The sequence below is a fragment of the Schistocerca gregaria genome, chromosome 4, assembly GCF_023897955.1.
Source record: "Schistocerca gregaria isolate iqSchGreg1 chromosome 4, iqSchGreg1.2, whole genome shotgun sequence".
Classification (NCBI taxonomy): Eukaryota; Metazoa; Arthropoda; class Insecta; order Orthoptera; family Acrididae; genus Schistocerca; species Schistocerca gregaria.
This window is the reverse complement of record NC_064923.1, coordinates 568324031-568468209: the sequence shown is the minus strand read 5'-3', so window position 1 is coordinate 568468209 and position 144179 is coordinate 568324031. Positions and strand designations below refer to the sequence as shown.

The following is a 144179-nucleotide window of genomic DNA, read 5'->3' as shown; positions in this document are numbered from 1 at the left end:
ACAGCATTTTCGTGTCATGTTAGTTCTTTTACAAGTGTGTATGTTGCTACCTCCGTCTCCCACCCTCCTCCTCATTTCTTCCTGTGAGAAATTAATTTTTTGACTTCAGTATTGTAGTTGTCATTATATTTAACATTTGCCTCGGTTCTAATGCCATAATCTGCACTATAACATTAATACCAGCGTAAGTCATGGCAGCTGGTGCCATCTTGAAAATTGTTCCACAACATGGAATGGTAGCTTGTAGTGCCATTGCAGTATGTCATGAGCAATGGTCTTACTTTTGTTGTGTTTGAACCCAGCCTTAATGAAGGAAAAATGTGGATTTCTATGTAGCTTCTGTGAATCTAGGGAAAGCATTTGACTGCTCAAGTTGGTATAAGATTTTGCAGCCTTGAGACGATTAGGACGGATGAGTAATTTACATCCCCAACATAAACCAAGTGAGAGGAATAAACAGCACATTCAGCACAGAAGATGGCTTAAGGGAAATTGTTAAGGTGTGTGTGATGCAGAGATGTATTACGTTGATATAAGATATATAGAAGTAGACTGCTGCAGATGAAGAAAGCTAACTTCATTAAAAGTGCTCTATCTGTTTTTAATATCAGTAGGTAATTGAGGAAGAAGTCCCTGAAAGTTTGTTTAGAGAATACAGAATTGTTTGGAAGTAAATATGCTGCATAGAAGATGTGTAGAAGAAATTGGAAGCATTTCAAACATAGTGCTATCAAAGTATGTAAGAATTATGTGGGCAGTTCTAAATGAGAAAGTAAAATGAATAGGGAAGGAAACAGGTCTATGACAAAACTGGACAAAAAGAAGACACAGTACAATGCAACCTACACTGTGGTATCAAGAAATCATTAACATGACAATAGATGTACTCGATGGAGCAGCACAAGAAAGGCAACCAAATAAAAAAAATTGTAGATATGTGTAAAAAAAAAAAAAACTAACTAATATCTTAGGAAGGGTTGTCTGCAGCTTTGTTTATACCTTACAAACTCCCAGTGTGAGGAAATTGTTTGTGCCTATGGTGATGCAACCATGGCAATAGATGCATATTTCCTCTTAGAGTATCAGAGGCTGTTGTGTGTAATGGCATAACCACTTAAGAGTTAATGGTGGAAAACTGCACCTGTCGTATATAGCAGTGGAAAAATAATTGTAACTTCCAGATACGGACACCAGAGCAGTAAAGAACATTGTTACCGTTAAGAAAACAACCATTGTACACCACTTATGTGTAGGAACACTGCCTGGAGAGGCATAGAGAAACATTTTTGGTAGTGTTTCTGTTGATAAATATTGTGTAAAGTTGTTGCTTAAGTGCTGTAAGGAAACTGAAACCAGCTTTAACATCTAATATGACCCACTCGGATGTAATGATATGTACAATTTGTTTTTAGTAAAATAAGGCTACTTTCAAATTATATGGGCTACAGTGTGGTGGTGTCTGCTGCGGGAAATGTCCAATTCAGATTGTCTTGTTGTGGTGGTGGTAGTGGTGGTGGTGAAGTGGGGTGGAGGTGTTTGGGTGAATACATTATGAGTGTTGCAGGATTCTGTCAGGCACTGAATTAGAATGTAACAAATGATATCCGTGAAACCATAGTAGGTAACCATGTTTATCATTTAGTGGCATAGGTATTGCACGCTGTACTGGATTTCAAGTTCCACTGTAATCAGTGTCTTCAGTTGCATGATTGGAAATATGCAGATTTGATTTGATTAGCCCAAACAGCCTCCATGGTCAAAATGTTTGAATGTGATGATGTTATGGTTTGTGTGGAGAAAACAAGTAAGTGCCAGTTATTCTCTTCCAACATCTCCCAAGAAACAGGGACTTTGTCTTTGTGAGAAATGTGTAAATTCTGTTGCCAGTCAGATGTCCATATGTTTGTGAAACATTAGTACACAAAAATTCATTGTAACCGATACCAGACAAGTCATTTAGGGAGGGACTTTGAAAAGTCATGCAGGCAACATTTTATCATCATCACCAGTGTTTACAGACCGGCAGTATTCACTATCAGACGAGCCACTGCGAAGGTGTTAAAATTTCCACCCAGACAGGGACTTGAGCCTTGGACCCTTAGGTTCTAAGCCTAATGCTATACCAACTGACCTAACCAGGCCCACACATTAGGACTGCGGTACAGCTGCATGGTGTGCGAGTGATTCACATGGGGAAAAACAACCAATTTTATGACTACAAGGAAACTTGTGTGGTATGAAAGCAGCTGACAACTGGTGCACTATAAGCAAACATATTTGTGTCGGCATTCCATGTATGCTTAAAGATTGCTGTCACTGTGGCAGTATGAATTGTCATTACAAATGTCACAGACATCCTTTGTTTCAAAGGTGGAGCCAGCAGTGTTCTGTGCATACATTTGTGTGTGTGAAAATTACATATTCTTAATAAGCGGATATGCTCAGTCACAGATAAGCTTAGAAAACAGACTGTCACAAATATAGCTTTTGGCCAGTAAGACCTTCGTCAAAATTACACACACACACACACACACACACACACACACACACACACACACACACACACACACACACAAAACTGCAGTCTCAGGCAACTGAGGCCACTCTGCAAGTAGCAGCACCAGCTCATGATGGGAGTGGCAACTGGTTGGGGGTAAGGAGGAGTCTGAGACTGGGAAGGGGAAGGATAGGAGGGTAGTGGTGACAGACAATGACATGCTGTTGGAGAGCGCGTAGGGACAAGGTGTAAAGAGGCTAAGGGCTGCTATGAGCAGTTAGGAGGTTAGACGGAGGGCAGTGGAGAGGTGGGGAGGAAGGGTAGCGGAAAAGGAGAGAAGTAAAAAGACTGGGTGCGATGGAGGAATGAGAGCTGTGCAGTTCTGGAATGGAAACAGAGAACAGGCTGGATGGGAGAAGACAGTGACCAACGAAGGTTGGGGCCAGGAGAGTTACGGGAATGCAGGATATATTCCAGGGAAAGTTCCCACCTGCCCAGTTGATCAGTTTGTCGGTGGCCATTCATGCAGACAGACAGCTTGTTGGTCGTCATGCCCGCATAGAATGCACTACATTGGTTGCAGCGTACCCTGCAGATCATGTGACTGGTTGATGGGATAGGTGATGTTTGTGACCAGACTGGAGTGGGTGGTGGTGGTGGTGGTGGTGGTGGTGGTGGTGGTGGGAGGATGTATAGGACAGGTCTTGCATCTAGGTCTACTACAGAGGTATGAGTCATGAAGTACAGGGCTGGGATCAGGGGTTGCGTAGGGATGGATGAGTATATTGTGGAGGTTTGGTGGACAGCGGAATACCACTGTGGGAAGGGTGGGAAGGATAGTGGGCAGGACATTTCAGGGTACGGCTAGAGGTAGTTCAAACCCTGGTGGAAAATATAATTCAGGTTCTTCAGTCCTGGGTGGTACTGAGTTAGGAGGAGAATGCTCCTCTGTGGCCACATGGTGGGAGTTTGTGAGGTGGTGGGAGACTGGAGAGATACGGCATGGGAGATTTGTTTTTGTACAAGGTTGGGAGAATAATTGTAGTTCGTGAAGGCTTCAGTGAGACCCTCGGTATATTTCGGGAGGGACTGCTCGTCATGGCAGATGCGACTCTAGGTGGCTGGGCTGTATGAGAAGGGACTGCATGGAAAGGAACAGGTTACAGCTATCAAAGTAAGAGGATTGCTGGTAATTAGTAGGTTTAATATGGACGGTGTAATGGATCTGGGAGATGTATTATTTTCAACTGAAGTTATCGATACCGAATTTAGTGGGCGAAGTAGTGAATGTTTTTCTCTTATATTTTTGTTGGAATTTTTATAAATTATAATCTACTTATTTTTTATGTTAATTTACTATTATGTTTAAAAATAGCAATATATTGATTGATATTGGTGGATATGACGAACAATATCAAAGAGACATATTACAAGCGGAAGGTTGGGTGTTGTGTGGAATATCTTTGAAGCTAGAGTCATTCTTTGTCACTTTTATAGTCGGCTGTGGTCAGTTGAGATGCAGTCGTGGAACAAAGTTGTACTTCCCTGTGAAATAAATCGAAAGTGAATGATGAACTTAAGAGTTTTTCGTATTACTTTTTATATCAAGTAGCAGCAAGCAAGCACATCCAGAAAGAAAAATGGTATTAGAAACACCCAAATTGAGACAGACACTGTGAACAGCGGAACTTCTGCATCCAACAAATGGCACTATTGGAATCATACTCATATTAGACAACTGAAGCCACCTGAAGGAATTTAACTATTATATATATACAAAAAGTGACTACTTTATTTGAACTATGCCAGGTTTTATTACAAAATAACAATAGTGGAACGACAGTTTCAACGGACATAGGTTTCTTTGTTATGGAGAAACAAATACAGCTTGTTTTTTATGAACTTAAGCTGAATTTATTATGTTTAAATGATTGTCATAGATAAAGAATCAGAGCAGTTTGCTAGTGATTTTGAGATTTACTCTTTCCTCACACATTTAGTATTTGTTCATCATAAAACTGAGTATGTGTACAAAGCTGGTACCAAATATAGCCCAGTTTTTTCTTCCTGTGATATTCCAGCTCTGGGACTATTAGCAAAGTAAAGATCCCTGTCTGTCCCAGCAATTTACTGGGAAATTGAGGTCAATATTCAACATGTGAAGACAATGGAGATAAGAAAACAGTATTCATTTGTGGCATTGTAATAAGTCTCAGTGTGTGCATGTTATCTACAGGACAATTCAAACAGTATAAATTTGTGTTTCTTTGGAGCAGTAATTAGTGATAATTCAGATTTCTAGATTATTGTATGTTAAAGATTTGCAGTGAAACTTACATAATTATTTTTGTTGTTTTAGAGGCTGACTTGGAGGGAAAGACTCCAGATGAACAAGAAATGATGAAGATAATGGGTTTCTGTGCATTCGACACTACAAAAGGCAAAAAGGTATCAGGAAATGACGTAGGTTCAGTCCATGTAATTTTAAAACGCAAATATCGTCAATACATGAATCGCAAGGGTGGATTCAACAGACCCCTTGACTTCGTTGCTTGAACATATAAAGTGCGATGAATTTTTGTTCGGTACTTTTGAAGCTATGGAGAATATTTAATACTGATTCATTTCTAAGGAACTGTTTATCTTTCACACAAAGGTGAAAATGTGTAATCCTCCAGATAATTTCCAGCTTTGTACAGTGAAACTATAGTCTATAATTTTGATCAAGGAGGCTGTATTTATGTTTTCCAGTATCCTAATATAGGTACTGCTTTGACAAATGAGGTGTTGTGCACTCAGAATTTTAGCATTTTAGTAGGTTCCTGTATGACATACCCTATTTGTTTGTACTATGTAATGTTCATTTGTGCAAATAAATATTTTGTACAGATACTGATATTGACACAGAAAAATTTGTGTTCATGTGTAGTTTATTTCAAAGCTGTGTAAACTTCTGCATACAAATACTCAATAACACTCAAATTGGTAAACAGTAATGTGTGCAAGCATGCCCTGCTTTCGTATCACTGTTCTGTAACTAGCCCAGTCTCTCTCTCTCTCTCTCTCTCTCTCTCTCTCTCTCTCTCTCTCTCTCTCTCTCTCTCTCTCTCTGCGTGCGTGCGAGCGCACGTGCCGGAAGACGGGAGTGCTTGCGTGCATGGATGTTTAGCATGAGATGTCTCACAGACCTATCAAATTAGAAACATGCTATAGGCCGTATGATTACTTTTATTTATTGGCCTTTAGTTTCCTCTATACTCCCAGCTTGTTCATCCTCCTAGACTTGTACGTATATATGATATCAATACTGAGCGATAATGTGCTTTATCTAGATGAGCTGGGATCAGATCACTATCTGACCATTCAGACTTTGATTTTTAATGGCTTTTCTAAATCAACAAAGGCGAAAGTTGAATATTAACTTTGAAGGACCACTGTGGATCCACTTTCTTGTTCCAGTTTGGACAATGTGTCCACTCCATCCACCTCTAATAACCTCATTTCCTGACGAAATATTAAACCGTGATATTATATCATAATACAAATCTAATATTGTAATGATGACACAATTAGAAGGATTAAACAGTTTCTCTCCCTCCATATTGTCCACTCACTCCCTCCATATTGTCCACTCACTCCCTCCATATTGTCCACTCACTCCCTCCAAATTGTCCACTCACTCCCTCCAAATTGTCCACCCACTCCCTCCAAATTGTCCACCCACTCCCTCCGTATTGTCCACCCACTCCCTCCGTATTGTCCACCCACTCCCTCCGTATTGTCCACCCACTCCCTCCGTATTGTCCACCCACTCCCTCCGTATTGTCCACTCACTCCCTCCGTATTGTCCACTCACTCCACCTGCACCGACCCGTCTCTCCCCCTCCGCGCCGACACGTCTCTCCCCCTCCGCCACCCTCTACCCAGCCCTACCTGTCTCCCTTTTCTTCAATCTTCTTCCTCTTTCTCATCCCCGCACGCTCCCCCCCTCGCCCCCCCTTTTGCCCCCACTCCGCCCCCCCCCCTTGTCTCGCACTTCGACACCCCCTTTGCCCGCACGCCGCCCCTCCCTCTGCCCGCACGCGGCCCCCCCCCCCCCTCGGCTGCACGTCGTCCCACCACTTTGCTTACATGCCATCCCCCCACGCCCCCTCCTTCCCCCGTCACTCCACGAACCCCGTCACTCCACGAACCCCCCGTCACTCCACGAACCCCCCGTCACTCCATGACCCCCCGTCACTCCACGACCCCCCGTCACTCCACGACCCCCCGTCACTCCACGACCCCCCCGTCACTCCACGACCCCCCCGTCACTCCACGACCCCCCCGTCACTCCACGACCCCCCCCCGTCACTCCACGACCCCCCCCCCGTCACTCCACGACCCCCCCGTCACTCCACGACCCCCCCGTCACTCCACGACCCCCCCCCCCCCGTCACTCCACGACCTCCCCCCGTCACTCCACGACCCCCCCCCCGTCACTCCACGACCCACCCCCCGTCACTCCACGACCCGCCCCCCGTCACTCCACGACCCGCCCCCCGTCACTCCACGACCCGCCCCCCGTCACTCCACGACCCGCCCCCCGTCACTCCACGACCCGCCCCCCGTCACTCCACGACCCGCCCCCCGTCACTCCACGACCCGCCCCCCGTCACTCCACGACCCGCCCCCCGTCACTCCACGACCCGTCACTCCACGACCCGCCCCCCGTCACTCCACGACCCGCCCCCCGTCACTCCACTACACGCCCCCCGTCACTCCACGACACGCCCCCCGTCACTCCACGACACGCCCCCCGTCACTCCACGACACGCCCCCCGTCACTCCACGACCCGCCCCCCGTCACTCCACGACCCGCCCCCCGTCACTCCACGACCCGCCCCCCGTCACTCCACGACCCGCCCCCCGTCACTCCACGACCCGCCCCCCGTCACTCCACGACCCGCCCCCCGTCACTCCACGACCCGCCCCCCGTAACTGCACGACCCGCCCCCCGTCACTGCGCGACCCGCCCCCCGTCACTGCGCGACCCGCCCCCCGTCACTGCGCGACCCGCCCCCCGTCACTGCGCGACCCGCCCCCCGTCACTGCGCGACCCGCCCCCCGTCACTGCGCGACCCGCCCCCCGTCACTGCGCGACCCGCCCCCCGTCACTGCGCGACCCGCCCCCCGTCGCTGCGCGACCCGCCCCCCGTCGCTGCGCGACCCGCCCCCCGTCGCTGCGCGACCCGCCCCCCGTCGCTGCGCGACCCGCCCCCCGTCGCTGCGCGACCCGCCCCCCGTCGCTGCGCGACCCCCCCCCCCGCCCCCCGTCGCTGCGCGACCCCCCCCCCCCCCCCCCGTCGCTGCGCGACCCCCCCCCCCCCCGTCGCTGCACGACCCCCCCCCCCCCGTCACTGCACGACCCCCCCCCCCCCCGTCACTGCACGACACCCCCCCCCCCCCGTCACTGCACGACACCCCCCCCCCGTCACTGCACGACCCCCCCCCCGGTCACTGCACGACCCCGCCCCCCGTCACTGCACGACGCCCCCCGTCACTGCACGACGCCCCCCGTCACTGCACGACGCCCCCCGTCACTGCACGACCCGCCCCCCGTCACTGCACGACCCCCCCCCCGTCACTGCACGACCCCCCCCCGTCACTGCACGACCCCCCCCCGTCACTGCACGACCCCCCCCCCCGTCACTGCACGACCCCCCCCCCCGTCACTGCACGACCCCCCCCCCCCGTCACTGCACGACCCCCCCCCCGTCACTGCACGCCCCCCCCCCCCCCCCCCCGTCACTGCACGCCCCCCCCCGTCACTGCACGCCCCCCCCCCCCGTCACTGCACGCCCCCCCCCCCCCCCGGTCACTGCACGCCCCCCCGTCACTGCACGCCCCCCCCACCGTCACTGCACGCCCCACCCCCCGTCACTGCACGACCCCCCCACCACTCCACGACCCCCCCACCACTGCACGACACTCCCCCCACTCCACGACCACCCCCCTCTCCACGACTCCCCCCGACCGTACTACTGCCCGCCGCGTCGCCTGTCGCCCCTCCCCTTACTTCTCTCGCGTCCCCATCTCCCTCATCCGCCCCCTTACTTCTCTCACTTCCCCAACTCCCTTATCCGCCCCCTTACTTCTCTCACTTCCCCATCTCCCTTATCCGCCCCCTTACTTCTCTCACTTCCGCATCTCCCTTATCCGCCCCCTTACTTCTCTCACTGCTGCCTCGCCCTGTCCCCACTGCTTCACCCTCTCATTGCATCTACCTGAACCTCACCATCTCTCTACAATCTCTTTCAAAGTTGCAGCTGATGTTTACTGGTAAATGAAGTCTATTGTGACATTAATGTAGTAGTCTCAATGCACAATATGTGAGTGTATGTGGTTGTGTTGGGACTGGAAGGTGGACTTAGAGAGAAAGCTTATTCTTCTCTGCTGGAAAATGATTTAATATATGTACAAGCCTGTAAATCTGCCACTGTCTTGAAATACTTACTGCTAGTCTATGCATCCAGTAAGGAAAGAAAAGAATTGATGTTACTTCTTCGAACTGTCATTATGTTTCGAGAATGTTTTCTTAATTTCATGATTTTGTTTTTTCTCTTGAATTGAAGGGCAGAAGTATTTTCGCAACAAATTAAAATAGAAAAGGAAACTGCATAGGTATCAAATTTGACATGAAAACGTGTCGAGCAACATTGTAAAGATTGCTTTGTGATAAAGTTTTGAAAGTGGTGAAATAATCAATAGAAACCATGAGAACCTGCGTCTTTTACACTCACGTATGTGCAGTAAATCCCTCTACAGGCAGAAGTTGTTCCTGGCACTAATGTTGATTATTTGACTTTTGGAAGGCATGCAGTGCAGTTCTGCACTGTCTCTTAATAAATAAAATGCAAGAATACACAATAATGGACCAGCTTTGTGACCGTATTGAAGAGTTTCTACCCTATAAAAATGTAACGTGTCATTTTCAGTGGCTGAAGTTATTAGGCACACACCCAAGGGAGTGTTACTGGATCATTAATGACCTAATCAAAAACATCATGAAACTGTTGCAGGGATTGGCAGTTGACTATCATTATAAACAAATGTAACATACTGTGTACAGATAAGGGAAAAGTACATGACTGCCAAACAATCACTGGAAACAGTCACATCCATTGAACATAAGAGTGTCCGTATGGTGTTACTTAAAGGGGAATGACCACATAAAACTAACTGTAGGAAAAACAGATTACCAAGCGAGGTGGTGGCAGTGGTTACTGTACTGGACTCTCATTTGGGAGGTTGACAGGTCATACCAGTGTCCGGCCACCCTGATTTAGCTTTCCGTGATTTCCCTAAATTGCTTCAGGCAAATGCCAAGATGGTTCCTTTGAAAGGGCACAGCTGACTTCCTTCTCTGATCTGATGTGACCGATGGCCTTGCTGTTTGGTCCCCTCTCCTCAAATCAATCAACAAAAAATAGATGACATACGTTGAAAGAATCAAGAAGAGAAGTGCGCTCATGAATGAGGTAGCTTACAAATTTCTATTTCATCCAATACTAGAATATTTCCCTTCACTCTAGATTCCTTACTAGGTATGTGTGATAGAAGAAATAGAGAAAATCCAAAGATAATCTCTGCATTTTTTGTGAGTTAATTAAGTAAATGAAAGTCTTAGAAATGCTTGACCGATTCCTGTAGCAAACATGACAATGGAGGCTTTGTGCACAATGACGTGCTTTACTGTTAAAATACCGAGAGTACATGCTCTTAGAAAAGTCTGTGAATATTGTGTTTCCTCATACTACTATCTCATCGAAAGACCATTAAGGTAAAATTACAATGATTTAGAGATCACAATGAAGGCTTACCAAATATCGTTCTTCCCATGCACAGTTTGTGGCTGGAATAGGAAAAGGGAGAGGAGGTATGATGGTACACAAAGTACTCTTCGCCACACACCATAAGTTGTTTTGTTGATTGTAGATGTAGTTGTTTTCAGGAAATCACCAAAACTAAATAGTCTCGTCAAGTGTAAAGAAGAAATTATGTGCAAATTACACATTTGGTCTTCTGTTTTTCCTGTACCATTATTTGGAGCAGTTTTTCCAACTGTTACATATTATGTTAGAATGATATCTTCATTTACTTTTTGGGATGCTTCAGCAGGTTATGAACTTTCTTGTAATAACTGTAGTTTAAGGCTCCAAACAGCTGAGTACCCTATGAATGTGGAGGTGGTGGTGGTGGTGGTGGTTGCTCCTTGATGATTCCCCAATACCTCCAGCTGTGTTTCTGTTGGGTCATTACCTCAGAATTTTATAATCTCTTTGAATCGAGTTAAGAACTTGCTTGATGATAAATGCCTCACGCTCAGCATCTATCATCATCTAGATTTTTCTGATGGTAGGTAAGTGGAGTTACCATATCAATAGTCGGAATAATCATAACTGGAGTACCACTGTCATCCAACAGTCTTTCTTGGTTCATCTACTTTCTCTAATCTGGCTACTTGTCCCATTCAGTGTCATTTAATTTTCAATAGTCACAAATATGTCTTTTATTTCATTCTGTTACCTTATCCACTTGTTTGTTTTCCCTCTCACTCCCAGCAATTTGCAACAGCCATATCTCCATTTCATTGTAGAAGGTACTTGAGTTTTACAGTTTCCCACATTAGAAGACCACGTCTTACTGCCAAAATACATGTAATCTTTATATCTTACGCATCTAAAACTATTTTGAAAACAGCTTTGCTAACCAAATGCACTCTAGACCACTTTTGCTGTACTGTTTTTCTTTCTGTATCCATCTTCCCTTCTGGTGTCCTAAATACAACCGCTAATAAACAGATTCAATCACTTCGTTGGTAATGTTTACAATTTTTCAATCAATATATTGATTGTACACTATTTTAGACTTAAAATGGAAATGGTGCCTCAGCTGTGTGGTGAGTTATTAACCTGTACTCCTTCCATGATTATTTCAGACTCATTGTAATTCATTTCCAAATCTTCAGTTAAATTCGGTTGTTTAGTTCTTCCATTCCCTTTTGAGGCTTGTCTGCAGTCTCAATGTCAACAGAGCAATATCATCTGCTTCAGGTTGACTCATTAACTCTTATTCTTTGTCTTACCTATGGAAAGATCTGAAAACTTCCTCTAACTGTTGAGAAATATTTTCATGTCATTTATTTCCCACTTTTGTGATGAAATTTGTTGAAACTAAAGCAGTTCTCTAACACAAGTTGAATCACTGTCTCAAGGTCTGTTATAGCTGTAAGAAGGTTTCCCAAAACTTAATGACAAAGGCAGAGTGGTAATTCATACACATTGCATCATTTTGTAATTTCATTCACCTCTTGGAGTCACTCCACTGTTGTTCCTTTCCTTGAGTAATAGCTATCATATATTCTATTTATTTGTTTCTGATTCCAGTGAGTATCTTACATATTACAGAAAGGAGACTGCCCGGTCAACAGTTCTGTATTTCTTGCCTGTTGCTTGTGCTTGCTGATATCAAATAAATGTTCAGTTAGAAAACTGGTACATAATAAACACCTCTAACTTACTCTGGGAAGACAGTAGTTGTGGGATGTGATAGAGGTAGCCTTGGCTTCTGATGCAAAATATGTATGTTTTCAACATACCATAGTAGAATGAGGGGTATATAATTTTGTGTTTGTGTTACACTGTGAACAATTGTATTAACCAAGGCATTGAATCAAGTATGGTTCTTGTAATGAAATGAGTTTTTTGCACCTAAAATCTCCTGGAAAGATAAGTACAGCCCAGTGATACAATGGCTGTGTGTGTGTGTGTGTGTGTGTGTGTGTGTGTGTGTGTGTGTGTGTGTACGTACTCTTGCTGGTCTCTTGTGCTGTCTGGTACCGCCATGTAACATGTAGCAATGTTATTCCGTCACTTCTGGCTGGACTGCTGCTTAATATTTGTATTTTCCTGTTCTCTATATTTATTTGTCTGTTTTCGTCAACACTTACTGTTAGAAGAAATGTCACCCCATTTCCCCTATTTATCATTACTCCATTCCTAGCAGTACTAGAGAAATCGTATTCCTATAACACTTCTTTCTTTTTCCATGTAAGTTTAGTTGAAATAGTGCCGGGCTGTCTAGAATATTCTGGATCTCTCTCTCTCTCTCTCTCTCTCTCTCTCTCTCTCTCTCTCTCTCTCTCTCTCTCTCGACCTTTCTGTACAGAGCAGTTGTAGGCATAAGAATGAACCAAGCCCAGTTTTATACATTTTACAGAACATTAATATTTATGTTTGAATCTTTTCTAAATCTTACCGTTCTGTAGCATTTAAACTTATTTTGCAAAAATACAGAACTTACATTATATTCTGTAAAAATATTATCAAACATTTATTCTAACTGTCATTTTTACATGTTAATAAGTGAAGTAAGAAAATAAGGAAGAAAACATACAGGATTTTGTAGACTTATTAGAGAGTATAATTACAGGTATGGAAGCAATAGTAATGGGTGACCTAAATGTGCAGGTAGGCAAAGAAAAGGAAGGAAATGGGGAGATAATTGGCCCATATGGATATGGGAGGAAAAATGAGGAAGGAGAGAAACTGGTTGATTTCTGTGAAAGAAATGGGCTGATTGTGGGCAACACATGGTTCCGTAAATATAATAGCCAGAAGATAATGAGATATGGATGGGGTAATAGACGGACAAAGACGGTCATCGATTACTTTCTGGTGGAAAAGAAAAATTGGAGACACTTGATGGATATAAATGCACTCCCGGGAGAGGCTTTTGATGGAAACCATCGAGTGGTGGTGGAAAAGATGAGATTCGATGAATTGAAAGACATAAAGGAAGAAAGGGAAAGGAAAATAAAAGTGTGGAAACTAAAGGATGGCATGGTACAAGAAAAGTTCAAGGAGTTACTTAAGCGTAAAATCCCTAACGCGAGTTTAGCAGTGTGGAAGAGGAATGGGGTAAGTTCAAAGAAGCATTTGTAAGCTCTGCTCAGAAGACCTGTGGCAGAGTGTCCGGAAGGGTAAAGGAAAAGGAGACACGTGGTGAAATGAGAGGGTGATGGAGGCAGTAAAAGAAAAGAAGAAAACCTGGCATGAATGGAACAGAGACCGAACAACTGAAAGTAAAAGGAAATACCAGGAGAGTAAAAATAAGTGTAAGAAAATGGTAGCAGAAGAAAAGAGGAAAAGCTGGGAGAAATTCACCCAAGAGTTGGAGGTGTAAGTGGCTGCAGTTGACAAACTGTGAAACAAAACAGTCACTGCTGAAACACAACACATCAGAGAAACCACACCATGTGGTAAAAAGGTATGAATTCATAATTTTTTTTTCAGATACCTGTCATTATGATTTAAAAACTAATAGTTACATATATACAAACAGTAAAGAACTTGGTCTTAAATAACAGCCATGAAATAGACCCACTGAAGATGCTGCAACTGAACATGTTTGGGTTAAGAAACAAAACTGTGTTTTGCTAAAGGCGGATTCTGTCCAAAAACATATGTATTGTTAAAGCAAACGTGAAAAAAAGAGCTTCAACCCTAAGATGATTAGTTGGAAAAAGATGTTACTTGTGGTAAGAGGATGATGTATGGAATTACAAAGAGTATGAGGAAGGAAAAAAACATACACAAAGCTAGTGAAGAGGGAAAGTGGAGAGCTATTAATCCACCCAGAAGAGATAAGGAAAAGATAAGATGGAAAGAGTACTTCGATAAATTACTAAATGTGAAGAACGGCAATGGAAAGGGAATAGAAGTACAGCAGGGGGCAGGGGTCTGATTGAAGAGGAGGATATACCAACGTTAGAAGTGGAACTAGATGCGAGAAGAATGAAAACAGGAAAGACACCTGGGATAGATGAAATTATACTGTGGAGATGATAGGCAGCTGGACCAGTTGGGCTACAGTGGCTATATACACTAATAAGATGCATTTGGACCCAAAAATGTGTATATGAAGAATGGTGAAAAGGAATAATAATCCCAGTTTTCAAGAATGGTGACAGGAAAGTATGTGACAATTATCAAGGGATCACACTCCTATCTCAAGTAGCAAAAATATTGTAGAGGATACTGGAAAGAAGAGTGAGAGTAAAAGTGGAAGGGCACTTAGAAGAGGAGCAGTATGGCTTTTGTCGTGGTAGATCAGCAGTGGACTCAATCTTTAGTATGAGACAGTTGATGGATAGACATTGCTCTTGTGGGGAAAGATCTGGTGATGACATTTCTCAACCTAGTGAAAGTGTTCCCAGGGAAAAGGTATGGACAGCCATAAGAGAAATGGAGTTAGAAAGAAAACACTTGAAGTCATCCAGGCAATGTATGAAAAAAGCTCTTGTTTGTTTGTGTGTGTGTGTGTGTGTGTGTGTGTGTGTGTGTGTGTGTGTGTGTGTGTGTGTGTGTGTGTGTGTGTGTGCAGACATCAGTTGGAAGAACTGAATGGTTTAAGTGTGTTACGGGACTAAAACAAGGAAGTGTGATATCATCACTACTATTTATAATGGTGATGTCCCGCACCCGGGTTCGATTCCCGGCGGGGTCAGGGATTTTCTCTGCCTCGTGATGACTGGGTGTTGTGTGATGTCCTTAGGTTAGTTAGGTTTAAGTAGTTCTAAGTTCTAAGGGACTGATGTCCATAGATGTTAAGTCCCATAGTGCTCAGAGCCATATAATGGTGATGGATGAAATAGTCAGAGAGACAAAAGAAGCCCATAGAGGAAGGGAGATGAAGCTGTTACTATTTGCAGATGATATTGTGGTGTGAAGAACAAACAGACAGACATCCTAAATGATAAGGTCGAGAAATATGGAATGAAATTTAGTGTGAAGGAAAGCAAGGCTGTGGTGGTAACCAGAGGGGATAGAGAGGGCAAGGGACAAATTCATATTAAGGGACGGTATATTGAAATAGTGGACAACTTTAAATATTTGGGAAGTGTATTAATGGGGAATGCTCTTTTGGAGGCAGAAATTAGCAAAAGAATACAACAGAGTAGTACATTGTACCAGTGTGTGAGGGACCTGGTGTGGGGGAGGGAAGTGCCAATGAGGTGCAAGTTGGTGCTATACAAGAACTACTTCACACCTACACTAATTTACAGCTCAGGGACTTGGACTGTGACTAAAAGAGAGGAGAACATGATACAATCCAGTGAAATGAAGTTTCTGAGAAGTATGCTAGGGGAGATTGGGGGGGGGGGGGGGGGGGGGAAGAGAGAGAGAGAGAGAGAGGAGTGAAAAATCATGATGTTAGGAAGGAAATTGGAGTGGAGAAGTTGACTGAAAAAATTGAAAAGAATAGATTAAAATAGTTTGGGCATGTAAAGAGGAAGGAAGAGGGAAGAATAACAAGAAAAATGATGGAGCTCAAGATTGAGGGCAAGAGAATAAGAGGAAGAAAGAGAAAAAGAAGGATTGATACAATAAACATAAGGAGCAGAAACCTGCTATGGAACCAAATTGTGGAAGAAGAATGGTGGAAAGACAGTAAAGTGACAAAGTACCATTGATACACCAACCCGACCAGATGTTGGATAGAGGGAAAACGAAGATATGATGATGATGATGATGATGATGATGATTTCAAGTGAGAGTACCTTATTCAAAGAAAGGAGGGCATCAGTCCGTGAATCGAAAGAAACATAAGCATTGACTTTTCCTTTATTGCTTGAAGTAAGAATCGAACTACATTTAAAAAGTGAAGATTGCCTGTTCTGAGAACTTCAAGCAATAGGAAGACTCCAGAATGAGATTTTCACTCTGCAGCGGAGTGTGCGCTGATATGAAACTTCCTGGCAGATTAAAACTGTGTGCCCGACCGAGACTCGAACTCGGGACCTTTGCCTTTCGCGGAAAGTGCTCTACCAACATCCCCCAGGCTGTGGCTAAGCCATGTCTCCATAGTATCCTTTCTTTCAGGAGTGCTAGTTCTGTAAGGTTCGCAGAAGAGCTTCTGTAAAGTTTGGAAGGTAGGAGACGGATACTGGCATAAGTAAAGCTGTGAGTACCGGGCGTGAATCGTGCTTCGGTAGCTCAGTTGGTAGAGCACTTGCCCGCGAAAGGCAAAGGTCCCGAGTTCGAGTCTCGGTCGGGCACACAGTTTTAATCTGCCAGGAAGTTTCAATAGGAAGACTGTTATAATATGCTTGTGCTGCTGACCCACAAAATTTTTTCAAAATTTCTAGGTCCTGGTATTTCTCATGAGATGTGGGTAGCAGATTTGAAACATTTGGAACATTTTAGAATATGAAATTTTATCATAATAAAAAATTGGTAAGGTTTGGGGATTATCATACAGTGTTACTGCTACTTGAAAACCCTGGCAAATCACTGTAGTCTATTGAATTCTTCAGCTGGATGATCAGACTTCAAAGCAGCAGTCTCCCGTGCTGCGTTATAAGTCCTGAATTGGCACGCCTTGAGTGAGTTCTGTTTATAATGAGTTCCTAACTGGACACATAGGAAAGAGACACTTTTGCTTGTAGAAGGGCTTAAAGAATGCTGTCCATAGGCAAAAAGTTTCAGATGTCGCTTCAGTAACATTAAATGGTGAAAAGTCTTTGACCGAGCTGATATGAACTCCTGTATTTAATCTTTGGGGACTTCTGTGTGAGCTTTCTGGTTTATAAGGCCTATGTTTTTATCTGATTCCTAATAGAACGTCCTCTTATGGGAAAAGAGCTTCTGTTTGCTATAATCATATTGTACAAAAATTGAATAAATGTTTAGTCCTCATTTTGGCCAGAATATAAATCACAAGATATGTTCCAGTTTTTCACAGCCATGTCACAATAGTTGTTACAAAATGTACGAATCATTGAACAGATATCCTTACTATCTTTTTTGGCAACAAGTTCAGGATGAAGGAAAAATGTAGAAATTGCATTTGATAAACAGTGGATCTTCGAAGCACACACAAGCATAATTACTGTTACTACTTGGAAAGGAGGCAGTATGCTGTGTAACTGTATTAACTGTTTCAGAACTTAATGTCCACGGTCTGTTTCCATGTTTCTTTGTTTATCAACTGGGGTATCTCCAGTAGGAAATTGTCTTGATAGTTTTAGGTGGCTGGGGCTGGGGCTGGGGCTGGGGGGCTGGGACTGGGGGGCTGGGACTGGGGGACTATCTCGAAATATTGAAAACTTGTACTATGGAAAGTTAGGTGGGGATGTTGGAAAGAATAAACCAAATAAATGCCTCACTTGTTTTTTCAGACTCTAACTTCTTCATAGCTTTTTAGTTGAGAGATCCTTCAGAGCATTTATATGAAGAAAAGTGTTCCAATGAAAGTCGGTTTCTTCGCAAGTCACCAGTGGTAACTTCAAAGATATTACATATGAACACGTTTTTTTTATTGTTTCTCCTTTGCCATTTCAATGCTTCTAACTTAACACTGAACAGCACAAATTTCTTTTTCTTACACATTCATTTTTAGAAAGTGTACAGACAGAAAGAAAAGAGAAAAAAAAGTACCAGCACTGTACAAGACTGACAATGATTTCCAATATAAGGTTTGCTTATGTAAACAATTAAAAACCAGGAAAAGCATATGCATTAGGTCATTCACACGGGCACGCATGCTCGCGCGCCCCCACTTTCTCTCTCTCTCTCTCTCTCTCTCTCTCTCTCTCTCTCTCTCTCTCTCTCTCTCTCTCTCCTCTCTCTCTCTCTCTCAGAATCAACTCAACAATGCATTACCCTAAATGCCTTATGACCTACTGAAACTTCTTTGACTCCATCCCCAACTTTTCCTTGTACTCTGTGCTTGTAAATAGCATTGTGAAATCTTGCTTCACATTCATCTTTCGTTACGCTGTATTGGAAGTACAGAAATGAGATGACATAAATAGGCATTCTACATATCTACATAGTCCATTATGTTGAATTGTTTTAAAATATTTTATTGGTATCTTCAGGGGCGTTGTGAAAACATTGTAAACTACAATGGCAATTTTCTCCTACTTCATGAAACATTAAGTTTCATTTACTACAGATAAGTAGCCTTTTTTTATTTTCTTTTTCCTTCCGTGACTATGTTACTGCCTCCCATAATTTCACTACAGTCACGACTTAATGGCTCACCATCCATAACAGTATTTTCACAAAATTGCAAGAACTTCAATGCACTGTGTACAGACCATCACACTGTGTACAGACCATGTGCCAACAGTGCACATAATTACAGTAATGTTTTACAACAACTGTTTGTCAGGGCTGCAATTTATATTGTTATTTACAGACAAGCACTTAACATACTAAGACTCCACCCTGCACCCCCCCCACCCCCACCCCCACCCCGCCCCCCCTATTTCGTCTGGACAGAGACGTTTTGAACCTCATTTACAGTCTCACTTAGTGGTTTTTCCATACTTAACTATAGTAGGAAATACTGGGTCTGTTCCACACATTCATATACTGCTGAAAACTCAAAATTGTAAAAATGGACTTCACTATTCCTTTTCCTGGACCCATCAGTTCGTATTGTTTTAAATGGTTGCTGCACGTTGGTGTGTGTAGTTAAGTACTTGTATAAATTTATTGTGGACAATTTTACTAGGTGAAGTTAATAATTTATGATTGTCATCAAGTTCTTCTATTTTCACATCCCATTCAGTTGCAAAGTGATCCTGAAGTATCTTGCTGTGATACATTCAGAAATCACATTTGTTCATTTAACATTAAAAATACTAATTTTCACTCAAATAAAGTATGTAAATGTGTTAAAAATCAGTGCAGAATTATTATGCCAGTTGGTAGATAGCATTAAGTTTTAATGAATTACAGAAAATTTTGAGGTAGTAATATCTTGGTTTCGCTGGCTGTGACTCTGTTTGATTTCTGTCTTCAGATTTTCATTTGGTGGGTTGCTGTTGCACTTAACAATCTATTATTTGCTTTATATGCATTCAGCCACAACTGCTTCCCCTGCTAATGGTAGCAACACTTCTCCACTATTCCATATATGTCTTCTGGGGGTTTTCAGACGTGTTTTGGTCTGATGTTACATCAGATATTTGTAATTCTGATTTTGTAATGTGTAGATGCAGTGAGTCCAAACAAATACTGCTCGTCATGTGTTTCATACAGTACCCATTGTCAATGGAAGACATTGGTGTCAATCTCACGGGAGGGGGGATAAGTGTAATTTTGTGTGTACTTGTGACAAAGTTGTCCAAGTTTAAACTGCTGTGGTATTTAGTTTAACAACACAAGAAACAGAAAAACATAAGAAATGGCCAGTAGTCCAGTTACATCTCAGTACTGCTGCTGCATGACAGTAGTGGACAGACAGTATGGCACAGGGCAAGTTGTGCACAGAAGATGTGAACATACGTATACAGATCTTTGTCTGAAGTAAAAAGCAATTAGTTCTGATGTTCTCTCAACATTTGTCATATCAGTAAATTTTTGTTTTACATGTCTTCACTGCGTGACCTGCCCGGCTCTTGTGCAGGCCCTTAATGCATTGCCTATCTTTTCACTGCCATACAACAGTGCTACTGCATTGTTGCTTGCTAGATTACTGGTTAATATTTGTCTTTTGCAGCCCTTGCTATGTTGGTTCAATTGAATGGTCACATAATTTTACATTTAAAAAATGTATGTAATGAGAAACACAGTTTTCTGTTGATACTGGACATTGTGTGAAACACATGATGTACCGTATTTGTTTAGGGCTGACTCCATCCATACATTGCGTAAATAAAATTGAAAATATCTGCACAAACATCAGAGAAAATGCATGTTGCAATTCTTCGCAGGGACACCCGATAAATGTACTTAGAGGGAATAGCTTTAGCTGACAGAAATTTCATCTCGCAACTTTCCAATATTACAGTCCTCTGACCTCTTGATAAGATGTTCAGTTTTTTTTTGCCGAATGCATTCCTCCTGCCCTTGCAGTCAGTTGAATACAACATTTCAAGATTCGTCTTCCTTTCATTATGAATTACCGTTATCAGTCTATAATATGTACATGAAACTGATTTTCAGTCTATTTTTTAAGGGCAATAAAAACAAATGAAGTAAGGAATGTTCTAAATTCTTTTATTTGTAAGATTTTTTTAATTTTTAAGAGAGAAGCTACCAATAGGTGACATTTATCAACCACACACTGATAACAGTTCGTGCAAATTATCTGTGACCTTGCAAGTAATTGCAGACAGGTAAATATTCTTGTTGTATTGACGCCCTTTAATTGTTATTTTCATACAGACTTTATTTTAAAGATCTTTACAGAGGATAAGAAGTTAGAAAAAATGCTAAACTGATGGGGACCAAGGAACTGAATAGGCCAGTAAAAATAAACATATGAGCTGTGCCTCTGTCATTATGGAACTGTGCATTATTTTCAGTTTCATACTGTGTCCGCAGAAAGTACCTTAAAAGGTCGAACCATCTGTCAAATGCCATGGTTCCTGACAATGCCTCAAAATCATGCAGACAACACATGCTAGATTTAGTGATAATGAACCGCAAAAATCATGGGGTCTATGAAATGGACATTCATTCAGTGGGTCAGCTATTGGCCTTGAATACTTGTTTACAATGTCTTACAGTTGAAATTGTACCTCATTGCTAAACAGCAACAGTGTGTAATTGATAATGATCACCACTTGAGTTATATTAACTGTTAATGTGATTTAATGGGTTTGCAACATGGGTACTTTCTCTTAATGTAACCTCTCTCTCTCTCTCTCTCTCTCTCTCTCTCTCTCTCTCTCTCTATCTCTCTATCTTTTTCTCTTTCTCTCTGTCATGTGTGTTCAAATTTTTTCTAATTGCACTTCATAGTGGAATGATCTCTCAATCAGAGAATTATTTCTGTTAAATCCTTTAGTGACAAAGACTGTGACAGAAGTTACTGGAATTGGTGGGAAAAATTTGTAAACAGCTTGGGAATTCTAGTCTAAAAGTGTTACTAACAGAAGGTATGTTACAGAATTATGAAGATTCTGAAGACGACGATGATGATGATGATGATGATTATGACGAAGATGATGAACAAACCCAGCGCCAGTACAATAGGCCTTACAGGCAACAATCGTATGGCCAAAGGCCGTATGGACAAAAGCAATATGGTCAAAGGCCATATGGGCAAAAGCAGTTTGGGCAAAGGCCATATGGCCAGAAGCCATATGGTCAGAAGCCATATGGCCAACAGTCATATGGACAACAAAAGTCATATGGGTCACAACAGCAGTATGGACAACAACAGTCATATGGCCAACAACAGACATATGGCCAACAACAATCATATGGCCAACAGTCATACGGCCAACAACAAACGTACAATCGGCAGCAGCCTTATGGACAACAGGCTTATGAACAGCAGACTTATGGAGAAAAACAGACATATGAGCAGCAGCCAACACACACATATGGGCAAGAGCAGCAGCAGCAGACACAGTCATATGGGCAGGAGCAGCAACGGACGACAGCGACATATGGGCAGCAACAGCCAACAGCGGCATATGGACAGCAACAGACGACTGCAGCATATGGGCAGCAACAGCCAACAGCAACATATGGGCAGCAACAGACACAGGTGTACAGTCAGTCATACACTCAGCAGGGCAATGACCAATGGTATTGAGTTTCCTGGTGTATGAAGACATTTTTGCGTCAGCACAGTAATTGAGTCAGTGTATAGAAGACAGTTCTTTGTCAGTTTTGTATAAGGACATTAGGACAATTATTTTGTTTTCCCTTGTTGCATTTACTTGATGTGATATACTACAGTGCAATGAACAAAGTGATTTCTATTTGGTGAACCACTGCAGTATCATCACCATTTGAGGAAGAAAGCCACTGATCAAAGTTAAAGGCACAGTATTCTTTGAGCTGTACTGCTCCATTCTGACTTGACACTGATACTATGTGTGTGTGTTAATGGAAATCCAGTGTAAGTGTGAACATTCTTTTACTGTAAGCAAAGACCCACATTTTTGTGTAGCCAAAGACATCATATATCCAATACATAAATGAAATTACATGGAGAGACTGAAGCAGAAAATTGTACTGGGTGTAAAAATCTCCACTTCCATGTAGTAGAGATGACCAAACATAATTTTTTATAATTTGTTAAAAAGCCTTGTAGAATACCTGTGATCACAAACCTTTTTCTCTGTAAAACTCTTGATTGAAAAGTCAATAAACAAATATAAATCTTCATGTTTTACTTAGTGGGCCTTGCAAATGTTCTACAGTGTTTCAGCAAAAGCATAAAGAAAAAAATCATATTTTCTATGACTCACACGTAGATGCTCACATAAATTTTCATAAACACAGAAGCATTACTGCTGTTATTTATTTAAAGTGAAAGCTACATTAACTAAGACATCTTTACGTATTATGTAATTTCAAGATTTTCATATTTCAGTCAATATTTGGCCCGTCATTCATAGATCTTGATAGAAAGCAGCATTACTTTGCAAGTGTGTTTGTCTGAAAGAAAAGGTAATTGTATTGTTGAACAGTGGTTGCTTTATCAAAAATAGTGCAACAATAAAAACTGCTGATTTGAAAGGTTCATAAAAGAAAAATAAATGTCTTAGCATTTTGTGTTTCTGCATAATTGGAAATTTAAAATTACACATTTTTAGAAATGATAGAGGATGAGAATGTCGACTATTGCTTCATGAATATTCTTCTTAAAGTATGGAAGCATCCATGGATAGCCAATATAAACATTGTATAATAGTGTTTTTTTAAGTTGCTAGGGTGCTAAATCTGGCGAGTGTGCCAACCTCAGAAGATTATTTCTGAAGGACATCTAGTAACCAGTGACTGGGTAATTTTTTTTTTTTGCACAAAACACACATTGCAGTTTGCGCTGTCTCTGCCATGGTTCTATGTTATTGTTAACACTTCAGTAACACAGGTTTCATTTATTCGTGCACGTAGCCACATGAAAATGTGACTCACCACTAAAGGACACCAGGCTACTTTTTTACTGAACAACAAATTCACATTCATTGAGTCAACTTGTATGGCTGGTAATGGAGATCGAAATGAAGTACTTGTCACACAGAAACTAAAGCAGTTAGGACCCACATTTGATGGAATATTAAAATCTGCTTGAAATCCACTTGGTGTGGTGACAGTTGACTGGTCTTTAGAAAAGCAGAGTTCAATGACAAACACACACTGCTCATTTGTCCAGTGCATTGCCACTACTGAGACTGTTGGTAAACAACTTAACTATCTAACGTTTCAAATGAGGCTATCCCTACTGTTGTCTTACCACACATCCTTTCATGTTGTCCCATTCAAATCAGCAAATTTCATTGTTGCACACTGTATGTATGCAGGTGAAGTAATAAACTGGTGGTTTGACTGCACTTTCACATAATATTGAAGTAGTTGTAGAATGAGGTGTTATCAATAATGAAAAGGCACAGTAATTGCATGTTACAAAATGTAATTTGTTTTGTCCAATAGCTTTCATTTAAGGGTAATCCCTGTTATAAATCCCCTCCCGATCAGTAGTTACCCTGTTGATGATAGTAGTTCGGTTTGTTGTTAATTAAAACCATGAATCCATTGGGGCTGTAAAACTTCTGCACCCCTTTCCCTTTTTTTTAAAAAAAAAGATGTGAACTTGATTTCAAGCCATTGTCAAACATAACTTGTACATATATGAATACCTGCCAGCAAAAATGTTTTGTCATCCTCACTTTTCTAAGAAACCAGCTTGTCACGTATAAATGTTGTATGTGCCAAGAGTAAGTAGTGTATGAAGTTATGTTGGCAAAAATGTACATTAAGCACCATTTCTCGTTCGTTTCCTATTAGTCACGAGGCACTCAGATGTAGAAACATTGTAAACGTGGAGCAGGAACGTTGTGGGACGTTAAGTGAGAGCATGTGCGAAGATATAAACAGGGGCCGGAAACAGAAAATTAAGTATAGTGAATGGAAGAGGAATGCGAAGAAACACACACTGAATTTGGGGCAACCATATTTGGCCCACAATAGCAAACCAATACCTGGTAAAATCACTGCTGAACAGGTGCGTTGATGCCAATCTAACACTATATTTCAGTGAAATGGGTGATTCCATACATTATTCGCAAACATCATATTGTAATGCACTGTCATAGCCTTTACGTTTGATGTTAATGTGGTTAACTATACTTATCATTATGTCGTGCTCCCTTTATTGATTGCTACCTGCAAATGTTGATACTAGTGTAAAACACTAAAAATGGAGGACAACAGAGAGCTGTTTCAAGAATTCTACACTTTAGACTATAATCCACAAACCAGACATTTTGCTTCGTCGTGCATTGAAATAGTAGACATCAAATATAGGGAGACTGAGGAGACCATTTTGAGCAGACACTGCACATTCAAGTACTTTTTAAGAAGAGGAGCAGAAAAAATTCAGGTATGTCAAATAACGTTGTGCATTGTATATAGACATGATACAGATAGACATGTACAAATGCTCCAAGGGAAGATGCAATGTGGCATGCCATTAGAAGACAGAAGGGGTAAGCATGTGAATCGTCCAAATAAGCTGCAGGACAGCTTGAAGGACATGATAAGAAACCACGTTGAGAAGCTACCAAAACAAGAAAGCCACTACTCAAGACAAGGACACAAGAATGAAAAGCTCTGCCTGAGATCCGATTTGAATATTTCTAAACTTTGCCGACTCTTTAAAGAAGATAATCCAACAGTACAGTGCAGTGAAAGGGCTTATACAGATATTTTCAGGGGACAATATAATTTTCGCTTTAGAGTACCACGTTCGGATTCATGTGGTTATTGTGACAGATTGTTCCAGCAGTTGGTTAACAGTAAAAATGAAACAAAGAGAAAGAAAATCGACGATGAAAGCAAACTGTACCATTTACGTGCGCAAGCAGCATATTCAGTGCTGGAGAAGGATACAGCAAAAGCTAAAGCAACGAAACCTATGTTGTGATATGTACAGACCTCCAACAGGTGCTGTATTGTCCTACCATTACCCATTCTGCGATTTTCTATCAATATCAGCTGTCAACCTACAATCAGGCAATACATAACGTTGGTGACAATAAGGTGTGGATATGTGTGTGGCCTGAAATTGTTGTTAAGATGGGATGAGGGGAAATAACTTCGTGCCTTCTGAAGTACGTAACATCTACATTTTATATACTAAACCCGTGTGAAGAAAGTACTTTAGTGGTGTGGTCAGATCGATGTACAGGACAGAACAATAACTGGAAAACTATTGTTTTGTATCAATATCTTCTGAAGATGAAGTATTTCACCTCTGTGGAGCAAAAGTTTCTTATCACAGAACGCAGCTTTTTGCCTTGTGACAGGGATTTCACGTTTATTGAGAGAAATAAGAACTACTACTGTGTATGAACCATTTGAATGGGTTCAGGTAACAGCTACTGCACGACCAAACAACTCGTTTCTGGTTTGTTACATGGAGCAGGACGATTTATTTAAGCGGTATTGAAAAGCACGTCCGCAAAGATCCAAAATGCAAAATAACGGATTATGTTCGGATGAAGATATCTCCAGACTCCTCGACAGTACTTCTGTGCCACAAGAGTCATAACTACTTGCAGCCGTGGTACTCAGCAAACTTAGCAAAACTCTCCAGGGGTAAAAATAATATTTCATTTCTGCCGGTGGTGTTTAGCTTGAATGACCTACCTAGACCTTATGGTGTGCCATTGCATGTCTCTGTGGAAAAGAAAGCTAATCTGCTGGACATATGTGTATATATTCCTGAAAACCGAGAGTTTTATGAAAACCTAACGATAAAGTAAAGTGACAGTGTCATGGTCAGTCACGCAAAACATATGTTTGCAACAATACGTCTTGTGTGCTGTGAATAATCGCGTTACACAATAATGTTTCATTTAAACTGCATGTGCAGTATTGATTTTGTTTCGTTATATTCTTGTGAAATGCAAATGTGAACGTTAATCACTGCAAAGCCTTCTTTTGTAACAATATTTCCACCTTCAGTCAAATACCTAGAAGTTTGACATTGTATAAAGCAAATTGTATTTACACCTAATCAGAATAAAACCAATAAACAGTATTAGAGGTTAAATAATAGCAGTGGTATAAACATTGTAACCCACAAAAGTGTGCTGCTCTTGTTAGAGACTGTTCACTTTTTTAATTTGGCCTTAATGTAGAGCAAGAGACATATTACCACAAGGAATAATCACTGTTATGTAAAAGATAGACTGCTGGTCACCACGTACAGGACGCAATTAGTTGCAGTCAGGCACGATGAAAAAACTGCTAGCCATTTAAGCTTTTGGGAGAAAAGTCCTCCTTTGGAAATAGAAAACACACACAAACTCATTTTCCATAGCACTTTTAATTGTTTAGTATTTTCACATGTGTGTTAATGGATTGGTGCATGAAGAGGCACTTTTTACATCAAGAGTGTAAAACCTTTTCAATTGTCTGCATTACGAACAAGTTGACATCTACCTACAATTGTTTCATGCAGAAAGATCAGTAAAATTATTCGTATCCATTTTAATGAAAAGATTACAGTCACTACTTTACTGTATGTAACCTGACTGAAAGCATTCACTTGAAAGAATTGTGCAGTTGTTTAAGTGACACTGAAATTAGAAATATGATTTCCAGTTTAGTTTGATGTGCACTGTCAAGTACCATTTGGTGCCCAATAAATAAATAATCACACCACATGGTGATATTGATGCAAGCCCAGTGATCGAACTTTTTTTGTTCAAGAGCCGATACTGACATTGATAGCTTCTTGGGCCACATACGTCCTGATCATATTATTAAGTGGTACAGTAACCTACATAAATTTGTGTGTTATGAACCCCAATAGACAAGCTAAAAGAAGGGTGTGGTAAGTATTAATTGTTAAGCCTGCGCTATTTGGAAAACTTCATGCCAATTGTTCTCTGTTCCAAATTGCTGCTATCCTTACAAGGGGACTGAACGAATTTCCCTTGACCTATTTATACATATTGCCCTGATATGTATGGCACCACTAGGACTTAAACATATGTAAACAGGAAGACACAACTCTCAACCATTTAAAAAAATATGAATTTGAAATTTTTAGGTGTGCTCATATACTTTGTTTGGTTGCTATTATTGAAGTCTTCCATGGCTGAGTGACTAAATGCATAACTTCGTAAGTGTGAAGTCTCTGGATTGAATCTGGCTGCTGGTACCCTTTCTTTCCCCACATAGTTTCAGAAAGAGATTTATAATGATTATGCAATTATTCAGTATCTAATGAATCATTTACTATTTTCATAATCTTTATCCTAAAAATGAAAAAAAAAAAAATGTTGGGTGGAAATTGAAAGTAAAAAGATACATGAGAACATAAATCTGTATAGTAATGTTGTTTACATAATGGTTTCTACGTGTGTGTGTGTGTGTGTGTGTGTGTGTGTGTGTGTGTCAAGTATACTGCGTAACCTATGGAGCACTGCACAAATCAGGATTATACTGATCATAAGAATCAATATTTAAGCAATTTATAGTACATGAAATGAATGCTTTCATGTACGTGGTTTTTTCAGTACGAGTACTGCTAAACAAACTTTGGCTATATTCATAAACTGTTCTTGGTTACCAAAGTTTCGTGGCATACTATGCGTACCAAAGTATATCACCTGAAGTTGGTGCAGACAACTGATGGTGTATGATTGGTGGAATTTTTATGCAATCTTCTCTAGAAGCTGTATCTGTTGTCTACTAGATATTTTGAATGATACTGTTGTGCTATTCATTGCAAATTATTACAACAGCCTTAATTTAATTTCATATACCTTCCTACAAATATCTACCACATTTGAAGATGACTATCTCTATAATGCACAGTTATGAATCCATATTAATTTTTTATCAAAATTTATACTGTGGCAGCTGATTGAAACGTGTCATGCATGTGCGTGTGTTGTCAGCACTGGAGGACACACAATAAAACGTTCGCCCCACCCCTCACATTATGTAACCCTGCAGAAGTCGCCCTACTTACTCTGTCTCGAAGGCAAGTGGACAAATGCACTTAGCTCAAGGCCAAATTCACCAATTAAAATTAAGCACATTTTCAAATATTCCTATCTGTGTAAGTATTTTTGTTTGTTACAAGGCAGGAAAATTACGTTCTTAAGAAGCTCTTAATAGTAGTTGAGTTTTTGGATTCCACTGTTAGTTGTTTGATACATATTGTTATAAAATATGGCAGAGAGCTGCAGGATGCACAAATACTTGATTAAGGCTGCAGTTTGACAACCACTGCTATAGCCTATTAAGAATTTCAAACATGAATGCATTTAGTAGCTGCTTATAGTTCACAAGCTATACTTGGCTTTAAACGTAAGGAATATGTTTGCAAGTGGTAGTAAAAACACTCTTGCTTGCTCCATATTCCCACTTTCACTCCTCCTCCTTCCTTCTACCTCTCGTTTTCTCCTCTTTCATACAGACACACTATAAACATATAATTGGAGGTTTTAGAATAAGTTTTCATCATTCTGCCATCCTCAGAGGATGAATACTTGTTTACAGACTGAGCAACTTTATACAGTGGTTAAAACATAGAAGGAACAGGAATTAAAAAGCTTGCCCAGACATTGGCTTTTAGGTTTTCATGGTCTCTTTAAATCAATTAACACTTTGACTGGTGCACACACAGTGATGGATGTTTCACTGACAGGCACACATCATTAGGTGTGAGGCTCTGCTGTAATCGTTAGGCATGAGGTTCTGCTGTGGCTGTCAGCAGGCACACTTTGTCTTCAGGCTTTGCTGTGGTTGCTGGCAGCCTTCAGACAATCAGCAGGTTTTGGCAAATGCTGATAAGGTCCCACTGGAAAAAGTATGTAACAAGAGCTTGTCTTAGATGCGATGTTAAACCCTACCTTTATTTCCTCTCCTTTTCACGCCTTCGTACCTGCTTTGTTAATGTAATTGTGGAGACCTCACACTAAACCAAAGCACTTGATGTTGTATCATTATCTGTCCACTTGACTGCGAGTAGCATGTCAGTGGTAGATCTAGGCGTCTTGTACAGGGTGGACGGGGACCAGGGAGAGCTCAGGGTGTTGTATTGATCCCCCTAGCCAACAAGTCTGAGGTGCTGACTTTCACTGAGACTGAAACTGAGTCAATGGGATTTACTTCAATTGGTTTGGGGAAACCTATTTTGTCTGGTGTCAGGGTAGGGGTCTATTAATCATTGGTAGTTCAGATGTACAGCAAATGATGTACCCCTCAGGGAAATGGCAGCAAGGGATGGGATAGGACGCCAGGTGCACTGAGTGTGCATGCCTGGGAGCCTCATTCAACATGTTGAAGAGGCTATTCCGTCAGCCATTGAGGGAACAGGGTGCAAACAACTGCAGATTGTGATGCAAAAAACAAACAATGCCTGTCTCCTTGGCTTTGAGTGGAAGGACTGAATCAAGGACTTTGAAGGTTGTGCGACAAACTAGGCTGCTATTTCTTGAACTTGAGCCATAGGATTGAGAACTGTGGATCCCCATAAATAAGTCAGGTGTGCACTACACATCAGAGGATGCTGCTCAGGTAGCTGACTGTGTGTGTGTAGTGTATGGAAGGTTTTTTTTTAGATTAGGTGATTCTTCATCCAATCCAGATAATGATAGCTGTAGGAAACCCAGAAGCATAAGTGTGAGATTGAAAGAAATGCCTCCCAGAGCTGAGTATTAAAAGCCTAATTGTAAACTGCCGAAGCATTCGCAAAAAAAGTGCCAGAGTTCGAAGTGCTCATGAAAAGCAGTGAAGCTTACATAATAATTAGTACAGAAAGCTGGTTGATACCCAAAATTGATATGGGGAAAATATAAGTGTATCAAAAGGATAGACAAATGGGAGATAGAGGTGATGTGTTCGTCGCAGTAGACAAGAAATTCAAATCCACCAAAACAGACTACGGTACTCTCCAGCACTTGGTGTAACAAGTTGATTCTACAGAATAACATGTTCTACTTCTAATCAGTCAGGCCTATGAAAGATAGTCTTGGAAAACAGGAAAATCTTTTAGGTAGTTGTTAAGTGTGGAATATCCACACTCTGGTTTGCAATATGTGCACAAGGGCTGTAAAAGACGTCAGCTCAAAATATCAATTAGGGGGGATGGTGAGTGAGCTTCTCCCCCTGCTGTGGAGGGCTGCTCAGGCTTTGGTGTCGCAGCTTGGCACTGTCTTGAAACTCCTGGAACAAAGGATGCTGGCGATAATACCAGTGCTATAACAACTGTAGAATAGATGTAAACTGTCATTCTGTGATGTCATATCAATACATGTTGTTATCTATAGTGAGCTACAAGTTATGAACGATCTGTTCACCCACAACTGTAAAAGATGTTGTTAATACAGAAGGGTTACTATAAAACTGACTACATCAATATAGTAGGTGAAATAGATGGGAGCGCTCTTTCAGCACCTGCAAAAAATGAAGTCCCAAAACAAGGTCTAGTGGCACGACATAGTTGATCCACTACAATGAATAACTTCAAGAATGGTGACCATGAGATATTTGTAAGGTAAACGTTTGCACATACAGGTAACAGATATGAATGCAATGGAACACATCATACCAAAACCCCAGTTTTGTCACACTCCATTCGGCACTCTAGTGTAAGATATGAATCGGAAGTGCTAAAAGAAGAGCCTTTAATAAGTAATTGCCCAAAGCAATTCAACTAAGTAACTGAGAAAATGTAAGTGGGCACATGCATAGGTGCTGCCTGAATTAATTTGAATACTCAATAAGAAATAATTTTAATTTGTTTACAACAAAAGAAGTGTTAATAATTAATAAATAATAACGAGTTGGAGGCAGGATGTTAACTGACCTAAGCAGTGAGGTCAACAATTCTTAAGTAATCTTTGGCACATGAATGGAGAAGAATTTCATCCACATAGAAGAATTCTGTGTTGTGATTTCAAGAATACAATTGCAGCAGCAATCTCCGATGGCATCCCTTTGGTGGCCGTCTAGTACTACAACAGAGCAGCTCCATTTTGCACTGCAGCAACTAATTAGCTCACTGCCATGTCACATTGCTGCCCACGCATAATGTATAAGCAGTGCAGTACAGCTGGCAGGATGCCTGATTAGGTGAGCTGTAAACAGAACCAACATAATTTTTTATAAATGTGGAAGTGACCTTATTAATGTTACCTAAGAAGTTTCAAATGGAAGTAATTAAACAATGTGAGTTAGTTAGAAATGGTATTCAAAAAACGGTGTATAAAGGTAAACGATAAGGTGCAACTAATAGAGGAATTGTCAACCCATGAACATGAAAGTGTAAACTCTAATCTCAGTCACGTGGCAACGAGTAGAGGCATTAGACGAAAGCAGAGATTTTCATGAAGTAATCAGTGCCCCAACACTTCGACCAATTTGGAGGAACATCTACAAAAACTAGCTCAACAGAAATATGGGAGAAGGTTGAGTCTGCTAGCACTGCATCTAATTCTGTGGGCAGTATGGCCGAAAACCAAAAAGAAATTGTGTCTCCTAGTGAATATACAATGATTGTAACTGTATCTGTGAAAAATGTATTATCTATAATGAATGTTCAGATGAAGGTTTCGTTTTTGAATGCAGTGTGTGTCAGGGAAGTTGGACTACAAGCCGAGACACTAGAAATATGCACTGGTTTTAAGTTTTATTGCGGTGAGCATAAGAATATGTACAAATATGTGAATGGAGTATGAAGTTGTATTTATATGTTACATAAGCTTTAATGTCGTTTATTGTCTATTGAAAGAGCAAGGCTTGTTAATAGTGGAGTCTGCAATGTATCGGGCATCCTTCTGTATACAGAGCACTATATTTGCTAATGAGAAGTGTAATATTTAACATAAAGATAAAAAGTAGACTTCTGTGGATTTACACTCCTGATACAGGAGAAGGCTATTGTATATTGTGTTAAGGGAACCTAAAAATTGTTATGGATGCAATGTGTCTCAAGTTCAACAGTTGTCAAGCTGAAGAAAGGCCTAGGGATTATTTTAAAGCTGTAGGTTGAATTTTATTATTATAATGTACCTGAGGCAAAGTTAACCTTGCCTATAAATTTATTTATTCTTCTAAGTAGAAAGATTAATTGTCAAATTTGTTGGCTTCGCACAGCAGATCGTATGCTTAAAGTCATATGAAGTTCTCACAGGTGAAATTGCCCAACTGTGTAATATATATCATTATTATGAATAGGATAGTTGTACTCACCATATAGTGGGGATGCTGAGCTGCAGATAGGTTCAACAAAAAGACTGGCAGAAAGTGAGATTTCGGCCAACAAGTCTTTCATCAGAAATAGACAACACACACTTGCAACTCATATACACGTGGCCACAGTCTGGGTGCTGAGGCCAGATTGCGAAAAACAGTGCCTGATGGGAGGTAATCGAGTGGTGGGGGTGAGGAGAAGGCTGGGTTGGGGAGGGAGAGGGATATCAAGGTAGGGGTGGGGGACGGTAAAGAGCTTGTGGTTGTGTACAGGAACAAGTTGGAGAGAGGACTGCTCATTTAGGTGCAGTCAAGAGGTTAGATGGGGGAGGGGGATCAGTGGAAAAGGAGGGAAGTAAAAACACTGTGGGTGTGTTCGTGGAATAGAAGGATGTGTAGTGCTGGAATGGAAACAAGGAAGGGGCTAGGTGGGTAAGGATAATGACAAATGAAGATTGATGCCAGGAGGGTTATAGGAATGTAGGATATATTGCAGAGAGAGTTCCCATCTGTGTAATTCAGAAAACCTGGTGTTGGTGGGAAGAGTCCAGACAGTACGGGCTGTGAAGCAGTCATTGAGATGTGTGCTGTGTTAGGCGGTGTGCTCATCACAGCTGTTTCCTGCCCACAGTTTATTGGTGGCTATTCATATGGACAGACAGCTTTTTGTTTCTCATGCCCACATAGAATGCAGCATGGTGTAGCTTGTAGATCACGTGACTGATTTCACAGGTAGCTCTCCCTTTGATGGATATGTGATGTGTGTGACTGGACGGGAGTAGGTGGTGGTGGGAGGATGTATGGGACAGGTCTTCCCTCTAGGTCTATTACAGTGATATGAGCCATCAGGCAAGGGGTTGGGAGCAGTGGTCGTGTAGGGATGGACAAAGGTGTTTTGTAGGTTCAGTGGGCAGTGGAATACCACTGTGGGAGGGGTGGGAACAGTAGTGGGGAGGACATTCCTTATTTCAGGGCATGACAAGAAGTAGTCGAAACCCAGGAGGAGAATGTGATTCAGTTGCTCCAGTCCTGGGTGGTGCTGAGTCATGAGCGGAGTGCTCCTCTGTGGCCAGATGGGGGGACTTTGAGAGGTGGTGGGTAATGAGAGATAAGCAAAAGCATCACCTGTCTCATCAAAGGTAGGGCTACCTGTGAAACCAATCATGTAGTCTAAAAGCTAAGCTGCAACCACTGCACTGCATTCTACTAGGGCATGACAACCAACAAGCTGTCTGTCAGCATGAATGGCCACTGATAAATTGTGGTCAAAAAACATCTGGACCACCCTGCTGCTGAGAACACCACTCAACATGACATGATTCATTTTATTGACTGCTTTACAGCCTGCACCATTGGATCCATCCCAGCAACACTAGGTTTTCTGAATTCTGCAGATGGTGACTATCCCTGCAATATATCCCACATTTCCTTAACCCTCCTGGCCTCTACCTTCGTTAGTAATTGTCCCCACCCACTTTTAGCCCCTTCCATGTTCCCATTCCAGCACTACACAGTCTTCTACTCTACTAACACACCCACAGACTTTGTACTTCTCTCCTTTCCAGCTAATCCACACCCCCTATCTCTCTCCTACCCTCCATCTAATCTCTCGACTGTCACAAGCAGCGCTCTACTGTCCCCCACCCCTACCCTGCTATCCTTCCCTCTCACCACTGTAACCCCCTTCCATACTCGCATCACCTGACTGCCTGACTGCCTCAAGCATTACTGTTTGTAGTCTGGCCTCAGCAGCCTGTGTGTGTGTGTGTGTGTGTGTGTGTGGTGGTTTTTTTTTTTTTTTTTTTTGAAGGCCTTGTTAGCCGAAAGCTTATTTTCTGACAGTCTTTTTGTTGTGCCTTAGCTTCTTCACTATATGGTGAGTAGCAACTACCCTTCTCATAATATCGTTACATTCTATCCTGGATTTTCCATTGTTTAATATATATGATTGTGGCTTAATTTGGATTGTATGTTTTAAATAAATATTAAATAGAAGAAATGCAATCCTGGCATTTATTTTATGGTACGACATGTTAAAAGTGCCATGTGAACAGAGGGAAAGAAAACCTTTCGGTATGTGGAATATGATGTGCTTGTTGAGAAGACTGTTTGCAGAGCATGGCTGCAAGCAAGAAACATGTAACTTGAGCTGATTTTTCACTCTAAGAATATCTTTTAACACAATGTGACATGACAGCAATTTATTTACAAGCATACTGTGCAAGAAAGAAGTGGAAAATCAAAGACTCTTCATAACCAGAGACTAATATATTGAAGAGATGACAAGGACCATGATATAGAATTGCCATTCCTTCACTCTACCTCAGTTGTATATAATGGTAGTCTAAAACTATGTATTCACAATCCTTCTGACAGTTTTTCTAATTTTTGTTTTATAAGGATTTTGTAAAAGTATCAGCTAACTGATTTTCTGTAGCAATACACTTGACATCTATTTTCCTTTTCAAACATAAGTTTGTAACAAATTCATACTTCATGCCTGTGTGTTATAGTCTTTTGTGTTCTCATTTACAAAGAGAGGACTACAAGACCGATTTTCTTCATAAATTATGAGTTATTAATTTTTAAAAAAATTTACGTCTTGAAATATTTTTTCAAACTCCAAATGTACTAAAACAAGTTGCAAGTGAAACAAATTCTGCTTCTGTTGAAGAAAAAGCTGTAGGAGCTAAGAGTCGTTAACTCTGATGAAGAAGCACTAATGAAGTGCTTAACTTCTGATGCATGAAAATAATGAAAGGGTAAAGTTATCTCTGATGAGAGAACCCTAATGAATAAATGACTTAAGTAAATGAAATAGAAAGGTTACAGTTATTAATACATTACACTGACACACACAAAATGAGGGATTGATGAGTTACTAAGTAGATGTGTCTTAGTTAATAAAAACAGAAAAAATAAAATAGAGATTAATGGCAAACTTAGAATTATTCTCCACTCAAGAACCTAGTTTTTAATATAAAGGGTGGTTATAATTAAAATTAAACTTTCAAACCCCTGTAGAAATAACATTATTGGTCAGAATGACGTCAAACTGCAACGGAATATTATCGGAGAAATGGGAAAACATATGGCAGAAGAAAAATAAATATTTACAAAATGTAGCAATAGTTGGTACTGTAAGCATCATAATTTAATAGTGGTCAATTGCAAATGACAAACGAATCATACAACAATGCCTAAGGTGTACTTTTGATGTTAAACGAACTGCACTACTCAGTGTGCAGGAGTGTACAGGTGTGATATTGTTAGTTACGTAAGCCCATCCACCACAGCAAGGTCATATCACATCAGATGGGAAAATTTGGTTTTTAATTGTCCTGAGGCCAAAACCTGCATGAAAAGCATCAACCACAATCAAATCAGATTATTAATTTCTGTGTGACTGGCACAAAATTTGTTCAATATGCTGTCCACCGTTTTGTGCAACAAGTTGAAATTGAGAAACGCCATGTTCCACAACCGATCGAAGTGTTTCCGGGATCATGTTCAGAATCTGTTGTGCAATCCTTGCCTTCAATACAACTAAGTTATCCGAACACTGAACACAACATGTTTCAGATAGCCCCACAGCCAGAAGTCACATGGATTGAAAGCAGGGCGATACAGACGGCCAGACTGTAAGGAAATGGTGGCTGATACTTCTAGCATTTCCGAAATGGCGCTTCAGCAGCTGCTTAACTGCAGTGTGCGGAGGTGCGTTGTCATGCTTAAAAGTGTTCCCATCCACGCTGTTGGAGAGCTGGAATGACATGGTTGCGCAAAAGACACTTGTAGCGCTTACCAGTAATGGTACAGGTAACAGGACTGGAAGCATCTGTCTTTTCGAAAAAAATATGGCCCTTTGGTAACTGATGCCATAAACTCGCACCACACAGTGACCTTTTCAGGATGAAGTGATTTGCATGTGGATTTTCCGTTGCTCGTATTCGACAATTCTGCGTATTTGACATATCCTGTCAGGTGGAAGTGGGCTTCAATCTGTCCACAAGATCTTCCAAGGCCAATCATTGTCTATTTCCATTCGGGCATGAAATTCTAAAGCAAGGGTCTCTCTTTTTACATCATAAAATATTTCTTCTAATTCAACAAATCCAATGAAATGTGTCTTGCTTCTATTGTCAAGTTCAACTTCAGGATTCCCTGTCTCAGTCTTTCTGAAAGCCTAACATATTGTCATCTAACAGCTCTTAGATTTTCTTTCCCACTCTTCCATTAATTGTTTGTGTTAGTAACTTGAATGCCTGAGACATTAAGCGGAGAGTGAAGATAATTCTTTGATGTATCTGCCCTTGCTATCTTAAGGATTGTGTGGGTGGTATTTCTGTGAAATTCTGATGGTATGCCTCCAGTCTTGTAGGTACTACACACTTAACTTGAATAGTTGTTTGACTGCCACTTTCTCCAGTGATCTTAGGAATCCCGAAGGGATGTTATATATCCCCTCTGTCTTATTTGATTGCAAGTCTTCTAAGGCCTTATCAAATTCACCCATTAATACTGTATGTCTTCTGTTACTGCCATTCTTCTTTAGGTTATCAGACAGGTTCTCCCTTGCAGAGGCCTTCAGTGTGCTATTTCCACCTATCTAATATCTCCTCAGTATTTAACATTACAACTTCTGTTGAATTCTTAATGTCGACACCTTTGCTTAATTTCACTGAAGGTTGTTTTGACCTTTCTATATGCTCAATGAGTTGTCCTTCACATTTTTCCTGCACCCATTTCACCTTAGCGTCCATGCACTTTCTACTTATTTCATTCCTAAGTGATTTAGCTGTTTCTGGATCACTGGGCCCCGGGTTCAATTCCTAGCCGGGTTTGGGATTTTCTGTGCCCGGGGAGTGGGAATTTGTGTTGTCTTCATCATTTCATCATTATCATCATCATTCATGACAGTGGCTTGTGGACTGTGTAAAAATTGGGACAATGTACGGGCACTGTTGATTGTGCAGTTGAGCGCCCCACAAACAAACCATCATCATCACATCCTAACTGATTTAAGTTGCTGTATTCCCTTCTGTTTCTGAACATTTTTGTACTGCCTTCTTCCTTTGATCAATTAAAGTGTTTCCCCAATACCCAAGATTCCTTAGCAGTTACCTTCCTTGTACCTCTGTTTGTTTGTTCAGCTTATGTGAATGTTTTTTGAAATGTCCATAGCTCTTGAGCTGAATTCCCTAGTGGGCATTCATTATAATATCTATAGCATTAAATAACTTCAAACACATCTCATCATTTCCCAGTACTTCAGTATCCCTCTTCGTTCCTCGTTGATCTTCAGACGATTCTCTTAAACTTCTGACTACTCTTTGTCATTACTAACTTGTGATCTAAGTATCTTTCTGCTACTGGTTATGCCTGTAAATTTAATATCCGATTTTAGAATCTGTCTGACCATGATATAATCCACCTGAAAACTCCTTGTACCTCCAGGCTGTTTCCAAATATAATTCCCCCTCTTGTGGTTCTGGAATTATTATTAAGTTTGCTGTGGAATGCAGTTCATCTTTCTCCTCTCTCGTACTTCCTACCAAGTCTATAAGTCTTTTATTGATTCATTCCTGTCACATTCCAGTCGGCCATAATTGTTAAAATTGACATACTGAACTACTCATTCAATTTTGTTGTGTATTATATTGTTCTCTTCATCCTCTAATTATGAAGTTGGAACCTATACCTGAACTTTTGTTATTGGCATTGGTTTGCAGTTGATTCGGGTGACAACAATCCTATCACTTAATTGTTCACAGTAACGCTTTCTCTGCTCTACATTCTTGCTCATAATGAATCCTACTCACATTATACTATTTCCTGCTGCTGCTGTTATTATCCTGTATTCATCTGACCATATATCATTATCTTCTTTCCATTTCATTTCACTGACCCTCCACTATATCTTGACTGAGCCTTAGCATTTCACTTTTCAGATTTTATAGCTTCCCTACCATCTTCAGAATTATGACATTCCATGCTCTGATTCATAGAAGGTTACCTTTTAATTGGTTATTCAATCTTCTGCCAGTGGGGAGGTCATCATGACATGTGTCTTTAATGCATTAGTGTCCACTGCCTTTTGCAACCTCATGCCATTCATCATTGCTAATTCTTATGCCTTCCATGGGCAGTTTTACATTTCCAGGGGCAAGAGATTGTCCTGAAATTCTGTCCACTTCTCTGCTGTCTTTGACTAGGACATTGTCAGAATGAGATTTACGCATTATACCTGAAGTCTTTAACTGCTTTGCTGATGATGATTTTTATTAAAAATTTAACCCTTTGAGTTGCAACAATATGAAAACAAACACAATTTTAAAATTTTTCACAAAATTAACCTTTATTATCATAGTAAGCAATGAATAAAAAAGAAACTGGCAAAAAGTAAACAATCAGTTTTGTTAAAGAGGTGGTTTCACTTTCAAACCACCCTTTGTTTCTTCTGATATATTTTAAAGCAAATTTGCGTTTTTCCTAGATATAATCCCACATCTCAAAACTTTCATCTGCTTATAACATCTAAAATAAATTTCAGTCCCAAATAAAAAGCACAAATGGGCCCAAAATTTAATAAATATTGTATCAAAAGTACATACTACCACAGTGGTTTCAAAATCACTCGTAACAAAAACAGCAAACACTCACATTTATGTTACAACAAATTTAGATATTATTACTTTCACTGTCAATGATGTCAGTATAGCCAATAAAAACAAGCACTATCTCCACGCCAAATGTTACTTCGAGTACCACTACTTATTTCTCTCTTACAACAGCATCGTTAGTTTCACGCTGAAAGCACAGGTATTGAAAAAATATTATTAATAAAATGATGGACTCTGGCAGAAACCACTGATACTCAAAGCATCAAACAGTGGCTCAGTTCTAACTGGGACACAGGAGGTTTTAATTACTAGTCAAGGATACTACATGAAGTACTATTGATGGCCAAATAAATCTACCACTTAAACTGGAACAAGAACGGTGCATCAGGTTGAGCAGTCACTCTGACAGTAGAGTGCTCAACAGTGAAAGTTGTTCTGAGGCAGGAAGCTACTACCAAGAAGGCATCATTTCTGTTGATTGTTGACAAAAATTTTGAAGTGCATTAGCTTGATCAGCTGTGCCTAACGTGAAAGATTAACAATATGTGTCTCAGCCACAGTATACAGGGAAGCATATCAGTAGGGTGCTTAGAGAGTAATGTTCCATTGTGACCACAACAGCCAGAATCATAGCTCATGAAAAACTGGATGATCACACAAGGCCTGCTTTAACCCTGTGGCACATGAATTTCACTGCAGTGGACAACTTTTAATGGTCAATTCGCTGGTGTTTTCATTCAGTCATGAGGCTGCAAATGCATGCAGGAGACAACACCTGTAGGGAATGCCCACTGCAGTGAATTGTGTGCATTTGCAGCCTCATGACTAATTGAAAATGCGACCATTAACAGCTGTCCACTATAGTGGACGCTATGCGCCACAGGGTTAAGTTACCATACCATTGTGGCACTCGCACTCACATGCAGTGACTTGGGGTAACATGGGAAATGTGTATCCAAATGCTGGTTGGAATGTAGAATCTGAATCTGAATGAAGTCTTAATAATCATGATACTTTGCTAGTCAGTGAGAAAATTTATGTAATCAGTGAAGGATTTACAAGGGTTAGTGCATGCAAGAGAGGCAGAGAGAGGAAGTGAAGAGAGAAGGGTGGAAAAGGGGGGGGGGGGTATATGCAAACATGGGTGAGGGGGGAAGAGAGGAGGAAGAGAACTGGTTGCTCCACAAAGCCTTAAGTCTATCCCAAAACCTGATACCCAAACCCATCTTTCTTCTCTCACCATTAACAACACCGCCCCCCTCCCCAAACACTCTGTCTTTTTAACTAGTCTATAAACCCAGTCTTACAGGTCACTCAGTTGTGTCTGATTACAATGTTCCCACAGAATGAAGCTGTGCCCCTTTTGACCAGCACCACCAAACTATTGTCCATAACCTCCGATTCTAGATACAAAACACTGCTTACATTCTTCGCAGTCTTCCTACAATTCCTGTTTAGTGATCACTAAACTCCTTACTGGTCACTGTAGGCGTGACATCCTTGTACATCAATATCCTTAATGCCCATGGCCTTGTGGCCACTGAACAGTAGTTGTTCAGTGTCCTGATACCTAACATGACAACTTCTTCCTAATCCTCCGAACCAACCACAACCTAACCCACAATTATTTCACTTTTGAGAGCCAAATGTATAAGCAATGCTATGGGTACTCACATGGCACCATCCTATTCAAACTTATTTATGGGCCATCTGGAGGAATCATTCCTATCCAAGCAACAACTCAAACCACTTTGTCTAGATCAGATTCATTGACAACATTTTTATAACCTGGACTCTTTGCAAGGACAACCTTTGATATTTCCCCCATAACCTCAACACCTATTTCCAAATCCTCTTCACCTGGTTCTCCTCAACTCAACTAGTCACCATCCAGATGATTCCACAGATATCTTTCTTCATGTGAAGCACACCAACCATCAACAGCAACTGCACTTTGGCATAACAGCCTCACAAACCATTGAAGCATCTGTAGCGGAAAGTAGGAGTTGTCAAAATACACTATGTGATCAAAAGTATTCAGACACCCAGCTGAAAATGACTTAAAAGTTTGTGGTGCCCTCCATCAGTAATGCTGGAATTCAGCATGTTGTTGGCCCACCCTTAGTCTTGATATCAGCTTCCAACATTCAATCAGGTGCCAGAAGGTTTCTTGGGGAATGGCAGTCCACAAAACATGCCACAGGTGTTCTATTGGATGCAGGTCAGGACTTTGTGCAGGCCAGTCCATAGAGGGATGTTACTGTCGAGGAACCTCTCCGCCACAGGTCGTGCATTATGAACATGTGCTTGATCATGTTGAAAGATGCAATTGCCATCCCCGAATTGCTCTTCAGCAGTGGGAAGCAAGAGGGTGCTTAAAACATCAATGTAGGCCTGTGCTGTGATAGTGCCATGCAAAACAAGGGGTAGCAAACCCCCTCCATGAAAAACATGACCACACAATAACCCTAGATCATGAAATCTAAGTTTTTTACCTCCTGCGTAACTGTCCTAGTACTTGCAATGGATCCTGATGCATTTTGGAATTCCTGTGTGATGGTCTGGATAGATGTCTGCCTATTACACATTATGACCCTCTCCAACTGTCAGCAGTCTGTCAGTCAACAGATGAGATCGGCCTGTATGCTTTTGGGCTGTACATGTGCCTTCATGCTTCCACTTCACTGTCACATCAGAAACGGTGGACCTAGGGATGTTTAGGTGTGTGGAAATCTTGTGTACAGTCATACACCCAATCACCTGACCACATTCGAAGTCCGTGAGTTCTGCGGAGTGCCCCATTGTGCTCTCTCATGATGTCATGACTACTGAGATTGCAGATATGGAGTACCCGGCAGTTGGCAACAGTAAAATGCACCCAATATGAAAAACATATTTTTTGGGGGTGTCCGGATACTTTTGATCACATAGTGTATATCAGTAATCTTACCAGAGTCTTTATTGACAGACAGTGTCTTAACCACTCATCCATAAACATCTCTCTTGTGCCATTTCCCCCTCTGACACCAGTACAGGTTTACAGGCCAATGACTAGCACTTCTCTGTTCATCCATTACTGCCCTGATTTTGAAAAGCTGAACTATATCCTTCACCAAGGATTTGACTATCACCCGTCGTGCTCTGAGATGAGGGATATCTTACCCATAATTCCACCCACATCATGCAAAGTAATGTTCTGCTGTCCACACAACCTATAAAATATCCTTGTCCATCCCTATTCCAGTCCTGCACCACATGTGTCATTCCCTTGTGGATGACCCAGCTGCAAGGCCCGTTACATACAACCATACACCACCTCATACAGTAGTCCAGTCAAAGGCATTTTCTACCTGGTAAAGATAGGGTCATGTGGGAAAGCAGCCATATTATATGGCAGCTGTGTTGCAATTGCTGTGCAGAATTTTATGTGGGCCTAATAAGTAACCAACTCTACTCACATGAATGTCCACCATGAAACTGTTGCCATCCCCATTGTTGACCATCCAGTTGCTGCACACCACAACACAGCTGCTTCACTATGCATCCTATTTGGATACTCCATTCCAGCACCAGTTTCTCTTAACTATGGTGGTAGGAATTCTCTCTTCAGCATATCCTGAATTCTTGCAATGATCCTGGCCTAAACCCTCGCTAACCTGATTCCCACTGCCTCACTTTATACTATCCCTTTTCCATTCTGTCATTACCCATGCCACACCTTCCTTGTCCAAATCATTTACTGCCTTCTCTTGCCACTCTTCCTCCCTCTCTCTTTCATATATACATTTTTTTTTTTACATTATCTTACAAACTTACATAGTAAATGGGAAATTATTTGACACTTAATACAGTTCACCAACTCCATGTCCTCTGGCTGTTGCTGCATCTTGATGTTGATAGGGGCCTGCTAGTTTGTTATTGTTGAATAGTTGTTGACCAGACTGGTCACTGACAATCAACACAATTCATTTTAAGGCTATATCTAATACAATGATTGAAATATCCAAAAAATTTCTTCATATTTTGGTATTTTCCATGTTTTCTCATGTTGGGCCCATGATAAGTTACAAATATCAATATCTCATTGTGTTGCAGGTGGTAGATGGAGTGCATTGTGTGGCTGACAATCCATGTGACAGCAGATCTTTGCAAGCAGAGAATGGCTCTTCCTTTCCATCTCCATACTCCTCCTATTTCCCCTTCCCTCTTTCTATTTGTCGTGTATGCTTTACACTGTCAGAAGTCTTGCTGTCTTGTTGTGCAGCCTGTAAGTCAACTACACTCCTGGAAATTGAAATAAGAACACCGTGAATTCATTGTCCCAGGAAGGGGAAACTTTATTGACACATTCCTGGGGTCAGATACATCACATGATCACACTGACAGAACCACAGGCACATAGACACAGGCAACGGAGCATGCACAATGTCGGCACTAGTACAGTGTATATCCACCTTTCGCAGCAATGCAGGCTGCTATTCTCCCATGGAGACGACCGTAGAGATGCTGGATGTAGTCCTGTGGAACGGCTTGCCATGCCATTTCCACCTGGCGCCTCAGTTGGACCAGCGTTCGTGCTGGACGTGCAGACCGCGTGAGACGACACTTCATCCATTCCCAAACATGCTCAATGGGGGACAGATCCGGAGATCTTGCTGGCCAGGGTAGTTGACTTACACCTTCTAGAGCACGTTGGGTGGAACGGGGTACATGCGGACGTGCATTGCCTGTTGGAACAGCAAGTTGCCTTGCCGGTCTAGGAATGGTAGAACGATGGGTTCGACGACGGTTTGGATGTACCGTGCACTATTCAGTGTCCCCTCGACGATCACCAGAGGTGTACGGCCAGTGTAGGAGATCGCTCCCCACACCATGATGCCGGGTGTTGGCCCTGTGTGCCTCGGTCATATGCAGTCCTGATTGTGGCGCTCACCTGCACGGCGCCAAACACGCATCTGACCATCATTGGCACCAAGGCAGAAGCGACTGTCATCGCTGAAGACGACACGTCTCCATTCGTCCCTCCATTCACGCCTGTCGCGACACCACTGGAGGCGGGCTGCACGATGTTGGGGCGTGAGCGGAAGACGGCCTAACGGTGTGCGGGACCATAGCCCAGCTTCATGGAGACGGTTGCGAATGGTCCTCGCCGATACCCCAGGAGCAACAGTGTCCCTAATTTGCTGGGAAGTGGCGGTGCGGTCCCCTATGGCACTGCGTAGGATCCTACGGTCTTGTCGTGCATCCGTGCGTCGCTGCGTTCCGGTCCCAGGTTGACGGGCACGTGCACCTTCCGCCAACCACTGGCGACAACATGAATGTACTGTGGAGACTTCACGCCCCACGTGTTGAGCAATTCGGCGGTACGTCCACCCAGCCTCCCGCATGCCCACTATACGCCCTCGCTCAAAGTCCGTCAACTGCACAAACGGTTCACATCCACGCTGTCGCGGCATGCTACCAGTGTTAAAGACTGCGATGGAGCTCCGTATGCCACGGCAAACTGGCTGACACTGACGGCGGCGGTGCACAAATGCTGCGCAGCTAGCGCCATTCAATGGCCAACACCGCGGTTCCTGGTGTGTCCGCTGTGCCGTGCGCGTGATCATTGCTTGTACAGCCCTCTCGCAGTGTCGGGAGCAAGTATGGTGGGTCTGACACACCGGTGTCAATGTGTTCTTTTTTCCATTTCAAGGAGTGTATCTTTCTCCCTCAGACCTCACACTACTCTGCTATCCCTTTCTTTCATCATTTGTCATTTTCTACCTCTTCCCCCCATCCATCACACAAGGCAACTGTTCTCAGTAATCAGACTGTCCATGACTGCAGTAGTGTGTATTTGTATGTATGTGTGATTGTGAGTTTCTACTAGAAACAAAGCCAGAGCTCAAAACCTAGTGAACACTGTTTTCTGTTACAAGTATCAGTGCACCAACAAATCAGTCTTCTATAGATGTATAGTTGCCTTTCCCTTATTTTAAACCAAACAAGGTCGCACAGTAGTTAGCACACTGGACTTGTATTCGGGAGGACAATGGCTCAAACTCGCGTCTGGTCAGCCTGATATAGCTTTTCCATGTTTCCCTAAATCGCTTCAGGCAAATACTGGGATTGTTCCTTTGAATGGGCATGGCCAACTTCCTACCCCATCCTTCCCTAATTTGAAGGGGATGATGACCTCACTGTTTGGTCCCCTCCCCATATCGACCAACCAAAATTCTGATCTGAAGCTACCACTTCCTATTACTTAATCTTGCTTACCTTATTATTTCCTCATGCTCACCATCATCATCTAATCAAACTTCGTTTCTCAAAGTGTTGCCGTTACTGCAGGAAGTTAAAGTACAAATCCATCATCTAGTTCTTGAAATAAATGAGATGCTTCTCCTAAACAATGTATTGTATATTGTACTCTTGTTTACATTGATCATGCATTATGAGGTTTCTTCAGTATTTGGGACATCATTATTACATTGATAAGAACTAAGTCCAAAAACAGCCTTGTCTTATTCGACAGATTCCAATTGAGTGAGCTTATAACAAGTTTTCTTTTGTTTCCCACAACATCGCAGGCAGGTGTAGACCAAGAGGATGTGGCCCGTCCTGGGCATATGGTGATCCTGATATTTGGAGGCCACCTCAGGGCCAGACCACTTTTAATCATATCTCAAACAAGGCTAAAACATATTCAGTAAATAAGAGGCAGCGTGGAGTTCTAGGCACAATATGTTTGCAAACTGTAAAAATTGGCACCAACTTAACCGCTATCGTGCCTCGGCGATTGTCAACGGGTGTGTTCGGAATTTTTGTAAGACATTTAAGACATTGCTTTAAACTTAAAACTGTAGATTATAACTAGTTGTCAGCTAGATGCAGTTATTGTACGTGAAATGTTTCTTGATATCTATGCCATCTGTACAGGTGTATTATAAGAACAGTTCAAAAATATGCGCATAAATGCAGTGGAGAGCTTCTAGTGGTTGATCAGTTTTATAACTAAAGTATTATATTCTGAAAATTACTTTTTAAAGATTATACATAATTCTTGTATAATTTGTATTCTGAATATAAAAATCCTACAAGATGAACTAGAACAGTCATCTAGATTTAAGCAATGGTTTTTATCAACTGTATACATCAAGATCAACACTAGAGTCATCTAGGTTTCATATACCAGAACTAACCATAAAAAACCATTTGCAACTTTGTTTATGTCAATAAGGGCTGCAGAGGATATGTCAAAAGATATTCACCCACAGTTGGGCTGGATATTGCGTATGCAGGGCTCTAGGAAGTGGCTATGCCGCGCCAGTGTCAGGTGTACATAGGAGAGTACAATGAAAAATATGAGAAGTCAATACCAAAGCTTTGTTCTGTCACTGTGTAAAACATTGCATAAATCTTTGTGGAGTTCGTGTATTCTCATGTGTTCCTTTTAGCAGCAACTGCTTTGGAGCTGTAGAGAAGTTATATTCATTCTTCCCTTCTTGTACAAAAGTATAAATGGAAATTACTTCTAAAGAAAATGGAAGTGGGAAGTTTGAAATGATTGTTTGATACTCACTGGAGTGCTCATTAATTCATTGAAAGTCTTAAAAAAAAAGTGAAACTAGTTGTGGATACTTTGGAAGATACGTATGATCCATGTAAGTGGAATCTTTGATAGTAGATCTGCAGCCAGCTTGCTCCTTCCAGTTATGAGATTCTACCTATTTGACCTACATCAACTTTTGGCAAGTGATGCTGGAAGAAGTAAATTTAGTCCAACAATATCTACAATCTCCAAAATTTGGCAAGTGATGCTGGAAGAAGTAAATTTAGTCCAACAATATCTACAATCTCAAAAATTAACTTTGGATGAAGGACTAGCCAAATTAAAAGCCCTGAATTAGTTTTAAATGATGGAATGAACCACAGCCATAGACAATGGTGTTGCTTTTGGCACTGAAAATGCAGTGATATGAATTATCATTGACTGAGGAAATAGGGTAAATAAAACAATGCCAGATGAACTAGCTCTTGATGCTGCATTTTTTATTCTCAAAATTCATCGATTAGTGTTTGAGTGCATAGAGTGATTTATACAAGAACTGTCACAACAATATACAACCATGAAGGAATCACCAAAGTTTCCCAAATTGTTGAATCAAAATTTATGATTGAAGCTTCCACTGTTGTTGTCTGGCAGCAGCACTGGAGACTCTTGTAGAAATTTATAATATGTGTGATGCAAGAAATAAAAAGGTATCACAGGCATCTATGTGAATCCGATATGAGTGTGGATGTTGCTGCTATAGCTCACATCATGTTGGAAGGCGGCCCTATTTTCAGCCGTTCTGCTCATCCCCCATTATTAACTGCTGATAGCCTATACGATTCATCCTCTTTCTGAGCAGCTAGTCACGAGTTACTGCTAGAATCTCTCTCCCACATGCACTGTTGCCATATTTTGTGACAGTGCAGTTTCAGTCACAGAGTAACCGAATTATTCATTCAGGTGTTGATGTTACTTTATTGTAGCAGTATAGCTGTGAATGTGTGTCTGTAAACGTTTTGATGTGGTTTCCAAATGAATATGTCAGGTGATGGCAATAAAAGTGAAGTTGCTCACAAGCAACTTTAATTGAATTGTGTGTCTATGGAGTATCATATTAGTTGTGTGACTGGTTTCGTGACATCCTGTCAGATAGGTAATCTACGGAAAATCATCGAGTAAAAGAGTTAAGCGACAATCTGAGCAGCCTTCTTAGACTGTTTTCAGATGATGCTGTGATTTGCTGTCTTATAGAGTCATCGGAGACTAAAACAGATTAGAAAACGACTTAGACAAGATAACTGCATGGTGAGAAAAGTGGCAATTGACTCTAATTAATGAAAAGCTTAAAGTCATCTGCATGATTACTACAAGGAATCCGCTAAATTTGATTTACAGGATATAAAACACACGATTCTAAAGACTGTAAATTCAACTAAACACTTAGGGATTACAATTATGAGTAACTTAAAATGCAACTGTCACATGGGTAACATTGTGTGGAAGGCAAACAAAAGACTGCGATTTATTGGCAGAGCATTTAGAAATTGTAACAGGTCTTCTAAAGAGACTACTTACACTATGCTTTTCCGCCTACTTCTGGATTATTGCTGTCAGGTGTACGATCCACAGCAGATAGAATTGATCGAAAAAGTTAAAAAAAGGGCAGCTCGTTTTGTATTTGCGAGAGATAGGGGAGTGTTTGCCATGGATATGATACGCGCGTTGTGGTGGCAATCATCAAAACAATGTTGCTTTTCGTTGTGGCAGAATTTTCTCATGAAATTTCAGTCGCCAACTTTCAGTGTGTGAAAATACTTTGTTGGCGCCCACCTACATAGGGCCTATTAGGGAGGAATGTTCATCACAATTCATAATGAAATAAGAGGAATTAGAGTTTGCAAGGAAAGATAAGTGCGTACGCCTTTCTGCGCGCTGTTCGAGAGGGGAACGATGGAGGCATAGCTTGGTTCTATGCACGCTCTCCAAGGCACTTAATTGTCAATTGCAGAGAAATCATATCTATGTAAATGCTTCACAAGCAGCCGAGGAGATTTATGTACATAATTTACAACATCTTCAAATTTTAATCTGAAAGCGATACTTTTATTTTTGACGTTTTCAACACTCAAGAACGAACTGCAGAAGCACGTTTAGGTAGGAGAACGGTACAGAGTATAGTAAATAAAAAAGTGTCGGAGCTGTAGAGAGAATAGTAAACGAAAGTGTCGGAACTGTAGAAAACGCAGGAAATTTTGTTTTCAATCGCCTGAAGAATCACAGAAAGCGCGAGAAACCGGTGACACAAATGCATGGTTTTGACAACGATGTTTAAAGCGCTCGTGTTTGAAAAGTATACGAGAAGGGAATACCCAACATCAAAAAAACTTGTTGCAATTATGCCTGAGCAAATTGGCTTCAAAGGTAGCGCTTCGTCAATGACAAGAATTTTAAAATACATTGGTTTCAAACATGTTAAGAAGAGAGTTTTTAATTGAAAGAAGTGACGTGTGTAATAATATCTAACACGGAGTCTTAAGTAGGGAAGATAATACCTGTAGGAAATGTGCAGAAACATAATATGGCTTCTGGGCAAATACTTGTTTAAATGATAATTAATTGAAAACCCTCAGCTGCCGACAGGTGTTGTTGATATACCTCGATGGGGGACAGCTGAAAATGTGTGCCCCGACCGTGACACGAAGCCGGGATCTCCTGCTTGCATTGCAGACGCTCTATCCATCCTTTTTTTTCCCCTTTTCATATTGTTCGATATAGTTCGTTGTGTTTGGTCTGGGCGGATGTCACAACACATCCGTTCAAGTTGATCGTTGATTCTTTTTATGACAAAGAGCACACACGCTGAGTTACCGTGCCGGTATCCATCTCAGCCGCCGAGGTCACAGATGGATAGCGCGACTGCAGGGACTTCACCGGACGGAGCACACATTTTCAGCTGTCCCCATCGAGGTATATCAATAACACCTGTCGGCAGCTGAGGGTTTCAAATAATCATCATTTACTCTAGAGAAACTGCACGGTCATCAAATGTATCTGCTCTTTCGGGAACAGTTACTATCTTCATAAATACTTGTTTCCATAACACCGACTGCAAAAAAAAGTAAAAAATGATCCTTGTGTGCTACATGACAGCCACAGACGTGGAATTTCTGCACTGTTGACAGATAAATGTAATTTAAAAGTATCAGGCTTTGTCAAACCAGGAGCGCCGTTTCGTGAGATTGCAGCACAAACAAATTATGCTCAGATATCCAACTTAAATAAAGATGATTTTGTCGTAATTGTAGGTGGCTCAAACGATGTTTATCGGAATGAAACGTACAAGTTGATAAAAGATCTGAAGAACTGTTTAAACAAATTAATACGTACCGCTTTTCGCGTTGTAAACATACCACCTCGTTATGAGTTGCCCATCTGGTCGTGTGTAAACCGTGAAATTTGTGCTGCTAACAAACAAATCTCTGAAATATGTTCTAATTTTAAGACTTTAGAAATTATTGACGTACATGGCTTAGGTCGAAGGTTTTTCACTGTTCATGGACTCCATTTAAATAAATTAGGAAAAGAACTTTTAGCAGAAAAATTATTTACTAGTACCAGTGTCATGAGGGAACAAACCCCAAGCTTAAAAATCGCCAGAAAAACACGAATTACGGATTGGTTTAAACCAAAAACTACACTGTCGTTAGCAGAAGCAGAAAACTCTCACCAACTTGAAACATATTACGAACTGATGCAGCAGGAGAAACCATCCCACCATCAACAGCCAGCCCATTAGCAGAAACCAATCCACCACCAACAGCCAGTACAACAGCTACAACCACTCGACTCCCAAATAGAAAAGTCAAACAACCGCTGCACTTAAAGGACTTTTTAGTGCCAGTGAGCCTAAGGTACATACAAAGGTAAGAAACGTTTCTATTCATGATTGTACTGGTTCCCAAACATTTCCAACAACAACTGTAAATAAGGAACAAGAGAATAGGAAGTGTAAAAATCCTATAAAGAATGCTATTCTTGAAACCTTAGGCAAAAATCAGCACTTTTTAATGCAATTGAACATAAATGACATGGTTACAACCCATCAAAATGAAAGAATGAATAAAACTGATGAACTACAAATTTTACTCTCAGAATGTAAAAATATTAAAATTGTTTGTTTATACACGAACATTGGCTTACAAAAGATAGTGTCATAATTTTAAGTAAGTTAAAAAATTTCAATGTGGCCCCAAGCTTTTGTAGAACAAATAGTACTCATGGGGGCTCGTGCATACTTGTAAATAACTCTGTTGCGTATAAAATAAAAGATGATTTCAATGTTCTAAATGAAGGAGTATTTGAAAGCTGCTCAATTGTATTAGAAAGACAAATAATATTATTGTTTCTATATATAGAATCCCAGGTGTAGGGATAACAAAATTACTTATACAAAAATTAAATTTTTTTTACAGAAAGTCATCATTGAGAAAAGAAAAAAGTATCAATAGCAGCTGGTTTCAAAATAAATTTATTAAAACGATCAAAGGGCTCAAAAAGTATATGAACTTAATCCAAAAGTTTTGTTTCAAGGTAAGCTTCACGGAAATCACAAGAGAAAAAGAATATACAGGAAGCTGCATTGATAACATTTTAACAAATTATAAATTTGATGTTGCAAAGTAGTTATGTGTCGAATTATGTCTCTCAGACCACTCTGCTCTGTTCATTGAAATATCAAATGCAAATGAACCAAGCACTAAAAATACTTATAGCAAAAGACATTTTACTGCTGAAAATTTAAAACAGTTCTGTTCTAAATTAGAAGAGGTGGAGTGGCAAGTTGAAGATGATACTCCAGTCTCTGTACAATTCAGCAGGTTTCTAGAAAGTTTCTTACGTGTATTTAATGAATTATTTACACTTAGGAGTATTCCACAATAAGGTGTCAAATAAGCTAAATTGGATCACCGCTGGAATAAAAATATCCAAGTGGAAGAAAAGAAAAGGGCACAAGGAGATGAAATACAACAAAGACCCCGTTTTCATAAATTATGTCAAACAGTATAAAGGCTTATTTAAAAGGGTAGTGAAAGCTGCAAAAGAAATGGTGAATAGTAAATTCATCTTGGCTCATGAAAACGAACCAAAGGTAGTCTGGTCAGTCGTAAAATCAGAACTGCAGGTGAGAAGTAACAGCAAAATTATCTCCAAAATTAAGGTGAGAAATAAAACTATGCCTCCCCCCATGAACCATGGACCTTCCCGTTGGTGGGGAGGCTTGCGTGCCTCAGCGATACAGATAGCCGTACCGTAGGTGCAACCGAAACGGAGGGGTATCTGTTGAGAGGCCAGACAAACGTGTGGTTCCTGAAGAGGGGCAGCAGCCTTTTCAGTAGTTGCAGGGGCAGCAGTCTGGATGATTGACTGATCTGGCCTTGTAGCAATAACCAAAACGGCCTTGCTGTGCTGGTACTGCGAACGGCTGAAAGCAAGGGGAAACTACGGCCGTAATCTTTCCCGAGGGCATGCAGCTTTACTGTATGATTAAATGATGATGGCGTCCTCTTGGGTAAAATATTCCGGAGGTAAAATAGTCCTCCATTCGGATCTCCGGGCGGGGACTACTCAAGAGGATGTCGTTATCAGGAGAAAGAAAACTGGCGTTCTACGGATCGGAGCGTGGAGTGTCAGATCCCTTAATCGGCAGGTAGGTTAGAAAATTTAAAAAAGGAAATGGATAGGTTAAAGTTAGATATAGTGGGAATTAGTGAAATTCGGTGGCAGGAGGAACAAGACTTCTGGTCAGGTGACTACAGGGCTATAAACACAAAATCAAATAGGGGTAATGCAGGAGTAGGTTTAATAATGAATAGGAAAATAGGAATGCGGGTAAGCTACTACAAACATCACAGTGAACGCATTATTGTGGCAAAGATAGATACGAAGCCCACACCTACTACAGTAGTACAATTTTATATGCAAACTAGCTCTGCAGATGACGAAGAAATTGAAGAAATGTATGATGAAATAAAAGAAATTATTCAGATAGTGAAGGGACATGAAAATTTAATACTCATGGGTGACTGGCATTCGGTAGTAGGAAAAGGGAGAGAAGGAAACGTAGTAGGTGAATATGGAATTGGCAAAGAAATGAAAGAGGAAGCCGCCTGGTAGAATTTTGCACAGAGCAAAACTTAATCATAGGTAACACTTGGTTCAAGAATCATAAAAGAAGGTTGTATACATGGAAGAACCCTGGAGATACTAAAAGGTATCAGATAGATTATATAATGGTAAGACAGAGATTTAGGAACCAGGTTTTAAATTGTAAGACATTTCCAGGGGCAGATGTGGACTCTGACCACAATCTATTGGTTATGACCTGTAGATTAAAACTGAAGAAACTGCAAAAAGGTGGGAATTTGAGATGGGCCCTGGATAAATTAAAAGAACCAGAGATTGTACAGAGTTTCAGGGAGAGCATAAGGGAGCAATTGACAGGAATGGGGGAAAGGAATACAGTAGAAGAAGAATGGGTAGCTTTGAGGGACGAAGTAGTGAAGGCAGCAGAGGATCAAGTAGGTAAAAAGACGAGGGCTAGTAGAAATCCTAGGGTGACAGAAGAAATATTGAATTTAATTGATGAAAGGAGAAAATATAAAAATGCAGTAAATGAAGCAGGCAAAAACGAATACAGACGTCTCAAAAATGAGGTCGACAGGAAGTGCAAAATGGCTAAGCAGGGATGGCTAGAGGACAAATGTAAGGATGTAGAGGCTTATCTCACTAGGGGTAAGATAGATACTGCATACAGGAAAATTAAAGAGATCTTTGGAATAAGAGAACCACTTGTATGAACATCAAGAGCTCAGATGGAAACCCAAAGAAGAGAAAGCAGAAAGATAGAAGGGGTATATAGAGGGTCTATACAAGGGCGATGTACTTAAAGGCAATATTATGGAATTGGAAGAGGATGTAGATGAAGATGAAATAGGAGATACGATACTGCGTGTAGAGTTTGACAGAGCACTGAAAGACCTGAGTCGAAACAAGGCCCTCAGAGTAGACAACATTCCATTGGAACTACTGACGGCCTCGGGAGAGCCAGTCCTTACAAAACACTACCATCTGGTGAGCAAGATGTATGAGACAGGTGAAATACCCTCAGACTCCAAGAAGAATATAATAATTCCAATCCCAAAGAAAGCAGGTGTTGACAGAAGTGAAAATTACCGAACTATCAGTTTAATAAGTCACAGCTGCAAAATACTAACGCGAATTCTTTACAGACGAATGGAAAAACTAGTAGAAGCCGACCTCGGGGAAGATCAATTTGGCTTCCGTAGAAATGTTGGAACACGTGAAGCAATACTGACTCTACGACTTATCTTAGAAGAAAGATTAAGGAAAGGCAAACCTACGTTTCTAGCATTTGTAGACTTAGAGAAAGCTTTTGACAATGTTGACTGGAATACTCTCTTTCAAATTCTGAAGGTGGCAAGGGTAAAATACAGGTAGCGAAAGGCTATTTACAATTTGTACAGAAACCAGATGGCAGTTATAAGAGTCGAGGGTCATGATAGGGAAGCAGCGATTGGGAAGGGCGTGAGACAGAGTTGTAGTCTCTCCCCGATGTTATTCAATCTGTATATTGAGCAAGCAGTAAAGGAAACAAAAGAAAAATTTGGAGTAGGTATTAAAATCCATGGAGAAGAAATAAAAACTTTGAGGTTCACCGATGACATTGTAATTCTGTCAGAGACAGCAAAGGACTTGGAAGAGCAGTTGAACGGAATGGATAGTGTCTTGAAAGGAGGATATAAAATGAACATCAACAAAAGCAAAACGAGGATAATGGAATGTAGTCGAATTAAGTCGGGTGATGCTGAAGGAATTAGATTAGGAAATGAGACACTTAAGGTGGTATAGGAGTTTTGCTATTTGGGGAGCAAAATAACTGATGATGGTCGAAGTAGAGAGGATATAAAATGTAGACTGGCAATGGTAAGGAAAGCGTTTCTGAAGAAGAGAAATTTGTTAACATCGAGTATAGATTTGAGTGTCAGGAAGTCATTTCTGAATGTATTTGTATGGAGTGTAGCCATGTATGGAAATGAAACATGGACGATAAATAGTTTGGACAAGAAGAGAATAGAAGCTTTCGAAATGTGGTGCTACAGAAGAATGCTGAAGATTAAATGTGTAGATCACATAACTAATGAGGAAGTATTGAATAGGATTGGGGAGAAGAGAAGTTTGTGGCACAACTTGACCAGAAGAAGGGATCGGTTGGTAGGACATGTTCTGAGGCACCAAGGGATCACCAATTTAGGATTGGAGGGCAGCGTGGAGGGTAAAAATCGTAGAGGGAGACCAAGAGATGAATACAGTAAGCAGATTCAGAAGGATGTAGGTTGCAGTAGGTACTGGGAGATGAAGAAGCTTGCACAGGCTAGAGTAGCATGGAGAGCTGCATCAAACCAGTCTCGGGACTGAAGACCACAACAACAACAACATAAAACTATGACAAATCCTCCACTAATTTCAGAATCTTTTACCAACTTTTTTTTATAATTATATCAAAATCAGTTGCAGATGTAGATGGTAATGCCGAAAAAGTACAATTAGGTCAAAAGGTAGAAGAATGCTTTAACAAATTTAAAAAAAGATATTACAGCTCAAAAACAATAATTCTGCAGGGTGGGATGGCATACCTATCAAAGTAGTTAAATCAGCTGCCATGATAATAGCCCACCCCCTTTGCTCAATAATCAATCAATCACTCAAAGAAGGCCACTTTCCACATGCCCTGAAGCATGTAGATGTAATATATTTGTTCAAAAAAAGGCTCAAGAGAATATATGGGGAACTACCGCCCAATCTCTATTCTCCCAATTTTCTCAAAAATATTTGAAAAAGTGGTAGTAATGCAAATCAAAAAAAATATAGAAAAATCAAATATGCTGTCAGATAATCAATATGGCTTTCAGAAAGGCAAAAACATAATAGATGCCATAAATGAGTTTCTAAAAAAAAAAATTTGTTCTGCCTTGGACAAGTCTAGCAAAGTTGCAGGATTCTTCTGTGACCTCACAAAAGCATTCGATTGTATAAATCATCAGTTGCTCCTGTATAAAATGGAAAAATACGGAATTGGAGGTCATGTTTTAGAGTGGTTCAGGTTATACCTCACAAAGAGAAAACAAAGAGTAGTTATATCATCAAGCAAGGGAAATTTCTTCTCTGTATGGGTAATTATTTCACAAGGCTCAATTCTGGGTCCAATTTTATTCTTACTTTACATAAATGACCTGCCACTAAACATAAATTCACACTCAGTTTTATTCACTGATGATATGTCTGCCCTCATCGAAAGCAATCACTCAGAACAAATTCCCTCAACTGTCACAAATCTACAAGACTGTCTAACTGGTAACAACTGAGTATTAGAAAAACACATTTACTACAGTTTAAAACTAAAAACTCTAAGACAAATGAAATTCATATTGCCTGCAGAAACCAAGACCTGAAAGAATCAGATTGTGTTAAATTTTTAGGAATACATTTGGACCAAAGCTTATCCTGGTTTTCACATATAGAATACTTAGCAAAGTTCTGACCTTTGCTATGAAGATTTTCTCATATTCAACTAGCATGGAGATAAGAAAAGTAGTTTATCACAGATATTTTGAAACTGTGTGGCTTTATCTTTTGGGGTAATAATAGCAAAATCATTAGAATACTAAAATTACAAAAATCAATTGTTGGAAATATGTGTAACAAAAGACCAAAAGAATCTTGTCGCCCACTGTTGAGAGATCTAAAAGTATTAAGTGCCCCCTATTTGTACATCTATGAACTGTTTGTTTTTGTATACAGTAACCATGTGTTATTCACAGACAACAATTTTAAGCATCAATACAACACTAGGAATAAGACAGACTCCATGCTTCTTACTCACAGGTTAAAGTTAATGCTCAAACCCCAGAATATATGGGCATGAAAATCTGCAACATGCTAAAAAAGAAGCGAATAAACGGCATGGAGCTAGGGCAACTGAAACCAAAGCTGCAGAAGTTATTAGTGGAGAAATGTTATTACTCCGTAGAAGAATTTATGAATGACGATGTGGAAGTCTGAGCAAGGAAACATCACCTGTACATTAAGCTTAGCAGTTTTGTGTCAAATAAATTATTGTAAAATATGTTGACTACATAAATGCTGTTGTTATATACTACTTTGTAATATATGTAAACTCGAGTGTTGATATATTGATTTTGTAATACTGTATATACAAATTGTAAATGTAATGTAAATGTACTGTTGACGAGTCTCCAGTACATCAGATCTGTGATTTGACTTTGTATGTTATGTGATAATAAAAATTCTGATTGTAATTCTGATTCTAGAAGCAGCACAAAGCACGTCCGTTACAAAGATGCGCGATACAAAAGGAGGAGGTAGTCCTACAGTGTAATACCTTGATGAAATATGGGTGAATCAGAATCATTTCATGAACACCTGCTGTAAAATGAGTGATGGTACTGGCGGTTTTAAAGTTCCCTTAGGAAAAGGTTCTCTGGTTGTTATTCTACTTGCTGCTCTTCTTCTGATTTGGTTCCTGACAGTAAACTTTTATTTAGATTTCAGAAAAAACAGTAGTGACTACCATTCAGAAATGAACACTGTCACTTTCAAGAAGTGATACGCTGAACATTTTTTGCGATACCTACTTTCGAAGTCGTCATTTTAATTACCGTGCCAGTTACCATTCAGCTGTTACAGAGAAATGACCAAGTACGAGCACCAGGAACGGGACATTGTGCTCTGGCTGAAAAATAAAAATATTCCTGATAATATAAGCCAGACTCGTGCTGAACTCTCGCAGCTCGTTAATTTATAAAAGTCATGTGACAGAATGAACAAATTTGACATCCTTGCATGTGCGTGTGGTCACACAGTTTTGTATTTAACCACATATTACTGTCAGTATAATACAAGCTATGTGTGGGGAAAAAAATAAATCATTCAAGACAACAGACATTGAAAGGCTTGTGCTTGAAGCAATAGATAGCTCCCCCTTCAGCGTCGGCACACTGTATGTGTCACGCTGAAAATTTTCTAAAATAAGACTTTCACGGGGAGGTGAAGATGGATAAAAGCCTTGGACATATCATCCTAAATTTACAATCAGATGGTTCGAACAGGGACTCAGATAGTCAATGGTAATACGATGTAGACTTTTGTTTCAAAGTAATGCTCTTTCTTGGTTTTAAAGACCCATGGGTTAAAAACATTTTTGTCGACACATCAATTGCATACACTATACAGGAGAACTTCCTAGCTTTACTTGATTAGGAATGTGTAGCCTGTGAAATATTCAGACTATAATGGGCAACTCATTGCCCAAGGAGAAGTTGAGTGTTTCCCAGCTGTTGTATTACTTGCGAGAATGCACCAGGATAAATTCGTCAGAAGCTCCAGTATTTCGACACGTAAACCCTTGTCATGATCATGGCACAAATTGGAAAAATGTCTTAAAATGAAAAGGACGGTTACCTGTCGATACCGGTATATCGGTTTTTGACGTAATCGGTCAGCATTCTGTTGAGTTACATACCACAGATCGTTAATTGTTAGCTTTTTCAATGGATCATAAATGTGTTCTCCCACTGTAATGTCAAACTAGTTAGTTTAAACTCATAATGCCTGTTGACACCGCAAAATATGATAATGTACTGACAATTCTTACGGTAATCTTTTGCACTAGTGTTTGCTACCAGTAATTCTTTTCTACACGTAGTAATTTACAGTGAACAGCAATGAAACATACCCACATATACGCATTATACACATTTATAAAACTATATGGAGTAGAAGCAGTTGTCAAAGAAATATTATATTGGTCTGAGTTTGAAGTTTGTTTTGTTACGTACTGCATTTTTACTCATAATACAGTCCAAATCGCAATAAATGGCAACTATTTTCGATGAGCTTGTCGTTAGACAATTGTCGTTTTGAGAAGAAGTGTTCTTGATGTCTTCACAAATCTGTATCAGCTGTTCTCACCTTTCGACGTCGAACAGACAAGTGCTGTAGAGCTAAGCAGTGGATACAACCTAAAGACTCAAAAGTAAGATTTCTCGCATGTAGACGAATGATAGAAATCGGTTTTAAAATGTGTTATTCCCTCATAGATTTGAATGTATAATACGATGTACATAACGTCGGTGAAGCAAGAATACCGCTGAAGTAGCAAAATAAGAATTTTACACGAGAGACAAAAAATGTCTAAAATGCCTAATACATTTCACAGCGGCGCTAAATTTGCATCGTAGCACTACAAGGAAATATTAGGTCAAATAAAAATGTGAAACGAAAAATACGCTTTAGAAAGCTTAATTACGGCACATACGCCGAATTGTCTCGGTATTTACGCCATCATCTGTTGCTTACGCGGTATTAGTTTGTCAGTCTCCCAGCACGACTTGACACATTTACATTGGTATTTGGTGCTAAGAAAGCCAGTAAGAACACGTTCTGGAGCATTAATCATTTTTATTGAAATATTTTAAAGAAACATTTTAAATAAATATACTATTTACATAGTTCCCATAATATCTGCACACTTCTTCAATGAAAATCTTAAACGTCACTCAAAGCAGCAACAGAGAATTACACTGCACTGATACTCGTCACACAGTTACCTCCGCGATAATTTTCATTCATAATGAATGTTGCCATTATACACTCCTGGAAATGGAAAAAAGAACACATTGACACCGGTGTGTCAGACCCACCATACTTGCTCCGGACACTGCGAGAGGGCTGTACAAGCAATGATCACACGCACGGCACAGCGGACACACCAGGAACCGCGGTGTTGGCCGTCGAATGGAGCTAGCTGCGCAGCATTTGTGCACCGCCGCCGTCAGTGTCAGCCAGTTTGCCGTGGCATACGGAGCTCCATCGCAGTCTTTAACACTGGTAACATGCCGCGACAGCGTGAACGTGAACCGTATGTGCAGTTGACGGACTTTGAGCGAGGGCGTATAGTGGGCATGCGGGACGCCGGGTGGACGTACCGCCGAATTGCTCAACACGTGGGGCGTGAGGTCTCCACAGTGCATCGATGTTGTCGCCAGTGGTTGGCGGAAGGTGCACGTGCCCGTCGACCTGGGACCGGACCGCAGCGACGCACGGATGCACGCCAAGACCATAGGATCCTACGCAGTGCCGTAGGGGACCGCACCGCCACTTCCCAGCAAATTAGGGACACTGTTGCTCCTGGGGTATCGGCGAGGACCATTCGCAACCGTCTCCATGAAGCTGGGCTACGGTCCCGCACACCGTTAGGCCGTCTTCCGCTCACGCCCCAACATCGTGCAGCCCGCCTCCAGTGGTGTCGCGACAGGCGTGAATGGAGGGACGAATGGAGACGTGTCGTCTTCAGCGATGACAGTCGCTTCTGCCTTGGTGCCAATGATGGTCAGATGCGTGTTTGGCGCCGTGCAGGTGAGCGCCACAATCAGGACTGCATATGACCGAGGCACACAGGGCCAACACCCGGCATCATGGTGTGGGGAGCGATCTCCTACACTGGCCGTACACCTCTGGTGATCGTCGAGGGGACACTGAATAGTACACGGTACATCCAAACCGTCATCGAACCCATCGTTCTACCATTCCTAGACCGGCAAGGGAATTTGCTGTTCCAACAGGACAATGCACGTCCGCATGTATCCCGTGCCACCCAACGTGCTCTAGAAGGTGTAAGTCAACTACCCTGGCCAGCAAGATCTCCGGATCTGTCCCCCATTGAGCATGTTTGGGACTGGATGAAGCGTCGTCTCACGTGGTCTGCACGTCCAGCACGAACGCTGGTCCTACTGAGGCGCCAGGTGGAAATGGCATGGCAAGCCGTTCCACAGGACTACATCCAGCATCTCTACGATCGTCTCCATGGGAGAATAGCAGCCTGCATTGCTGCGAAAGGTGGATATACACTGTACTAGTGCCGACATTGTGCATGCTCTGTTGCCTGTGTCTATGTGCCTGTGGTTCTGTCAGTGTGATCATGTGATGTATCTTACCCCAGGAATGTGTCAATAAAGTTTCCCTTTCCTGGGACAATGAATTCACGGTGTTCTTATTCCAATTTCCAGAATGTAGCTATGACAATGTTTAGGAAGAACAGATTTAAGTTGTTGTAAATTATCCCATTTGGATTTCTTGTTTTCCAGTCTTTTTCGGAAAGCAAACATCCACAAGAATTTTCCTCGGATGCCTCGGTAATTCTTGCCACACCTCGTTGAAAGAGCACTTGTAGTAAGTAATACCATTTGGGCGGTACTGTAGCACCCTCAGATCGGTAACTGTAGGCTCATTTTTTACAGCTCTTCCAGGCCTAATTGAGTCGTACAGCCACAAACTTTCCCCTGCGTAGTTGGTGAAAAAGGAATAACCTTGGTACTGGACTTCGTATGGATGTGGCTTTTTTTTCGCTTCTTTAGATATCATAGCGTATTGGCTAGGAAATGCAACTTCACGTCCTTTAAGCTTGCAGTCAATGGAACTGTGAACTGAGTCACATTCCATCTGAGTATGGCCTTTCTCCAAAAACTTTTGTGTAATCAATACTCCAGTATCAATTGCTAATCTTAAAAGAGCATTTGATAATATCACAGTTCTGTTCTGATATGTGCAGACGTCAGAATACAGAATGACTTGAACAGGATTTTCCTCAATCGTTCTGTATAGGGTATCCACGATGCATGAGGCAAAACATGATGCAACCAAACCACCTTGCGTTTCATCGAACCAGTAACATACTGCATCACGACTTTATAAATTATACATTGTAAAATTATGAACAGCCAACTTTGTTTTATAATGAACTGCACTTGGACCTAAAAATGGAACTAATTTCACGGCCTGTAAGTCCATGGTGTACACTGAGCAGAGATTCTACTGGGCTTCTTTCTTTTCAGCATCTTTTTGCATCCTTGCCTGCTCTTTCCGTTCTGTGTGTTGCTTCCACACGTCTTCAGTCAAGTTACCAAGCCTGTAACTACAACACAAGTCGTACTGGTCTTTCTTGGGGGGGGGGGGGAGGGGGGGAGAGAGAAATAAGCTTTTATTACCATCTTATAAAATCAAGTTAAAGGTAGCCCGACTTAATGGTGAAACCTTCTCCGCATGACATATTTTCCACGCAATTTCCAAGAGGATTTCCTGCAGTAATGCGACGGAAGTTTCGGAAGAGAGTCCAGGAATTCTTTCATGAAGGTTCTCTCATCTTTCATGTTCGTCAGTTTGATCCGAGGTCGTGACGATTCTGTATCAGGACTCATCCCATGTAGGGAATTACCCAGCCAATATTGGACAGTCCATTCGTTAATCCCAAGAGTATTGAGAAACATCTTTTTGCATACTTAATGTTTCCACAGCTCATTTTTCAAGTGTTAAATGAGCGTCCCTTTTCTCCTGGATTCGCCAGTGTTCTTCCCTGGACGTTAGGCTGGAATTACGTCCACAAGGTTGATAATGTTAACCTTCCTCTGATCCCATGACATCGTTTCCCAAAATGTGTTAAATACTGCCTGCCTATCATCATCAGAAAACTGATGACACTTCCTTTGAACGGATTTCAGGTACATCTTCGAAGTGCATGTTGGACCTAATGTTCGTGCCTCTCTTGGAGTATGATGAGTGATTTTACCAATTCGACTTCTTTTGTATCCAATATACGACTGTCCACGCACTCTCAGAATTTTATTGGCATTTTTCTTCCAATCTTCAAGATGGTGTTTAGACTTGCTTTTCCTGTCACTGGTTACGTCACCATAAAATTCTTGGCCTCCACTGTCGGCATCATTATTGTTCCCCTGATCTTCCGATAATTCGTCCGGAGTGTTTTGCAAACAATGAGCACCATCGCATAGCAGTGAATGTGAAGTACTGTCGTCTGTAGTGGAAACCCTGACTGTGGTTTCATTTTGAGCATTGTTGGATATATCCACTAAAGTTTCTAGATGGAAATATATATATAAAAATTAATTTAAGCAGACAAAGATGAAGCTCAAATCCATCTATTTATGAGAACGACGGCATCAGTAATACTATTAACAATAATTCCAAGAAAATTTACCTGCGTCATTAGATGTTGCAGGAACAATTCTTCATCGACGAAACATGATTGTTGTCCGCAGCAACACAGTTTGGCAACACGGATTTCGTTTGCCCGCTCTCTGCCGCCACGCATGTTCAAACCTCATCCCCTCTACCCCTCCCAATCGTTCCGCCTCTATGCACGGAAGCACCTTCTAAAGTGAAGCGAGTTATAGACGGACAGCTCAAGAAATCCTTCCGTTTACAAGTACACTGGACTCGAGTGAATCTTTGCCCCGGAGAAGTTTTTCTATACTGAAACTAATAAAAATTATCTTCGTTCTACGTCTACATCACTAATGTGCAAGCCACCTGGCAGTGTGTGGTGGAGGGTACGTACGGTACCAATAACTGATACCCCTCCCCCTCCCCTGTTCCACTTGCGAATGGTGTGTGGGAAGAATGACTGTTAGTAAGCCTCTGTTTAGCTCGGATTTTCTTATTGTTGTCATTTCACGAGACGGGTGGGAGGAGGTAATATGTTGTCAGACTGTTTCCGGAAAGTAGGCCCACTCTCTGAAAATTTCAGTAGTAAACGTCTCTGTGATGGACAGCACACAGCTCCTCTCTTGTAGTGTCTGCCACTGGAGTTTGTTGAGCATCTCCATAACGCTCTTGTGATGACCGAACGATTACATGACGAAACACACTGCTCTGTGTTGGATCTTCTCTACCTCTTCTGTCAGTCCCACCTAGTAAGGGTACCAGACTGGTGACCAACACTCAAGTATTGGTCAAATAAGCGCCTTGCAAGCCACTTATTTCATGGATGAGCTACACATTGTTAGGATTATTCCTATGAAGCCCAGCCTGACATCTGCTTTCCATGTTGTTTTTCTTACATGAATCATTCCACTTAAGGTTGCTTTGTGTAGCTACGCCTACTTATTTTATGGTAGACACTGTTTCCAGCAATTTGTCACCAATAATGTTGTTTTACAGTAGTGGCTTTTTTGTGCTATGTGCTTGCAGTTTGTGACATTTATTGACATGAAGGGTTAATTCCCAGATACTACACCATCCTTCAGCTCATTCTGCAGATCAGTACTGTCGTCTGGCATTACTACTTTCTTGTAGTCAACCACATCATCCGTGAAAAGTCTTAAAGAGTTTCTTACACTTTCTACAAGATCTTTTATATTCATTGTAAACAGTAATGGACCTATCACACTTCCTTGGAATATTATGGAAATTACCTTCACATCTGTTGATTTTATTATGTGAGGGGAGACTTGTGAGTTCTATCTGCGAAAAAGTCTTGGATCCATCTGCAAATCTGGTCTGACACATAGTAGGCTCGTATTTTTTTTCACAGCTGCACCCCTGAAATTTAATTCAGTGAGAAGTTCAAGAGGCAAAGATATTGTCTATCACAGAAACATGACAAATGTCTGTGGAGAACTGTGACACATACTTCAACTTCTACTAATATTTCAGATATGTACCCTCTGTCGTTCCTCAGAGTGAGTCGCAAGAATGACAGCAATGTGCTAAGTGTGGTCTTACATACTCCACCAAGGTGGTATTTTTATCCACACTAGTATTAGTAGATGCCCCCTTTTTGATGTTTTCATTTGTTGTAAAGTTGATGACACATTAGGACATGCTATATATAGTAAACCAACCCATACTAATCTCTATTTATGTGCCAGTAGCTGCCATCAGCTTTCACAAACCGTAAGTGTCCTTAAGATATTACTACGCAGGGCAATTGATTGTTTCATAAGGCAGTTGTGTATCAGATTCCTTGTAGTAATGTCATATATAATGTGATTCTTGAGTTTCTCCCGGCGTATTTGGTAATCAAAATATCCACGGGTGTACTGCTGGTCTACAGTGTCCAACGGGCACAATATTTCGGCGATCATACACGTCGCCACCATCAGGTGAACTGACGGACTGAGCTCCTGTGAACGTGCCGGCACGGAGATCCGTAAGCTATGGCTCCTTAGAGGGAACTGGGTTCGGTCGCGCCGGCGGCCGATTTAAATACCCTCCGCCCGCGGCGCGCTCCCTCCGCTGTCCGCGCCCCACGCCACGGTCGTGCGATGGAACAGATTGCGACGGCGTCTGAGATGACGTCGGAGTGATGGCTGTGTCCGCCGTGGTCGTCACAACTATACGTTTGCTCGATTTACTCTTGATTAACCCAATCGCTGGTTCCCAAGCCTTGCTAAGATTATAGCCACAGTCACGGTTCATGAGGTCGTCATTGGTGCGAATTTCGATGACCTCCCCAACAACGCTGTCCCAGTATCTCGACGTCTGTACCAGAATCCTCGTGCGTTCGTACTCCATAGCGTGATTTTCCGACAAACAATGTTCAGCGACCGCCGACTTGCTCGGATACATCAGTCGAGTGTACCTCTGGTGTTCACGGCATCGATCCAAGACGGTACGCATCGTCTGACCAATATACGACTTGCCACATTGACACGGAATCTGGTACACGCCGGCCTTCCTCAAACCGAGGTCATCTTTGGCGCTCCCCACCAGTGCACGAGTTTTATTCGGAGGACAAAACACAGTTCCGACCCGGTGTTTCTTCAAAATGCGGGCGATTTTCCCTGAGAGTGCGCCTGTATATGGAATAATCGCAGTGCCTATCCCCTCCCTCATGATTTCATCCATCTCCGCAGGTTGTGCTGTAGAGGTATGGGGGAGGGCACGTTGAATCTGCCACTCTGAGTGCCGTCAGCCCTTCTCTTGACCAAGACGTCAAGGAAAGATAATTTACCCTCCGTTTCAGTCTCCATAGTGAATTTGATGTTGGAGCAATGCCCATTACTGTCCATGAAATCGCAAGAGCACAGACTTTCATTATTAGAATATATTGTTAATTTATTTTTTATTCCTTTGCCGCAAATAAATGTACCATTGTGCAGACATGTTTTCTGGCAATTACCATCACCACATGCTACACCCAGAGCACAATGTGTGGGTGTGGCAAGAAAAGGGGCCCACTGCACCACTAACTTGTAAGCAGCAATTCCACACATTCCCGCAAGACCTTGCTTGGAACATACTTGTCTAAGCCATATGAACAATAATGAATAGTCAATTTGTCCATTTTATCAATTGAAAGGCAAGTTTCAAATCAAATATACTTCAACAACATTATTCATAATTTCAGTAAAATAAAAGCATAAAAATATGTCCTATAACAATATGAAAAACAACTACTGCCTCATACTTAAGTTATGAAAGTAACTGAAATTATAACTGTAGAAGCTATGTTTACAGACATTTAAAATGAAAGGTAATTTCCTTATTCTATTCTTTATTATTTCTCTGCTGTGCTAGATGATGATGTGAGTTTCTCACCAATAGCTTTAAGTATATATATTAAAATTACTAGAGCTTAGACTATACACATTATAAATAGTTGATTTTTTTGTTGGGCATTACATTCATAATATTCATTTTTTTTACAAAATGTACACTAAGCGGACCAGGTGCCTCATTTAGTTATTTTCAATAACTGGTATAAAGCTACTTGCCCATCTTCAGATCTGTTAGATAAAATTAAGAATATAATAAACAAGAGAGATTATATAGTTACTGGTAGACTATCTTAGTTTACAAATTTTTTTCAGAATGAATCAAAATGCAAACGTACCATATATTGCAGTTACAGAGCAATCTTTCAGTACAGAACTACTGGTTCACTGTCATAACTAAAGTAAATTTTAATCTGTTAAAATATTATATCTGTTGAAAGTGTGTATATGTCCTAAGAGGTTGTTTTATCACCATACATGTTAGTGGTGGATATACTTTTTAATAATAAGACAATTTTTAAAGAAATAACATTTACATAATCATTTTTGAGTGCACCATGAACTGAAATAATTTCCTGTAAACTAAGATAATTCTATCAGTAGCTATATAATCTCTCTTGCTAATTATATTTTTAACTTTATCTAACAGATCTGAAGATGGGCAACTAGCCTGAAACAGGTTACTGAAAATAAAAAAAATAGCTATCAAAGACTGAAATGCCATATTTTTATTCAAAGAACAATTGTGGCAATCCTAGTAAGACAATCATGTCTTGTTTTGATAAAATGATGAAATGCTGCAATCTGTATAAAAAGGCAGTTTCAGTGACATCTTCCCCTTAGTGCATTATACTGTTGCAATTTAGATAACTCATTCATTACTGAACATTTCATGTTATATGTTAAATGATTTTTAATCAATATAATTACATGTTTTGAGTCCACGCAAATACAGATGGATGAAGGTGAGCCAGTTTGGTTTGGAAGCATTTTTCTTGCAACATAAAACAAGGGTAATTTAAATGGCTACTGTTATCTGATCCAATAAATACAGAAAATTACTAGTTATTTCCAGCATTTTAATTTTTATAAGAAGATTAAAAGCAATTGAGGTGTCTATTAATTTTAGGTGTCAACAGTTTAAGGTATGTAGAGTACAAATGCTGATTAGAATACAAATCAGTAATACCAGTAATAATACAAGAATAATAACTGACAATTTCACAAAAAATTTGAGTTGTTTTGTGACATTCACCACCACCATCACTTGTTATTTGACATCCACTGTCAGCTGACAGTAGTTGGGTGTGCCAGACAGAGTACTGTTATAACACAGATATATTGTAGTTAGCCCTGAACAAACTATAGCCACTACGCACAAAGTGAAGTGTAATTGCTATGACAGCCATTGGCACATCTGGAGCAGCTTTGTCCAGTGATGTACACAGATTGGCCAATGAAATTCCCTGCTGGTCCATAGTTGCATACGTACAGCTGTGAAGTCCAGCCACCTGGTTCAGTAAATGCTGTGTAGCCACACCCGATGTATCGTGTGACAGCCCATACAACTTGTGAATAATGGCCAGTTGCTGCACTGAATCTGCAACATATTAAAAGTAGACACAATTAGGAGGAGACATTGTTCTCCACATGTTGGATGGAAGAATGGATGAATTAGAGTAGGAAACGGATGAAGGGATACTGTGAAAAAAAAAAAATTGCTGCATAAAGTTCAAATACCCTCCCTACTCATGCACAATGAATCAAATTAGTAAACAATTAAAATCCATAGTAATACAAACAATTGGCACAGAACTGGCAGTGTCTGGAATGATTTGAGGCTGCTCACCATCTCTTCCTGTTGTTTACATCTACATAAATATTCTGCAAATGATTGAAGTACATTGCATTATTCCCTCTTACATTCATGCATCTGCCATGTGAAGAAAGACTGTTTAAATGACTGTGAACACTGCAGTTAGTTCAATCTTGTCCGCACAGTCGCTACCTGTGCAGCACTTGAGGTGATGCAGATGACACTGAAGTGATAAAAGTCATAGGTTGCCTCCTAATAACATGTCACACCCCCTTTGCCTGGTGTAGTGCAGCAACTTGGTGAGACATGGACTCAATAAGTCATTGGAAGCCCCTACAGAAATATTCAGTCATGCTGCCTCTATAGCTGTTCATAATTGCAAAAGTGTTGTTAGTACAGGGTTTTGTACACTAACTGACCTCTCAATTATTGTCATGAATGTTGCAATACAGGTGGTCAAATGATTCACTCAAATTGCCAAGAATGTTCTTCAGACCAATTGCAAACAATCGTGGCATGATGACATGACACATTGTCATCCATAAAAGTTAACAGTTGTTTGGGAACATGAAGTCCACAAATGGCTGCAAATGGTCTCCATGTAGCCAAACATAACCATTTCCAGTCAATGATCGGTACAGTTGGACCAGAGAACCTAGTCCATTCCATGTAAACAAAGCTCACCACCAGCTTGCACGGTACCTTGGGCCCGTGGCTTCATGGGGTCTGTGCCACACTCAAAGCCTGCCATCAGCTCTGATCAACTGAAATCCGCAATCATCTGCAGTCTACTGCTGCCATAGTCCATTAATGCCAAATTCTGCAGCACATTTCAAAAGGCTACATTTGTCGTGCATCCCACATTGATTCCTGCATCCACTTCATGCAAACGCCGCAACTAGTCATTAAGTGAAGGCCGTCAGCCACTGCATTGTCCGTGGTAAAAAGTGATGCCTGAAATTTGATATTCTTTGCACACTCTTGACACTATGTATCTTGAAATATGGGATTCTCTAACAATTTCCGAAATGGAATGTCTCATGCATCTAGTTCCAACTACCATTCGACATTCAGAGTGAGTTAATTCCCATCATGCGGCCATAATTGCAACCCTTTCATATGAATCACCTGTGTACAAATGACAGTTCTGCCAATACATTGCCTTTTTATACTCTGTGTATGCGATACTACTGCCACCTTTATATACGCACATTGCTATCCCATGAATTTTGTCAGTTATGTGTATTTCCAGATTCTCCACTTAATACTTGTTCTTAATACTTTCTAAGTAGGCTCTCCCCCAGCAGTTGGTGACTGTCTTAAAATGTCAGATCATTCAATTAGTGAGCCAAACAAACCTCTCATCATTCATACTGCTGTTCTTTGTATTCATGCAGTATCATTTGTTATCCCTAGTTCGTATGGGTTCCATACAATTAAGCAACATTCAAGGATGGCTGCATAAGTGCATTTAAGCAATTTCCTTTGTAGACTGAAAATGTTTTCCCAGCACCCTATATTTGGATGGATGCTTTATCTACGATTGGGCCCATGTTATCATTACAACTCAGATATTCATAAATTGTTAGACCCAACTATTTGTATGAGCTGACTCTGATTCTAATTGCGACTCAGTGATATTGTTGTCACAAAATACTACTTTTCTGAGGTTTATGAAGTGCACAGTTTTATATTTCTGTGCATTTAAAGCAGGAATCACTGACTAATCACTATCCACATTTCCAAAGTGCTCTTCTGTAATCCCACTATGTTTCAATTCAGTGTTCACTATCAAGCAGTGAATGATACAACTGGTCAAGATTTTGAGTCAAAGTCTATTTAATACTAACTGCTAAATTCAAGTATCATCCCAGATGAAGGCATGCCATTTCTTTGGTCAATTTTGTAGCTTGTTTATTTGTTTACATATGTTAATGGTAAGTTGGCCATTCAGCTTCATAGTCCTGGATAGGTAGAAATCTGAAGGCTTCAGCTGGTAGTCATTTGTTTTTAGCTGCAGCCAACATTACCAATTTGACAGCAGATTATGAGGTAGCCATTGTCATATGCAGTGTTACTGTTTTTTTACTTCTGCCTGCTTCGTATTCTTTCCTTTTCAAGTTTATGTAACTGTTGCAGTTAGGATCTTTATTAAATATATCATTATCTGAAAAGATTTTGCTTTCAATTACAAAAAACACTGAAGCATTTTTTACCTCCTTGCATGACTTTTGCTTTCACAGAAGTTCCACCCACATGGCTCTGCACACCGTTGGGCTGGGCTGCCTTTCGCAACTCCCTGCAACCCTTTGTGGGAATCAGCCAACTAGCAGATAACACATTGTAATCATTACAAGTATTGCATAAATTTGACAAATAATTTGTATAAGTACCTGCATCTGGGTTTCAAGCTGGATCACCATTTACATTCAATGCTGAGGTGCTGTTCCATAACATGGAGTGGATCAGCAATTCTGTTCGTATGTGAGTGGAAATTGAAAGTAGCCGTGGAAATTGAAAGTAGCCTGGGGCAGCAGTGAGTGTTTGGGCTGAGAATGGAGGCATGCCAGGGTAATACACGCAGTTGTGTGAATCGCTGTGCCAAGGGGGTGTATGTGGCTAATGCACCAGCCTTGTAAGCAGGAAACTGGTGTTCAATTTCCAGTGCTGGTACATATTTTCACCCATTGCTTCATTCTTGATACATAAAATGACATTTGTTTCAACACATCACCATTTCATAAGAACTTAATATTTTTCAATTAACCTATGTATACAGATAGAAAATACATTGGAAACGATTTATAGAATATTATTGTCTTAGAAGTCCAATAGGAGGGCTTCAGGGATTCCTGCTAATGACCAATGATCAGGCTGCAAGGGGTCCTTCCACCTGGTGTTGTGGTTACAGGAAGTATCCAATGTGGACACAAACATGATTTCTTAAAGACAAAAGTGTAAGTAAAGGCATTAAATCATCAGATTTAGAGTGCTTAACTGCAGTCTGAGAGGGTATGGGATTTTCTGCTATTTTTTGGGCTGAAATAAAAAAAAAGCATACATAGTTGTTAGTTTTGGTAAAGTTGATTAGAAAGGTAATTTTGAGGATTAGAACTATCTATACTACATGTGAGAGTTTATTACGGAGCACGTTCCATGGTGGTTGTTCTACTTGTTTACCTGAGTTATTTGTTTTGGGCTCCATATGGTGATGAGAACTGTGGCGCTGCACTTGGTGTCATTGCAAGTGCAACAAAGAGACTGGTGCACTGTACATAGCTCCAAGGAATGTAAATGACTTGAACATAATATATTGTAATATTGTGAAGATCTGTTCTATCTTGTTCTAATAGCTAGTTGTTTAACTGGATAAATGTCACAGTCTGAACTGAAAGTCAGCCTAACATAAAGACATGTGCTAAAGACTAATACCCTATTTTATGTATAGGCAATGTATAATAAACTCCAAGATCCAGTTCAGTAGCTGACATAACCTCTGCAGTAAATGCGACCTTGTTGTTACTGTGCTTCATCACTAAACATGTGGAGATCGAATTATCAACTGGAGGCTGACCAGGAGAAAACTGCTCAGATAACAAGAAGTTCCACAAACAATGTACCAAGTAAAATTTTCTAAAGACCGGAAGCAAGTTACTACCTTCAGGCAAAAAAATAACACAGTGACCCGGTTAATGGTCGAGTATACCACCTACATTTTTAACCATATTGGAAGCAATGAATGTCTTGAATACAAAATCTATATGGAACCTGAATTCCAAAAAAAACTTAAGTACCCAAACCACAATAAGAAATATGGTAACATGATCTGAATTGTCTGCAACGGAATGGGTAGATTTTAGGGACATGTGGATTTCTTATCGAGAGTGGATGGGTTGGACCACAAAGCACTAGCAGTGCCATGGAAAGGTCCCACTGCTCCTGCACGGCATTCCCGACGCTAACCTCCCCCACAAGTCACACATGAAAAATAAATCAATATTACAGCAGATAAAAGAATATGATGGCAAACATCTGGTGTCTGTCACAAAGGAAAATGTTGAACTCCCTAAGGGTGCTGTTAGAAGGCTGAAACTGACAAAAATGACAAGGCAGTGAAGTACTTTGTGATGTTGCTGTTCGGGAATGGCCTTCTGTCTAATTCATTTTGCCTGGAGGAGACTAAGGTGTATACATCAAGGATTAATTGAATGATTAAATTGGGTCTGGTAATTGATAACGAGGAACCTCAGGCTGCTATTGTTAAAGATTGAATATCATTCCTCATTCTATGAATGCTGTAAATGATTATGGCAATAAGCTGTCACCTTATTCATGTCACTCCATCTCAAGCTAGTCATTTTTGTTACTGTTTTTGTGGGGAAAAAAGGTGGTTACCCCGTCTAACTGCAATGCTGGGGTCCAGGTTCAATTCCTGGCAGGGACAAAGATTTTATTTTCTTGGGGAGTGGGTGCTGTGTTATCATCATCATCATCAACAACAACAACAACAACAACAACAACAACTATGTCACAAAAATGGTATTGGATAATAGACTTGCACTACGTGGCTAAATAATCCTAGAAGATGTGTACTGGCCAGTGATGTTGTTAGATCATTGCATTTCATAGATTCCAGCTGTAATTCCAAGTTATCAGAATACTGATTTAGCAGACACTATCATTAAATCAAGACTTGAGAAGTTTTTTCATATAGTCAGTGGTTCAATGACTGCTACAAAGCAGATATGTATTTTATTCTTAATATTAAAAATCAAGATGATGAAACTAAATATGGAAGAGCTCTAGCAACTGTACTTTGCGACTGTCAAGAAGCAAGTCCCTGCCTCTCGCACTGTGCAAAACCCTGCGATAAACAGCCATTCCTACCCAATGTTCTCTAATAAGCCTATCATGGCCCATGATTGTTACAATGCCAATCATGTTTTCTAGCAAGGAGACCAAATCTTCCCCAACCAATCACTGCAGTGCAGTACACATTCTGTTCTCTGAATGCCTGGAGGTCCTGCAGCCAAATCCCTGGTGCATTTCACAAGATGAGGGCAGCTTCCTAGTGAAAAAAAGCTCCATCTGGTCCATAAAACGATTTAGTGGGCACTGATTTGGCTAGGCGTGGTGGCATCTAAGGAACATGCCATGCAGAGAAATTCATCATGCCATCTCACACGGTAGGCTGTTCTTGTAATAAACACATTAGCTGGGTGCCAGCCCAACTCCACTTTACCTGGAGCCGCACGTGGGATAAGGAGACCAGGGTCACTCTTTCATTCTTGCTTCACCATGACTAGTGACTGTTATGGTGTTTTAATTGAGACATTTTCCCTATGTTATGTCAAACTATCCCTTGCCATAAGTGAGCCATAAATGGCGAAAAATGATCTACTGTGAGTGGTGGGTAATGAAAGATGACGGTGCCTCTGGGGCAGGAAACTGTCATTGTAATACTCGTCAGGACTTCTCCTTTCATTTTGTTTCGGCGATTATCACACAGTTTCATATGCCTTTGGTGTATCTAAATTTTCTTTGGTTGTCAGTAATCTGATGGACTATTAGGGTTAGGGTAAACCACTGATTGAGCTCAGATTACTTGTAGATTTGAGTAGCAGTAGTAGAAGTAAATACGGCTATAGAGACAGATTTTTGGACGCTGGATGTGACCATTGCATCAGGGGCAGCTTTAGAACTTTCCCCAAGCAGCAAGTGAGTTCGCGGAGCCGTCTCATTGCTAGCCTGACTTTGTAGTCACCAAAACTGGCCAAGGTGGGGATGCCGTGGCTGAATGCGAAATGACACTTCTCTAGGAAATGGTGGCGCCGGGCATCCTGGTGCTGGCCTAAACACTTTAGGTATTCCTGTAACCTCGAGGACGAACTGCTGATTTAAAACTCCACAAGGAAAGCTGGACAAACGTCCAGACATGCGCAGTTATACCAAGAGCCAAGAAACACAAGCAATAAAACGGAACTATTGCTTCGATGAGACGTTACTGATATGCGTGAGAAATATGCAGTCCAGTCCTGTGTCTCGGTTTTGTTGTTGGGGTGCGACTCACTATTCCTCACTATCGTTTCTCCACAAAGAAGTTGCACACACACACACATATTTAAACGTGGAGGTGACACTAACCTCTCACAACACGAAAGTATGACCCAACGCACAGCTGCGAGGTTGGACTTGGCAGCCTCCTTAGCATTTCACGAATCCAAATTCAGCTCACACAACTCAGGCGTTGCTAAACACCACAGAAAACTGTCACATTGACCAAGGACATGCCCATGTGCACTAGGAACTGATCAGGAGATAGGTGCAACGCTATGAGTGTGTGCCTGTCGTAAGCACTCGTAAGAGTGGTAAGCACCCTACAAAACCACCAGAGACACAAGACTGGCCCAGCTTTCACACATGCGAGATGACGATTCCCCCACCATGGACGCAAAGGCCGCAATCACACATGTAGCAGTCATGACTTCAGAAAGAGAACAAGAGAATGCATTCGCCCAAGCACCAATAAGTATCACTTCTAATTATGGCGTTCACATTCCAGATCAGAGCTCCATGAGATAAGAAGTTACGGAAAAAAAAAGTGAGCGATTCTGCGCACTCAGAGATTGCGAATCTTTTTGCGCCCCCGTATTGTCAATTTTGTGGAGGGCTGCGGTTACATGTGTTGTGTGAGGGATGGATGGATGAATCTCAACCGCCTCTCCTACAGTGCTAATTCCTGTCTGGACCATGCCAACCTCCAGAAGCTTGCTGGTTCTGTTCCCGCTCCTGCCAGTTGTGATCGTAGTGCTGCACATATCCCCTGCTTGGCTCTGGTACCCGTAATTTCTGCGGTCGGGTTGAGACGCTCTTTCCTCAGTATCTCCCTGTGGACCGTGGCACTCGTGCGACAATCCTTGTTCTTAGGCAGTTGCTGGTTGTTGTTGTCATTGTGTCTGCGTTTATCCTTACATCTGCCTCTCGTATGCCAATCCCAACTTACTGGGTAAAAATTTGAAAGTTTCAATGTTGTCTCCGCACCTACTAATGAGTGGCTGTTGGTACTGCATGGGGAGCTTCGAGAAACAGAAACGAATAATTTCCAACGGGCAGCAGGGTGCATCCAAGAACTGGTTCTCCTTTAATAACACCTCGAACATTTTTACCAGTCCTTTGTATCCCGAAGATTCAAGTTCAGGCCACATCATAATCTCCTGTTTTGCCCCATCCTGCATTTTTCGTGACCAATAGGTAGCGAGAAATGCTCTATTGAATTCTTCGAATGTGGCGCACTTTCCCGCAACATCTCTCACTATTTTGGCAGCCGTTCCCTCAATATGCACGCAGATGAATTCCAGCTTTGCATTGAGGGGCTATGAAGTGGCAACGACCAGATGAATTGTCCAATCCAAATATTAGGACGTGAGCTGCTACCATTTTTTTCTAAAATTTAGAAATATTATACTGGACAGAAAATGCTTCTGGTCGAATGTAGGTTCGACCCTCGCACTTGGGAATCTGTCAGCTTCCGTCACGGGGATTGGATCCAGATGGTGGCTGACACATCTACCAAAATTCTCCGGAAACATGTTCAGCGTATTCCTACCCATCGGCTGAGAGGTATCGTGTGAGTGTGCACAACACTCAGCAGCAGACGTGGCTTGCGTCACACTGCTCCGTGAACTACCCAATGACATCACTCGTGCCGTTGAAGCTTCACAGCTACATAATTGTTCCACCGCGCAAGGTCTCTAAGTCTTTGTCGGCAACTTTTCCCCTACTTGAGCTAGTCGATCGTTTACTTTGGCAATATTCTCTGTGTTGGTGATCACTGTCAAATGTCCCTGTGCCAAGGCTTTTGAACTTTTGCTTGCCACGGAGCATGCTCGTTTTGCTCAGATATCAGCAGCAAGAGCGATCTTTTTCACACCTGCTGCCTCTATTTGGTCAAGGAGAGTGACTTTCTTTGCCTCTGTCCTGAGTTTGTGTACATCAGAAAGTTTTTCCCCAAACACATCATGCATTCACTAATCTGCTCCTTTAATGCGATCGCCTCCTCCCTTCATTTTCTTTCTGAATCTTCTATCTGCTTCTTAAGCTGACCTAGGATAGCGAAGACAGGGTAAGGTTCCAGTTCATAATGCGTACCAACCATTGGTGAAGCAGCCCGTAATTTTTGAGCACAGCTGCACTGGCGTCGCACTGTGTGTCTGCCTTCTATCTTCCTTTCTGAATTTCTACTCATGACTAATACGTCTAAATGGCCATGGTCGTTTCCATCATCAGACTCGTCACCACTGTTAATTCCCTGTTCCAATCACACATCATCTATCAGGACCGAGAAACAAATGCCTGCCATACGTGTTTGGGCCTAACTGCTCCATGGGAAGCCCTTCCAACAAGTCACCAGAAGGGTTCACATCACCGTTATTAGCATGTTCCACTGTATTTCCGGAGCTTACTAGACTTTGGCCACGAAGTAACTTCGCTTTTCTCCTTGTCAGTAGAGCAATGGAGAATAAAATAGAAATTATTTTGCATGACCCAAAAAGAGAATAAAAAACAGAACACAAACCAAAAACTATGCATATGTAAGAACACCTAATAGTATTTGATTCTCAAATACACTAAACAAAAACACACAATTACTCCACAAAAAAAGAGTTTTTGAAGCGCAGGTAGCAAGATTGAACTGTCAAATTCATTTATGTGGTACAGAATCCACTCTGTCGTCAGGCCATGAGTGGCCTACCCGGACCATCCGACGTCTGTGTCATCCTCAGTGGAGGTTGCGGATGAGAGGGGCGTGAGATCAGCACACCACTCTATTGGTCGTTATGGTGGTATTCTTGACCGAAGCTGCTACTATTCGATTGAGTAGCTCCTCAATTGGCAACACAAGGCTGAGTGCACCCCGAAAAATGGCAACAGCGCAAGGCGGCTCGGATGGTCACCCATCCAAGTGTCAACCACGCCCAACAGTGCTTAACTTCGGTGATCTCACGGGAACCGGTGTATCCACTGCGACAAGGCCATTGCTTGGTACAGAATTCACAAAACAAAAACCTGAACACAAATAAATATGTTACATAACAAAAAAACAGCACATTTGTGCCAGCTCTAAGTACTTACCATGGAACTAAAAAAAGGGATTGAAATGCAAAAAGAAAAACACAAATGTAATTACATAATGATTACTTTCATCAGAGGGAACCGAGGGGAAAATCGATCCTGGCAGAGTCACCAATATGCAAACTATCCTGTGGTGGTGGCAGTTCCCCATCTGCAAATGACTAAAAAGTTGTAACCACCACACCCAAGAGGTGGCACATTTCTCAATAGCGCAAGGAAATCTGACTAGTGGCCCCAGTGTGGATCACCCCTGATTTGGCTAACTTGATGTAAAATTAATTTAATTCCTTGAAACCCACAACAAAATAAATAACATCGTAGGGAATGAGAATGGGTGTTGTTGAAAAATTAATAACAAGGACCTATGTTATCACAAAGAGATTTATTAATTAATATCAAGAGAGAAAAAACATATAAACGGAAACATCAGCTGTATAGTGTATCATCAACACTTGGGGAACCTAACTGGAATTTACGTGTAAATGAGACTGGCTATTGTGAGTGGAAGGATGTCAATTTAGGCAAAGACACACTCGGCTGTATCGTTCCACTGATTGGTCTCACGCGTCAAATATAATTAAGCATACAATGGACACTGGGAGTGACTACTGTGAATACAAGGCTGCTACGAAAAAAGATGGTCGTGAAAACGCTTGATGGGCTTCTGAATTTGCCAAAGCTGCACAACATTACCAATATAACCGGTGAAAGACGAGATGCTGTTGTCAGCGTGCAGGCGCTGCCGAAGCGTCGTACTGTGGGAGATGTCCCCATGTTTGCTGGTGATTGCGTCACATCCGTGAAAATATAAAGTTTCGCCCAGGTGTCTGGACATTTTTACAATTAACTGCTCTCTCCATAGCAACGGAAGAGCTCTAGCGACTGTACTCCAAGACAGTCGAGAAGCAAGTCCCTGCCTCTCCCGCTGTTCAAAACCTTCCGAAAAACAGCTGCTTTCAAAGATAAATGCTGGAGTGAAGGTACAGAAAAGAAATTGTGAATACAATTTTTTGCTTAAAAATCGTATAATAGTAGTTTCTGGAATGGTTGTAGGGATTTCATAGAGTGGCATATTAACAAGGCGAAGTATTTAGATGATCCAATAAGATAAGAACACTTAAACATTAGTCAGTTATCATGGAGAGTAAGAGACAAGCTAGTAAGAAAGGATTGGACTAAAGTTAACATTTTATTATAATACTTAGGAGCTGTAGATGTAGTGAAAAGGCAGTCAGAAAGATGGCAAGCAGATAACTTTAGCAGCTACACTAACCAACATAACAGTAATGAGGCTCCCTTGTACCTAGCAAAGACCCTACAAATGCAGGATGCAGGGGACACAACATTCAGGATCATATTTGGTCCTGAAATAGATTCAGAAAGGGAAATAAGAAAAGAAAGTATTAGAATAGTATGTTCAACAATAATATGAACTTGGGAAGGAAAAATAATACACTTCTGAAGAAATGCAAAATGAGCCACAAGAAACTGCCTCAAGTTTGGTTAGATGTGGTCATGACAATAAATTAACAGAAGAATTATGAAATGAGAATATACAACCAATAAAAGTACACATAAAGCCAAAACTGAAAGGTGTACTAGGAAATGTAAAAGTATGAATAACTTTAGATTCAGCGAGTGATGTTTTGGTAACAGTTCATTATTTCTAGGAATGAAATAACTTATTGAACGTATTCCCCAGACTACCAGTAACACGAGTAAAGATAGCAGAGATAATGGGTAAAACAGTACATGTCAAGTTATAATGATACAACATTTTAGCAACCAATATTCATTGTTGCAAGTTAAAATGTACTTGTACCCATAATCCTAGACAAGAAGAAGTAGTTAGAATATACTTTGAACAAATAACTACATGTATATTTAACTCTTATGATGGAAGCTGTACTAGGCCAAAATTCCAAACACTAATTATGCAATTATGATTGACAGGTAAACATAAATGATATAATCCAAAACATAACTAAGTCAGAAAACCTTAATAAAAATGAAAAAGAAGATATCAATACATTGTTATACAAACACGTAAATATCTTTTCTATGAGACCAGGAATTATTAAAGATTTTTTTTGTGCTTTAAAGACTATACCTCACAGCCCATTCTACATACACTATATGATCAAAAGTATCCAGACATCTGGCTGAAAATGACTTATAAGTTTGTGGTGCCCTCCATTGTAATGCTGGAATTCAATATGGTATTGGCCCACCCTTAGACTTAATGATGGCTTCTGCTTTCGCGGGCATCCATTCAGTTAGGTGCTGCAAGGTTTATTAGAGAATTGGAGTCCATTTTCAGGAAGTGCTGCGTTGAGGAGAGGTATCGATGTTGGTCGGTGAGGCCTGGCACGAAGTCATCATTCTAAAATATCCCAAAGCAGTTGTATAGGATTCAGGTCAGGGCTCTATGCAGGCCAACCTACTAAAGGCATGTTATTGCAATGTAACTACTCTGCCATAGGCCGTGCATTATGAACAGGTGCTCGATCGTATTGAAAGATGCAATCGCCATCCCCAAACTGCTCTTCAACAGTGGGAAGCAAGAATGTGCTTAAAACATCAATGTTGGCCTGTGCTGTGATAGTGCCACACAAAACAACAAGGGGTGCAAGCCCCCTCCATGAAAAACACTACCACACCATAACACCACCACCTCCGAATTTTACTATTGGCAATACACACGCTGGCAGATTACGTTCACTGGGCATTCACCATACCCACACCCTGCCATTGGATCGCCACATTGTGTACCGTGACTTGTTACTCCACACAACGTTTTCCCACTGTTCAATCGTCCAATGTTTACGCTCCTTACACCAAGTGCGGCATCGTTTGCATTTACCGGCGTGATGTGTGGCTTATGAGCAAACTCTCAACCATGAAATCCAAATTTTTCACCTCCCGCCTGACTGTCACAGTACTTGCAGTGGATCCTGATGCATTTTGGAATTCCTGTGTGATAGTCTGGATTGATGTCTGCCTATTACACGTTACGACCCTCTTCAACTGTCAGCAGTCTCGATCAGTCAACAGATGAGATTGGACTGTATGCTTTTGTGCTGTATCAGAAATAGTGGACCTAGGGATGTTTAGCAGTGTGGAAATCTCGCGTACGGATGCGTGACACAAGTGACTCCCAATCACCTGAACATGTTCAAAGTCCGTGAGTTTCGTGGAGTGCCCCATTCTGCTTTCTCATGGTGTTTAATGACTCCTGAGGTCGCTGATAAGGAGTACCGAGCAGCAGGCGCCAGCACAACGCACCTAATATGAAAAACGTATGGTTTTTGGGGGTGCTGGAAACTTTTGATCACACAGTGTAAGACCATATTCTACATTGGTATCTACAAAGCTATTGATACAGTAGAACAATCCTTTAGTTGTTGTTAAACAAAATCAAGACAGAACCATGTGATTGGTATCAGATGCATGTACTGTCAAAATAATTCAGTTAGAAAGTAATAGGCCACCTATAATAGAGGAAATGTTAACAATGTCTGCAGAGGCGAAGTACATAAGTACAATGGATTTAGCAGTATGTTACAGGCAAATTGCACTGTATAATGATTTTAAACAAATGTACAATATTTTTATATGAAGGACGATCATATCAATTTCAAGTCCTGGTCTTTGGTCTACATATTTTCATATCAGTATTCATAAGAGTGTTGGGAAAGTCAATAGGTGATGAATTAAGGGCTAGTATGTTCTTATACATGTGTGACACAGTAGTGATATTCAAAAAATGGAAGGAAAACTTTGGCTGAATTTTTCCTTAGATTAAGATCCCAAGGTGTTACAATTATGCAGTGTAAATCACCATTCAGAAGAAATGAAGTTATGCTGTTGGGACAAATTAAAGATACATTAGGAATTAGGCCAGATACCCACAGACCAGATGTAATTAAACTCTGTCCAGAATCTTCTAATAATAAAAACTTCAATCTTATTGAGGAATGGTAGAATTTTAAAAGAAAATTTCTGCAAATGCAGTGTTTAATGCACCTAATTGAATGAAATTACTGAAACTAAACACAACATGGAACTGGAATATACATTGCAAAGAGGACTGCAACAATATCAAAGAAATTTCAACAAACTTGACACTACTAGGTGACCCAAGTTTCGTTCTATCTATCCATCTAGCAGTAGCTGCATCAGTTTTACAGTTACGGATGTCACTTATTTCAGGAATGTGATACATTCAATACAACAGAACACAGGCCAGTAGGTTCTGCTAGTAGAGTGCTAGCACAACATGAACAGAATTACACTATGACAGAAAAAGAAACTGTATCTGTAGCATAGGTGTTTAGGAAATTGAAGAACCTATTATGAGGAATGAAAAAAATAATGCACAGTGATCAAAGAGCATTAACGTTTCTGCTAAAGACTAACTATTCAGTATAATGCACTTACAAGATGGGCTCTTTTTCTACACAAGTTTGTATTTTCTATTACACACGTAACAGTGCAAGATAACATAGTGCCGTATACACTGCTTAGACTATCTGTGGATCTTCAGTCAAACCAGGATGTGAAGGACAGAGGAAACTTTATTTTTTAAACGATAATAAATACGAGAAAGGCATTAGAATTTTTGGTTGCAATTTGGAAAAAAAACAAAGGCAAGATGCACATTTCAGGATTCATTTTGTTAACTTACAACAAAACAATACAAAGATTAGTCACCAGTGGAAACTGTACAAAGGGATCTTATTCCACAGTAAGAACAATGCAGAGAAGTGGTTACTGTGTATGCCAGAAGACAGTATAAAATTAGTAACTAGATATGAACATATAGGTTATGCACTTTTTATCCAAAATATGTATCTTGCATAGGAATAAGAATTATTACTTTAACCAAACAATCGAAAATCCAAGATGGAATGTAATAATAGTATGAAAAAGAAAATTGCCTCGCAGCATACAGTGGAGATGCTGAGTCGCAAATAGGCACAACAAAAAGATTGTCACAAATAGAGCTTTCGGCCCATAAGGCCTTCATCAAAAATAGATCACACACACACACACACACACACACACACACACACACACACACACATGATGGCAGTCTCAGGCAACTGTAGCCACAATGTGAGCAGCAAAGTGGTTGCAGCTTAGGTTGTAGATCACATGACTGTTTTCACAGATAGCCCTGCCTTTGATGGGATAGGTGATGTTTGTGATCACACTGGAATAGGTGGTGGTGACAGTCCTTGCATCTAGTTCTATTACAGTGGTATGAACCATGAGTTAAGCCATGGGAGCAGCGGTTGTGTAGGGGGGAAGAGTATATAATGTAGGTTTGGTGAACGCGAGAATAACAATGTGGAAAGGGGGCGGTGGGATGGATAGTGGGCTCGACATTTCTCATTTCAGGGCATGACGAGAGGTAGCTGCAACTCTGACAGAGAACATAATTCAGTTGCTCCAGTCCTGGGTGGTACTGAGTTATGAGGGGAATACTCCTCTCTGGCTGGACAGTGGGACTTTGAGAGACTGGAAAGATAAGGCACAGGAGATTTGTTTTTGTACAAGTATGGGAGGATAATTAAGGTGTGTGATGGCTTCAGTGAGACTTTCAGTATATATTGAGAGGGACCACACGCCACTGCAGATGCAATGACCATGGGCGGCTATGCTGAATGGAAGAGACTTTTTGGTATGGAATGAGTGGCAACTGTCGAAGTGGAGGTATTGTTCTGGTTAGTAACTTTGATATGGACAGAGGTACTGATGTAGCCATCTTTGAGGTGGAGGCCAACATCAAGTAAGGTGACTTGTTGGGCTGAGTAGGACCAGGTGAAGCTAATGGGGGAGAAGGGTTGAGGTTCTGGAAAAATGTGTGTAGTGTGTCCTCACCCTCGATTCAGATTACAAAGATGTGATCAGTGAATTTGAACCAGGTGAGGGATTTGGGATGCTGGGTGAACAAGAAGAATTCCTCTTGATGGCCTGTGAATAGGTTGGCATAGGATGGTGCCATGTGGGTGCTCATGTCCATACTTTGGATTTGTTTGTAGGTAATGCCTTCAAAGGGGAAGTAATTGTGGGTGCGGATGTAGTTAGTCATGGTGACTATTAAGTAGGTTGTTGGTTTGGAATCTGTCAGGCATTGTGAAAGATAGTGTTCAACAGCGGCAAGGCCATGGGCATTAGAGATGTTACTGTATAAGGAGGTGGCATCAGTAGTGGTGAGCAGTGCACCATGTGGTAAACGGAACAGAACTGTGGAGAGTCAGTTCCAGGTAATAGGTTGAAGGTGTTGGTCTATGAGAGGAGAGATTCTCTCAGTGGAGGCACAGTAACCAGCACAATGGGACATCATGAGTGGTTGGGTTTATGGACTTTAGGAAGGTGGTAGGGGTGAGCAGAGAGATGGAATCTGGGGGGAGGTTTCGGGATGCGCCTAAGGATTTGAGGAGAGACTGGAGATCCTGATGGATTTCTGAAATGAAGTCACTGTGGCAAGGTTTGTAGGTGGATGTGTCTGACAGCTGGCGGAGTCCTTCTACCAGGTAATCTTTATGGTTAAAAACAATAGTGGTGGAGCCTTTGTCTGCAGGTAGGATTTGAAGGTCACGATCAGTTTTTAGATGGTGAACTGCAGTTCTTTCTGCAGATGTATGATTAGTTTGCATGTTGCGGGATTTGGAGGAATGATGGTGAGGCAAAGTTCGATACTAATGAATTCTGGATATTTAACAGGGGATGATTTGGGGGCAGTGGGAGTGGACCACAATTGGATGGAGGAGTGAACTGAGCTAGGCAGCGTTCAACATTGGTCTTTGGTTGAGTCTGATTGGTATAGTTGGCAGTGAAAAAGTTTTTCCACTGTAGGGACTGGTAGAAGGAGAGAAGGTTGTAACAAACCCTTCATGATTGAATTTGGCAGTGAGGCAAAAGGTGAGGCCTTCGGAAACAACTGATATTTCTGTGGGGATAAGGCTTCTGGAGGAAAGGTTCATGACCAGTGTTTCATGTCTGTTTAGGATGGATTCTGTGTGGAGTTGGGAGGGAGTTTTTGAGGGTGGGGTAAATGTAGTAGGTCTGCAAGGTAGGGTTTGTCAGCTATAAGTGGAGATGGAGGAAGTTTGGAGGTTATTGTAGAAGTGGTGGACAGTGGTATTCCAAGGAGAGAGTAGGGATGAGCAGGATGGAGAGCTTTTTGAGGTGGGGCTGTGCATGTTGCTCTAGTTCCTGGAGGGCAAGAGTTTCAATGTGTGTTATGGGTTTCAGAAATTTGGGATTGCATAACAGCAGAATTTTGCGGACGAAATGAGCGAGTGGCAGCACCAGTGGATGATGGGAATGGTGACTGGGTGGCGGTAAGGAGGAGGCTGCGGCAGGGAGGGAGGGAGGGGGAGAGATAGTAGGGTAGGGGTGGGGGACAATGCAGTAATGCTGCAGACCGTATGCAGTCAAGGTGGAGAGAGGGTGGGGCAGGTATGTGCAGTTAGGAGATCAAACAAAGGTAGCAGAAAAGGAGAGAGATGTAAAAAGATTGTGTGTGATGGTGGAATGAGGACTGTATAGTGCTGGAGTGGGAACAGGGAGGCTGGATGGGCGAGGACAACGACTAATGAGGATTGAGGCCAGGAGGCTTATGTGAACATAGAATATATTGCATCGAAAATTCCCACATGTGCAATTCAGAAAACCTGGTGTTGGTGGGAAGGATCTATATGGCACAAGCTGTGAAGCAGTCATTGAAATGAGGGATGTCATGTTTCTCAGTGTGCTCAGGAACTGGCTGGTCCACTTCTTTCTTGGCCGCAGTTTCTTGGTGGCCATTCATGTAGACAGGCAGCTTGTTGGTTGTCAAGCCCACATAGAATGCAGCACAGTGGTTGCAGCTTAGCTTGTAGATCACATGACTGGTTTCACAAGTAGCCCTGCCTTTGAGGGGATAGGTGATGTTTGTGACCAGATTGGAGAAGTTGGTGGTGGGAGATGTATTGGACAGATCTTGCACCTAGGTCTATTACAGGGGTAGGAGCCATGAGGTAAGGAGCTGAGAGCAGGGGTTGTGTGGGGATGGACAAGTATATTGAGTAGGTTTGGTGGATGGCGGAATACCACTGTGGGAGGGATGGGAGGAATAGTGAGCAGGAATGGCCATGTCTGGGGAGTTTTGTCGTTAGCGGAAGTTTTTAAACTCAGAAGAGTATTCCTGGAGCCACTCTGTAGCAATTCTGGACGTGTGGGGTGTTGCATTGTCCTGCTGGAACTGCCCAAGTCTGTTGGAATGTACAATGGACATGAATGAATGCAGGAGATCAGACAGGATGCTTAAGTGCTCGTCACCTAGCAGAGTCATATCTAGACATATCAGGGCTCCCATATCACTCCAGCTGCACACGTCCCACAGCATTATGGAGCCACCAGCAGCTTTAAAAGAAAAACAGTCCCCTGATGACATGCAGGATCCATGGATTCATTAGGTTTCTCCATACCCATACACGTCTTTTCATTCGATACAAACTGAAACGAGACTCGACTGACCAGGCAACATTTTCGTGTCATCAACTGTCCAATGTTGGTGTTAACAGGCATAGGCGAGGCTTAAAGCTTTGTGTTATGCAGTCATCAATGGTACACAAGTGGGCCTTCGGCTCTGAAAGCCCATATCGATGACGTTTCGTTGAATGTTTCACACACTGTTACTTGTTGATGGCCCATCATTAAAATCTGAAGCAATTTGTGGAAGGGTTGCACATCCATGATGTTGAATGATTCTCTTCAGTTTTCATTGGTCCCGTTATGGCAGGATCTTTTTCTGGCCTCTGCAGTGTTAGGGATTTGATGTTTTACTGGATTCATGATGTTCATGGCACACTCATGAAATGCTCGTATGGGAAAATCCCCACTTCATCACTACCTCAGAGATGCTGTGTCCCACCGCTGATCCATCGACTATAATGCCACATAAAAACTAACTTAAATCTTGATAACCTGCCATTGCAGCAGCAGTAACCAATCTAATAACTGCGCCAGCCACTTTTTGTCTTATATGGGTGTCGCTGACTGCAGTGCCATATTCTGTCTCTTTACAATCTCTGTACTTGAATACACATGCCTATACCACTTTTTCTGGTGCTTTAGTGTGTTTTAATTTCTAAATAATATCCGTATATACTGCCCCTGAAGAGTCATGTGCGAGCTTGGCAAGATATGCAAAACCTATTGTGTGAACAGACATTCTAGGTGGACAGAACTAGTAGCAGAATTAGAAACAGTATTGAATGAGCTACCGTACTTTTTCACAAAAGTCTCTGTTGTGGAAATAATGGGAGGGCAAATATGAGAAGAACAAATTCTGGGATGGGTTGAATAGCCAGAAGAGACTGATAATATTCAACAAGTATCATATTTATAATAATATTAAGAAACTGCCACCAAGAAAGGCAGAGAAAAAGATGAAATTGGAGTTACCTCAGTACAATAGAAGACAGGAGATTTAATTTTAGACAAAAACCATAAGAAAAGCATTAAAAGTGATAAAACTACAAGCAAAATCTATGCATTATATGAGGGATCATTTTTGGCACTTAAGATGCCACACCCAAAAGCAGTAGCATAAACTGACCCAGGGATGGGCAGAGAGAAAGACATGTGTAACAATCAAGATCTAAGACCATTATTAACTGAATGAGGTACTAATAAGTAATAGAAATCACATCCTTCATAATTCTCGGTCTAAGAAACATATTGCAATACTTCTGAAATCTATTGGGCTCTTGGAGAAAGAATTATGATTTAACTAACCAAAAAAGGGGGGATTGTAATTTTTTAATATTATTCTGTATCGGAGTACAAAGAAACAATTTATCAGAGTTGAGGGACAGTCTAAAGTTGCTACCACTATAGCACAGCAGTAATGAAGTATTTTATTAATTGGTGCCATGGCAAAGGAGTGGAATGTAGTATATGCTTGGGACTGGGTGCTGTGTTGTCCTAATCATCATCATTCATCTCCATCGATGCGCAAGTCGCCGAAGTGGCGTCAAATCGAAAGACTTGCACCAGGCGAACGGTCTACCCAACGGGAGGCCCTCGTCACACGACATTTCATTTCATATTGTGTATATTGATGTTTAGATTCATAAGGAATCTTAAGCAGCTGCATTAGTTTGGGTATTGAGCCGATCTACTTTATTTTAAATTGTCTAAAAGGGTTTTTTCTACCCAAATGGTGATTAGCAGGTTGTGTTTTAAGTGTGGACTAAAATAACAGCTCCAGGAAGAGAGACTGTCATAGTGTTGCAGGTTTTGTACCTGTTTTCATTACCTGAGGAATTCCTAAGGTTCTGTTTACTGTGTGAGGTGTCTGTTTTAATAGCACATGCTCTGGTTGAAGGAATTATTGGATCTGTGGTGAGCAGTAACACTGAATGGCCCAATGATAATGAAATCATAAACGCTATGATAACCTACTGATGGTAGATGTAAAGAGTAAGAAACTTTTTTTTTTTTTTTTTTTTTTTTTTTTTTTTTTTTTTTTTTTGAGGATGGGTGTTTTTGCACATAATCATGCTAAGTTTTACAGGGAACTTTTTTTTTCTTTTCTTTCCTGATCACACCAGATGAGGGTTTCTAATTTTCTATGGGAAGGTAGCTGTAGTTGAAATAAGTTTTGTAGGGAAAGTCACTATATCTTTTTGGTATGTGAGAATGGAATGGGCATAGGTTATATAATTTATTTTAGGGGAGGGTTAGGTGTACTTAGTTGTTTAATAGAAATCATTCACATTCTACAGAAAGGAGCAATTATATCTGAACCCTTTGAATAATCAGGTATATGAGCTTAGTACCATTGTCCTAAGTTTCTATTTCTTCTGTTTCTCTTCTTTAAATCAAGCTAGATAACTGCACTACACTTTCCATTGGAATTCCATAGTAGGGGTTAGGGCCCACTTTTTGGGGCCTGGGTGTGGTGAAGCTGGAGGTGTTCATTCTATCACCAGGCTATGCCCCACCAACAAAGACCCCTCCAAGGAGAGTAGTCTAGGGACAGGGTGAGAATGGCACCAGTCAATCTGGCTTCAAAAAAATGTCCAAATGTGTGTAAAATCTTATGGGACTTAACTGATAAGGTCATCAGTCCCTAAGCTTACACTTTACTTAACCTAAATTATCCTAAGGACAAACACACACACCCATGCCTGAGGGAGGACTCGAACCTCCGCGGGACCAGCCCCACAGTCCATGACTGCAGCGTCTTAGATCGCTCTATCTTCTGGCTTCCTTAGGCCCTTACAATCCTAGTTCTTTCTTGTATTTTCCTTTTTCCCCTATCAGGACAAAAATTCTGTCCTGCCTCTGTCCATATGCAATAGCCCCAGCACGCAAACCCTTCCTTATGTTCGTTCCACACAATTTGTTATAACAAGACTCTCTAAGACAGTGCAGCCCTAGATGGTTTCCAGCCTTAGCAGCGTAACTTTTAATCGATATCTACATTGTGTATGAGTTGGTACCCTAAAAAGATTGGCAAGGTATATATTGATTTATTGTACTAGTTTTCAATGCAAACATTTTGTGATTGGTGACTAACACCTTAACAACCATTCTAAACCTCCCAAAGATGAATTTGAACAGAGTTTTATCAAACATTATATGGAATTGCCACATTTCGTGGGACAAACTAGCCGGGCGGCAAGATTAGATTAGATTAGATTAGATTAATACTAGTTCCATGGGTCATGAATACGATATTTCGTAATGATGTGGAACGAGTCAAAGTGAGAGGGAACGAGATTTTCCACTGTTTTATTGCTAAGAACTTCAAAAAATTGTAACTATTTAATTAATACAAAAATATCATTCTAGCTTGATGTATAAATAAACAAGCGTATATAGTTGCGTGTTTTGGAGAACTTGAGTAGAGAGGTCATTTCAGTGGTTAGAACTATCTTTCTTTTGTATGAAGGTTTATCACACAGGGCGTTTTGTGGTGGTTGTTCTATTCATTTGCCTGAGGTATTCCTTATGGACTTCGTGCAGTGATGAGAAATGTAGCATTGCTATTGGCGTCATCACAAATGTTGTAAAGAAACTGTTGCACTGTATCAGCTTCAGTTAACGACTCGAAAATAATATATTGCAATAACGTCAATGTATAGTGAATCTTTTTATAGCAGCATTTTCTTTAGGTTGTTGAACGTCAGAATCTGAACTGAAAGAGAGCCTAACATAAAGAAAAATGCTAATGACTAATCTCTTGTTTGATGTGAAATACACTCGATGTATAATAAATTCCTATTGTAACACCAAGTTGTCGGAACACTGATTTAGCAGCCACTGGCGCAACGTTTGTGAAGTTCGACAAGTACTTTAGAGCAGATGTACAGTTTATCAGTAACACACATGTTGACCGATCTCTCGCACGTAGCATAGGAGTTGCATGTCGAACATCCAGTTTTCAGTGACGTCACCCACCACCGAATAATATCGTTCGACTGCTCCCAGGTGGCTGTATTTCGAAACACCAGCATTATGACGTAGTTATCGTGGAATAATTTCTGTTGTACTCTGTTCAATGTCAGCGTGTTTCCATTTTCTTACTGAAACAGAAGTGAAAACAGAGGTCGGCAGAGTCAGTATTTGCAATCGAATCCTACAATCTTGAAACATTTTTGGATGAAGGAATACATACATTTAATCTACAACGAAAAAAGCAAGTCATGTAATAAACCTCGTGCTTTGAGTGACCAAGCGCTGTAGAAATTAAGGATTTTATGCGGGAAATGTCTCCCGAGTGTGATTGACTGCTGTGAAACTAGAAATGCCTACATTTACGAATGCCTACATTTACGATTAGAATAAAGTTCTAAAATCTTGGAGTAGTGGCGCGTCTGCAGATATTTATACGACAGCTTCCGGTCCGTTTGCCACCGCAGATAGAATTTTGTGTTCGAGTGTGAATTCTTCTGTAATTGTATTTGTAGCCCCCAATTTTATCTACATTTATACTCCGCAAGCCACCCAACGGTGTGTGGCGGAGGGCACTTTACGTGCCACTGTCATTACCTCCCTTTCCTATTTCACTCGCGTATGGTTCGCGGGAAGAACGACTGCCGGAAAGCCTCCGTGCGCGCTCGAATCTCTCTAATTTTACGTTTGTGATCTCCTCGAGAGGTATAAGTAGGGGGACGCAATATATTCGATACCTCATCCAGAAACACACCCTCTCGAACCTGGCCAGCAAGCTACACCGCGATGCAGAGCGCCTCTCTTGCAGAGTCTGCCACTTGAGTTTGCTAAACATCTCCGTAACGCTATCACGCTTACCAAATAACCTTGTGACGAAACGCGCCGCTCTTCTTTGGATCTTCTCTATCTGCTCTGTCAACCCGGCCTGGTACGGATCCCACACTGATGAGTAATACTCAAGTATAGGCCGAACGAGTGTTTTGTAAGCCACCTCCTTTGTTGATGGACTACATTTTCTAAGGACTCTCCCAATGAATCTCAACCTGGCTCCCACTTTACCAACAATTAATTTTATATGATCATTCCACTTCAAATCGTTCCGTACGCATACTCCCAGATATTTTACAGAAGTAACTGCTACCAGTGTTTGTTCCGCTATCATATAATCATACAACAAAGGATCCTTCTTTCTATGTATTCGCAATACATTACATTTGTTTATGTTAAGGGTCAATTGCCACTCCCTGCACCAAGTGCTTATCGGCTGCAGATCTTCCTGCATTCTAATTTTCTAATGCTGTAACTTCTCTGTATACTACAGCATCATCCGCGAAAAGCCGCATGGAACTTCCGACACTATCTACTAGGTCATTTATATGTATTGTGAAAAGCAATGGTCCCACAACACTCCCCTGTGGTACGCCTGAGGTTACTTTAACGTATGTAGACGTCTCTCCATTGAGAACACATGCTATGTTCTGTTTGCTAAAAACTCTTCAATCCAGCCACACAGCTGGTCTGATATTCCGTAGGCTCTTACTTTGTTTATCAGGCGACAGTGCCGAACTGGATCGAACGCCTTCAGAAAGTCAAGGAAATTCTGTGCGAAATCAATTCTCGTATCCAACATGTACGTTTTCTTTCCTTTGTATTTACTACATTAACATCCGACGCCGCACTGAACATTGTACAACTACGTGCAATTCCTGACGTCCTGTGTCAACGGTAGGTCACGGTTCCACTGTAGAATGCTACGAGCTGTGCCGTCACTTTCGTTGCGTGTGTAACCCGGCTTTGTGTGTATCGTACGACCCCGTCTTCCGCACATCGTGGCAGTTTCAATGTACGTGTGGTAAACAGTACAGGTACGCTATCTACATCGGGTTTCGCCGCTCGGCCGTCGCTCTGTAATAGTGCTGCGCAGACACCTACCTAGCTGATGTCAGCAGCCTCTCTGGATTGCTATGCAAGCCAAGCGTTCTTGTCTTCCACGCCACCGCTGACATTCATTTAGGCTACTGGCCATAATCAGTCAATGCATCTTTCATGTATTGCACGTGCAGTCTCGACAATGCAGGCCGTACCATATTCGCACCGTTTCCTATAGAGTACAATTTTCCTCTGACCCAAATCATCTTTTGCGGAGTCGAGAAGAGCCAAAGTATTTTTATGTAGTGAGAATAATACTTTAACTTGGTGCTTCCTTAAGTTTTCTGTCTAACTTTAATGAAATGTCGCCTATACTTTTGGGAAGAACATCCTGAATTTCCTTTTCCTCTTTATCTCGTGACTGGACAAGTTTATTCCTCGCTATACATCTACATCTATTTTATACATACTCCGCAACCCACTGCGAACTGCATGGCAGTGATATATATATACACTCCTGGAAATTGAAATAAGAACACCGTGAATTCATTGTCACAGGAAGGGGAAACTTTATTGACACATTCCTGAGGTCAGATACATCACATGATCACACTGACAGAACCACAGGCACATAGACACAGGCAACAGAGCATGCACAATGTCGGCACTAGTACAGTGTATATCCACCTTTCGCAGCAATGCAGGCTGCTATTCTCCCATGGGAGACGATCGTAGAGATGCTGGATGTAGTCCTGTGGAACGGCTTGCCATGCCATTTCCACCTGGCGCCTCAGTTGGACCAGCGTTCGTGCTGGGCGTGCAGACCACGTGAGACGACGCTTCATCCAGTCCCAAACATGCTCAATGGGGGACAGATCCGGAGATATTGCTGGCCAGGGTAGTTGACTTACACCTTCTAGAGCACGTTGGGTGGCACGGGATACATGCGGACGTACATTGTCCTGTTGGAACAGCAAGTTCCCTTGCCGGTCTAGGAATGGTAGAACGATGGGTTGGATGACGGTTTGGATGTACCGTGCACTATTCAGTGTCCCCTCGACGATCACCAGAGGTGTACGGCCAGTGTAGGAGATCGCTCCCCACACCATGATGCCGGGTGTTGGCCCTGTGTGCCTCGGTCGTATGCAGTCCTGATTGTGGCGCTCACCTGCACGGCGCCAAACACGCATACGACCATCATTGGCACCAAGGCAGAAGCGACTCTCATCGCTGAAGACGACACGTCTCCATTCGTCCCTCCATTCAAGCCTGTCGCGACACCACTGGAGGCGGGCTGCACGATGTTGGGGCGTGAGTTGAAGACGGCCTAACGGTGTGCGGGACCGTAGCCCAGCTTCATGGAGACGGTTGCGAATGGTCCTCGCCGATACCCTAGGAGCAACAGTGTCCCTAATTTTCTGGGAAGTGGCGGTGCGGTCCCCTACGGCACTGCGTAGGATCCTACGGTCTTGGCGTGCATCCGTGCGTCGCTGCGGTCCGGTCCCAGGTCGACGGGCACGTGCACCTTCCGCCGACCACTGGCGACAACATCGATGTACTGTGGAGACCTCACGCCCCACGTGTTGAGCAATTCGGCGGTACGTCCACCCGGCCTCCCGCATGCCCACTATACACCCTCGCTCAAAGTCCGTCAACTGCACATACGGTTCACGTCCACGCTGTCGCGGCATGTTACCAGTGTTAAAGACTGCGATGGAGCTCCGTATGCCACGGCAAACTGGCTGACACTGACGGCGGCGGTGCACAAATGCTGCGCAGCTAGCGACATTCGACGGCCAACACCGCGGTTCCTGGTGTGTCCGCTGTGCCGTGCGTGTGATCATTGCTTGTACAGCCCTCTCGCAGTGTCCGGAGCAAGTATGGTAGGTCTGACACACCGGTGTCAATGTGTTCGTTTTTCCATTTCCAGGAGTGTATTTCTCGACCATTCCACTCTAGAATAGCGTGTTGGAAAAAATGAAGATCTAAATCTTCATGAGATCTCCGATTTCTCTTATTTAATTACTTAATTACGATGATCTTTTCTCCATATGCAGATGGGTGCCAAAAAATATGTTCACATTGGTGATGGAAATGAGGTGAAAAGATCTCGTCGTAACGAAACATGTCTTTGTTTCAATGATTGCTACCTCAACTTGGTTATCATATCCGAGCATTATTTCCACCATTTCGCAATAATACAAAACGAACTGCGGTTTTCTGAAGTTTTTAGATGTCCTCCGCAAATCCTATCTGGTAAAGGTGCTATACTAAGCTGCAGTTCTTAAGAAAGAGGCGCACAATCATAGTGTACGCTGTGATCTGTCAATAAAATGCAATCTTTGGTTCGCCTCCCCTACACTAGTTTCTGTGTGATAGTTTCAGTTCAACTTGTTCGTAATTGTAATCCTTAGGTATTCAGTTGGATTTACAGATTTTAATTTTGTTTTATTTTTCCTTTAATCAAAACTTAACGAATCTTTCTTAGTTCTCATGTGCAGAAGCTCACACTTTTTGTTTTTAGGTTAAATTTACACTTTTCGCAACATGCAGATATTTTGTCTAAATAATTTTTCAATTTGTTTTGATGTTCTGATGGCTTTGATAGACGGTAACAGACAGTATCATTTGCAGATAATGTACGAAGATTGCTGAGATTGGTTCCTAAATCGTTTACGTAGAATAAGAACAGCAGAGGGCCTATAATTTTTGCTTGGGGGACCCCAGATATCGCTTCAGTTTCACTGGATGACTTCCTATTAGTTACCACGCACTGTGACCATTCTGACGGGAAATCAATAATCCAGACGTAAAGTAACACGATGCTCCATAAGTAAGTAATTTGCTTAGAAGTCCCTTGTGAAAAACAGTCCCAAAAGCCTTCTGGAAATCATTATCTTGTGTGAATAAAGAACCAGCTGTATTTCACAAGAACGATATTTTCTGAATTCGTGCGTGTTATGTTTTAGTATACTGTTTTCTGTGAGGTATTAAAGAATGTTGAAACACAACGTATATTACACCACCAGTCTACAAATCGATGTCAGTGATATGGGTCTATAGTTTAACGGATTACTTCTATTTACTTTCTTGCGTACTACTGTGATCTGCGCAACGTCTCAGTTTTTCACCGACCGGTGGGTTTTATATGACTGCTAAAAAGGAACTACACTAATGGCCATTAAAATTGCTACACCACGAAGATGACGTGCTACAGACGCGAAATTTAACCGACAGGAAGAAGATGATGTGATATGCAAATAATTAGCTTTCCAGAGCATTCACACAAGTTTGGCGCCGGTGGCGACACCTACAACGTGTTGACGTGAGGAAAGTTTCCAACCGATTCCTCATACACAAACAGCACTTGACCAGCGTTGCCTGGTGACACGTTGTTGTGATGCCTCGTGTAAGGAGGAGAAATGGCTACCATCACCTTTCCGACTTTGATAAAGGTCGGATTGTAGTCTATCGCGATTGCGGTTTATCGTATCGCGACATTTCAGCTCGCGTTGGTCGAGATCCAATGACTGTTAGCAGAATATGGAATCGGTGGGTTCAGGAGGGTAATACGGAATGCCGTGCTGGATCCCAACGGCCTCGTATCACTAGCAGTCGAGATGACAGGCATCTTATCCGTATAGCTGTAACAGATCGTGCAGCTACGTCTTGATCCCCGAGTCAACAGATGGGGTCGCTTGCAAGACAACCACCATCTGCACGAACAGTTCGACGATGTTTGCAGCAGCATGGACTTTCAGCTCGGAGACCTTGGCTGCGGTTACCATCGACGCTGCATCACAGACAGGAGCGCCTGTGATGGTGTACTCAACGACTAACCTGGGTGCACGAATGGCAAAACGTAATTTTTTCCGATTAATCCAGGTTCTGTTTACAGCATCATGATGATCGCATCCGTGTTTGGCGACATCGCGGTGTACGCACATTGGAAGCGTGTATTCGGCATCACTACGGTGCCTTATCACCCGGCCTGGTGGTATGGGGTGCCATTGATTACACGTCTCGGTCACCTCTTGTTCGCATTGACGGCACTTTGAACAGTAGACGTTACATTTCAGATGTGTCATGACCTGTGGCTGTACCCTTTATTCGATCCCAGCGAAACCCTACATTTCAGCAGGATAATGCACGACCGCATGTTGCAGGTCCTGTGCGGACCTTTCTGGATACAGAAAATGTTCGATTGCTGCCCTGGCTAGCTCACTCTCCAGATCTCTCACCAACTGAAAACGTCTGGTCAATGGTGGCCTAGCAACTGGCTCGTCAAAATACGCCAGTCACTACTCTTGATGAACTGTGTTATCGTGTTGAAGCAGCATGGGCAGCAGTACCTGTAGACGCCATCCAAGCTCTGTTTGACTCAATGCCCAGGCGTATCATGGCCGTTATTACGGCCAGAGGTGGTTGTTCTGGGTACTGATTTCTCAGGATCTATGCACCCAAATTGCGTGAAAATGCAACCACATGTCAGTTCTGGTATAATATATTTGTCCAAAAATAACTGTTTATTATCTGCATTTCTTCTTGGTGTAGCAATTTTGATGGGCAGTAGTGTATATTATCAGCGTGCTGGGAGGAGTCGTCGTTCCTCTCCTTTGTTGTCAGCCTGTGAGCTTTTCGGCGGACGACGGTGGCCACAGCGACAGGACTGAGGCCAGTACTGGTGGTTATGACACAGACGTCATAACACAGCTTCGACAGTCCTTTGTTTGTGCTAGATATAATGCAGCGCGGCTAGCCTGGCATTTTTCTCAGACTTTCTACCCAGGCGTATCAGGTTGCAATACGTTCCGAAAGCGTACTTAAGTTCACTGAATGTTTGCATCCTGCCATAGTGACTGCTGTTGTATGTATTAAAATGTCTTTCTATTCTTCTTCCATTACTGGGTAGTTTGATCTATGAAGCCATTTACAAACGATTGTACAGCATAAACCATCAAATGGACATCATACTCAAGCAACCCCTAATTTTTTTATAGTTATTTGATTTGATGAGTGATTGAATGTAACCAAAGGCTGTTCATCTGAGGGCTTATGCAGTGGAATTTAAAATGAGTATTTGGATTGTAAGAGTCTATAACTACATTGGTGGAAAAAAATCGCAACACCACTAAGGAGTCTTTTCAAATTTCACGCCAGTGGCTTTAAGGCGACAAAGACACAATTATCAAGACCTTATTGAGTTTGGAGGAGGTCGTTTGATAGGGCTACGAGGATCTGGATGATCCTTCTGCGACACTGCAGAAAGACGTGGCGGGAATGTAGTCAATGTGCAAGGCTGCGGGCAGCGGTGGTTACAGCAATGTACGATCGCAAGAAGACGAGGCTCCAGACGTCCACGTAGCGCTACTGAGAGGGAAGACCATCCTGTTCTGGCGCATCATACTGCATCTGCTGCAGCAATTTAAGCAGCAGTTGGCACTGCGGCTACTTCAAGGATAGCTCCGAGCAAGATGCCCTGTAGGTTGCATTCCACTAAACCCGTAGGACAGCCATTTGCGACTTCAGTGGCGTCAAGCGTGAGCTCACTGGAAGGCCCAGAGTGGAGGTATGTTTGTTTCCTGATGAAATCTGGTTCTGCCTCGGTCCCAGTGATCACCGTTTGTTGGTTAGGAGGAGGCCTGTTGAGGACCTGTAACCAACCTGTCTGCGTGCTTACTCTTACACAGAAAAAGTGCCAGGAAGAGGGTGATACTATACAGTTTCACACGAGTGTTTTTCTGTACCCAATATTCGTATGTTGTACCGATCAATCTTGGCACTTATGTGGAAGGTTGGCTCATCGCTTAAAACTAGATGTGCAGCAAACGTTTATTTTTCTGTGGCTTCCAGAATGTGCCGGTTTTGCATTCACTGCGCTTGAGCAACGAACGAAATTTTTAACTTTCCTTTACATTCTCTGTGATGGTTATCGATGAATCGCTATGCATTAAGTACACAGTCGGAAAAGGGTCGCAAAACCAAAATTAATTATTGTAGAGTAGGGAAATTGCTGGGAGGCATTTGTCTAGGTAACGAAAATGGTTCAAATGGCTCTGAGCACTATGGGACTTAACATCTATGGTCATCAGTCCCCCAGAACTACTTAAACCTAACTAACCCAAGGACATCACACAACACCCAGGCATCACGTGGCAGAGAAAATCCCTGACCCCGCCGTGAATCGAACCCGGGAACTCGGGCGCGGAAAGCGAGAAGGCTACCGCACGACCACGAGCTATGGACGTCTAGGTAACGTTTCTGAGTGATTAACGTTGCAAGATCGTAGGTTAATGTAAGCGTGAGATAAGCCATAGCAAGTGTGAAATGCTGGTACACTGATAACCGGCGTAACCACCATAATGTTGAATGTTGAATGCAAATGTGTATACACTGTGTCATACAGGTGCCGGATTTAACATTGCGGGGCGGGGTTTCACTCCTGTTGCACTTGGTCGGTCAATAAAGAGAATGTTAATAGTGTTTGTGAATGACGCTCGCGCTGTCGTCCGATGATGTTCCATATGTGCTCGATTGGTGAGAGACCAAGGCAACATATCGACACCCAGTGGAACATGGCCGGCCGGTGTGGCCGCGCGGTTCTACGCGCTTCAGTTCGAAACCGCGCGACCGCTACGGTCGCAGGTTCGAATCCTGCCTCGGGCATGGTTGTGTGTGACGTCCTTAGGTTAGTTAGGTTTAAGTAGTTCTAAGTTCTAGGGATCTAGGGGACTGATGATCTCAGATGTTAAGTGCCGTCGTGCTAAGAGCATCCTGGCTTACAACAGCAGCATGTGGACGAGCTTTTTCCAATTGGAAAGCACCTCAGGAATGACATCACAACAGGTCGAATCAAAAGACTGATGTACCAATTCTCACTCAACGTACGTGGGATAACGAGATTCTCCTGCTGTCACAGAGAATCGTACCCCAGACCAAAACGCCAGGTTTAGGTCCAGTGTCACACTGTGTAATATCAACCTCTTCCTGTCACTTTTTTCTATTAATAGCAAGTGTTTCAAGTAGTCTGTATGGGTCAAAGACTCATTACGGCTGAGATAGAGAGAGAGAGAGAGAGAGAGAGAGAGAGAGAGAGAGAGAGTTTTGAACTACGGTTGCGTAAGATACCGGTAGAGGTCGGGGCTGAATTACCACAGCTAACCGCAGCAAACAATTGCGCTGTAGCCATTACCAAAGGCTTTGTGTACTTCAATTTGCTTTGCGTTGTGGACCGTTTGTTTTCTTTTGAAATGAGTGAAGGGACCAGTCCTGATGCATAAACGGATTTGAATGCGACTCTCACCTCAATAAAAAGAATCGGGAATCGGCGATCCGCGCGACCGTTATGTCAGTTCTGCTTTCATGGAAGCCCAGAACGCGGAATTAGGATGGCAGCCCTTCCAGAGGGAGGCGGGGTTTATTCCCCCGCGCTGATTCTCATCCCTCAGGCAATCCTAGTTCTCGTTTGCTTACGGTTGCGGCCGACTGCCATGATATACCGTCCGCATAATATCTGTGGCTCATGATATAAAAACTGTGGATATAATGTGGATCGTTAAGTGTACTATGAACTACTTACTTCTGATTTAGAAATTGCTGAGAGGAATCGGATGATATGATCGCAGGTGAACTGTAATTAGTGGCATTGTTGGAAACAGTCATTTTGGATACGGAATGATAATATTTCATTTCTTACAAGAGGATGATGTATGCGGAAGTGTAGCTATGATGAGCATTTATGGAAAAATATAATTTAATGAATGGAAAAGGTATGTTTAATTATTTGGTTATTTTATCTTCTCCCATGTATGTAGCTCAGAACATTATTTGGTGTGTCGTAACTTGTAGGGAACTTTGTATCCTGGGAAACCAGTAAAGCCTGCATCATAGTCGTCTATGCTCTATTATGAGAGATTAATTTCTGGACTTATATCAAAATTAATACACAACGTGGACACTGATTCCCATGCTGCAGAGTGAGTAGGTCGTAAGTGAAATGGCTTTGAGCACTATGGGACTTAACATCTTAGGTCATCAGTCCGCTAGAACTTAGAAATACTTAAACCTAACTAACCTACGGACATCACACACATCCATGCCCGAGGCAGGATTCGAACCTGCGACCGTAGCAGTCGCGCGGTTCCGGAGTGAAGCGCCTAGAACAGCGAGACCACCACGGTCGGCGTGAGTAGGTCGTAGTACCCAAGACGGCTTCCCCACGGTGTACGGTTGTGCTTCTATTTTAAGAATTTTCGGAGTCGACAATTGCCAGAATTTTGCAGGACCACAGAAATTTTATTCAGGTGTTGACTTCGACTTCGGAAGGCGGACAGAGTATGATTACAAACTGTAACTAACGTTTACAAACCATTAATCATTTTGCTTTACAGACTTGAAAATTCAAACAGGAATAAAATTAATACCTGATTACGAACTGTAAGTACCGTTTACATATCATTAATCATTTTGCTTTATAGACTTGAAAATTCAAACATGAATAAAATTAATACCTTGAGGTGAGTGAGATATTTGTATTAAAATATTGGGGAAGAAACTTTCTCTAGCCCAAAAGTTTCTATTCAAGCTGCCAGATATTATTCAGTCACATTAATTTAACTTCCATTGCATTCAAACGAATACCCAACATCCGCCACAACGGGTCCATGGAAACTGAACATCTGTTTTTCACCGGAAGTTAATGTATTCTGTACATTTACGTCCATACTCCGCAAACCACCATAGGGTGCATGGCGGTGGGTACCTTGTACCATTATTAGTCATTTCCTTTCCGGCTCCACTCGTAAACAGAGCGAGGGGGAAACGACTGTGTAAAAGCCTTTGTATGAGCCCTAATTGTCGCATCTTATATTCGTGGTCACGATGAAGTTATTAACTCAATGGAACAGACATCTGTAGATGTGATATACATGTACAGACAAACAAATGACTCAAATCACAATGGAGTTGATGACATTAGCTGCCACTGGGAATTGACAAATCAATTGGGGAAGACGAAAATTTGTGCTAGACTGACATTCACATGCGGGTCAGCTGCTTACTGGGCGGATGTGCTGACCACTGCACATCGGGACATAGTGACAATCGAAACCGCATGGTCTGCCCTAATACGCTTCCTGACAGACTCAAAGTCTCTACTTATCCATACACTACTGACGTAGTGCCCATTGCCTATTATTCTCATTGCTCACAGAATTTCGCCGAATCCTATAAGAGTTGGAGTGTGGTGTGCATCCGCACTGAAGTGATCAATTGGCCGTCCTCACCTTAATTGTGTATGAGGTGTTTGCCCTTTCGGACACTATTTTGATCCCACAGCAACTGTAAATCAAGACACACGAGAAGTAATAACATTAGCTGCCAGTGGGCATTGAGTCAAATCAATCGGGAAAGTCGAAAATTTGTGCAGATCTGGGATTCCAATCTGGGTCTCCTGCTTACTAGTGAGAAGGGCCAACCAAATATATATATAATTAAGGTGAGGACAACCAACTGACCGCGTCAGTGTGGGTGGACGCCACGTTCTAACTCTAACTCGGGAATTAGCAAAATGCTGCGAGTAGTGAGGATAATGGGCAAGGGGCACTGCGTCAGTAGCCGGCCGGGGCGGCCGAGCGGTTCTAGGCGCTTCAGTCTGGAACCGCGTGACCGCTACGCTCGCAGATTCGAATCCTGCCTCGGGCATGGATGTGTGTGGTGTCCTTAGGTTAGTTAGGTTTAAGTAGTTCTAAGTTCTAGGGGACTGACGACCACAGATGTTAAGTCCCCATAGTGCTCAGAGCCATTTGAACCATTTTTGAAACTACGTCAGTGGTGTGTGGATAAGCTGAGAATTTGGGTCTGACAGGAGCCGTGCAGTTGCCGTGACCATTGTATCTGGATGGCACAGTGGTCAGCGCCTCTGCCTAGTAGGCACGAAATTTTCACTTTTTCCATTGATTTAAATCAGAGCCCAGTGGCAGCTAATGTCATTAACTCCTTTGTGTCTTGATTCATAGTGGTTGCAAGATCAAAATGGTGTCTGTTCGTTCAGAAATGTCTGAACGTACAGACACCATATTTATAAACAAATGATAAGAATTTTAGAAAAATTGGATGATTTGTTCAAGAGAAACAGCTCCACAAACTGAGGAAGTCAATAATGAGTTGTTCCACCTCTGCTCCTTACGCAACCAGTTATTTTGCTTGGCACTGATTGACAAAGTGACCACGGAAATCCCGGTATATAGGTCCCACGTACTTCATAATTTTAACGTTACCAACTAATTCTCTCGTTTCTATCAATTATTACTCGGCAATAAAAGTGTTTTGTAGAATCTGCCAGCTTTAGGCGATTCACAAGTCTGAAAACATTGACAAACTGGGCGACAAGGCAGGCTGTCGAGACTCACCGGTAATTGTTGACGTTGTTTCTGCTGAAGGATGCGACCTCGTCATACCAGGCCTGTACGGCTCTGCGCCACTGCGGACCTGGCGGCGTTCCGGTTGTACTGTACTGGAAGACGTTCTGGCCGACGCTAAACCGTGCTGTAAACAGATTCAGAGTCTTTATACTCATAAAAAGAATCAGAATTAATGAAATTAAACAACTTTTTATCTAGAACTAAATATGGGCACACGGGAAATATACTGTTAAAATTTTGCTCGTCGCGCGATACGAGGTTCCGTAAGCGGTCCACAGAACCCTCGGCTCTCTAGAACCTGTACCTGCTACCGAATGCGAGACATCGACTTGCGACCACGATGTAATTTCGTTGCTTAGTGGTGGCCTTATAGCCGCATCGAGGACACAAGAGCACAAGGACTGTTTCGAGAGTCATAGCAGATTAGACAGAGCGCAGATATTTGACATATTTGTTGAAAATTGAAGAGAACAATTGTAAATAATGCATACAAATTCGAGATAGATGAGTGTGGACGATGCGCCAGTAAAATCTCAGTGAAGACTTTTTCTGAACTATATGGAAGTACACCGGGAAAACGATATTAACCCCCATGACACCACGCTTCAATCCGGAACCGGACGACTGCTACGGTCGCTGGTTCGAATCCTGCCTCGGGCATGGTTATGTGTGATGCCCTTAGGTTAGTTAGGTTTAAGTAATTCTAAATTCTAGGGGACTGATGAACTCAGAAGTTAAGTACCATAGTGCTCAGAGCCATTTGAACCAACACATCACGCTAATACAGCGTAACATCGCCTCTGTCCTCGACAATAGACACATGAAATGGACCACCACCTACGTTTGATGTCAACATGCCATAACCACTCACAGACGTCAGGTGGTAACTATACCAGTGGAGAGCCCATAAAGTGTTCAAAAATGGTTCAAATGGCTCTGAGCACTATGGGACTTAACTTCTGAGGTCATCAGTCCCCTAGAACTTAGAACTACTTAAACCTAACTAACCTAAGGACATCACACACATCCATGACCGAGGCAGGACTCGAACCTGCGACCGTAGCGGTCGCCCGGTTCCAGACTGTAGCGCCTAGAACCGCTCGGCCACTCCGGCCGGCACCATAGAGTGTTCGGGGGACGCAGACAACAGTCCACTCGTTGTTGTGATACGGAAACGGTGCGATTTATCTGATGTCCAAAGGGGCAGGATCATTGGCTTTCGGGCCAAGGGTGGAAGCATTTCCGGAACGGGTAAGTTTATAAACCGCGTGACGCCGTGGTTTATGCCACCATCAAAGCCATCATTGGCTTTCGGGCCAAGGGTGGAGGCATTTCCGGAACGGGTAAGTTTATAAACCGCGCGACGCCGTGGTTAAAGAATAGTATGAATGGCAAAATGGAGCTATCCAAAACGAGGGCCGAGGCAACTGTGAAGCCACCACAGGCCGTAGATGACAGTGGTGAACGTCGGCTCCGAAGGTGTGTACAGGCAAACTGAAGTGCAGCTATTGAGCAATTAACCACCCAGATGAACCAAGGGGCTACCACCAGTATCTCCTGCGTATAGGCTTCCACAGCAGGCCCTTGGTTCATGCGCCCATATTGACTGCAGTTCATCAGCGACGAAGGCTGTAATTTGCACTCCAATACTGCAGTGTGACGTCAAATGAGTTTTGACAGGTGGCCGTTTCAGATGAATCATCTTTCCTTAAATTTCCCCATTTAGAGACAACAGAAAGAACGATCTGGATTACTAGTTGTTAAAAACTTTCCAAAGATAAGATTGCACAAATATTTCGTTATTTAAAACAACCGGTTTTGACTGGCTTTGCTGTCATTTTCAGGTCTTAAAAAAGTCTGTTTTCCGAAACATTTTCATTTTAAGTTGGACCTCACGCCAAGTTGTCACGTGGATCAAAAACAGCACATTGTAAAATATTTGTGCCGCGCGGGGTTCCATGCGGTCTCAGGCGTCCTGTGACGGTTCGCCCCCCCCCCCCCCCCTGCCGTCCGAAGTTCGAGTCCTCATTCGGCATGTGTGTGTGTGTGTGTGTGTGTGTGTGTGTGTGTGTGTGTGTGTGTGTGTGTGTTGTCCTTAGCGTAAGTTAGATTCAATAGTTTGTAAGCTTAGGGACCGATGACCCCATACCTCAACAATTTGGTGGCATAAGATCTTACCACAAATTTCCAAATTTGTAAAAGGTTTGTCATAAATAAAATATTTAAAAACATAAAGCACCTCGTACAAACGGCCATACATATATATATATATATATATATATATATATATATATATATATATATATATATACTCTCCTGGAAATGGAAAAAAGAACACATTGACACCGGTTTGTCAGACCCACCATACTTGCTCCGGAACTGCGAGAGGGCTGTACAAGCAATGATAACACGCACGGCACAGCGGACACACCAGGAACCGCGGTGTTGGCCGTCGAATGGCGCTAGCTGAACAGCATTTGTGCACCGCCGCCGTCAGTGTCAGCCAGTTTGCCGTGGCATACGGAGCTCCATCGCAGTCTTTAATACTGGTAGTATGCCGCGACAGCGTGGACGTGAACCGTATCTGCAGTTGACGGACTTTGAGCGAGGGCGTATAGTGGGCATGCGGGAGGCCGGGTGGACGTACCGCCGAATTGCTCAACACGTGGGGCGTGAGGTCTCCACAGTACATAGATGTTGTCGCCAGTGGTCGGCGGAAGGTGCACATGCCCGTCGACCTGGGACCGGACCGCAGCGACGCACGGATGCACGCCAAGACCGTAGGATCCTACGCAGTGCCGTAGGGGACCGCACCGCCACTTCCCAGCAAATTAGGGACACTGTTGCTCCTGGGGTATCGGCGAGGACCATTCGCAACCGTCTCCATGAAGCTGGGCTACGGTCCCGCACACCGTTAGGCCGTCTTCCGCTCACGCCCCAACATCGTGCAGCCCGCCTCCAGTGGTGTCGCGACAGGCGTGAATGGAGGGACGAATGGAGACGTGTCGTCTTCAGCGATGAGAGTCGCTTCTGCCTTGGTGCCAATGATGGTCGTATGCGTGTTTGGCGCCGTGCAGGTGAGCGCCACAATCAGGACTGCATACGACCGAGGCACACAGGGCCAACACCCGGCATCATGGTGTGGGGAGCGATCTCCTACACTGGCCGTACACCTCTGGTGATCGTCGAGGGGACACTGAATAGTGCATGGTACATCCAAACCGTCATCGAACCCATCGTTCTACCATTCCAAGACCGGCAAGGGAACTTGCTGTTCCAACAGGACATTGCACGTCCGCATGTATCCCGTGCCACCCAACGTGCTCTAGAAGGTGAAAGTCAACTACCCTGGCCAGCAAGATCTCCGGATCTGTCCCCCATTGAGCATGTTTGGGACTGGATGAAGCGTCGTCTCACGCGGTCTGCACGTCCAGCACGAACGCTGGTCCAACTGAGGCGCCAGGTGGAAATGGCATGGCAAGCCGTTCCACAGGACTACATCCAGCATCTCTACGATCGTCTCCATGGGAGATTAGCAGCGTGCATTGCTGCGAAAGGTGGATATACACTGTACTAGTGCCGACATTGTGCATGCTCTGTTGCCTGTGTCTATGTGTCTGTGGTTCTGTAAGTGTGATCATGTGATGTATCTGACCCCAGGAATGTGTCTATAAAGTTTCCCCTTCCTGGGACAATGAATTCACGGTGTTCTTATTTCAATTTCCAGGAGTGTAGTTCAATAATTGTCACCCTGTATGTAATATGTTAATAAAAGGTCAAGTTTTTAGGGATGTATCAAAACAGTTATTGCTGTTTTTCGGAGGCTTTTTGTCAAACGAAGAACGGTATGCAGACAGTATCTGAGAAAGCCAGTATTTGCTACATGTATTACAGATGTACTTCATGATAAAACGCCTAGTAGATGCGCCTTTATAAATCTCGTATTCGTACCAAAATTTTAATTTATATTTGCAGGTGGTCAAGTGTGAAAATCGCGACTGCTGCAGGCTCTTGAGGAGTGCTCTCCATACTGTGGTTCGCGGACGTTTCTTGGCTCCACCTTGTCCGATCCTCCAAGTGACGGTAGAACCGACTGTGCTGGATGGAGCCTGACGAACGTGGTGGGAAGTCGTCAGCATCGTTCCTGCTTCGCCAGTCTTTCATAGTCTATCCAAAACATACGGGCTACTCCCAAACGTCATACGAATAATTGTACCCATCTCTTTTGATGAGTGAGTAAATGGTCCACAACAGATGCAGCAAGGCTTGAGGCATCTGCTTTGCTCTGTGTGTGAATGTGCAGAAACACAGGTTGGCGCTGCATGGATCCTCGCGACTACCTGTGGTCAGGGTTCGACCAACACGTTTGGTCAGCCGTCTGGTTGAGGAGCTGCTGTACGCCGCAGACGGTAGACTGGAGTGGCCGCACAAGGAGGATGCGATACGTCTAATGACTGTCTTCCTGTCGCAAAACGCGGAGCTTATGTTGCCAATCATTACAATGGAGGAAGCACCTGAATGCTCATGGAGTGAGTGAAGAATTAGGGAAGGAGGTTGGGTTGTTTTGGGGAAGGAGACGAGACAGCGAGGTCATCGGTCTCATCGGATTAGGGAAGGACGGGGAAGGAAGTCGGCCGTGCCCTTTGAGGGGAACCATCCCCGCATTTGCCTGGAGCGATTTAGGGAAATCGCGGAAAACATAAATCAGGATGGCCGGACGCGGGATTGAACCGTCGTCCTCCCGAATGCGGGTCCAGTGTTTAACCACTGCGCCACCTCGCTCGGTGTGGAAGGAGGTGTTGCAGCCTGTAAATGCATCTTATTTCTCAACATAAAACTTCGTTTACCCCCTTTTTTAGTTAGTATAATTATTTCTATGTGATAAAAATGTCATGTTTCGCTATGTAATCACTCTGTCATTATTTTTTTTCGAGGGTGAGTAAAATGAAAGCCTTAAATTTTTTAAAAAATATTATTTATTGTGCAGAAGTGGTACAAAGCTGTATCACTTTTCAACATAATCTTCCCCACGCTCAATGCAAGTTCTTCAGCGCTTACAAAGTGCATAAATTCCTTTAGGAAAAAATTCTTTTGGTAGTCCGCGCAACCACTCATGCAATTCGTGGCGTACCTCTTCATGAGAACGGAACTTCTTTCCTCCCATGGCGTCTTTGAGTGGCCCAAACATATGGAAATCAGTTGGGGCAAGGTCTGGTGAGTATGGTGGATGAGCAAGACACTCAAAATGCAGGTCTGTGATTGTTGCAACTGTTACACGGGCAGTGTTGGGACTTGCATTGTCATGTTGAAAAAGGACACCTGCTGACAGCAATCCTCGTCGCTTTGATTAGATTGCAGGCCGCAGATAATTTTTTAGGAGATCTGTGTATGATGCACTGGTGACTGTGGTCCCTCTAGGCATGTAATGCTCCAAAATGACGCCTTTTTCGTCCCAAAAGATAGTCAGTATAACCTTCCCTGCTGATGGTTCTGTTCGAAACTTCTTTGGTTTTGGTGATGAGAAATGGCGCCATTCCTTGCGCGCTCTCTTCGTTTCCGGTACGATTCTTGCAAGAAAGCCATCACCTTCTCGTTCAAAGCGCCGAAGAAGTTCTTCACAAGCATCAACACGTCGTTCTCTCATTTCAGGAGTCAGCTGCCGTGGCACCCATCTTGCAGACACTTTGTGAAACTGGAGCACATCACGCACAGTGTGGTGTACTGACCCATGACTAATCTGTAAACATGCTGCAATGTCATTCAGTGTCACTCGGCGGTTTTCCTTCACTATGGCTTCAACTGCTGCAGTGTTCTGTGGAGTCACGACTAGTTGCGCCAGACCTGGACGAGGAGCATCTTCCACTGAAGTCACGCCATTTGCGGACTTCCTACTCCACTGCTGTGACAAACATGCATCATCATACTGAACCTTCATTCGTCGATGAATTTCAATAGGTTTCACACCTTCACTAAGCAAAAACCGAATAACAGGACGCTGTTCTTCCCTGTGCAAGTCGCAAGTGGGGCGGCCATCTTTATACTGATACTGCGACGGTATGTGTGCATCTGCACTACGCTGCCACCTAAAGGCCATTCTGCACGCTGTTTGTAGCACGCTTACCATCTTACAGGATAACGGCGCGAAATTTCGATTTGTCATTTCAAATTTAAGATTCTGATTTGTCTCACCTTCGTATCTTCTGTGCAAATAATATATGTGTAAGTCGCAAATTATGTTCATCTGCGTATGCAACAATCAGTTGTCACCTGAAGATGGCCTGAGAAGCCGAAAGCCGGTTCGTGACCAAACAAATATAATTTTGCAGAACATTAGGAAGTGTTTTCCTTTTTAGTATTACGAGTTGCGTTCAATAAGTAATGCAACACTTTTTTTTTCTCAGACAGTTTCGATTGAGAAAAAATTGGAATTTGTTTTGGGACATTCCCGTTTCAGTCCCTATAGTTTCATGAAGTTCCCATAGGTGACGGCGCCATACGTAGCCTTCAAAGTGGAGTCTTCAACCAAGGTGCGTTCAGTGCAAAGAGCTGTCATTGAATTTATTTTAGGGGAAAACCAGAGCATTGCAGATGTCTTTGGAGACCTTGCAGTGAGCAAAAGCACGGTGAGTTGTTGGGAGAGGCGTCTGCCATCACCACAACAAGATCCCACAAGCTTGTCCGACTTGTCCGATCTGCCGCACAGCAGCTGGGCAGAACACAGCTGTGTCTCCTGCAACATTAGACTTCAGCGTGTTCCTTGCAACAAAAATGCAAACGAACTTATTCTTCTCCACGACAAAACAAGGCTCCACACAAGTCTGTGCACCTGAGAGGAGCTCACAAAATTTCAGTGGAGTATTCTTCCTCATCCACCCTTTAGAGGTGAACTCGGGCCTTCGAAATTCCATCTGTTTGGTCCAATGAAGGATGCACACCGCGGGAAGCAGTACATGGGTAATCGGGAGGTTATTGACGCAGCAAGACGCTGACTTCGACGTCGACCTGTACAGCGGTACCCTTGTGGCACATAGGTCCTCCCAGTAAGATGGCGTAAGGGCATCGTATTGAATGGAGACTAACAGAGTTTTGTAACTAAAAGAGTGGGTAACATTGCAGTGTATTGGAATCCTGAATAAAACCAACCTGGTTTAAAAAAAATGTTTTGCATTACTTATTGAACGCCCCTCGAGGGGGAAGGGTGGGAGGGCGGGGGGTGTCCCACCACATCTCACCAATGGGGAAAGGGGGGTCCAAAGTTTACAAAAAGCCCTCTTGTAATTAATGGACATTCCCTTTTCCTCCCGACCCTGTCGGTTAGGAACTTTTTACGAACTCTGTTCTTTGGTCGTATTGCATGGCTGTTAGTGGCACACCATTCACAGAGACGTTGGACAGTCTACGATCATACACCAACAAATCTGGAAGCTAAATTCATGGTGTGTTGATGGCAAGTCCAAACCAAATAGCTCCTTTCTGACATTCTGTCACTTCTCCACACAACCGAATGGCACATACTACAGATCACTTCACTACCATGTCTGACGTCGGCGGTCGCATGACCGCCTGGCACCAGTTCTGCAGCTAAAGAGTGGTTTAACGCGTCCAGTTTGTCCTTTTATGGTAGCGTCTAATTTTTGTCTGATGAACTTAGGCATCATTTATGTACTTGTCTAGGGACCGGCACGTTCTCTGAAAGCTTTTCTAACGAACTGGACTGCGTAACTGTTCTAGCACTGTAGACCTTGGGGCTGTTCACAGGCTGCGCCTCTACGCCGCACGACCACTGACCGCTGTAGAGGAGAATGCGACGGATTTCTAGTACAGCCAGCCAGCACCACACACTGCCACATTCTATACGCTCGTCGCTAGTGTTCAAGGCTCCACAGTCGTTCTAGCTCTTGTTACTCACAGCATTCTCCCAATCTAGCAGTCTTCAATCAGCGCGACACTTTTGTTTTCTACATCTACATACACTGATAAGCCGGAACACTATGAACAGCGACCTACTATCGATGTAAACCCGTCCAGGCGATGGTAGCGTCGCCTGGCGAGGAATGACTGCTAGTTAGACACACGTAAGGTGCATGTAGTGGCAGTGGCGTGCTGCTCATGTGTAGAATGGGAAAGGCGCGCGATCTGAGGGCAGATTGTAATGGTCTCCAGGCTCGGCACTAGCATTTCGAAAACTGCACAACTTGGCGGGTGTTTGAGAGTGCTGTGGTGAGTGTCTTCAACACGTGGCGAAACCAAGATGAACCCACGTCCAAATGTAATGGGTTTGGGTCGTCACCCTTCATTACAGATGTTGGACGTAGTAGGGAGGCAGACTGTTAAAACAGTACAGGCAGCGAACTGCGGCGGAACTAACATTACACTTCAATGCTGGGCAGAGTAAAAGTGTGCCTGAACACGCAGTACACCAACACCCCTAATGACAGGCATCTACAGCAGACAACTCATGCAGGAGCCAATGTTAGCACGACAACATAGGCAACTATGACTGAAAGGGGCAATTGACCATTGTCTCTTTAAGTTGACGCAGTTACGGAGTGTTGCATGATCTCATGAATCCTGATACCTTCTTCGTCATGCTGATGGGAGGGCACGAATCCGACGTCTTTCAAGCGACCAACTCCTTGACACCTGTACTGTGGAATGGAGCCCAGCTGCTGACGGTTCCATTATGCTCTGGGGAACATTTATGAGGACATCCATGGGTCCAGTGGAGCTTGTATAGAGATCTATGACGCCAAGGAGTATCGTAACCGGTTACACCCCTTCATGACGATCATGTTTCCCGATGGCAGTGGCACTTTTCATCAAGACAATGCCGCATTTCACAACGTTCAGAGTGTGATGGAGTGGTTCGAGGAACACGGTGACATGTTCCAATTCATGTGCTGCCCCCCTCCCCCCCCCCCCCCTCCAACTTGCCAGGTCTGAACCTGATCGAACACTTCTGGGATGTGACTGAACATGGCGTCAGTGCTCATCGCCTCTCTCCCAGGAATTTATGCGAATTAGGTCACTTGTGCGTGCATATGTGGTACCAGCTCCCTCCAGCGAACTACCAAGGCCTCATTGCTTTCATGCCACGACGCGTTGCCGCTATTATTCGTGCCACAGGTGGACATACCCGCTATCAGGTAGGTGGTCATAACGTTATGGATGTTCAGTGTACACACTCTGCAATGCATGGTACGGTGCGTGGCTGTGGGTACCTAGTACCGCCGCTAGTCATTCCGTTCCCTGTTCCTCTTGCAAATAGAGCGAGGCAAGACGGCTATACGCCTTCATATGAGTCCCGATTTCTGTTGTCTTATCATCGCAGTTGTTCAGCGAGGTGCACACTGCCTTCAGTAGAATCCCTCTGCAGTCAGCAGCAAATGCCAATTCTCTAAATGTTCTCAACAGTGTTTCGCGAAAAGAACTTCATCTTCATGTTTTTTAAGTTCACGGGGTGTTTCCATAATACTCGCGTGTAGGTCAGACCTACCGTTAACAAATGTAGCAGCAAGCCTCTGAATTGCTTCAATGTCTTTCTTTAAACCGATCCGGTGGGGACACCTAATCCACGGGCAGTATTCGAGAATGGGTTGCAAAACCGCTCCATACGTGTAGAATATTCTTAAATTCTTCGCGTAATATTGACTATTGAAATGTGTAAGTGGACTGTCGTAGGATAATTGTTGTATATCTCCAAGCGTTCAGGTTTTTACAGCATTTTCATGACACTCCGCCGTGAGTCAAACAAAATTGTGAACATTTAGCTAGCCTTTTTTGTATACCTTCAGTGTCATATGTTATTCCTATTTGGTATGGATCCCAGATATTGAAGCAATATTCTAAGGTGGATCTCAAGTCTCCTGCTTAGACTGATTGAATTTTCCCAATCTGCTGCCAATGAACCGAAATCTACGCCTGTTTTATCTACTAATGAATCTATGTGATCATTCCATTTCACATCCCTACAAATTGTTACAACTAGGTACTTGTAACAACTGATTCTATTGCGCTCATTGATATTGTAGTCTTAGGATCTACACCTACATCCATACTCCGCAAGCCACCTGACGGTGTGTGGCGGAGGGTACCTCGAGCACCCCTATCGGTTCTCCCTTCTATTCCAGTCTCGTATTGTTCGTGGAAAGAAAGATTGTCGGTATGCCTCTGTGTGGGCTCTAATCTCTCTGATTTTATCCTCATTGTCTCTTCGTGAGATATACGCAGGAGGGAGCAATATACTGCTCGACTCCTCGGTGAAGGTGTGTTCTCGAAACTTCAACAAAAGCCCGTACCGAGCTACTGAGCGTCTCTCTTGCAGAGTCTTCAGCTGGAGTTTATCTATCATCTCCGTAACGCTTTCGCGGTTACTAAGTGATCCTGTAACGAAGCGCGCTGCTCTCCGTTGGATCTTCTCTATCTCTTCTATCAACCCTATCTGGTACGGATCCCACACCGGTGAGCAATATTCAAGCAGTGGGCGAACAAGTCTACTGTTACCTACTTCCTTTGCTTTCGGACTGCATTTCCTTAGGATTCTTCCAATTAATCTCAGTCTGCCATCTACTTTACCGACGATTAATTTTATATGGTCTTTCCATTTTAAATCACTCCTAATGCCTACTCTCAGATACTTTATGGAATTAACTACTTTCAGTTACTGACCTGTTATATTGTAGCTAAATGATAAAGGATCTTTCTTTCTATGTATTCGCAGCACATTACGGTTGTCTACATTGAGATTCAATTGCCATTCCCTGCACCATGTTCCCTGCACCATGCGTCAATTCGTTGCAGATCCTCCTGCATTTCAGTACAATTTTCCATTGTTACAACCTCTCGATTACTACAACATCATCCGCAAAAAGCCTCAGTGAACTTCCGATGTTATCCACAAGGTCATTTCTATATATATTGGGAATAGCAACTATCCTACGACACTCCCCTGCGGCACACCTGAAATCACTCTTACTTAGGGTCATATATATTGTGAATAGCAACGGTCCTACAACACTCCTCTGCGGCACTCCTGAAATCACTCTTACTTAGAAGACTACTCTCCAATGAAAATGACGTGCTGCGTTCTGTTATCTAGAAACTCTTCAATCCAATCACACAATTGGTCTGATAGTGCATACGCTCTTACTTTGATACTGTTCCCCACAGTCGCTTAATGAACAAACACCTTGCGGAAGTCAAGAAACACGCCATCTACCTGAGAATCCGTGTCTATGGCCATCTGAGTCTCGTGGACGAATAGCGCGAGCTGGATTTCACGCGATCGTCATTTTCGAAACCCATGCTGATTCCTAAAGATACGTCTGTTCGCTTTCCGAAGCTCACAGTGCTCCTGTGTGCTTAAATCAAGGTGCTGATCTTCATGCCTTCCAATGTGCCTCTGTGCAAGTCCTAATTCCCTTTATTCTGTCCTTAAATCGCTTACTTGAAAACAACTTTGGTATCCACAGAATCATTCTCTAGTGTGTCGCTATTTATAGTTAACTAAGCTTCCTCAAAATCTTTCCCTGAAAAGATCGTCTCCTTAACTCAAAAGATTTCCATCTAACGTCATTGAGTATTGCCACACCGCTCTCGTAGTAGCAGAAACAACCAGTAACGAATATGGCAGCATGTCTTTGAACTACTTCGATATCTTTCTTTAATCCCATCTGAGGGGATCCCAAACACACGACCAACATTCGGAAGGGGCCAGACAAGTACTCCTTCGTAGTTGAGTTGCTTCCCTAGAATTATCCCAATAAACCGAAGTCGACCATTCGCCTCCCCTATCTCCCCTACTCGTGCAACCGACTTGACATGCTCGTTTCATTTCATATCGCTTTGCTATATTTCGCCTAGATATTTAATGGGCTTGACTGTGTCCAGCAGCGTATCACTAATACTGTATTCGTACGTTATATGATTGTTTTTCCTACTCATTTGCATTAATTTGCATTTTTCTAGATTTAGAGCAACATGCCATTCATCACACCAGAGACAAATTCTGTTCGAGTCATTATGCATCCTCATACAGTCACTCAAAGTCCACACTTCAACGTACACTACAGAGCCGTCAGCAAACAGTCGTAGACTGCTGTTCACCTTATCCACCAGATAGTTTGCATGGATCCTATCACATTTACCTGGGGCACTTCTGACAATACGCTTGTATGTGTAGAACACTCGCCGCCCAAGACAACGTACTGGGTTCTATTACTCAGAAAGTCTTCAAGCCACTCATATTTCTGAGAATCTTTTCTGTGTGCTCTGACTTTCGTTGAAAGTCTGTAGTCCGGCATCGTGCCAATTGATTCCCGAAAGTATAGGACTATGTGATCCACCTGATGCTTTTCATCCATGATTCGCCGAATACTGCGCGCGAAAAGAGCAAGCTGAGGTTTGGACGAACGTTGCTTTCTAGGGCCGGTCTGATTTATGGGCAAAAGCTTTTCTGTCCCACTGAACCATTGCCTGTTTTTATTCTATTCCTTTTCAGGTGTAAATTACCTTGCTGGAATGAACAGAAAGCAGTTTTTCACAATTGTTCCCTTGTTTAATGACTGAAACTGCGTTTGTTCCTAAAGTATAGGGTGTACATAAAGTCTGGGAACACTTTCAATTATTTATTGCACAAGAAGCAAACACTGTACAGATATCATACATATGTCACTTTGGAGAGAAACCCCGAAAGTTTCTTTTTCATATATACCTCCACAGTGTAGTTTGGTGATTCGCCAATAGACAGCACTAGTAGCAAACATGGCGGGTTCCGGTGCGGAGCGAGTTTTCTGTGTGTTGGAATTCGACAAAAACAAGTGTGCTTCAGCTGTCCAACAGATGTTCAGAACCAAGTACGGCAAGAAGCCACCAACAAGGAAGGCCATTTACCACTGGCACAACAAATTCGTTACGACGGGCTGCTTGTGCCCAGTATAGAGAAGCGGATGCCCCAGTGTGAGCAAAGTGAATGTGGAGCGCGTACGAGAGACAGTCATAAGTAATCGCTGCGTCGTGCATCCCGTGAACTTGGAATGGCTCCAATGACAGTGTGGAACGTCCTGCGACAGAAGCTGTCTGTGAAACCATTCAAATTGGAGCTGGTGCAGAAGCTCAGTGAAGACGACAAAGACAAGTGTTTTGAGTTTAGTTCGCAGTTGTAACAACTGAATGAGGATGAGGATGGCATTGTCGATTGCTGAATTTTTAGCGACGAAGCCACTTTTCACACTAATGGGAAAGTGAACAGGCATATAATGTCGAATCTGGGGTACAAAGCATCCACGCGAATGCATTGAATTTGAGTGTGATTCCCCAAAGGTAAATGTGTTTTATGTCTTGTCCCGTCAAAAACAGTACGGGGAATTATTCTTTGCCCGAGAGCACTGTCACTGGATACTCCTACTTGGACGTATTGCAGCAATGGCTGATGCCTCAAATGCAGTAGGATTCTCCGTTCATCTTTTAGCAGGATGGGGCTCCACCACATTTTCATCGTGAAGTTTGTGGATACCTGAACATGGAAATGCCACATCGATGGATCGGCTATCGACTGTGCTATACAAAGGGAGAGCTGTTTCATGAAATGGACTCCCCGATCACCGGATCTCACTCCGTGTGATTTTTTCCTGAGGGGACACATTATAGATCTGGTGTACGTACCACCTCTACCACGTGGTGTAGCACAGCTCTGGGAGAGAATGCGAGAAGCGACTGCCACAGTCGACGATGCCATGCTGGGACGGATATGGCAAGAATTCTGTTACCATATTGATGTCTGCTGGTTCACTCATAGTTTGCATATCGAATGTTTGTAAAAAACTTTCAGAGTTTCTCTTCAAAATGCAATATGTATGATATCTGTACAGTGTTTAGTTCTTGTGCAATAAATAATCGAAAGTGTTCCTGGACTTTACGTACACCTCGTAGTTATATATTGCGACCCAGTTTTCAGATTATTAGTCGATCTTCTGGTAACAACTGGCTATTTCCACACACGCATAAAAATGCAAGAAACGAACTTTGTAAGCTAAGTCCACATAGTCACTGTTCATAACAGTACGCAAGGATACTCCGCCAAGAGTGGTAATCTATGGTACTCTGTGAGTACACTGGAAATATGCACATGTAGAGGAAATGAACTCCTTTAGAGTGTGTATCAATACTCAGCCCTCCACTCTCCATCCTCCCCCAATCATGGACCTTGGGCGTGATGGAGTGGTTTGCGTGCTTCTGTGATACAGATAGCCGTATAGTAGATCCAAACACAGTGTAGTGGGGCCTGTGGAGAGGCCAGACTAAAATATGGCTTCTGAAGAGGGGCAACAGACTTTGCAGTAGTTGCAGTCTGTATGACTGACCGATCTGGCTTTGCGACATTAGCCAACATTTATTTACTATACCGGTGGTGCAAACGGCTGAAAACAAGAGCCAGTTACAACCGTCGTATTTACCGATGACGTATGGAACCGCTTCTAGCAACCTTACCACAACAAAGGTAAAAAATTAATTATGATTGTAATGTTGCTCACGCTGCTAAATACTGCATTTAGTGGCAAAAACAAAGTTATATTATGTGGCTGGTGTCATTAGAGCACAGTTAATAAAGTCATTTCTTGAAATAATGGATAAACTAGGCACTCATCTTTTCGTGTTTCCCACGCTGGTCTCGTTGTGAACTGATGGCTCAATCGTCGAAAATCTAGTTAGTGATGATTCCAAGCTCGGATGCAAAGAGGCCTAGGTGTTATTCTGCGATATTCAAAAGTTTTATATATGTGTTTCATAAACCATTCTTGAAGATTAAAGTTTTGCAAGTTAGCACAATGGTGATGTAAAAAAGTAATCAGCACTCCGAATTTAAGTTTCACTTCTATTTTTTTTTTTTTTTTTTTTTTTTTTTTTGCAACATCACTTCACAATATAAAACATACTTGAAAGTATCTTCCTCACTTTTAACGTTCACATTTCATAAACTGACTACAATTTGCGTCTTTTGAACATGACGGTTAAGACTTGACTCTCTAAAAACCGCTTACGCGCCCAAAAATCAGAGTTACAAGTACGTCAAAGATCATAGTGACAAAAGAAAGAATACACATAAGAATAATATCATTGCAATATGAACATATCGATGTATCAAAGTACCTCTACATTAATGAAATCAAATCTGAATGTTGTCACAGAAATATGTTAATTATTTTACAGAAACACTGTAGAATATTGCTAGTACCGAGAGGTTGAGGTGAGGTGCCGTAATGGTTACGTAATTCAAGTACCATTACACGCTGTGTAACTTAATGATCTTATTCTGCAAAAATTAGTTAACTAGTATTTACATGTATTTTTTTTTTTTCAAGAAAGGTCTGGCACGTTAAAAATTAGCAAGCTCTGACGACTACTATTCTAAGCTTCCTGATGATGGGCTGATTCCTGAATAGAGGCTTCAGAATAGCATTCTCAGCCTAAAAGGAAAAAAAAACCTCCAGATTTCTCTGTTTGCAGCATTCACGATGAGCACAATAGAGGGGAATTTGTTCTCCAAAAGGGTCATAACACGTATTTTATGACATAGTCTTGAAGTCGACTCAATCTCCAACAACATTCAAGTAGGTCAGGAACAGAAAAATTTCCTGTCGTTTGCCAATCTAAACTTGTCGAAAGGAACCAGAGTGAACAGCCAAAGATATGTTCCGTGCGAGACTTCGAACCACAACATGCCTCTTATAAAGCAAAAGACAAGTATTTATTGAAAAGCCGTGTATCCACACCCTCGAGCACTCACTTGACAGCCAAATCTAGCGCTACAGAAGTACTTTCCCTTCCTAAAAGCGATAAAACAATGAAAGATCGGTTGACAATTGACTGATTTTGACTAGGAGGGCAAAAGTGTTGTATCTTTCATACAAATTCACTGACGTATGTGAAGTTCAGATATACACTATAGATATACCCACAGATACATGTACCTCTGCGTCTACGTACATACCCTTCAAGCCACTACACAGCACATGGAGGAGGCTTCTTTGAACCACTACTAGAAATACTCTTGTCCGTTCCACTAGTAAGTGGAGTGAGGGAAAAGTCTACATCTACGTACATTCTCTCAACCACTGTGAAGTGCTTGGCAGAGGGTAATTAGCATAGCACCACATTTCGTGTTTCTTCTCGTTCCAGTTCCGTAGAAGCGCGGGAAGAATGACTGCTTAAGAGTCTCTGTGTGTGCCGTAATTAGTCTAATTTTGTCTTCGCGGTTTTTATGGGAGCAATAAGTATGATGATGAAGAAAATCTATATAAATTCTTCTGTTTATATTGCGTCTTGAAACTGTGAGCATAGGTTTTCGGGGGATGATTGGTGTTTATCTCCAAGCATCATCCGATTCGGGTTTTTAAACATTTCCAAGTTACCCTCCCGTGAGTCAGATGGTTCTGTGACCATTCATGCTGGCCGTCTTTGTATAATTCAGTGTCACCTGCTAGCCCTGTTTGGTGGTGATGGTGGTGGCAATGGTAGGAGTGCAACTGGGATGGGGTGCTGGTGGCGATGGAGGTGGTGGTGGCGGTGATAGAGGTTGTGGGTGTGGGTGTAGGTGTGGGTGTGGTTGAGGGTGTGAGTGTAGCTGTGGATGTGGCTGTGGTTGTCGCTGTGGCTGGGGTGAGGGAAGGGGTGAGTATGGTGGTGTTGGGGTGGGGTGGGGTGGGAGGGGTATGGGAGTGCCACACATTTAAGCAATATTATAGGGTGGATCAAACAAGTCTCCCTTGTAGACTGACTGTCGATGAACCAAAGTCTGCCATTTGCTTTACCTACGACTGAACATATGTGATCATTCCATTTCATATTCCTACCAATTCTTAACCCATATATTAGTGCCAGGAAAACTGTTCCAGTTGTGACTCACTTATGATGTAGTCCCAGGATACTGTGATTGTTCGCTTTGTGAAGTGCACAGTTTAACATTTCGGTATGTTTAAAGCAACTTGCCGAACTTTGTACATGCCTGCGTGCCTCTGAACGAAACGTCATGTCCCTTACTTTGTCCTTATGTTCCTTACGTGGGATCGTTGAGCAGTCTGTCAAAAAAATCGTTTTGCGAAAAGATCGTTTTCTTCACACCGTCTAACTTCACGAAGAATTTCTGCAACGCTCTCGTAGTGGTCATACCTATCAGCAACATATCTAGCAGCATGCCTTTGAACATCTTTGATGTCTTTCTTTCATATGACATGACAATTATATGCCGAACACAAGAGCAGTGCACAAGAATGGACGCAAAAAAGTTCTATACATGACCTCCTTCATATATCCTGTCACACTTTACGAGAACTCTCCCAGTAAATAAGCCGTTTACATTCCCTAAAACAGATTTTATTTCCTCATCCCCCTTCACTTCGTTTCGGAACGTTACACATCCACATTTAGTTCAAGTAACTACAATACTCTTTGTAAACCATGAAACACTCAGGAACAATGGTCTGCATCACACCACGATAAGAGGTCGTGGTGAACAGCGGAACCAAAATAAGTGATTTAAATGGCAGAGACGTGGTGTGCACGTAGGCCTAACAGTGTATGACCAGACAGGTCAGTGTTATGCAAAGCTCAATCGGTGCGGAGCTGTCATACGAAGTGGAAACGTGCAACCGGGTCCACTATATCTTGCCTACAGCACCGGGTGGAATATTAGCGTGAGTGTGTTCGAATGGGTCAGAATGATTGGTCTCCAGGATGTGACAATGTGGCTCGTACAGAGCACACTGCTTCAACAGTGAGGCGTATGTGGACCCAGTGGAGAGAAAAGGCCGTACACAGCGCCGAAAGGTTGGAAGGTTGGTGGAAGACCACGGTGCGAGATGACCGCCATCTTGTCCGCTTGGCAATAATGGACAGAGCAGCTTCCTCCACAGTGTTGGCGCGACGTTGGGGCACAGCAACGCTTGCGGGCATGTCTGCATTAGCGATTTGACGCTGTCTTCTGTGGGCTAGACCCGTGGCACGCATGCCAGACGTCAATGGGCGCATGGACAGCGGCACTGTTGTCCTGAGTGGCGAAGTGAGTTTTTGGACGAGTCCCTCACAGCCTGTTGTACAGAGATGGTCGCATACACGTTCGACGCCGCCGTGGTGACCGCAATCGGACAGACTGTATTGTTGAGCGGCATAGCGGACAAATCCCAGGTGTGATAGTTTCAGGTGTCGTTGCCTATAACAGGCGATCTCGCCTCCTACACCTTGAGAGCAATCTGAACAGCTACGCCACATCAAGAAGATTTTACTGCCCAAGGTACTGCCTCTCCTGCAGGCCGTTCCACATGCCGCATTTCAGCAGATGAACACCCAGCCGCATGTGGCAAGGGATGTGCAAGCCTTCTTCGAAGAACGATGGATACCACAGCTTCCCTGGGCCACTCGTTCACCAGAGATGTAGCTCACCGAACATGCCTGAGATATGGCCGGTCGGCTACTTGTTCTTCAGAGCCTCCTACAGCTGCAGTTGATGCCTTGTGGATGCGCCTAAAAACCGAGTGGCAATGTGTTCGTCAGCAGTATATTCAGGCGCTCTGTGATTCCGTGCCACGACGTCTAATGGCTCTGATTGCAGCACGTGGTGGCGATACTCCTTATTGAATTTCCACAATCGCAGTGCATGTACAAGTCTGTAAATCTAATCATTTGTGTAGTGTCATGCCCCTAATGGAGAGAATAAATTTTATTATGATCACACCTCCCGGTCTTGACGTTTCACTTTTTCCAAACAGTAATATACACCACCTTTACACAACAGCGTCATCAGCAAACACTCAGAGATTGTTGTCCACTCTATCTCACCGGTGGTTTGTACATGGAGAGCAGGAGCACTTCTACCACACTTCCCTGGGCACTGCTGACGGTACCTTTGTCTTCAATGAACTCAAAAAATGGTGCTCTGAGCACTATGGGACTTAACATCTGTGGTCATCAGCCCCCTAGACTTAGAACTACTTAAACCTAACTAAAAGGTCGGCTGGGGTGGCCGAGCGGTTCTAGGCGCTACAGTATGGAACTGCGCGACCGCTACGGTCGCAGGTTCGAATCCTACCTCGGGCATGGGTGTGTGTGTTGTCCTTAGGTTAGTTAGGTTTAAGTAGTTCTAAGTTCTAGGGGACTGATGACCTCAGAAATTAAGTCCCATAGTGCTCAGAGCCATTTGAACCTAACTAAACTATGGACATCACACAAATCCAATCCCGGGGCAGGATTCGAACCTGGGATCGTAGTAGGACTGAAGCGCCAAGAACCGCTCGCGATGAACCCCCTTCGATTTCCTATGCACGGTCCTTCGTTCCCTTCTTTGTCGGCCTACAGTTTGTTACAGTGTTGAACACATTCCGAAAATCAAGGCGCAAATAATCTGTCCGTTGGAGTGCTTCCATAGTTAACACGATATCATGTATGAAAAGGGCGAACTATGTTTCACACGAGATTCGTTTACGGAACCTTTTCTTTCTCTCTAGGAAACTCTTAATGCTTCTTTTTTGAATATGTTCAAAAATGCTCTACCAGACCAATGCTGAGGATACTGCTTTATGATTTAGCGCATCAAGGAACAGATGTAGCCAGAGACATAAGTAATATTCAGCCGACTACTTACCTACATCCCTGCACGAATCATGGCCGAAGCGGCATTGCTCGGCCCACCGCTCAGCTACACGTGCCAACTCACTGTCCCAAACCTGCAACAGAATGTCCCCAGTAGTTAACTGTGTTGAATCAGATGCTGATTCTTTGTGAGTTTTAAAAATGGGATCGTGGAATATTAAAACGTGGTTAAAGGGGGCGTGGGTGGAGGAGAGGGGGGAGGGAAAAGATGAAGATAATACAAAAGTTGGCTAGGTGCGAATAGGATTCTCGCACTGAGGGTTCAGCACAAACTTAATTATGTATACAGGCAGTTCATACATTTCGAGAATCGTGAATATTGACCATTTTTGCCTGTTATCGACGTTGATACTAGCAAGATACCGGTCTCAGGGATTCCAAGATTTTCAAGAATGTCAATTTCAATAACAAAAATGTGACATAGAAGTCATGTGGGAGGCAGGCGACCATTATTATAATAGTCAGTACTTCTCCATTCAGATTGCGCTCCTGGATATCTGATGATGAATAAATCCCGAAGCGCGCCATATGAACAATAAAGTAATTCCTTGCCTGATGTTTCACTTTTACAGTTGCGACCCAGTCAGCCTGAATGTAGAACTATTGGTTGTTTTAATTTGAAGTTATATATATTCGCATAATATAATTACGACTCAAGAACTACAGAAGGTCATTTCAGAACTTAAAAACAACATAGTGTCCGGCGAAAACCAAATAGTGGCCGAAGTAAGGAGGATATAACATACAACATTCTTTCTACAGCCCTTTTGAACAGGGCAGAGTCGCAATTAGACCCGCAAATCGGGGAATACCAGGGAGGTTTTAGAAAGGGTAGATCATGTTCGGAACAAAAACTAAACCTCAGAAACATCATGGCATACCAAAAATCAAGGGCAAAGACATACGTAATCTCCTTCATTGGTTTCAAAATAGCATATGATTCGATTGATAAAGAATCTCTATTATCAGTCCTGGAAGAAATGGGTTTGGATAAGAAAACAACTAATATTATAAAAGCGACCCTTACAAATACATTTTCGAAAGATAAATTTATGGGCGAACTATCGGAAGCCTTTGAAACAAAAACGGGAGTGCAACAGGGGGATGGGCTCTCACCGTTGCTGTTCAGTTGTGCGCTTGAGAAAGTAGTCAGAGAATGGAACAGAAATATTAAGAGTGGTATAAGACTCAGTTGCAAAAAGAAGACCCTTAAAGTAAATTGCATTACTTTTGCAGATTACATGGCCCTGTTTGCTGAAACAATGGAAGAAGCACGGGAGTAAATCCTTGAACAGAAGAAACAAGCAGTTAAAATAGGTCTTCACATCTCCTATGAAAAAAATTAAATAATGACAAGCATCAAGCACTCACGTAAATACTTCAAAGTTCAAGAACAAAAGATTGAAATAGTAATAGAATTTAGTTATTTCGGAGAATGGATTAGATGAAATGCTGGGAAGGCAAAGCAATGGAATCCAGAAAAATTAGACTTGAATTGGCCTTCCAACTAACAAAAAATACATGCAACAAAAAATCCTTTTCATGGTGGTCCAAAATTACACATTACAAGACAGTGATTAAGCCAGGAGCACGGTATGCAGCAGAAACACTAAACATGAATTTCATAGGCCAAATTCAGAAACTTGAGCTAAAGGAAAGAAAAATTTTAAGAAAAATCATAGGACCAAAATTTCACGACAATAAGATTATATATATCAAAAATGAAACTCTCTGAAAGGAAATTGGAAAACATTCAGATACTATGGGAAAAAGGAGAATAAATTTTTATGGTCATCTTCTCAGGACGAATTCCAACAGATTAACCAAACAAATGTTTGACTTTTTCCGCAACCGAAAAACGAAATCCAACTGGTTTAAATAAAGCGAGAAAGACCTAGTAGAATTAAACATTTCAGACAATTCACTTATCGATCGAACAGCTAAATTAATTACTAAAGATGAAAACATAAGGTTCAAAGACAAATCTACACAAAAGTTCAAAACCTTCATCTCGGCAGAAAAGGGCAAAGGTAGATAAGAAAGAATGGAGAAATACTGGGCCCTAAGGAAAGAACAACGCACAAAGAAATGATTGATCCAGCGTACCCCAAAGAGGCTGAAATGAAAGAAGAAAGAAAGAAAGAACTACAAATTAACAATTTACTTTTTTTTTCATTTACTGTGAAACGTTGCTTCTTGCGAAATTTCATCGTTCTAGGTCAACAGGAATTACCCTGTAGGTTTTCATGACTGCCTTTGTGAGTATCAACGTGTGTGACATAAATGGGCGTACCTTTTGATAGCACTAAATTAGAAGCTGCAATGTTTTACACCGCTAAGGAACCGTAAACATCAGTATGCGAGATAAATTTCAACTTAATAGGCCTACCCGTTCCTGAGAAAAAGGCTTCTTGACAGTCGGACCGACAGGACTGACGGACAACAAAGTGATCTTATACAGGTTCCGTTTCTACTGATTGAGGTACGGAATCCTGAAACTTGTGAATGAAATACTACATGGTGGCAATCTTGCATTTAGTATCAAAGATAGAAATATACAACTCTGAAACGACAAGAGCCATGGCTTTGATTAAACTGTTACTGTTGCGTTATTGTCTTAATAATTAATAAACTGTCAGGAAGTTGTTGACCCTCTGGAAACAACTACCAAACGAAATTATATTGTGTAAGTTATTATAACTATAGAAAGTTACAGACTGTTTTAGTTTCTTTTAGCTGACCTATATGTATACCAGTTGTAATGAGTAGTTACATAAAATGATTAAATTCTACATTTAACAAGATAAGGACAATTGAAGACAACTAACTTCCTAAAATTTTGTAATTATAGAGAAAGGCTTCGGCAATGTAACGTGGAATAAGAACATGGGGCTAAAATGCAGAGACAGGTCAATAATGTACAACATATACCAAATCGAAATTAGAGTAATAAAAATGCAAGAAACACAAGCCGTGTTACGGAGAGTGTAATCGTCGTCGTTTAGCTTGTTCGTCGAAGAAACAGCGTGGGAAGTATTTCTCTTGGTTGGGGTTCACATTCACGTAAGATTATGTAAAAGACGTCACAGTCGCCTTTGACTGCGAAAGTAATTTCTTTGCACTGTTGAAATTTCGTACTCATAGCCAAAAATCGTAGAGGGAGACCGAGAGATGAGTACACTAAGCAGATTCAGAAGGATGTAGGTTGCAGTAGGTACTGGGAGATGAAGCAGCTTGCACAGGATAGAGTAGCATGGAGAGCTGCATCAAACCAGTCTCAGGACTGAAGACAACAACAAAAACAGCCGTCATAAAGTGGTATAACTATACTTCAGCACCTGTCAAAATCTAAACATCTTCTGATATTCAAATGTGTGTGAATTCTTAAGATACCAAACTGCGCCGGCCGGAGTGGCCGTGCGGTTCTAGGCGCTACAGTATGGAACCGCCAGACCGCTACGGTCGCAGGTTCGAATCATGCCTCGGGCATGGATAGATGTGTGTGATGTCCTTAGGTTAGTTAGGTTTAAGTAGTTCTAAGTTCTAGGGGACTGATGACCTCAGAAGTTGAGTCCCATAGTGCTCAGAACCAGCCATACCAAACTGCTGAGGTCGGCGGTCCCTAGACTTACACACTACTTAAACTAACTTATGCTACGAACAACACACACACCCATGCCCGAGGGAGGACTCGAACCTCCGGCGGGAGGGGACGCGTGATCCGTGACATGGCGCCCCTGACCGCGCGGTCATCTTCAGACATCTGTACGTATCATGGTATTATCGGTTTGTTGGTTCTTTCAAAGTTGTTAAAATATTTAATATGAATCCCTCAAAGCCACTACTTGTGTACTGTTCACATGATAGAGCTGCGTCAAACCAGTGATCGGGGTGATGACCATATCAGCAACAACACAACGAAAGTATTTGTAATGGATAACAGAGGTAATGTACTCGTCGTAGTAGACAAGGAACTCAGATCTACAGAGATAGAAACTGAAGCTGCATTCGATGTTTAAACTTCCTGGCAGACTAAAACTGTGTGCTGGACCGAGACTCGTACATGGGACCTTTGCCTTCCGCGGGCAAGAGCTCTACCATCTGAGCTACCCAAGCACGACTCAAAGACCCGTTCCCACGATTTTACTACCGTCAGTACCTCGTTTCCTACCTTCCAAACTAAACAGAAGCTCTCCTGCGAAACTTCCAGAACTAGCACTCCTGGAAGAAAGAATATTGTGGAAACATAGCTTTGCCACAGCCCGGGGGATGTTCGATATTGTTTGGGTAAGACTCAGTAGTGAGCATGGGCAAAAACTTATAATTGGAGCCGGCCATTGTGGCCGAGCGGTTCTAGGCTCTACAGTCCGGAACCGCGCTGCTGCTACGGTCGCAGGTTCGAACCTGTCTCGGGCATGTATGTGTGTGATGTCCTTAGGTTAGTTAGGTTTAAGTAGTTCTAAGTTTTAGGGGACTGATGACCTTAGAAGTTAAGTCCCAAAGTGCTCAGAGCCATTTGAACCATTTTTTCTTATAATTGGATCTTTCAACGCGAGAATTTTTATTTAGAAATTTCGTGGTTGTCTAGTGCATACCTCAGGTATTAAACAAAATCCCCTTTTCTCTTGCGGTGGATTCGTCCATAAATGAATATTAATTTCAGGCGACTCATGATGATTCCCAAATAAAAGAAGCGAAACGCGTATGGTAGTAAACAAACTGCCTTCATTTGGTTGCATAGAAGGTACATACCTCCACGAACATAGAGACACTTTTCGGGTTTTTCCTTTACTTGTATTGTGAAACCTTTCTTTTTGCCAAATTTCATGATTCTAGATTAACGGAAAGTACATTATAACTTTCGATGAGTGCGTTTGCAATATCAAAATATGTGACTTAAATGGTCGTATCTTTTGACTGAACTGACTTGCACGCTTAAGTTTTTTACATCACCAAGTGACCGTAGGCGTGAGTACCTGACACAAATTTCAAGTTGCTACGCCCACCCGGTCCTAAGGAGAAGTGTTTACCAGTCGGACAGATGGACAGACAGACGCACTACTAACTGACCATACAAAAAAAAAAGGTTCAAATGTCTCTGAGCACTATGGGGCTTAACATCTGTGGTCATCAGTCCCCTAGAACTTAGAACTACTTAAACCTAACTAACCTAAGGACATCACACACATCCACGCCCGAGGCAGGATTCGAACCTGCGACCGTAGCAGTCACGCGGTTCCGGACTGAGAGCCTTAACCGCGAGACCACCGCGGCCGGCTGACCATACAAAGATTTTGTTTTTACCGAATAAGTTACGGAACAAAAAACATAGTTTTTTGTGCGGATCGGGCGTGGTGTGAGCCATTTATGCTAACGTGGTTCCCAAACAGCGGGAAGAGAGCAGAACGGTAATCCGAGGTTCGTTGGATCAAGTCCCTAAGCAGACAGTTTTTCTTTTTATTGTTAACTTGTAAGTTGCTTGCACTACACATAAACCGAAATGTTCGGCATCTTGTATGTCTTAATGTTTTCATAAAAGGTATGCAAAGATAAGGCAAAGGGAGTGCGCTTTCCGTTACCACGAGGACTCTACAAATAAATTTCCAGCAAAGGATTGTAAGGCGTACATGACAAGTTGGCGTATAAAATTAAAACCTTTTATTATTCTACTGTTGATGATTTACACGTCCCGGGAGAGCAGTAATTTTCTCGGTATCTTGCATATGCTATAAACGCTGCTTTTTACAATTACGCAGTTGTTTTAAGGTTTTTATAGAAAAACGAATTTGCTTACGTTGAACAAAGGTTCGCTTTAATCTCACAGTTTTCAGCAAACAAAGCGTAACGCTGCCCGTAGGTCAAAATGAAACTAATGGAACTCGAAGTGCTGTCGCATTAATAACAATCTGTTCTTGGAAAGTTATTTGTAGAGTCCTCGTGGACGCTCTAAGGGCAATCCCTTCTTGGAAATTTATATTTATTTCCTTTTCCTTTCGTTTTCATGCCTTTTATGAAAATATCAAGAAATACAGTATACTAAGAATTACAATTTATTTGCAGTGTAGTTAAAATAAGAGAAATCAGGGCTCGTACAGAAAAATTTAAGTGCTTGATTTTCCCGTGTGCCGTTGTGAAATGGTTCAAATGGTTCTGAACACTACGGGACTTAACTTCTGAGATCATCATCTCCCTAGAACTTAGAACTACTTAAACCACCACGCTAACCTAAAGACACACACACAACCATGCCCGAGACAGGATTTGAACCTGCGACCGTAGCGGCCGCGCGGTTCCAGACTGAAGCGCCTAGAACCGCTTAGCCACATCGGCCGGCGCCGTTCGAGAGTGGAGCGGTAGAGAACAGCTTGAAGGCGGTTCATTGAACTCTCTGCCAGGCTCTGTATTGTGAGTAGCAGAGTAATCAAGTAGATGTAGATGTAGGTAACGCAGAAATTTAAAATAAAAAATAAATAATTCCGCGTAGGGACTCTGCCCCACGACCCCCGGATGACTGTTCTGTACTCTTTCCGCTGCACAATCCGCTGCCTGGGAACTGTTGACATAAATGGCTCACGCCTCGCCAGCCCCGCGCCCGAAATCGTACTTTTTTTTCCAACATTTGGCGAACTGCAGCTCCCACTTCTCTCACTTTCACTTCCGGCCAAGTCCTGCATATACAGTCAATTTGGACGAATAGGCGATCCCCTTGTCAGTTCTGTGATGCCAGCTGAGGTGTAGCTACTTGAGTGAGAAGTAGTGTCTCCAGTGTCAAAGGAGCTGATAACGGCCAGGAGAGCAGCGTGCCAACTCTATGACACTCCACATCTTATCCAATGACGTCATCGGCGAAGGATGACATAGTGGTCGGACCCAATTGGCCCATTAGGGCCGCCATGTGAAGTTTTTTTTTCGTTTTACCGCAAACTGAACTCGCATCATGCCCCACCACATAGACAGTCGTGTCAGTTTAAAGAAATGCGGGACATGTAATGAATAATTCACTACCGGCCATTAAAATTGCTACACCAAGAAGAAATGCAGACGATAAACGGGTATTCATTGGTCAAATATATTTTACTAGAACTGACATGTGATCACATTTTCACGCAGTTTGGGTGAATAGATCCTGAGAAATCAGTACCGAGAACAACCACCTCTGGCCGTAATAACGGCCTTGATACGCCTGGGCATTGAGTCGAACAGAGCTTGGATGGCGTCTACAGATACAGCTGCCAATGCAGTTCATAGAGAGTAGTGGGTGGCGTATTGTGACGAGCCAGTTGCTCGGGCACCATTGACCACACGTTTTCAATTGGTGAGAGATCTGGAGAACATGCTGGCGAGTGCACCAGTCGATCATTTTCTGTATCCAGAAAGGCCCGTACAGGACCTGCAACATGCGGTCGTGCATTATCCTGCTAACATGTAGAGTTTCACAGCGCTCGAATGAAGGGTAGAGCCACGGGTCATAACACATCTGAAATGTAACGTCCACTGTTCAAAGTGCCGTCAATGCGAACAAGAGGTGACCGAGACGAGTAACCACTGGCACCCATACCATCAGGCCAGGTGAAACGCCAATATGGCAATGACGAATACACGCTTCTATTGTGCGTTCACCGCGATGTCGCCAAATACAGATGCGACAGTCATGATACTGTAAACAGAAGCTGGACTCATCGGAAAAAAAATTACGTTTTGCCATTCGTGCACTCAGGTTCGTCGTTGAGTACACCATCGCAGGTGCTCCTGTCTGTGATGCAGCATCAAGGGTAACCGCAGCCACGGTCTCCGAGCTGATAGTCCATGCTGCTGCAAACGTCGTCGAACTGTTCGTGCAGATGGTTTTTGTCTTGCAAACGTCCCCATGTGTTGACTCAGGGATCGAGACGTGGCTGCACGATCCGTTGCAGCCACGCGGATAAGGTGCCTGTCATCTCGACTGCTAGTGATACGAGGCCCTTGGTATCCAGCACGGCGTTCCGTATTACCCTCCTGAACTCACCGATTCCATATTCTGCTAACAGTCATTGGATCTCGACCAACGCGAGCGGCAATGTCGCGATACGATAAACCCCAATCGCGATAGGCTACAATCCGACCTTTATGAAAGTCGGAAACGTGATGGTACGCATTTCTCCTCCTTACACGAGGCATCACAACAACGTTTCACGAGGCAACGCTGGTCAACTGCTGTTTGTGTATGAGAACTCGGTTGGAAACTTCCCTCATGTCACCACGTTGTAGGTGTCGCCACCGGCGCCAACCTTCTGTGAATGCTCTGAAAAGCCAATCATTTGCATTTCACAGCATCTTCTTCCTGTCGGTTAAATTTCGCGTCTGTAGCACGTCATCGTTGTGGTGTAGCAGTTTTAATGGACAGTAGTGTATGTACCCAGAACCATTTATCGTGAACCTTCAAAACTACTTTACCACTCACCATGAAATTAATGTGGATTGCTTTGGCGCCACACTCCCCTGTCCCCACTACTTCCTCAGTTCAGATGCTGTGTACACTCTTGCAACTAAGTAATATACCTTAATAGACCTGCTCCTTCTATATTGTACTTTCATATGTGGGGCACCCGCTGTTTGAATGGGGTGCTGAACCAACTGAAGGGTGTGGCAGACCGCCTCTCGACTAGGCGACACGGCCTGTTACAACACACTTGTTCGTAGTCGACTCTCCAGAAAGAACAGCGACGCAGAGAGCACACATCCTGCCACGTACCCGCAACTCCAGCGTTTCAAAGAAGGTGCGGATAAGAAGAGAGACGGCGTCGGTACTCTTCCGCCTAGATCAAGAAGAACGAGGTCGCTCCTGGTCGGAAGTACCCGCCGCGAGCAAGAAACTGCGACCAATTCAAATTCGATATTTGAAGGAAGCGGAAACATGAGTCTCTAAATGGTTTAAATGGCTCTAAGCACTATGGGACTTAGTATCTGATGTCACCAGTCGCCTAGACTTGAAACTACTTTAACGTAACGACATCACACACATACATGCCTGAGGCAGGATTCGAACCTGCGACCGTAGCAGCAACGCGGTTCCGGACTTAAGCGTCTAGAACCGCTCGGCCACAGCGGCCGGCCCGCGACCAGTTGCGGTCTCCACAACTGCCGGGAAGAAGAGGGCTGCGGCTGACGAGCGCGGTGGGACGAGCGTGAACGTCTGTGGCGACCAAGCACGTTTCCTTTTACTAGTCTGCCGCAGGTGAAAAATACGGCTGGACCAAGGTGAAGAAGAAGCGTGCGGCTCGTATGCGCCAGCCAAGAAATCCTGTGCGCCGACAAAGACAACTGCCAAACGCCTCATAGCGTCGACAGATAACGATCCCACGCTGGAACAGCCGCAGAAACAAACTCCGATGCAAACGAAGAAGTGGCCGGCTCCCAAGTGCCACCTACAATTGGCTAACTGACCTGAAACCGCTGCCAATCGTATTTGAACCCAAAGAAGATTAGCGTGTTTTCCTGGCTCGTGTGAAGCTGTGAACAACAGCAGACTTCTCTGTGAAGACCGTCGGTCGTCAAACAGTGGCTGCAACTCGTCATGGCTCATAGGCAGCCACTCTCACTACCAGCCACCTGGCTTCACTCATCTCGACTCTCACTGCGGCCATAGAACGAATCGCACACCTCGCCGCGATGCTTCAGCGTGTCGTCGAGACCGTGATGCCGGCTGTGCAGGCAGCCACGCCAGCTACCACAGCTGCTGCTCCCTCTGGCGTTCGCGCCGGGGACCAGTAAAGACAACACAACACCTTGTAAGTAGGCTGTTTACGTTTTCTATGTCCCTCTTCCCGTATTGGAGCGCGAGTGTCCTCTGAAATACGTAATTGTTGTATTACCTGTGTCAGCTGATCTTGTACTTCCCCGATTTCTCTTTGGTGTTGCGTACTAATTTGATTCAGACTTTGTTTGAATTTCCTAATTTGTTCGCACTCTTCTGTGTCATTAAAGACTACCGGTTTTGTGTCATTCAAATTATCATCTACTTTCGTAGATAAATTATTTAGCTGATCCAAAAGTTCAACTACTTTCTCTGATAATGAACTAATGTCCTCCATGTGTCTTTCTGAATAAATTTTCAGAGTATCTACTGTGTCCTTTAAGTTTTCTTGAGTTTTTGCAAGTTGCGTAGTCGAATCGGTAGATGCAACTGAGTCAATTTTAGCTTGCAAGGTCTCATGATTTTCATGAACAATTGTTTGCAGTTCTTTTATGGCTGCTTCGTGATTCTGTAATGCATTTTCATGCCGCGAAAAAATAGGTTGGAAATGCTCACAAATTTGTGTTTTTACGTCATTACAGACTTTTTGACATTTCGATTCGATTTTATGTATTTCAGTAGTTAAATCTTCACGTGTTTGTTCATGCGTATGTTCCACTGAGTCTAACTTTTGAAGCTTTTGCTCCATTGCGTCTAACTTTTGCTCTGTTTGTCTCTGATTTTGTTCCATTGTGTCTAACTTTTGCTGTGTTTGTCTCTGATTTTGTTCCATTGTGTCTAACTTTTGAAGATTTTGTTCCATTGTCTAACTTTTGAAGATTTTGTTCCATTGTGTCTAACTTTTGCTCTGTTTGTCTCTGATTTTGTTCAAGCGTTGTGTCTAACTTTTGTAGCCTTTGTCCCATTTGTTGCATTAACTGTAATAACAGTGCACTGGTGTCTGAAACATGTTCCTCAGTGCTTTTCGGCAGTGCATTTGAACCGGCAATATTCGAATTTTGAAAAACAGAAAATGTGTCTTGATTTATTTGAGAAAACGGTGAGGACGCAAAATCTGAATCTACAGTATTTGCAAGATTGTGTCCTGTCATTTCGGAATCCTGAGGCGAGCTGTTGCCGACCGATCGATCGATAACGCTTCCCTGTTCACTAATTGTTTCACTGCCTACACCATTATTTGCAACCCGCTCCATTTCCTTACACACAATTACCAAATTACTACTTTGAACATTAGTTAATTCATTACATGGTGGCGTTAACACACTGCTTTCGTCTTCACTGTCATTTCTCAGTTTACTTTGGAGCCTAGTATTACGTTTTTCATACGCCATTATTGTCACAATTTTTCACACGACAACACAGAAAAACACAATTTGAAGAACAAAAATAAGAGAACACATTAACATAGCACTGAAAATAATAACTAGTTAATTGCAAGCGCAGCTGCGAAATACTTCGTGCAAAACTACATGCATGCCACAACCATTTTACTGTACAACAATGAAAGACTGCAACTACAAAGGAAATTCTCTCTATGATTACGCGCTAGCAATAAACAAAAGCTACACTAATTACACAAACTACAAGGAAAAAATCAGAAGATTCCAGTGAGGTATCCTCGGCTAAGGGTAGATATATGAAACGTCCCCTTAGAAAAATTATACAAGACTGGTCTATGTGAAATGTCCTCTTTGATCAATTATACACGAATGTGCTTAAACTGACACACAATATCTTTAGCGCAACGCAATCTGACTTCCAAAAATCCCTACGAAAGAATGGCCCTGACTAACATTAATCTATATGTTTCACAAATCACTTACCTCACAAAAATCTTCGTTACTCGAACTACTGCAATACAGCGAGCGCCACTACTGCCAGCTAACTAAAAGATTCAAACTACGGAAGTCACTAACTTCTGATAGGCATAGTTAGCAAATGAAAGATTCTAATAGAGAACAAACAATGTATTTACCTCACTAGTCATAATATATATAGCAGTTCATGACATCAATTCTTACAAATTTCAAAACTCCGCCATCTCTCTCCCCACGTCCACCACTGCTGGCGGCTCACCTCCAACTGCGCAACGCTACGCGCTGTTAGCATCCAGCTGCCGCTGCCCAACACTACAATGGCAGACAACAATGCAAACCAGCCACAGACTGCGCACAGCACAGCCAGTGATTTTTCATACAGAGCGCTACGTGGCGTTACCAGTAAGAAAACGTAAACAGCCTACTTACAACCTTGTCGGCATTGCTCGCAAAGAACAGTCAACTAGAGACGCGCAACGTGTCGACAACAAGAAACGTGAAGATAACAACATAACCAGGGAAGATACAGGAGGAGCAGCAAAACTGAAAAAACTTAACTCAGTCCGAACAGGCCTTGGAAGGCACAACGGTACCGCCGGCCGTCGCGTCATCCTCAGCCCACAGGTGTCACGGAATGGGGATGTGGAGAGGCATGTGGTCAGCTCTCCCGGCCGTATGTCAGTTTACGAGACCGGACATTAGGAACGGCAAGCCTGCTTAAGCTCGGCAACAATCAGGGGAGAGAAGAAGATCCGTATGCAGTACTAGTTGTGATAATATGACCATCTGAAATTATGATGGCCACTCATAATTACGAACGCAGCAGAACCACTGGATATCCATACCACCGCCGAGGTAATCTGCCTCCTCCTGCTTTCGTGTGCCACCAATAGACCGTATCTCTCTCGCTCGCCCCTTACTTACATATTTTATTTCTTCCTTTCGTAAGTTTTGGACTGGACTGGACTGGACTGTTTAGGGGAAGAGACCACACAGCGAGGTCATCGGTCTCATCGGATTACGGAAGGACGGGGAAGGAAGTCGGTCGTGCCCTTTCAAAGGAACCATCCCGGAATTTGCCTGGAGCGATTTAAGGAAATCACGGAAGACCTTAATCAGGATGGCCGGATGCGGCAGTGGTTCAAATGGCTCTGAGCACTATGCGACTTAACTTCTGAGGTCATCAGTCGCCTAGAACTTAGAACTAATTAAACCTAACTAACCTAAGGACATCACACACATCCATGCCCGAGGCAGGATTCGAACCTGCGACCGTAGCGGTCGCTCGGTTCCAGACTGTAGCGCCTAGAACCGCACGACCACTCCGGCCGGCGATGCGGGAGTGAACCGTCGTTCTCCCGAATGCGAGTCCAGCGTGCTTCAACAAAAGCCCGTATCGAGCTACTGAGCGTCTCTCTTGCAGAGTCTTCCGCTGGAGTTTATCTATCATCTCCGTAACGCTTTCGCGATTACTAAATGATCCTGTAACGAAGCGCGCTGCTCTCCGATCTTCTCTATCTCTTCTATCAACCCTATCTGGTACGGATCCCAAACCGCTAAGTAGTGTACTGTAACCTACTTCCTTTGTTTTCGGACTGCATTTCCGTAGGATTCTTCCAATGAATCTAAGTTTGGCAACTGCTTTACCGACGATTAATTTTATATGGTCATTCCATTTTAAATCAATCCTAATGCCTACTCCCCGATACTTTATGGAATTAACTGCTTCCAGTTGCTGACCTGCTATATTGTAGCTACATGATAAAGGATCTTTCTTTCTATGTATTCGCAGCACATTACACTTGTCTACAATGAGATTCAATTGCCATTCCCTGCACCATGCGTCAATTCGTTGCAGATCCTCCTGCATTTCAGTACAATTTTCCATTGTTACAACCTCTTGATTACTACATCATCATCCGCAAAAAGCCTCAGTGAACTTCCGATGTTATCCACAAGGTCATTTAAATATATTGTGAATAGCAACGGTCCTACGACACTCCCCTGCGGCACACCTGAAATCACTCTTACTTCGGAAGACTTCTGTCCATTGAGAATGACATGCTGCGTTCTGTTATCTAGGAACTCTTCAGTCCAATCACACAATTGGTCTGATAGTCCATTTTTTCTTACTTTGTTCATTAAACGACTGTGGGGAACTGTATCGAACGCCTTGAGGAAGTCAATAAACACGGCATCTACCTGGGAACTCGCGTCTGTGGCCCTCTGAGTCTCGTGGACGAATAGCACGAGCTGGGTTTCACACGATCGTCTTTTTCGAAACCCATGCTGATTGCTACAGAGTAGATTTCTAGTCTCCAGAAAAGTCATTATACCCGAACATAATACGTGTTCCAAAATTCTATAACTGCTCGACGTTAGAGATATAGGTCTATAGTTCTGTACATCTGTTAGACGTCCCTTCTTGAAAACGGGGATGGCCTGTGCCCTATTCCAATCTTTTGGAACGCTACGCTCTTCTAGAGACCTACGGTACACCGCTGCAAGAAGGGGGGCAAGTTCCTTCGCGTACTGTGTGTATCCCATCAGGCCCAGCGGCCTTTCCTCTTTTGAGCGATTTTAATTGTTTTTCTATCCCTCTGTCATCTGTTTCGGTATCTACCATTTTTTCATCTGTGCGACAATCTAGAGAGGGAACTACAGTGTAGGCTTCCTCTCTGAAACAGCTTTGGAAAAAGACATTTAGTATTTCGGCCTTTAGTCTGTCATCCTCTGTTTCAGTCCATTTTGGTCACAGACTGTCTGGACATTTTGTTTTGATCCACCTACCGCTTTGCTACACTGTCCCTGCTGATATGCAAAGTCTGTAGACACCCCGGCTGGGTTGATAGTATTTATCAGAGTTGGACGTTATATGGAGAACTAGCAGACTACACCTGGTTTGGAGTAAGAGCATACACTTACGGAAAATCGAGGTAGCTGCAGAAGGAGAAATCAGCTCTGCAGACAGATCAGCTCCCTGTTGCAGCTCCCTACACTTCGCAGTGAGAATCAAGTCAACATGCAGAACTGTTTCCAGACTTTGAGTTTCCATCAACTGCACCACTACATGAGTTGGCAGACACACTCTCTGGTACATCGGCTTAGGGCATTGAACTGTTTCCCGACTTCATGTATCCACTACATCCTTCCCTTGCAGCACTCATCGAGTCTCATATAGCTACGAAACGACGGTTACCGAACTTTCAACTATCTAGTTCGATTACTTTTCTACTTGTCCTATCTGAAATGCTTACACATAGATCATCCGAAAGAGGGAAATTCTCAGATTTTTTTTTACGAATATTATATGTATGAAATCAAGCCACACATGGTTACGTTAGCAACATGAGTATAAACATATCGAAAAAATGTGGAGAAAGACATAAAATCGGTAAAATCTCAAAAGTTGACAGAAAATAAGTACAAATTGAAGGAAAATGCGACAAAATGTGGGAAAATTAAGGGTGAAAGGGAGAGTACTGACATGTCTGTTTTGCGCAGGAAAATTCTTGTACGTGAGAACTAGTGTGAGACAGAAAGAGGCATGTGAGAGAAAGTCGACATGGACGCATTGGGATCCAGGGAAAAGGAATAGCCTCATTACGTGGATAACCACCATATTTATGTACTTGCATGAATGCTGTACTCTCAGTCATGTTCGAAAGAACAGACACCATGCACTCATATAACTGATATGCCTAGCGGATGCACAAATATGTCCGGTCTCATGTGGGAATCGCAGAGTAGCGAACATGGAATCAATGGACAGGGACTGTGGATACGTGGCGCTCGGTGGGAACGTGGATCGGCTATGAGGCATGCCGAGACAGTCTGCGCAGTTTCCTAGTAAACAGGAGACCCAGGGTTCGAATCCCGGTCCGGTTCACATTTTCACTCATCGCTGCTGATTCTGCGAAATGTCCTGCTGCACGTGAGACAAGTGACCCCTTCAATTACATTTGAAATTTATATACCTTGGATAACAAGCCCAGTGCTGACTCCAAAGTTATTGGCAGCCACTTTATAGATTTTGTTAATGTGTTTTAACATGTGACTATGATAAACTGTATGAACTCCTTAGCAACAGAGCACTGTATTACCATCTTGTGGACTGCAACATACAACTACAGAATGGATCGCGTGTTTGAACCCGCTTAAGACTGTTTCAGGGGTTTAAACTCTAACAAACGGTATTTACAATGTGCTTCTCTGTACTCTCTACGAATCACAATCATGCAGTGTCAGCTAACAAACACTTTACAGAACAGTTGCTGCGCGGTTTTTAACAACATGTTTGCAGTATGTCGACTGCGGTAATAGGAATACAGTAAGTTGACTGCTGTCTTGGATGCTTTCTAAAGTGACGTATATCTGCATTAAAGAATGATAGAAAGTAGTTGGTGTAATCGGTTGAGAGTGGTTATAACGAGGTACACTGATGTTGCATTCTAATGTGCAGGGGATGATGTGGCAGGTCATTGTTCACACATTTAAAGATTTTTTTCCGTTGTTCTCTCACGCTATATCAGTTGTGTAGTGTAACCTACATTTGACTCATATACAATTGCGAGTTCGGGGTGTGAATGAGAGCGCTATCTACCTGCCACCATTAACAGCAAACTTCTCCATACCACATTCAGTAGAGAACTTAGAACACACATGTGAGAAATCATATCCATGAAACGAATGGGAAAGCTATTTCAGCCCCCTCCTGTAGAAGAATGAAGATACATGCGAAGTGCACCTTGTCTCTGTCACATCTTGGACATAAATCGATTCTTCAGTTTCATAACTGCAGTGAGTCTAAGTCAGTGATAGGAGTTCGTGAGGTAGTTCAATCCCTATGTATACATTTGCTTGATAGTTGTTGTGTATGGAAGAGACTAAGTTCTGTTCACAGAGTTAGTGCAGCATGGAGTGTAATTCCACATGTCAAACTCCGCTGCAATGCATATGTCTATTTCCTCACAAGATGTCGTTGTTTCACGCATTTTCCGTAGCTGACGAACATTTTATAGGAGTGATGCGAGCATAGCGTAATTTTCGAATCGTAATCTCCCGTCAACAATGGGCACTATACACCCCTGGTAACCTATATAGTGCATGTATCACAAGGAATCAATGTTTTTCATTTTCTTTGGTGTAGAATGTAATTATCTTAAAGTCATCACCATAGAGAGTAGGTTAGAAAACTTGCAGGGTGAATGTACATCAGCTGTTGGAAATATATTTCCTGCATTGGGTTGTTAACGGTGTTGCATTCCACAACTAATATATCAGAAACAACTCTGCTCTAACATTACAGCATATTTAAGTGCAGAAGTGTGTAGCTTAGGACTGTTGTTTATGTTATATGATCATTTCTCTCTTTCCAATACCTTTTTCATAGGGACTCCAAACATCAGAACAATGCTCTAGAATTGATAGCACAAGTGATTTACGTAAAATGTTTCAAGAACCTTCCTTCTGGATCTCCTTCATGAATAAACCATACGTTTTGTAAGGTGTCAGGCAAATCCAACACCTTCCATGAAAACCCTGACATGCTAAGCAAATCCAGTAGTATGTCACATAGCTCCGAATAAAGCGTGACATTAAATTAATCAAAGTAATACGAGTAACGAGTGAGCAAATGGAATACCACAGACTAACACAAGAATGCCTAAATGCATGTCATACCTTCCCACCGTGAGACAGATGCAGTTCCGAGGGGAGAAACGAGAACAGAAGACGAGAGCAGAACCGTGTTAAGCTAGAAGGCCCTACGATAAGGGACGGACTGGACACCCACGTCGCCAGCTAACCACTAGGGCCACACCACCTGCAAGTTTTAGCGTGAGACTTTTTTGCGTCTCTGTTACGTCAAGGACCACCCCCCAGCCCATGTTAAAAGCTACAGCCCTCCAGAAAAACAGTATAGATCTTACGATAACACAAAAAGGGCCACACCACCCGCAAGTTTTAGCGTGACACTTTTTCGCGTCTCTGTTACGTTAGGACCACCCCCCGACCCATGTTAAAAGACAGAGCCCCCCAGAAGAACAGTATAGATCTTACGATAACACTAAAAGGACCACACCAGCTGCAAGTTTTAGCGTGAGACTTTAACGCGTCTCTATTACGTTGCAAACTTTAAAAAACATTGCTCCACCACGAATAGTATAACATTTCTCATTGGATAGACAGAATTTTTGTAGGCGGAGCTTAAGGTTAACATTGAGACCCTGATTGGTCAGATGAAAACACAGCCAGATAGTTTTTTTTAAAACCAACTTTGGTAAATGGTAGTAAGGAGAAGTGAGGAAAGAGTTGCTTCCGAGATGGCGAGGTGAACGGAGCTGTGCCGCCCGCTGCCGCCCTGACGCTGCCTAAACACCGACAAAGTAATGAACGCACGCGATGCCGCATTTTTGAGCGCATAAGTCTTCACTCAGAACTGCAGAAGTCTTATCTGTTACACCCCCTTTTTGCGTAATACTAGTGTCGATCGTCAATTAAAGCTCATGGTGTTCACATTTGCCACTTGAAGTAAAAATCTGAAACGCGATGATTTTTCTGTTATATAATTATTGAGAAGCCACATCAGCCACTGTAATTTACGATAACTTAGATAAGTAATTAAAGATAATTGAGGGCCACTGTAGACCATTTTGATAGTTTTTGCTTTTGTGAAACTTAATTTAAACCTAGATTATAGATGTGATATGGCATACGTCATCCTTCGATCCATTGTAGAACTTGGAAACCCATTCAGGGAATATTTGTTCACATTTTTGTTGAACGCAGTTGGTTTTTACCATCCTGTATTAAAACATTTCCTTTTATCAATAGTGCAATTTATAAACAATGTTTTGTGAATAGAATAAAATTTCCAATGGTAAACTTAACTCCTTTTTCGACGTTATTTTACCAGCTAACTAAAAATAGGAAAGCCTTGAACCCCTTCCAGTAAATTTAGTTAGTATTAAGATTCTTTTACAGGGAGTGCAGTGGAGCTGACGCTGAAATCATTAAGTATTTGGTTATATCATCGCTAGTCTCACTGAACTCTTCTGAATTCTACATGTCATGTGTGGTCTGGCGTCTCCTTACCAGCAAGAGGTCCCAGGTTCAAACTAGTCAATTCCCTAAAAAAACACGCTCAGAGCGTCGTTGCGCCAAAGTGGTAGGGAGACACGATATAGAACAAACAGACACCACCATGAATGTTTAGAGTTTCTTCTTCTTGACTATATGTTATATCACTACAATAATCTCAAATGTATCAGGCTCCTGTCTGCAGGCTTCGCAGAACGGCATTTAGAGTATTGGAATGAGAATATTGGTCTATATCACTAGTATTGGTCAGTTGTGCAGGTTTGGAACACATGTTATACTTCTCCGAAAGCAAAATATCAAACTGTATTGATTACATGGAACTCAGCACGATCTGTTCCTTCATGAGACGTCAAATGCAGTGGGGGTACTACCCTCCTACTTCTGATCAGTTTCAAATTAAATCAGAAACAATGTTGCAGGAAGGGTTGGTTAAAGACAGAGGAAGAGTCACAAGATGCGTAGAGAGAGACCGTCCAGATTGAGGATCATTAGCCAATTGGTTCAATAAAGGGGCAGCTCGTATCGAAATTAAGGATAGAGTGATATGATTCGTTTGTTGAGGTGGTAATCATCAAAGGTCGCGGCACCCACTCCTATTCCTAGTGCTGCCTCTTTCAACCACGAGGCGTAACCGAGGGTCACGGCATGCTGTTGGCCATTCTGTGACGAACTGTCATTTATTTCGCTATTGTACCTAGGTCGAAGTTCCCTAGAAATACTTTTGATATCTGCAGACCTGAAACAGTATATCTTTGTCAGTCTGACTCTGACCAAAGCAGAGCATTGCCAGCATATGGATCTCTTTGTGTACCATCAGCGACAGGATAGAACAGGACTGAGAAAGCAGAGCCACTACCTACAGGTGTGTCCAGCAGCAGACCATAAACAGTATATCATAGTCACTTGTAGTCGTCTGGAGTGTGGCACCATATGCGGCAGAAACATGGACGCTGAGATGAAAGGATTAAAAAAAGGTTAGAAGCATTTGAGATGTGGATGTGGAGGAGAATAGAGAGAATAAGCTGGATGGAAAGAGTGAGTAATAAAAGAGTATTGGAAAGTATTGGTGAGATAAGATGTCCGCTAAAGGTTATATGAGAAAGGAAAAAGAATTGGTTGGGACGTTCATTGAGAAGGGAGTGCTTGCTAGTAGATGCTTTGGAAGGACTGGTTCGTAGGAGAAGACTGAGAGGAAGAAGGATGTACAAGAGGATAGACGACATAAAGGGAAGAGGAAAATATGCGGACCTAAAGAGGATGGCAGAAGACCAGACAGCCTGGAGAACTACCATGTGAAAACCTGCGTTTTGGTAAAACACTAATGATGATGGTGATGATGACTGATCATTTCCGCTACTGTCCAAGTTTCCAAGAATAAGAATTGCCACACCACTCTGTAGCCCGCCTCTCCTTACCACTGTCCACAAAGTCGTACACTACAAGCTAAAAGTCTCTTTTGTGTTAAAAAAACCCTGCCTAACGGTACCTCATTCATCCCTGTACGATTAGTATGTGTTAAGAAGAATGGATGTTGACGTATATATACGTGATTACTCTGCTATTCACAATAAAGTGCCTGGCAGAGAGTTCAGTGGACCACCTTCAAGCTGTCTCTCTACCGTTCCATTCCCGAACGGCGCGCGGGAAAAACGAGCACTTAAATTTTTCTGTACGAGGCCTGATTTCTCTTATTTTCATGACGATCATTTCTCCCTGTGTAGGTGGGTGCCAACAGAATGTTTTCGAAATCGGAGGAGAAAACCGGTGATTGAAATTTCATGAGAAGATCCCGTCGCAACGAAAAACGCCTTTGTTTTAATGATTGCCACGTATCATGTTTGTGACACTATCTCCCCTATTTCGCGATAATACAAAACGAGCTGCCCTTCTTTGTACTTTTTCGATGTCATCCGTCAGTCCCATCTGATGCGGATCCCACACCGCACTGCAATACTCCAAATAGGGCGCACAAGCGTGCTGTAAGAAGTCTCTTTAGTAGACTTGTTGCACCTTCTAAGTGTCCTGCCAATGAATCACAGTCTTTGGTTGGCTCTACCCACAACACTATCTATGTGATCGTTGCAATTTAGGGTATTTGTAAATGTAACCCCTAAGTATTTTGTTGAATTTAGAGCCTTCAAATTTGTGTGACTTATCACGTAATCAAAATATAGAGGATCTCTTATAGTACTCATATGAATAACTTCACACTTTTCTTTATTCAGGGTCAATTGCCACTTTTCGAACCATACAGATATCTAAACCATTTTGCAATCCGGTTTGGTCATCTGATGACTTTACAAGACGGTACATGACACTATCATCTGCAAACAATCTAAGATGGCTTCTCTGATTGTCTCCTAGGTCGTTAATATAGATCAGAAACAACAGAGCGCCTATAACACTTCCTTGGGGCACGCTGGATATTATTTCTATTTTACTCCTTCCCGTCTATTACTACGAGCTGTATATAGACCCAACTAAGAGCTTTCTTGGTCATGTATCATCCATGCTCCTATCCAAATGTCCTACACACGACCGTTTCATTTTCATAGCAGTAATAATTATAATGTTTAATCCGGCCTGTTAACTTATCTGTTTGCTTGTTTTTCCTTTTTTCTAGGATTTCCCAGCTATATCTGTCTAATCATAGCCCCTTAGGACGGCAGTCCGTCACGCTGACTATTCAGCTATCGGGGTGGATGCTCTCCCAACTACGACGTCAGGAGTAACAGTGCTGTGCCTCTCGAAAACACAGGAAGACTAGTACCTCTCCCCAGCTCGACGCCACACTCGCCAGAGACGGCGAGCACACACTTGTGCATGCGCTTGCACGTGGGAATGGCCTGAGTGACCGAAATAGACCAATTGTGGGAAAAAAGTAAATACGCGAAACCAACATCCGAGGCGGAGGCATTAAAGTGTTCAAATGGTTCAAATGGCTCTGAGCAGTACGGACTTAACATCTATGGTCATCAGTCCCCTAGAACTTAGAACTACTTAAACCTAACTAACCTGAGGACATCACACAACACCCAGTCATCACGAGACACATTAAAGTGTCCTTCGACAAATATACGGCTGCGGTGCGCCATATGAGGAAAGTGGTTGACTCACCAGAGCGTTCATGTTGGATGCCGACGGCTGGGGTCCAGGACTGCCGCGGCGCTCCGCGCCAGAGGCCACCCTGTTTCGGAGTTCGTTGTGGACAGCTACGATGGCGTTCTCGTCCGCCGGTGTTGTGCTGTTGCCTCTCAGGCCGCCGCATCTTCTTGCGACTCCCTGTAACATGGCACTCGTGAGCTCATCCCTACCCTACACATGCGCACATGGTTAGTAAGGAAATACAAGTAACTGAACACATTATCCCCCTGTTGCTTTTGTTGGTGTTCATTTTACACTCCTGGAAATGGAAAAAAGAACACATTGACACCGGTGTGTCAGACCCACCATACTTGCTCCGGACACTGAAAGAGGGCTGTACAAGCAATGATCACACGCACGGCACAGCGGACACACCAGGAACCGCGGTGTTGGCCGTCGAATGGCGCTAGCTCCGCAGCATTTGTGCACCGCCGCCGTCAGTGTCAGCCAGTTTGCCGTGACATAAGGAGCTCCATCGCAGTCTTTAACACTGGTAGCATGCCGCGACAGCGTGGACGTGAACCGTATGTGCAGTTGACGGACTTTGAGCGAGGGCGTATAGTGGGCATGCGGGAGGCCGGGTGGACGTACCGCCGAATTGCTCAACACGTGGGGCGTGAGGTCTCCACAGTACATCGATGTTGTCACCAGTGGTCGGCGGAAGGTGCACGTGCCCGTCGACGTGGGACCGGACCGCAGCGA

The 144179-nt window shown here is 42.5% G+C and overlaps 2 protein-coding genes, 1 non-coding gene and 1 pseudogene across 3 annotated transcripts in view; 2 read left to right on the top strand and 2 right to left on the bottom strand.

Moving 5' to 3' along the window:
- LOC126266936 (RNA-binding protein EWS-like) overlaps nucleotides 1–22687 on the top strand; it is a 47358-nt gene extending 24671 nt beyond the window's left edge. The window contains exons 4-5 of the mRNA XM_049971628.1: nucleotides 4857–4945; nucleotides 21449–22687. Coding sequence (XP_049827585.1) covers nucleotides 4857–4945; nucleotides 21449–22102 — 743 coding nt within the window. The 3' untranslated portion in view covers nucleotides 22103–22687. The remainder of the gene's footprint in view (nucleotides 1–4856; nucleotides 4946–21448) is intronic.
- Trnas-cga (transfer RNA serine (anticodon CGA)) lies at nucleotides 16525–16599 on the top strand. The gene has a single exon. It is a non-coding gene; the product is annotated as a tRNA-Ser (tRNA).
- A 44790-nt stretch (nucleotides 22688–67477) lies between the features above and the next one.
- LOC126267818 (venom allergen 5-like) lies at nucleotides 67478–143624 on the bottom strand. The gene is made up of 4 exons (XM_049973124.1): nucleotides 143451–143624; nucleotides 121675–121756; nucleotides 102030–102165; nucleotides 67478–67944 (listed from the first exon to the last, which is right to left on the bottom strand). Exons 1-4 carry the CDS (start codon nucleotides 143622–143624, stop codon nucleotides 67716–67718), a joined length of 621 nt encoding a protein of 206 aa, XP_049829081.1. The 3' UTR covers nucleotides 67478–67715.
- Nucleotides 77083–77200, bottom strand: LOC126268355 (5S ribosomal RNA; annotated as a pseudogene).
- Nucleotides 143625–144179: the final 555 nt, after the last annotated feature.

What these genes read in the sequence shown, in the direction of transcription:
- LOC126267818 (XM_049973124.1), bottom strand. Translation starts at nt 143,624, where the DNA reads ATGTTACAGGGAGTCGCAAGAAGATGCGGCGGCCTGAGAGGCAACAGC. An exon ending in CATCCAACATGAACGCTCTG is followed by an intron (nt 121,757 to 143,450) that starts GTGAGTCAACCA and finishes ATTCTGTTGCAG; the next exon opens with GTTTGGGACAGTGAGTTGGC. An exon ending in TGATTCGTGCAGGGATGTAG is followed by an intron (nt 102,166 to 121,674) that starts GTAAGTAGTCGG and finishes ATCTGTTTACAG; the next exon opens with CACGGTTTAGCGTCGGCCAG.